Genomic DNA, 144,179 nt, shown 5'->3' on the forward strand with positions numbered 1-144,179 from the left:
TTGAAAAGGCAACTGGTGCCAAAGCCTCTGCCTGATTGATCTCTGAACATAATAGAGATCCTCCACTGCTAGAGCATAATAAACAGTACACACTGGACCTGGACCTCATCTCAACTGTGTACTCATGGGCTAACTCCTCGCCTCTTGTTGTATCTTGTTTGTTGTGTGACTTTGTATTGTGCTTTGCTTTGTGTAATGTGCATGAAACCAAATTAAATGCATAACAAAATGTTGAGTTTGGAATCCTGAAACTGTTTTATAATTACTTCAGCCTTGCTTTATGACTTAGGAAAGCCTACATTGTGGAAAGGCCCACCTCATATCTGTGCATTCACAGATGTATATATACATCTCTTGACAAATGTGTATATAAATATAAAATAAAGAGGGATAGGGATGCCTGGGTGGCTCAGCGGTTGAGCATCTGCCTTCAGCTCAGGGCGTGACCCTGGAGTCCCAGGATCAAGTCCCACATCAGGCTCCCTGCATGGAGCCTGCTTCTCCCTCTGCAGGTGTCTCTGCCTCTCTCTCTCTCTCTCTCTGTGTCTCTCATGAATAAATAAATAAAATCTTTGAAAAAAAATTTAAGAGAGATAAAGTAAATGTTAAAAATTAACATTTTTTGAATCTAGGTGGAGGATATATAGGTATTATACTATTTTTTCAACTTTTCTGTATGTTTGAAAATGTTCAAAATAAAATGGAAATAAAGGCTAAAAGATGCAGATTCTTAAAACGGGAGAGAAGAGGAGAGGATATTTTAAAACATGTGTACAAATGAAAATGTAAAGACAGAAATAGTGGTGCCTGGGTGGCTCAGTCGGTTGGGCGTCTGCCTTTGGCTCGGGTCGTGATCCCAGGGTCCTGGGATGGAGCCCCACATTGGTATCCCTGCTCTGTGAGGAGCCTGCTCCCCCCCAACCCCCCACTACTGCTCCCCCTGTTTGTGCACACACTCTCTCTCAAATAAATAAATAAAATCTTAAAAAAAAAAGACAGAAATAAATTTTACCTAATTCACAACTTTGTGGTGAGCTAATTCCATTTCCACCCTAGCTTAGGTTATATGCTTTTGGTTTGCAATTTAAAAATATATTTCATCTAACTAAAACATAAAAATGCTTAAAATGCTTATGAAGTTTACACACTAAGAAATGCTCAGGGAATCCCACCCTGCCATATATCTGTTTATAAGTTAAAACTTGTAAAAATTATTTTTTCTTATAAGAGCATGGAGGAGATTGCCAATTACTAACTTACTATGTAATACAGTTGTATTTGGACATGTGGCTCCTAGTCGAAGACTGTGTTTCTCAGCTTATGTTATAGCTAGCAGTGGCCAATGACTAAGTCCTAGTGAGCAGAAGTAATATATACCACTTTCAGAGCAGAACTTCAAAACACTGAGTGTGCAAAAAAATTAAAAATAAATAAATAAGACAGTGAGTGTACACTTTTTCATGTTCTTCCCCCTTTTTGTGAGATCACTGCCTAAGACTCAGCTTCTAGTGAAAGACACACTTAGGGGCAGGGGTTCTTAATCTTTGGTTCATGAACTTGGATAGGAAAATATTACCATCCTTGTCATCACTAGCCTCTAGCTAAATTAATATTTTCTTCAATTATGAATGTAGACAACAAATCACACTGTGGTATTAGTAATACCTATGAATTTCCTACTCAAAAAAATATTTTCAAAAAAAAATTAAATAAATAAATAAAATAAAAATATTTTCATATCATATTACATTTTTTTCAGATATCTCTAAATATCATTTATACTTAAGCATACTTCAAAGTTATGGTTATTATTAGACCCATTGTTAGAGTGTGTCATTTAATGAATTAAGTCTACTTATTATTATATAACTACTTAGGAAACTATTTTGATAACTATAATCCAGCATACTTTGTTTCCCTTAAATCCAAATGTATTTCATCTTATGCATTAAAAAATGTATTTTACTTTATGTATCATTTTGAGAGAGAGTCTATATACTTGAATAGAGTGCCAAAGGAGTTTATAGCACAAAAATCGTTAAGAATCCTTGCCCTTGGGATCCCTGGGTGGTGCAGCGGTTTAGCGCCTGCCTTCGGCCCAGGGCGCGATCCTGGAGATCCGGGATCGAATCCCACGTCGGGCTCCGGGTGCAAGGAGCCTGCTTCTCCCTCTGCCTGTGTCTCTGCCTCTCTCTCTCTCTCTCTCTCTCTCTCTCTCTCTGTGACTATCATAAAAAAAAAAAAAAAAAAAAAGATTCCTTGCCCTAGGGAACCCTGGGTGGCACAGCGGTTCAGCGCCTGCCTTTGGCCCAGGGCGCAATCCTGGAGACCCGGGATCGAATCCCATGTCGGGCTCCCGGTGCATGGAGCCTGCTTCTCCCTCTGCCTGTGTCTCTGCCTCTCTCTATCTCTCTCTCTCTCTCTGTGTGTGACTATCATAAATTAAAAAAAAAAATACCGTATGCCAATTATTCTTCAATTAAAAAAAAAAGCTTGCCCTAGGCAATGGCGAAGATACCGCATGCAAAGTTTAAGATCCATTTAATGACTGTCTAGAGCAAAACCAGCCAGAAAACTTGGTCTAGTCACCTCAGGATTCTTACATAAGAGAACACTAAATAGGGGCACCTGAGTGGTTCAACCAGTTAAGGTGTCCAACTATTGGTTTCAGATCAGGTCATGATCTCAGGATCATGGGAGTGAGCCCCATGTCAAGCTCCTTGCTTAGTGGGGAGCCTGTTTGAGATTCTCTTCCTCTCTTCCTCCCTCTCTGACTCTCAAAAAAAATTTATTTTTATTTTTTTTTATTTTTTTAATTTTTTTTTTAAGATTTTATTTATTCATGATAGTCACAGAGAGAGAGAGAGAGAGGCAGAGACACAGGCAGAGGGAGAAGCAGGCTCCATGCACCGGGAGCCCGATGTGGGACTCGATCCCGGGTCTCCAGGATCGCGCCCTGGGCCAAAGGCAGGCGCCAAACCGCTGCGCCACCCAGGGATCCCAAAAAAAATTTTTTTTAAAGAAAAAAGTAGGGCACCTGGTTGGCTCAGTGGTTAAGTGTCTGTCTTTGGCTCAGGTTCTGATCTCAGGGTCCTGGGATGGAGTCCCGCGTCAGGCTACCCACAGGGAGCCTGCTTCTCCCTCTGCCTCTGTCTCTGCCTCTCTCTCTGTGTCTCTCATGAATAAATAAAATGTTAAAAAAATTAATTTTGCAGTATTTATTGAAAAAGTATTTGAAAAATCTAAAATATCAACAAAACAAAGAATACTTCAGTGTTTGTTTTAAAAAGATTTATTTATTTGAGAGAGAACAGAGTGAGGGGAGTGTGCATGCATAAACGGGGGGAGGAGGGAAGGCAGAGGAAGAGGGAGAAGCAGATTCCCCACTGAGCAGGGAGCCTGATGTGGGGCTGCATCCCAGGACCCTGAGATCATGATCTGAGTCCAAGGCAGACGCTTAACCAATGAGCCACCCAGGCATCCTACCTCAGTGTTTTTTAAATGTGAGATAAATTCTCCTGTAATCAAACTATTTTAGAAACAGAGAGGGAAAGCTCCTCAAATTATTTTAGAAGGCTCTATAACCTTGGTAACAAAAGTAAGGACACTACAAGAAAATAACATCATAGACAAACCTCACTTATGAATACGGAGCCAAAGTCATAAATAAAGCTTGAAAAAAAGTCATGACCAAATAAGGTTTATTCCATGAACATAAGCATTGTCTATCTAACATCAGAAAATCTGTAATGATTTATCACATTAACATTATTTCATGTTCAAATATTTATACTAAAAGGATCTCATGCATGTCAAGTCAGGTGCAAGGACATTTGCTGCTGCTCTTTTGGTTTAATTTCCAAAAAAAAAAAAAAAAAGGAAATAATCTCTTTTTTTTTTTTAAGATTTATTTATTTATCTTAGAGAAAGACAGAACACAGGAGAGCCCATGTATGTGTGGGGGCAGGCAGAGGGAGACAGTCTTCAAGCAGACTCCCTGCTGAGCTCTGAGCCCGACTGGGGCTAGATCCCATGACCCATGAGATTATGACCTGAGCTGAAATCAAGAGTTGGACGCTTAACGAGCTGAGCCATCCAGGTGCCCCAATCTTTTTTTTAAAGTAAGTTCTGTGCCCAACATGGGACTTGAACTCACAACTCCAAGATCAAGAGTCCCATGCTCTATCTACTGAGCCAACCAGGTGCTCCCCCAAAACTGGAAATAATCTAAATGCTTTTCAATAAGAGAATATATAAGCAAATTGTATATTATACACTGTATGGAATCCTATGTAGCAATCTAAATGAATCCATTGCATGTACCTGCATACTTACATCTCAAACACATACCTTTTAATGAAAAACCGGTTTGGAGAATACTATATATGATATAATATTTGTGTAGTATTCGTAAACATACAGAATAATATTATACAGTATTAATGGATATATACATGTGTGGCAAAATATATATAAACATGGATAGGAAGAATATACATATACACATATACATAGAACTATGGGATAGCTGTTCTGGGGAAAGAGAAAGGAAAACAAGGCTAGAGGGCTTCATCTTTTTAATGTCTATTTCTTAAGAAAAATGGCTGAATGTCAGTATTTGTTAAATCTGCCTTATGTGAACATGGTTGGTTGTAATTTTGTTCTTGGTATCCCTCTAGTCAGCCCTCATGATTTCATTTTTAAAAGGTAGAGATGGGGGATCCCCGGGTGGCCTAGCAGGGAGTCTGCTTCTCCTTCTCTCTTCTCATATTCTCCCTCTCTGTCTCTCTCAAATAAATAAGTAAAATCTTAAAAATAAAAGTTAGAGATGTTTGCTTGATGTGACTAAAATAAAATGTTTGATTATAAAGAGGGCAATAATAGTTCCTACTGAGATCATAAACCACAGTTGATTATACAGTAGTTCTAATATTGATATATGATTTCAGTTTATATGGAAATGTACTCTGTTTTAGGACTACCTCCTTAGTTCCATTCATTACCATTTCAAAAGCGTGTATCTTCAGGGTTTGTATCCTTGGGAACCCTCCTGGTTGCTAGGTAGACCAATAAAAGCCATAAGACTCACATTCAGTTGTCCATGACGGTTACTAAGCTAAAAAGAACCAAGGAGAGGTAGGGGAAGAACTCATGTGTTCCGACCAAATTAGTTTTAGTCTAATGTTTCGCCTGTATCTAAAATACTACATTAAGCCCTTTGAAAGTACAGAGAGATCTAGAACACAGTCATTGCTCTCAAATACCTTCCATTTTAGTTTATGTATATATTTAAAATGTAACAATAGAAAATAATATGAAAATGAATGGTAAAGATAATAGGGATTCAGAGGCAGAAAAGAATCTCTGTGAAGTGAGATGCTTGGAGAGATTTCAAGGGGAAAATGACACCTTGTATTGGGAATCAAGGGAGAGAACTACTCAGACAAGAAAGGAAGGTGGGAATTAAGTCAGGGTTTAACATGAGAAAGTTGGGGAACTTATAGCAGATTGTATGAGATTTGAATACCTCTTGCTTTGTCCACTAGAGTGGACTCCAAATAATTTTCCTTTAATTTTAAAATACAAGCCACACTTGTTTATACATAGGTAATTTTCCCAAGAAAGTAGAAGTATGGTGAAAAAAAAAATTACAGCAGGTTGGGACACCTGGGTGGTTCAGGGGTTGAGTGTCTGCCTTTGGCTTAGGGTGTGATCCCAGAGTCTCAGGATCCAGTCCCACATCGGGCTTCCTCCTTCTCCCTCTGCCTATGTCTCTGCCTCTCTCTCTGTGCATCTCTCATGAATAAATAAATAAAATCTTTAAAAATATAATAATAATTTACAGCTGAATTTCCAGATAATTTCAATGCAGCAGAGGGTGAAGGATGGGAAAATCCAAAGAGAGGTAAAAGTTTTGTCTTATTCAAGGGAAGGATGTTAAGTACCAATTAATGTTTTATGTGGAAAAACAGTATAAATATGTTTATTACTCTACTTCTTTCTTTTTTAAAAGCTCCACACCCAACATGGAGCTCAAACTCACAACCCTAAGATCAAGAGTCACATGCTCTAGTGACTGAGCCAGCCAGCCAGGAGCCCCTTTCTCTATTTACTTCTATATTATTTATGTGTCATGAGTTAGAGCCACCAGGACAGATAAACTCCTTTCTCTACATTAATTTTATTTTAGGAGACATGTTGCCTATCCTTACCACTGGCCCTTAGATGAATAAAGCCTGCCTTTTCCATTCCAGCAACATTCTCAGAGAGGAGAAGATAGGATATCCCCAGAGAGAATATTTGGGGTTTATTTTCTCCCAGAAGACTCTGAGCTCCTTATGCAAATTAATCTACTTCTGCCTCTAAGTAACCAGCTTTACATTTCAGGAGTCACAGTGAGTGAGAGACTTGATGAAGCAATGAAAGATATTTGCTATACTCTTATTACAGAGCATTATACCCTCATTAAAGATCTCTGCCTGCCTGACATTTATATAAAGAATAGGGCCATTCTAGTGACTCTTCAAGAAATAAATAATAAGCATTTCTTACAAACAATGCCAAAAAATGTCTTACTCTGCTATATGTAAAATATCCATAATACTGCCTTGGTCCACAGTGGAGGATTTGAAACCTGTTAGTTCCTTTGTCTTCTCTCTTTATTTACCACCATTCTTATTATTTGTCCTAGTTCTTCTAAAATTCTTTTTGATCTAAGAGTCTCTTTCTCTCGGATGTTATGTAGCTTATTTTCCATTGTAGTAAATCAATAAGAGAAATAAAGTAAAGTAAAAGAGTGTTTAAGGCTAAATCTAAGACTAAAGTACAAGAACAAGAAGAGGGGTGGGGTGGGAGGTGGGAAAGAGTAAAGAATCTGGGTATCAGAAGCAGTTAGATTTTTCACTTGTGACAAGTACAAATTGGTGTCACTATTAAGTATGCTGAATCCCGGGATCCCTGGGTGGCGCAGCGGTTTGGCGCCTGCCTTTGGCCCAGGGCGCGATCTGGAGACCCGGGACCGAATCCCACATCGGGCTCCTGGTGCATGGAGCCTGCTTCTCCCTCTGCCTGTGTCTCTGCCTCTCTCTCTCTGTGTGTGTGACTGTCATAAATAAATAAAAAAAAAAATTAAAAAAAAGGAACATAAACATTTAAAAAAAAATAAGTATGCTGAATCCCAAAATGTCTTGAATCTGATATTTATCATTGCATAGGTTTTTTTTTTTTTTTTTTTTTTTTTGTCTTTAGAGAGAAAATTTTCAGGTATCAGAAATTTTCAATACTCTTCTGGATAAATTAAGATGCCACCAAAAAAATTCTTCATTGGTAGAACATGAAACTATTCTTTAAAGCTAAGAGCTTGATTGCTTTCAATGTAACCAGTGATTTTAATGTTATGAAAATTTCTAACACAAAAGTGAAGAGGCTCGTACACTGAACGCTAATTAATACATGCAACACCCAGATTTAAAAATTATAAACATTTTGCCACTGTAGCTTCATCTACCCTCCTTTACTTTATTTTTGTTGCTAAAGTATTTTAAAGTACATCTAAGACCTCATGAGACTTCATCTCACTTACTTATAATTCTACTGATTTTTAATTGAATTATCAAGTAGTTAACAGAAAACAGGATATTACAGGAAGTATCTAGTGAGGTGCAAAGTGTAGCAATTAATCTTTTCTCAGTTAATCAAAGAGAGCAGCAGGGCTCTAGTAATATCATTATATTTAGAAATGGAAATTTTTTAAAAATCAAAAACAAGGAAGCAATTTTAAGCCCTTACTTCTGCGTTTCCTTCCTCTTGACCTATTCCCTATTAACCACTGGCTACTTCTTGGCACTCTGGCCCCTCAGTGTAACTAGGATATATGTAAATCATACCTATATAAACCATAAGGGATTGGCAGGATCCTAGAACACAATTCAAATATAAGTTTTTATTTTTACAGCAAAATCCTGGCCCTTCTATCTGGGAGACCTTTATATTCTTTTTTATTTTATTTTTTTTAATTTTTTTTATTTTTTTAATTTTTATTTATGATAGTCACAGAGAGAGAGAGAGAGGCAGAGACATAGGCAGAGGGAGAAGCAGGCTCCACGCACCGGGAGCCTGACGTGGGATTCGATCCCGGGTCTCCAGGATTGCGTCCTGGGCCAAAGGCAGGCACTAAACCGCTGCGCCACCCAGGGATCCCTATTCTTTTTTATTTTAACACTTCTACTTATGTTACTTTAGTGGACTAGAATATATGGCCCATATATATAGTTCATGTAATAAGAGTGTATCAGTATCTTAAAATAATTTTTCTTAGTTTCACATAAAGAAAGAGATGAAGAAATACCTCATGTTGATAAAGATACAGATGATGATGAATTTCTGGTGGGAGTATGGTTAAGTTGATACATTGAAACCAATGTGCAGTTTGACAATAATACTTGAATACTAAGTTTCAATATTTGGTATCTAAAGTTCTGTTAGGGAGTTCATAACTGAACAGGATAAAAAATTCTTTTTTTTTTTTTTTTTTTTAAATTCTTAATGTAGAAGTGACCCTCCCTCTGCCAAAAGATAGAATGCAAATGCTGACTGCTTTTTTTTTCCTTCTTCTCCCTTCTAGCTTCCCACGCTTTTCCTCCAGAGAAAAGGTCACTCTGCCCTACTGGATTGAAGGACTTTTGAGATGCAAAATTCAAGATTGGGAAGGATGGAAATAAAAGAAAAACTAATTAACTGGAGTCATTTAAAACAGAGGTGATGGAGAGGAAGGGAAAGCAGTTGAGAAAAAGGGAAGAAAATATTGAATATAGTTTGTCTGTAAGTGGCTCCAGAATAACATGGGGTTATGGAAAATCAAAAGGAGAGAAAAAGAGATGTGGGAAGTGCTGGTGGGGCATATAAATAGAAGTTTATTAAAAATTTTAGAGGAAAAAAATAATTTTTAGAGGAGAGCTAAGTAAATTATTATTAGGATTCCTTTAAAAATATTTGGCTACTTAAACTACGAGAATGTTTCCATTTATCAACGAATAATTTTCTATGCTGGTACATATTCTTTGAAAACATATTTTTTGATAATAGATTGGCCTGGTTTCTTTTCCTTTAGTGCTTCCAATTCTTGGTCACACCACACCGCTTAGAAGAATGAGGAGGTAAACCAGATGAAGGGCGTGGGACAACAAAGAAAAGTGTATTGAATCATAGAAAAGTTCACTTATTTATTTTCTGCGTGTATTATTAGTTTCAGAGGCAGAGTTCAGTGATTCATCAGTCTTATGTCATACCCAGTGCTCATTACATCATGTCCTTCCTTAATGTCCATCACCTAGTTAACCCATCCCCCCACATCCATCCCCGCCAGCAGCCCTCAGATGGCAAAGTTTATTAAACGAGAGTACAAAGCTCCCATGGAAGGAGGGGACCCAAGAGGGTTGCCATTTTGGTGTTTAAATCCAGGAGTTTGGGCAGCCCGGGTGGCTCTGCGGTTTAGCGCCGCCTTCAGTCCGGGGGTGTGATCCTGGGGTCCCCGGATCGAGTCCCATGTCGGGCTCCCTGCGTGGAGCCTGCTTCTCCCTCTGCCTGTGTCTCTGCCTCTCTCTCTCTCTCTCTCTCTGTCTCTCTCTCATGAATGAATGAATAAAACCTTTAAAAAATAAATAAATCCAAGAGTTTTTATGGGCTCTTTGGTGTCGGCTGCTTTGATCTGATTAAATTTCCACCCGCCAGTCACACCCACTACCTATCGCATGGGAAAGGGTGGAGGGTTCCTTCCAGAGTGATACTTCATAGCTTTGGGAGAGGGCAGTGGCAGCCACTGCCCTAAGACAAGCGGGTCAGCCACAGGCCACCAGATCAAGCTCTTCGTTTAAATAACCCAGTGGCTGTGGAGCAGGCCCCCGGGGTTTGAGTAAAGACGCCCAAGGCCAATCCCTTCCTTTCTGTCGCATCCAAGTTGTAAATCCTCCCAGTAGGAAGATCCAATCTTATGATTTGGCAAGCATAATAAAAATCAGGAAAACAATCACATTTTAAAAAGGGGCACCAGGGTGGCTCAGTCGGTAGAGTATCCAACTTTTGATTTTAGCTCAGGTCATGACCTCAAGGTCCTGAGATTGAGCCCCACATCTCCCTCCCTGCTCAGCAGGAAGTCTGCTGCTCCCTCTGCCTCTGCCTCGCCCCACCCCCTCTTGTGCTCTTTCTCTTTCTCTCTCAAATAACTGAATAAAATCTTCAGAAAAAGAGTTTGGCTCACACACACACACACACACACACACACACACACAAAACCTCCCCAAAGGTGGTGTTTAAGGCTGGAAGGTAGTAAAGGAAAGGTAGTGTAAGATGTGTTTGGAGATTCAGGCAAAGGCCAAAGTATATAGGCCAAGAAGATTTTAAGTGGAATGGGAAAAAACTGCACTCTTTTAAACAGGGAAGTGATGTGATCTACTGCGTGTTTGAAGGTTCATCTGATCATCTGCATAGAAGGGCTGGGAGCAAGGCAGCAGCAGAAAGACCAATCAGAAAGCTGTAGCAGGAGTCCACACTCTCCATGAGTGATCAGACTGCTATTGGGGTGGTGCAGTGGAAAAAAGTGATGACGTTTGCATGGAGCCAAACAACAGAGCAGCTTTGTTTGCAGCCAACAAATATTTATTGAGCGTTGGCTGTGTACCAGGCCCTGTGCTGGGTAATGGGGACTCAACAGTGAACAAGAGTGACACAAACCCTTGCCTTCATGGAGCTTAGGTATTAGCACAGAGAGTAGAACCATAAATTCATACACAAGTCCCTATATGGTGTGCTGGAAGGTGAGAAGATGGAGAAACAAAGCAGAGAAAGGGGAATAGCGGGTAGCTGACGGATTGCCATTTTAAATGCTACAGTTATTTTTGCCAAATTTGTGACCTTTGACTTTGGAGATTTACAAAGACATTTTGGGAAAGGGAAAGGGAGAGTGAGTGAATGAGGTCCCTTTGTGAGGCTGAAAGCACTGAGATTAACATTACCAGGGGGCAGAGTTTGTTTTTGTTCTTTTACAATGTATTTCAAAATAATGTAAAGAGCTTTACCAAAAAATGAAAAGAAAAGAAGGAAATAAGGGGAGGGAGGGAAGAAGAGAGGGAGACTGGAAGAGAGGCAGAAAGGAGGGATACATGGGGATAATCTATCAAAAATTACTTTAAGAGGTAAATGCAAAGTAATATAAGATGTAGCCAGGATGCAGGAGTGTAAAAACACCCAGTTCCAGAAGTCCCAGACAGACCAGTTCAGCCACTTCCTGCTCACAAAATCCAAAGGCACAGAGACAAGTGATAGTGAAACAGGAAAGGAATTTATTTCAGTGAGGGTGACACCAGGAAGACACCAGACTAATATCTCAAAGACTGTCTCCAAAGTGCTGAAATACATATATATATATATATATATATATATATATATATATATGTATCTCCATAGGTCGGTGGGTACATGCAGTCAGGTAGTAAAGGTCAGGTGATCATTGTCATGAATGGGGTCTTGCTGGCTCAGGGCAGTCCTTAAAGGGATATGTGACCACAGATCAAAAGTGGCACAGGCAGTGAAAGTCTTCCCCAAAGCACAACGAAAATTGTAGTTTATCGAACACACGTCAAGGGAGCGGCAAACAGGACAGCAAAGGAGACTGCCACAGGATGCTGGTGAGGGGCTCCAGTTATAAGACAGAATGAGGGAGTATGAGGATATAAGGAAAGCTCCCTTTTTTGGTAACTGTGCCTGGTCGCAAGTAGCTCTTTGGTAAATTACAGCTATTTCAAGGAGGATGGCTTAATGAACTTGTTTGCATTCACCTGGTCACTGTGGGTTCTTATGCCTTGCTCAAGTTTTCATTGCTCAAGCCTGTTGCCTAAAAGCAGCGTCTACAAAAACTACAACTGAAAATAATTGGAAATATCTTTTAGGAATAGACTCAGCTGCCTAATATTGCCAAGTTTTTTGTTTTTGTTTTTGTTTTTTTTTTTAAGATTTTATTCATTTATTCATGAGAGACACAGAGAGACGGAGAGACACAGGCAAAGGGAGAAGCAGGCTCCTCGCAGGGAGCCCAATGCAGCGGGTCAATCCCAGGACTCCTGGATCGCTACCTGAGCCAAAGGCAGATGCTCAACTGCTGAGCCACCCAGGCATCCCCTAATATTGACAAGTTTTAGTAAAACGTTTTTCTCTCCTTGAAGAGAGCTGTGTATCTCATCATGGTCCTCTCTTATAGAGTGCTTATGAAGATCAGTGATGTTCATAAAGTGTGCAGAACATTGGCTGCCATAATGTTTAATAAATGTTAGTTGTATATTAGCAACTGACACATTACTTTAGCTCCCAGGAGGCACACATATAATCAGCCTTGATTTTCTGGTTATATTTATCCACACCCTCATTTAAAAAGTATTCTTTTGTCTTTATTTTAATGACATTATAAATTAATAACAATCCTATAAGGGTCTGATTTGAACTCAGTTAAGAGGAACGACTACTTTCTTTCATTGAGATACTCATCCATGTGTGAAAAACATATATCAAAATCAATGAAGGTTTTTAAATTGCAGTTCATTACAGATACTCTTAAATTGTAAAATAATTAGTTCAGGTTCTTTTTTTTTTTTTTTTTTTGGCAAGAAACCAAAGATGAACAAGACTTTTTCTGAAAATATTTCACCTTTATTTGAGGAAATTTGTTGTTTACATTAGACAAGTTGTGCAAGTCAACAGAGAGAAGGAGACCTGTAGCCAGGCTCCTAAAGCTGAGAATATAGCCATATTAATATCAATGTTACGTTAGTTAAAATCTTAAACGCAGGGATCCCTGGGTGGCGCAGCGGTTTGGCGCCTGCCTTTGGCCCAGGGCGCGATCCTGGAGACCCGGGATCGAATCCCATATCGGGCTCCCAGTGCATGGAGCCTGCTTCTCCCTCTGCCTGTGTCTCTGCCTCTCTCTCTCTCTCCTTCTGTGACTATCATAAATTAAAAAATAAATAAAAATTCTATCTTTAAAAAAAAAAAATCTTAAACGCAAACCATCATGTATAAGAACCTAAACTAAACAATATTAACTTTGCTTCTTACTAGACTATTTTTTGAATTCATCACTGCATCACTATGTTTATTTCTTTGAAGAATATTTCCAAGCACATATTTGAGCACGTGCCAAGTTGAAAGTTCCATTGTTATGAGAAATGAATCACAAAACAAAGTTCAAATGAAGGCTTTACAACCCTAACCACATCACATTTGAGGCTGGAATAGTTACACACAAAGGAAATACTTGAGGGAATATCCCAGTGAATGAAAGACAACTCACAAGCAGTAGAGCCCTCTAAGAGCAAAAAATTAGGAAGAATTTCCTATTTCCATAAACAATTACTGTTCTATTTAGTTACTTTAAAATCATCAGGCATTTTATATTCACAGTACAAATAGTTAATGAGTTACTTGAAGTGAAACAATCGTGTAGAATTGCAAGCCTTAGGTCATATTCCCCCATCCAGCTCACTATCACCTTACCAGGAAATGAAGATCTCTTAGAACTGTTTTACTCTCTTTACAGTAATAAATTCATCACAGTCTGAAGTAAACAAAGTGATCTATAAAAAGCCAACAGACTTAGATGTTTTTCATAATTTTAACAGGTATATGAGTGTCTGCAATTCGGCAAGAAATAAAGTCAATTATCAACTCTGTGAGGTCAATCTCCTGTAATATTACGAAAAAGGTCTAAATAACCTGGCTCATTTGACACTTCATGCTCAGGAACATCAATGACTTTTCTAAAATGTACTGGCCATCCAAACTTAACTTCAGCTTTCATGATGAGAAATACATGTAACTTACTTAATTCTTTAATTAACTCAATCATTTTCTTTTTTTTTAATAATTAAAACCAAATTGATTTGTTTATTCCTCAAAGTCCAGATGAGTTTCAATCTTGTTAATCATAAAACACAGTTTATTTTCTCAGCTAGAAAAGACATTTTCATTTGTCACAGGTTCTAAAATATAAACAATGCAGGACATATAATCGGGTACTATTTTGCCACCAATATTAAAATTTTATTTAAAATGCCTCTTATAGGGATACCTGGATGGCTCAGTGGTTGAGCATCTGACTTTGCCTTAGGTTGTGATCCCGGGGTCCTGGGATTGAGTCCAGCATCAGGCTTTCCCAGGGGAGCCTGCTTCTCCCTCTGCCTATGTCTGTGCCTCTCTCTGTCTCTCATGAATAAATAAATAAAGCTTTTAAAAATGATTCAGGGGTGCCTCGGTGGCTCAGTCGTTAAGCATCTGCCTTTAGCTCAGGTCATGATCTCAGGGTCCTGTGATTGAGCCCCAGGCCAGTCTCCCCACTTAGAAGGAAGTCTGTTTCTCCCTCTTCCTTTGCCCCTCTGCACCTCTCACCGACTCATGCTCGCTCTCTCTCTCTCTCTCAAATATATAAAATCTTTAAAAAAACACACAACTGAATAATTCATGGGATTTAGTACATTCACAATGCTATGCAATGATCACCTCTATCTAGTTCCAAATACTTCCTTTCCTTTTTTCCTAGCTTTGTTGAGATATAAATTGACATATAGGGGAGCCCGGGTGGCTCAGCGGTTTAGTGCCACTTTCGGCCAGGGCTGTGATCCTGGAAAGCCTGGGATCGAGTCTCATGTCAGGCTCCCTGCATGGAGCCTGCTTCTCCCTCTACATGTGTCTCTGCCTCTCTCTCTCTCTCTGTGTCTCTCATGAATAAATAAATAAAATTTAAAAAATACTGTTTTAAAAAAATAAATAAATTGACATAATGTGTAAGTTTAAGGTACAAAATATGATTTGATATATGCAAATATCATGAAACGAAGTTAGTTAACACACATAAGGTTAGTTAACACCTGTATAACCTCATACAGTTACTTTTTTTTTAAGTAATAAGAACCTTCAAAATTTACTTTAGCAATTTTCAAGTCTGTAATACAGTATTGTTAACCATAATCACCATGCTGTATACTAGATTTCCAGAACTTGTTCATCTTATAATTAGAAGTTTGTGCTCTTCAACCATCTTCACTTATTCTTTCCCCTTCCCTCCACCTCCCAAGCAATGACCAATCTGCTCTTTGAATATTAATCCTTATCAGATATAGAGTTTGCAAATATTTTCTACCCTTTCAAGGGGGCCTTTTCATTTTCATTTTACTTTTTTTTTAAGATGTTATTTTTCAGTAATCTCTACACCCAACGAGATAAGAGCTCAACTCACAACTCCAAGATCGAGAGTCTGGTGCTCTACTGACTGAGCCAAACAGACACCTGTGCCTTTTCATTTTATTGGTCTGTATTGATCTTGAAATATGGGTAGGAGTTGGGGGGGGGGGGCACAAACCAAAGGAAGGACATATTTCTGGTGTTCCACTGCTTTTATGATAGATCTCTCATGAATAAATAAATAAATAAATATATTCTGATGTATTTTGTGGGCTTTTAAAATCTTTAAGGGCTCTAAAAGTTTTTCAAAGCCCTTTTACCAGAAAAATATACAATAACTAACTACTTTAATAAGCAGTGTCCCCTCACTATGGTATAAACATAAAACATATTTTTCTAAATGACTTCAACTCTTCCATCAAAATCACCTGATTCATCTGTTACTGATATCTCAGTCAGATCCCAGAGCTTTCTAGTTATATTTCGTTACTTGAAATTCAAGCATCAGATCTGGGTTCCGCTCACCAGGGTGTCTCCTCTCCTCCATGTTAGCCAGTTTGTGGCCTGAGGGATTTTTTTTTTAAGATTTACTTATTTATTTATTTATTTATTTATTTATTTATTTATTTATTTATTCATGTGTGTCTACACAGAGAGAGAGAGAGAGAGACAGAGAGAGAGAGGCAGAGACACAGGCAGAGGAAGAAGCAGGCTCCATTCAGGGAGCCTAATGTGGGACTAGATCTTGGGACACCGGGATCATACCCTGAGCCAAAGACAGATGCTCAACCGCTGAGCCACCTAGGCGTCCCATGTGGCCTGGGGGACTTAAAATGAGAAGGTAAGCTCTGTTCTTTTTCCTCTTTATTGGACATCATGCCAGATAAGTGGTAAGATGTTCTTCAACATAACTCTAATGAAATATGTACTGTGGACTCTACTATTTGTTTATAGGAAGTCAATGAACTCATTAACATTTTATGATCTACCATTATCAACGAAGGTTTTCAGTGATATGTATCTTGTATGGACTCAGAATCAACATTTCACAATTTGAAGCATGTGGTTGCCTCTTTATAACTTTGCAACACTGTTCACTCAAAAAATATTTATTATCTACTCTGTATCAGACACTGTGTTATATAAACCATAGTACAAGGAAAAAAGTGGATTTCATTTGCATATATATATTTTTAAGTTATAAACACAGTCTAGTTCAAACATATTTTCTTTTTCTTTTTTTTTTTTAAAGATGTTATTTATTTATGTACTTGAGAGACAGAGAAAACATGAGCAGCATGAGAGGGAAAAGAGAAGCATACTCCTTGCTGAGCAGGGAGCTTGACTCAGAGCTTGATCCTAGGACCCAGATATCATGACCTGAGACGTAGGCATTCACTTAACCAACTAAGCCACCCAGGCACCCCAGATATTTTCTTTTTACTAATGCAAAAAAGTTGCCTTTAAGTATTTCGAGGTCCTCATTGTGGTTGGTAGTTCAGATTAACATTAACTGACCAAACCTATTAACAATAGCAAACATACTAAGTAGATACTATGTGCCACTGCATTAAGCGATTTACCTGTCTTATTTAATCAAGCCAATAATCTGATGAGCTAGTTAGTAATATCCATGTCATTTTCCAATGAGAAAACTAAGTATGAATAGTCATTAAACTAGCTTTGTTTTACCTACCTACTAAGAAAGGCTTGATTCAAAAGCCAGGTGAGCTAGTCCAGCTGTCCCATTGACGTGGTGATGTGAATCTAGGTTTCACCTCTTACTAGTTTGCAAGTTATTTCACCTTTCTCTATGTCTGTTTCCCCATCTGTAAAATAGAAATAACCACTGTACCTTTCTTATACGTATTGTGAGATGAATTAAGTTAAAATAAATAAAGCATTTAGAGTAGTCTGGTATAGAGTATACATCATTTAAAAAAACCTTAAAATTTATAGCTCAATCAATACCCCTTATCAAAAACCCATGAGGTTCAATTCAATGTATTTTGGAATTCAGAATTTTTCAGATTTTAGAAAGGTAAATGAGAGCATACAGCAAATTTGTTTAACATTTCCAGCAGAATCTGGGAACTTCCCTATAAACAAAGAAATGAATATGATTTAAACTTATGAATTTACACCAAGTAGAACAAATGATGACTATAAGTAATTTGATTTTTTTTAAAGATTTTATTTATTCATGAGAGACACAGAAAGAAAGGGAGGCAGAGACAGAGGCAGAGGAGAAAGCAGTCTCCATGCAGGGAGCCCGATGTGGGACTCAAACACAGGATTCCAGGATCACTCCCTGAGCCAAAGGTAGGAGGAGCTCAACTGCTGAGCCACTCAGGTGTCCCAAGTAATTTGGTTTCAGTTCAGCTTTGAATTGTTAATTACTCTGTGGCAAATGTAAAAAAACTTTTGGTTTTTAGAACTTTTGGAATTTGAGAACTTTGGTAAAGGTCCAGTTATTAACAACTAAGTTATATAGTTTAACCCATAATGGTCAGAATCATTTTTACTTTAGGCTCTGGAATTTCAAATAGGATTCAAAGGAAAGCTTCCCGTGTAAATTCTACTAGTAACTTGGCAGAATTTAACACTTAGTGATATTATTTGACAACCAATTTCATCTTATCTGCTTCACAAAAGGTCTCTTGTGTTTCCATTTCAGAGGTTCCAAAAGACATTTTAAATCATTGTAAAAAAAAAAAAAAAATCATTGTAAAATTTGACTAGCTCCCCGATACAAAGCTTTTGATTCACATTTAGATTTTATCTTATGCCATGAAGTCTCAAAAGCCATTTAAATGTTTCCTAAGCCTTAAACATTTTGGTACAATAATCTGAAAACTGTTTGAGTCACAACTTATTCAGAATGGATTGGGTTTTATTGCAGTTAACATACAGTTCCCCAAATCTTCATGGTTTAAACAATAAATAAAAATAATATAAATAACTACTGAGAAATTGTTAAATGAGGCATCATGTTTGAAAATTAAAGTTATTGGGAATATGTTTTGGCCAATTGTCATTTTGATTAAATTACCCTTCTCTGTATTTTTAAAAATATTTTATTTATTTACTCATGAGACAGAGGGAGAGAGACAGAGAGGCAGAGACACAGGCAGAGCGAGAAGCAGGCTCCATGCTCATTGTGGGACTTCATTCTGGGTCTCCAGGTTCACGCCCTGAGCCAAAGACAGATGCTCAACCGCTGAGCCACCTAGGCATCCCACTCTCTGTTTTTTTGTTTTATTAAAGATTTTATTTATTTATTCATGAGAGACACACAGAGAGAGACAGAGAAATAGGCAGAGGGAGAAGTAGATTCCCTGTGGGGACCCTGATGCAGAACTCGATTCCAGGACCCCAGGATCATGCCTGGATCTGAAGGTAGATGTTCAACCACTGAACCACCCAGCCATTCCTGATTAAATTATCTCAAACAAATCATCTGAAGCTAATGTTATTGAGAATTATTTCTGAGTAGGAAAAAATACAGGACTTTTTCTTTATACATATTAATATTTTATAATTTTTAAAAATTAGTATGTACTTAGGAAAAAGAATTCTTGCACATCTTTATTTCTGGGTAATTTATTCTGTTTGCTGCAATTGCCAACATAATCTTTAAAACATTTTTTTCTTCCAAATTAGTTATTGGTGGTGTATAGAATTCCATTTACATTTTTTGTTTTTTTGGGGTTTTTTTTTTTTTTTTTTTGAAAGAGAGACAAAGAGTATTTATGAGCTGGGGGGGGGGAATGGGGAGGAGCAAAGGGGGAAGAAGGGAGAGAATCTTTTTTTTATATATTTTATTTATTTATTCATGAGAGACAGAGAGGCAGAGACATAGGCAGAGGGAGAAGCAGGCTCCTTGTGTGGAGCCCCATGTGTGACTCGATCCCAGGACCCCAGGATCACAACCTGAGCCAAAGGCAGATGCTCAACCACTGAGACACCAGGTGCCTCAAAGAGAGAGAATCTTAAGCCATGGGGCTCAATCTCAGGCCCCCGAGATCATGACCTGATCCAAAATCAAGAGTTAGACTGAGCCACCCAGATATCCCATACATTTTTAAAACTAAGGTAGGCTTGGCTGAGCTCAAAGAAAGATTGATTTTATGAATCTCATTGTGCCTCTGCCCTCCCTTCCCTAGGATGTTTTTAAATTTAATTTATTATTTTTTTTAAGTAGGTTGCCTGCCCAGTGTGGAGCCCTACATGGGGCTCAAACTCACAACCCTGAGGTCAAGATCTGAGCTGAAATCAAGAGTTGGTTGCTCAGGTGCTTGTGCGGCAGTCTGTTGAGTGTCTTACTTTGGCTTGGGTCATGATCCCAGAATCCTGGGATCCAAGTCTTGCACTGGGCTCCTAGCTCCCTGCTCAGTGGGGAGTCGGCTTCTCCTTCTCCCTCTGCTCATGCTTTCTGTCTCTGTCAAATAAATAAACAGACAAACAAAAAAGAGTTGTTTGCTCAACTGACTAAGCCACCCAATTGCCCCCCCAGGATGTTTTTCAAATGATGAACACAGGGCTTATTATCTCTTTTCCTATGTATGACAAAATAGTCATAAGTCAACCCACAAGTATAAGTTCTGATTTATATTGTGTATATTGTGTTCACATCAATTATTTCACAAATATTGTTAATGTATTTTAAATGTCCTTTTTTGACTCAGTTTTTATTTAGAAGAATGTTTCTTTGTTTCTTAATTTTTGACCCTTCTTTTCAACCACAAGTTAATAACTTTGATTCTGTATGACTTGGCATGTGTCCTGTTGTAACATTTATTGTTTTATGATCAATGCAAAATACAATTAACTTTAAAAGAATCAATTTGTATCTATATTTCTTTTATGGGTAGCTAGTACACTTTATGTTAATCGGATTTTTCTACCATTCTACCTCTTCTCATTTATCCCCCCAACCAATTAAAAAAAGTTTTTGGGATCCCTGGGTGGCGCAGCGGTTTGGCGCCTGCCTTTGGCCCAGGGGCGATCCTGGTAGACTTGGGATCGAATCCCACATCGGGCTCCCGGTGCATGGAGCCTGCTTCTCCCTCTGCCTGTGTCTGTCTCTGCCTCTCTCTCTCTCTCTCTGTGACTATCATAAATAAATAAAAATTTAAAAAAATTTTTTTTAAAAATAAAAAAAATTTTTTTTTCCACCAGAAGGTCTGTGTATTGGCCACCTCTCATATATTTGTTTCAGACATATGGCTTTGGGTCATGAAGGTATAATTTGGTTTGGCTATTATGACTTCCAGACATGGACTCAAAATTGTAGGAGTGGGTAGAAGCTACTACTGGTTTTTGTAAAATGCCTCATACTCGTCACATAGATTGAAAATCCCTGGGACTGATTCTTAAGCAGCCCCATTTGGCACATTTTGACAGCAGTGGTACTGTAAACCACTTGGATACGATATTCAATCAATTTTCTCTCTACTGTATAATTCTCTCTACTGCATAATACTGAATTCTAGACCTTATGGTCTTAATATGTTGACAAGAAGAAAGAATCACATTTTACTAAAGTCCAAATACATAAAAGCCAACATTTCCTTATAGTCACTAATGGCCTGACACCATTATAAAAGCTAATTAATTAGTTCAGTAGGCTTTGTCCTTTTTAAGCCATCAGGATTTAGCCCTGCTACTTTAAGCTCTTCTGGATTGTTATATTACTGGATTGCCTGATAAGCTCTTATCTAGTGGTTACCTAGGCAGCCTAGTTTATCTTGCCAGTTTACAATTAATAGGGCTCATTCCTCCCATCTTTGTCTTAAAAAAAACAAAACAAAACAAAACAAAAAACAACTGGCATTTCATTTAATTTTCATATCCATAAATCCTCCAAAACAATGGCCAATCTCCCTGCATCTGCTCTGTGTTTAGGTGACTTGCAGACTTTATCACTGAGCAACCAGTCACTATGTCACTTCTCATTTCTTGCTATTGTGTCTCTTTCCAGGTCATGTTACTCAGGGCAGCTTTAAAATATACAATGGGAAGAAAAGGAGAGTAAGATGAGAGGACCTAGTGGATTACAAAGGGCCAGTGAAAGTAGGTCCTTGATATTCTCCTTACTGTTCCTCCAGAATATTCTCCTTTAAGTTCTGATAAATCTATCTCAAGAGAAGAGGAAAAAACATCCTTGGGATAGGCAGACTCCAAAGACATAACTCAGTTCTGGATTTTGAAACCCATTTACTGAACTAATGTCAAAACACTGGAACGATTCCCCTGGGTTAAGAAAGTCTTTTACCTTCTACTATCTAATAATAACAGAACCACCTCATTCACTAATAACTATTATGTACCATTTCATTTAATTCAGGTAAACATTGGGACCCCAGGTGGCTCAGCGGTTGAGCGTCTTCCTTCAGCCCAGGGCGTGATGTTGGAGTCCCGGTATCGAGTCCCGCACTGGGCTCCCTGCATGGAGCCTGCTTCTCCCTCTGCCTGTGTCTCTGCCTCTCTCTCTCTCTGTGTCTCCCATGAATGAATAGATAAATACAATCTTTAAATCTTCTTGCCATCACTGTTATTTTTTTTGAGATTTTATTTATTTATTCATGAGAGACACACAGAGAGAATGGCAGAGACATAGGCAGAGGGAGAAACAGGCTCCATTCAGGGAGTCCGATGTGAGACTCCATCCCGGTACTCTGGGATCACGCCCTGGGCCAAAAGGCAGATGCTCAACCCCTGAGCCACCCAGGCATCCTGACATCACTGTTATTATCACTGTTTTGAAGATAAGGAAACTGAAGTTTAAAAGATGAAATAAACTAACTGCTCAAATTCTATAGCAGGAGGTCTAACTACAAATCTCAAATCCTTTTAAACTCCTTCATTACCTTTCTAATCTCTGTATAGTATGCTTTAAAGAGCTGTGAAGCAAAATAAATAAATAAATAAATAAATAAATAAATAAATAAATAAATATAAAGAGCTATGAAGCAAAACCGTGCCTTTTAGAGCAAGATAGAATAAAATCTCAAGCTGCAGAAAGTGGTCCTTATTTGATGTGTGTTTTTCATATGTTGTGATTACATAGGGAGCAGGTATTAGTTTTTTGTAATTTCTGTGCATACAGAGTTGCTCTGAAATCCTAACTTATGACTACCAAAATATTGTTTCAAATACTCCTTATTGGATATGGAATAGGCATAAGAGGAAAGATATTAAATGTTTAACTTAGGAATTGATGTTAAAGTAATTAGGGACATCTGGGGAAGTTGAAATGGTAGTAAAATATACAGTGATTATTCAAATCAGCATATCTTAGGAGTCTAAAAAAAATTGTTTTAAACTATAATGCAAGTGTCCCGGCGTTTCACTGCATCTGTATCTTTGGGGTAAATCCCCAGCAGTGCAAATGCCAGGACACCTGCACCCCGATGTTTATAGCAGCAATGTCCACAATAGCCAAACTGTGGAAGGAGCCTCGGCATCCATCGAAAGATGAGTGGATAAAGAAGATGTGGTTTATGTATACAATGGAATATTACTCAGCCATTAGAAATGACAAATACCCACTATCTGTTTCGACGTGAGGGACCTGGAGGGTACTATGCTGAGTGAAATAAGTCAATTGGAAAAGGACAAACATTATATGATCTCATTCATTTGGGGAATATTAAAATTAGTGAAAGGGAATAAAGGGAAAGGAGAGAAAATGAGTGAAAATATCAGTGATGGTGACAAAACATGAGAAACACCTAACTCTGGGAAGTGAACAAGGGGTAGTGGAAGGGGAGGTGGGCAGAGGGTTGAGGTGACTGGGTGATGGGCACTGAGAGGGGCACTTGGCGGGATGAGCACTAGGTGTTATGCTATATGTTGGCAAATTGAACTCAATAAAAAAAAAAAAAAACCTATAATGCAGGGACATCTGTGTGGCTCAGTGGCTGAACATCTGCCTTTGGCTCAGGTTGTGATCCCAGAGTCCCGGGATCCAATCCTGTATTAGGCTCCCTGCTGGGAGCCTGCAACTCTCTCTGCCTATGTCTCCGGCTCTCTCTGTGTGTTTCTCACAAATAAATAAATAAAATCTTAAAAAATATATAATACAGAACATATTTATCCTGTCACCCATTTTCTCATCTGATGAATTATTAAGTGCCTATTAAATGTCAATCATCAGCCAAATCCTGGGAAAGATGGATTTAAAAAGAAAATACACGATATAAATAAGTTAATATCTGTTCTTTCACCTGTAAGATGATGTTTTTGTCATTTATTTATATGGAATTAAGATGAAGCGTTGATCAGCACTCGTGAACTTTTAATTAATACCACTTAAAGAACAATAATAAGGACTGCTAAACCCACTTTATCAAACTTTATGAAAAATATGATTTCATATTTTCAAAGTAATCTGTTTTCCCCACTGATTTAAAATATTACCTTTACGGATGCCTGGCTGGCTCTGCCGTTGAGCACCTGATTTTAGCCCAGGGTGTGATCCTGGGGTCCTGGGATCGAGTCCCACATTGGGCACCCTGCATGGAGCCTGCTTCTCTCTCTGCCTATGTCTCTGCTTCTCTCTCTCTGTGTTCCTCATGAATAAATAAAATCTTTTAAAAAATTAATAAAATATTACCTTTATTGCATACTAACTACCCATATATGCTTGTTTTTTTTTTTTCTCTTTCTCTTCTTTTTTCTTTTGATCTATTCATTCCTGTGTCAGCCTCACAATTTATGGCTTTACAAAATGATTCAACGTTTGGTAAGATGCATTCCCCCCCCCCTTTTTTTAAGATTTCATTTATTTATTCATGAGAGATACACATGCAGGGAGCCTGATGTGGGACTCGATCCCAGGACTCCAGGATTATACTGCGGGCTGAAGGCAGGCACTAAACCGCTAAGCCACCCAGGGATCCCCCAATGTATCCCCTTTTATTACTCCTAAAAGGATTTTAAAAAACAAATAGCCCTTTGTTTTATTTTAGTTTTTAAAGATTTTATTTATTTTGAGAGAGAGTGCATGAGTGGGAGTGGGGGGGGGTGGGTTGGAGGAGCAGAGGGATAAGCACACTCTCCACTGATGCAGGGTTTGACTCAGGACCCCAAGCTCATGACCTGAACTGAAGGCAGACGCTCAACCAACTGAGCCACCCAGATGCCCCTATTTTATTATTTTTTAAAAGTAATCTCTCTGCCCAACACAGGGCTCTAACACAACCCCAATATCAAGAGTCTAATGTTCTACTTGCTGAGCCAGCCAAGTGTCCCACTGTTATACTGATTTTTAAAAGTTTTCCCCTTATATATTTTATTTTATTTCTAATTATTTGTAAAGACTTTATTTATTTATTCATAGGAGACACAGAGAAAGAGGCAGACACAGACAGAGGGAGAAGCAGGCTCTCCTTGGGGAGCCTGATGTGGGACTCCATCCCAGGACCCCCAGAACATGACCTGAGCCAAAGGCAGTCACTCACCCACTGAGCCACCCAGGTGCCCCTGCCCTTATATATTTTAGATAGAAAAATTCAAATTCAAATGAATGAAACTTTCTATATTCAATTAAATCCATAATTGTGATTTATAGTGTGCAAGACATTGCCTTGAGGCCATGGAAAATGATATTAAAAGGAAGATGATAGAATTCTCGCTCTTAAGGAGTTTCTCCATTGTGTGAAATAATGGAGTAATAATCTGATTCTAGGAATATGAAAAAGAGGCAAGCTAGAACAAGTACCAATAGACATGTTTTATAGAGTTAAATATTTATTAGCTCTCATAACTGAGCCTGCATATAAGGAAACACAATTTTTCTCAGATGTTTAAGTGTGGTTGTTATAATAGTTTTATACACGGCCAGAACCCTTAGGCTACCTTAAAGTTGTGAAGTATGGAACAGGTACAGTTTCATTCTTAGGTAGCAGCTCTGAAAATCTAAGCATTTAGAAATTCTTCCTTTTTTATTTTGGTGGGGGGAATAGAGGAACAGAGTGTTCATGTCTTTTATATTTTTTTAAAGTTTATTTTTTAATTTAAGTAATTTCTATATCCCATATGGGGCTTGAACTCATGAGCCCAAGACCAAGAGTCGTATGGTCTTCTGACAGAGCCATCCAGATGCCCCATGCACATCTTTTATTGTCAGGTATTACAGATGTTTTGGATTTCTGAATTTTCAGTTCACTTTACAATGACATTATATAACTGATTCTCTGTTGGGCACAGAAGAGTGACTCATTTTTTTTTTTTTATTTAAGATTTTTACTTATTTATTTTAGGGGGATGGAAGGGGCAGAGAGAGAGGGAGAGAGAGAGAGAGAGAGAGAATCTGAAGCAGACTCTGCACTGAGAGCCTGATGTGGGGCTCTATCTCACGACCCTGAGATCATGACCCAAGCTGAAATCAAGAGCCAGCTTCTTTTTTTTTTTTTTTTTTAATTTTTATTTATTTATGATAGTCACAGAGAGAGAGAGAGAGAGAGAGAGAGAGAGAGGCAGAGACACAGGCAGAGGGAGAAGCAGGCTCCATGCACCGGGAGCCCGACGTGGGATTCGATCCCGGGTCTCCAGGATCGCGCCCTGGGCCAAAGGCAGGCGCCAAACCGCTGCGCCACCCAGGGATCCCCCAAGAGCCAGCTTCTTAACCAACTGAGCCACCCAGGCGCCCAAGAGTGATTCATTTTATTTTTTATTTTATTTTTTATTTTTTTTTGAGTGATTCATTTTAAACAGGATTTCACTTTAGTGTCTGATGTAGCTATTAGACTTGACCACATAATCTTATTTTACAGAATATTTTCTTCTGCAAATTCTTTTTTAATCTTTTTTTTTTTTTTAAGATTTTATTTATTTATTCATGAGAGACACAGAGAGAGAGGGGCAGAGACACAGGCAGAGAAAGAAGCAGGCTCCATGCAGGGAGCCTGACGTGGGACTCAATCCCGGAACTCCAGGATCACGCCCTGAGCCAAAGGCAGATGCTCAACCGCTGAGCCACCCAGGCGTCCCTCTTCTGCAAATTCTTTGTGATATTAGTCTGGTAACTAAAGTTAACTCCACTGTAATTTAAAAAATTATGAGTGAGCCTCCAGAATTATATTCAATGATCCTTTCATTCCTTCATACAAAATGCTCATTATGTAACAAGTTATAAACCTTTTACTAGTCTTTTATGTGTAGCACAATCTTTATGACTTACATCTACAATGTGGGTGGCATATGGCAGAATTTGTTAGGTGTTCTAAAAGATATATAAAAGGAAGAAGTAAATTTGATTTAGGAAAATCCAGATAGGCTTTATAGGGATAGAAAAGTTTCTCTTCTTCCATTCTATGATTCTTTGACTAGTCCTAGTTAAATTGATATAAATCAGATTAACAGAAGAAAAACAAACAAAAGTATGTATATGGAAGCTCCATAAAGGTGTGAAGACTCAAAGGACAGCCAGGTAGTTGAGGGTCATGTAATATCCTGAGCTAAGGAAAGGGTTAGTGGTTTGGAATAGGAAGAGGAGGAAGGAGAGGAAGACCATTCATAGGAAGTCAGAGGAGATATTTAGAAAACATAGCTTGTCCTGCTATGCAGATAAGTTTCTTAGGGAAAAAAAGATACCTCTGGAATAGCTCTTTTCCCAGTATAAGCCCCCTTTCCAATGTAAATTCAGGCAGTTGAAGGGGAGGTTAAGAGCTTTTCCTGAATCTGCTGGGTTTTGATTGCCTTTCGCTCAAAATAATCCTCATACCAAAGTGACATATTTTGAGATAGTGAATTCTGCTTCCCTTCAGCTCCATGAACATGACTGTTGGACAGTTAAGCTCCGAAGAATGAGTGGGACTTCAAGAAACAGAGATAGGGGGCAGGTACTGGAGACCCCAATGTCATGCTAAATACAGGAAGGGGACTAAAACAGGTCGGACGTTTTACATCGATATTATATTTTCACAACTATCTTCTATATTCCAGATCTGTTGCAAAGTGCTGGGCAGATTTAATGATACCCCGAAGCTAAGAATTTGTTCCAAAGCCAGAGACAATTTATGGGCTGGTCTGTGGTCTAGGAAGTAATCAGCTCAACATAATCAGAGTACTCTACGGGGATGAGCAAATACAACCCTTGACTGAGAACTATTCTTATGTGAGACTGGCAGAATTTCAGGAGCTAACCAGGTGGGCGTAAGCACTTATTTATTGAGTATGTTTTATGTTCTAGGCACTATTCCAGGCAGTGTGGCAATAGACAAGATAAGCTGTGGCTTTGCTCTCCTGGAGGTAACATTGTAGCACAAAAGATAGATTCTAAAAAAGTAAGTATGCTGATTTCAACATAACTTACATAGTGATAAGTGATACCTAAAAAATAAAACAGCTTGGGCGAGCATGGGTGGCTCAGTTGGTTAAGCATCTGACTTTAGCTCAGGTCATGATCTCAGAGTTCTGGGATCCAGCCCTGCTCAGCTGCTTCTCCCTATCCTTCTCCTTTTGCCCCTCACACGTATACATGAGAAAGTGTGCAAGAATGTGTATTGCGGTATTGTTCAAAGTATCTAAATCTGTTAGCAACTGAGCTATCCTTCTTTAGGGAAATGATTGGACAAAGATAGATAAAAATCTCTTACAACAAAATAAAGATGGCAGGTGGAATATACGCATGTGTTTATGCATACATTTAGGAGATAGCAGTGGCTCAGAAGTCAGAAATCAAGGAGTAGCTCTGGGAATCCAACAGTACCTCTGGTTAGTTTGTGAAGAGTTGGCTTCTCTGTCTTTTCTCTCTCCACCTGTTTTTATCTCTATTTTGTTTCTAATTATCTGATTTTGCTTCCTTGTGGTTTCTTCCTACTGGATTTTTCTCTACATATGTCCCTATCATTCAGATCAGGCCCAAAAATTGTTCCCAGGGAGACCTTCCCATCACTTTCGTTATTGCAATAAATTCTTTATTTTTTCTTAAGATTTATTTATTTATTTATTTGAGAGAGAGAGAGAGAGAGAGAGAGAGAATGTATGGGGTGGGGCAGATAGAGAGGGAGAGAGAGAGTCCTAACCAGGCTCTATGTTTAGTGTGGAGCCTGACATGGGCTCAATTTCACGATCCTGAGATCACAACCTGACCCAAAATTAAGAGTCTGACACTTAACCAATTGAGCCACCCAGGCAGCCCCTCTTTTGCCCATTTTGAAATTGTTTTTTTTTTTTTTTAACCTATGGTTAAGAGATTTTGTATATTTTGAATACAAGTATTTTATCAGATAACTGTTTTGCAAATATATTCTTTTGGTCATGTGGTTTGGTTTTCATTTTCTTAACTGTTTTTCACAGAGCAGAAGTTTTTAATTTTAATGAAGTCCAATTCACCAGTTTTTCATTCATGGATTATGCTTTTGATGTTGTATCTAAAAAGTCATTGCCAAACCCAAGGTCACTTAGATTTTCTCCTACATTTTGTCTTAAGAATTTTAAAGTTTTTATATTAAGGTCTATAGTTTTTTGAGTTAATTTTGTGAAAGATATAAAGCCTATGTCTAGATTCATGTTTTCTTATATGTGGAAATAAAGTCCTTTCAGCACTATTTATGGAAAAAAACTATTATTTCTCCATTGAATTGCCTTATGCTCTTTTTTCAAAGAGCAGTTAACTATATTTATATGAATCTATTTTTCTGTACTGTCTATTGTGTTCCACTGATTTATCTATTCTTTGCTAATACTTCACTGTCTTGATCACTGCAGCCTTATAGTAAGTCTTGAAGTTGGGTAGTGTCTGTCTTCTGACTTTTTCCTTTTTCAGTATTTCATTGGCTAATCTGGGTCCTTTTCCTTTCCATATAAGCTTTACAATTGGTTTGTCAATATCCACAAAAGTGACTTGATGGAATTTGCATTGGAACTGCCCCAAATATGTAGATCAAGTTGATAGGAATGAACATTTCTTTTATATATATATATATATATACACACACACATACATAAATTCTTTTTTTTTTTTTATGATAGTCACACAGAGAGAGAGAGAGAGAGAGGCAGAGACATAGGCAGAGGGAGAAGCAGGCTCCATGCACCGGGAGCCCGATGTGGGATTCGATCCCGGGTCTCCAGGATCGCGCCCTGGGCCAAAGGCAGGCACCAAACCGCTGCGCCACCCAGGGATCCCTATAATTCTATTTTATATATATATATATTTTAAAGATTTATGTATTTATTTTAGAAAGAATGTGTGCTGGCATGTGTGCATGAGCTGGGAGGAGGCAAAGGGAGAGGGAAAAGGAAGCAGACTCACTGCTGAGTTTGGAGCCTGACAAAATAGTTGGATCCCATGCCCCCAAGATCATGACCTGAGCCTAAATCAAGGTTTGGACACCCAATGGACTGAGCCACCAGGCACTCCTCATATATAATTTCTAAAGTTTTGCTTATAACATTAAGGTTTTTAATCTTTCATAATTAATTTTTACACATAATGTGGAGGGATCAGTTTTTTCCCCCATAATGATTAGCAATTGTCCCAGTGCTATTTATTGATGAGCCCATCCTTTCCTAATTTTTAATGCCACCTTTGTTATATTCAAAGTTCTCATATACGTGTAGACCTTTTTCTGGAAACTTTATTAGGTTCTACTGGCCTATTTGCCCACTCCTAAACAGTAAATTCTAGTAGAAGGGGTTCTTCCGACCTATTCTTTAATCTTCCCTTCCCTACAAAAAATTGTAGCAGCTTTTCTTGGACCTTAAGCTTTGGTATGAATTTTAATGTCATTTTAACACGTTCTGTGAAAAACCCTGTTGAGATTTTAATTATACATGCATTATGGTTATTGATTAGTTCAGTGAAAACTGAGATCTTTAGAAGTATCTTTTCAGGTTTATTTATTATTTTTAAAATATTTTATTTATTTATTTATTCATGAGAGACACAGAGAAAGAGTGAGAGAGGCAGAGACACAGACAGAGAAGCAGGCTCCATGCAGGGAGCCCGACATGGGACCCGATCCTGGGACTGCAGGATCATGCCCCGAGCTGAAGGCAGGTGCTAAACCGCTGAGCCACTCAGGGATCCCTCTTTTCTTGTTTATGAAAAGATTTGTCCTTTAATATAATTTCATCCATTAAGGGCTTGCACATCTTTTATTAGTTTTATTCCTAGGTACTTAATAGTTTTTTTTCTCTCTTTTTTTCCTGCTAATGGATGCTTCCTTAAATTATAAACTTGTGCAGTTCTCAAAATAATTTTTTTAGAGATGTTAATCTGTACACCCAACATGGGGGTCAAACTCATAACCCCAAGACCAAGAGTCTCATGTTCTACTGACTTAGCCAACCAGGTACCCCTCAAAATAATTTTTTAATAATTTGCTATTAAGTCATTTTACAATTCAAAGCATAGTTTTAAATTTCTTGACATGTCAACTGTTTAGTATGAAATACATACCAATTGTACAAAAATACAGGAGATACTATCTGGAATGTGAAAGCATTAGTATATTACTTCTCTCCAAATTGGAAAGAATGCATGTTTTTTTAGAACGTGATTAAAAAAAAAAAAAAAAAGCTCAAGTCTAGAAAATGTTGATTCAAGTCCCTTGCTGTATTATAACACTGTATTTTCTTTTTCTTTTTTAAAAATTATTTTACTTTTTAAAAGATTTTATTATTTTTAGAGAAAGAGACAGAGAAGTAGAGAGTGAGAGAGAGAAAGAGCATAAGCAGAGAGAGGGGCAGAGGGAAAGGGAGAAGCCGACTCCCAACTGAGGAGGGAGCCGGACTTAGGGCTTCATGCTAGGACCTTGAGATCATGACCTAAGCTGAAGGCAGACTCTTAACCCACTGTGCCACCCAGACACCCGAAAATTTACCTATTTTGTCTTAAGATTTTATTTATTTATTCATGATAGACATAGAGAGAGAGGCAGAGACACAGGCAGAGGGAGAAGCAGGCTCCATGCAGGGAGCCCAACGGGGGACTCACTCCCGGGACTCCAGGATTGCGCCCTGGGCCAAAGGCAGGCACTAAACCGCTGCACCACCCAGGGATCCGCAAATTTACCTATTTTAAAGAGAGCGAGAGAGCGAGACTGTGAGCCAGCACAAACAAGCAGGCATGCACACATGCAGTGGTGATGGGGGGGTGGGGGAGAGAGTTTCAAGCAGACTCCCCACAGGGCTGGATCCCACCACCCTCAGTTCCTGACCTTAGCCAAAATCAAGAGTTGGACACGTAACCAGCTGAGCCACCCAGGTACCCCTCTTTTTCTTCCTTTCAGCTTATGAATTTGCCCTTCTTGACAGCTATTTATTTTGTGATTTACAAAACTAAGTAGGTTCCTTGTGAACAATCAGAATGTAAACTCGTGTTAAGGAGGTAATTAAGCATTTGAGTGTTAATTAAGCCGAACCCAGTTAGTGATTCAATTTACCCCTAATAAACATACCATGCCCTAAGTGTTTCAGGGAAGACAGGTGACGAAGTCACATCTCGGACCATTTTCCTCAATCAAGAAGAAAATTAGGAGGAACCAGTAAATTACTTGGGGGTTATCCAGTTTCCAGCACTATCTTTTTTTAAAAAAAAATATATATATTTAAAGATTTTATTTATTCATGATAGAGAGAGAGAGAGAGAGGCAGAGACACAGGCAGAGGGAGAAGCAGGCTCCATGCGGGGAGCCCGACGTGGGCCCGATCCAGGGTCTCCAGGCTCACGCCCTGGGTCAAAGGCGGGGGCGCGAACCCGCACAACCACCGGGGCTGCCCTGAAGCTACAAGTTTTCAAAGTGGCTGTTTTAAGGCCCGCGCAGGAAATACCCTGAAGCAGGCGGCAGGCATGGGGCCATCCTAGCGCTGAGCCTCAAAACTCTGTTTCTTCCCTTCCTTTTCCTCTTCATCCTCAGGCTGTTCCCCGGCTCTGCACGATTCTCGGTGCGGCCAGACCTTCGGCCTCCAAACCAACCTTGCAGCGCCGTCGTTGCCTTACACCAATCTCTTACTCACGTTTGCCCCAAGCGCCAGGAGCTCTCTCCGCGTACGGCGGATGGGGGTCTAGTTGCCCACGCGACCGCGCGGTCGCCCGTACGGAGCGGCTCCGCGGCCAGGCGGGGGCGACCCGGTCACTCCCCCAGACCCAGACTCGGGCCAAATTCGGAGGCTACTCCGGGGGTTACTCCGGGGCATGCAGCTCGCTTCCCGGAAAAACGCAGCCGTAACTCGAACCCCGCCCCCCGCGCGCTCCCGAGCAGCTGAGCTAAGGCTTCCCCGCCCTCGGGGCTTGTCCGAGCTCAAGCTCAGGCCCGAGGAGCAGCCCGCGCGGCGGGGCAGCCCCGACAGCGCCGGCTCCCAGCCGCCGGCCCATTGTGCTCGGGGCTAGAAAGTCGCCCGCGGCTTGTGACGCAGACGCCAGGCCCCGCCCCGCGCATGACGCCAGCGTCAGGCCAGTCCCGGCATGCTCCGCGGCCGCCGGCGGTGGAGCGCAGACGAGCGGAATTTTTTTCGCGTGAACATCCCCTGCCCCGTTGCGCCGCTGTGCAGACCCGGGTCGGCGAGAGAGCCGCGTCCGGCCGTCCTCCGACCGCTCGCCCGTCAGCTTGAGCGCCCCTAGCCCTCCTGCGAGGGCGCCCCGGGACGGAAGGAGCCACCAGCCTGTCGGCGCCCGCCGTTCTCGTGGTCGCCGTCGCCGTCGTCGTGGTGGTAGTCTCTGCCGTCGCCTGGGCCATGGCCAATTACATCCACGTCCCGCCCGGCTCCCCCGAGGTGCCCAAGTTGGACGTCACGGTGCAGGATCAGGAGGAGCAGCGCTGCCGGGAGGGGGCCCTCAGCCTCCTGCAACACCTGCGGCCGCACTGGGACCCTCAGGAGGTGACCCTGCAGGTAACGCCCACCTCAGCACGGGGTCTCTCACAGCCCTGACTGGGCCCGGGCCGGGGCCGGGGCCGGGGCCGGGGCCGACGCCGGGGCCGACGCCGGGGGTGGGGGTGGGGGTGGGGGTGGGGCCGGGGGCTCCCACAATCCCTCGATTCCCCGGTGATCGAGGGAGAACCAACGGGAACGTCTTCTCCCTCGGCCCTTTGGGAAGTGACCGTGTGTTTCCTCCATCCCACGGACGAAGGTCACTCCCCCTTCCTCCACAATTGCTTTTTTTGGAGGTTGTCCTCAGGGCAAAATTTCTTTCTGGAAGCAGCGACGTAAGTGACGCACCCATTCATACCGGGAAAATTCCTGTTGCTCTTTGCCCCTCCTCCCACTCCCCCAGCCCCTTCTCACTGCAGAAGGGACCTTTTCCAGCCCCCTTGCGAGGGGGTCCTCTCCGTTCGTCCCCAGTTACCTTCTCTCCTTCCACAGATAATGCAGTAATTAATCCTTCTGATCTTTTCCTTTCCCTTCCCGCCCCTCCCCCCTCGGCGGTTTACTCCTATTGATGTCTCACCCTGCGTTTTATCTTCTCAAATCCTCGGATTGGCGAGAGTACTCGGCTTCAGAGTAATAACTGTAGTCATGCATTACTCGATTGGGTTCTAAGGTAGCACTTACACATATTTTATTCGAATCGATGTTTCTGATTTTTTTTAGTCGCGTTAGTAAAATTAACCGTATTTGATGTTAGATGGATCAGTGTGCCATTGTATTCATAGGCAAAAATTAGGAGAGAAAGTCCTTAGGGACCTATGTGTTTTGTACTGACTTATTTCTAATAAATTAAGATTTAGTACACACGACATTTATTTTGAATATTAATTTAACTTTCGGAGTTTCAGGATCTAGGACAATGAACCTCCATTTTCCTTGCGTGCACAAAATAAAGTCAGTAATTTTGAAAGCTGAGATATTTGGGCTTTGTTTCAAATATGAGCAATACTGTAAGAAGTGGCCGAATTAATCTGCTTTATTTTGTCGACTAATTTATTCAGCAGTGTTATCTGAATATTATCTCAGGTTCTTTGCTAAAGTAGTCACCTATACAAAGATGAATAAAACATGAACAGTGTTCTGGGGCCCAGAACGGTTCCTGACACTTGGGCTTTCAGAAGTGTTAGTTTCAGTTCTTGTTGCGTAGAAGAGTTTTGAGCATATTAAAAGGACCCATGTGTTTTGGGAAAAAAAAAATTGTTAGACAAAAATTTTGAAATTTTAAGGGACTGTTAGCTGACTAAACATAGGGAAGTCAGAATGATTTTCATGTGTAGTTAAAAAAAATTAGTAATCTCTATTTCCTTTATTTTTTTAAATATTTTTTTATTCATGAGAGACGCAGAGAGAGAGGCAGAGACACAGGCAGAGGGAGAGGCAGGCTCCCTGCGTGGAACCTGATGTGGGACTCCATCCCAGGACCCCTGCATCACGACCCAAGCCAAAGGCAGACGCTCAACTACTGAGCCACCCAGGCGCCCACTCTTCTTTCCTTTAATTAAGAAAGTTAAATTAATTGAAATTTCCAAAATTGAAACTTCCCAAGTTGAAACTCTGAACTTCATTAGTTTATTATTCATTAACTTGTTTGTAGTTTATTACAGAAGAGTTTTATATTCATTAAAATGATTTCTATTCTGGCAGCCAATTATAAACTAAACCGATATTAATTAAAGACAGTGCTGCTTCCTGGGAAACTTTGGTGCCGGCAAACTATGCTACTTTTAACACAGAGACTTTAAAGTTTGAAAAGCTTTGAAGATTGGTGTTTCCGTTTATGTATTTGTCTGTAGAACAGTAAATAACAGTTAACCCTGAGGTACCAATGGGCCAGGTTGTGAGTTAGGTGATGTATATATCTTATCATTTAATCCTACAAACAACCATATTAGGGTAGATGCTTTTTTTTTTTTTTTTTTAAGATTTTATTTATTTATTCATGAGAGAGAGGGGGGGGGGGGTGCAGAGGGAGAAGCAGGCTCCATCCAGGGAGCCCGTTGTGGGACTCAATTCTAGGTCTCCAAGATCAGGCCTTGGGCTGAAGGCAGGCGTTAAACCACTGAGCAACCCGGGCTGCCCCCTGCCCCGCACCCCCCTTTTTTAAATGAAACTCAGTGAAATAAAGCCAGGGTATAGGTAAAAAAGGGGAAAAAATGTAGTAACATCAAACTTTTTTGATGTCAGAAAGTACTTGGGATTGAATCCTACCTGTTATTCTTTATGCAGCAACTTTTCACTTTTAAGACCTTTGGACTCATAATCCAAACTTCCAATATGCTTGTCAGTGAAGGTAAATATTACTGCTTATTTTGCTGTAAGAATGATTATTAGAAATATAATTCTTCCCTGTGCAAGCAGTGCTTCTGATACAGAAGCTGAGACAACTATTACTCAAATTGGTAGTCAGTCATTCATTGGTGATTTCTCAACTTGAGAAAATCTGACTCCCATATTCTGTCATTACAGACTCTTCTTTATGATGCTTTAGGATTTCTCTCTCTCTCTCTCTCTTCTCTTTTTTTTAAAAAGATTTTATTTATTTATTCATGAGAGATATGGGGGTGGGGGCAGAGACACACAGGCAGAGGGATAAGCAGGCTCCATGCAGGGAGCCTGACGTGGGACCCGATCCTGGGTCTCCAGGATCACACCCTGGGCTGAAGGCAGCGCTAAACCACTGAGCCACCCGGGCTGCCCTAGGATTTTTTTTGGTAAATCTCAATGAGAATATTTCTTTTGAGATTTGCTTTTATTTCCTTTGAAGTATAAAGATAACAATTATACTTAACATTTCAGAAGGGGAAGTATGTATCATATAGTCAACAGATTAATAAGGGTATATAGCTGGGGCACCTGGGTGGGTCAGTGGTTGAGTGTCTGCCTTTGGCTCAGGTCATAATACCGGGTCCTGGAATCGAGTACCATATCGGGTACTCTTGCGTGGAGCTTGCTTCTCCCCCTGCCTATGTCTCTGCCTCTCTCTTTGTGTCTCTCATGAATAAACAAATAATCTTTTTTAGAAAAAAGAGGGTATATAGCCTATTTTTTCAAAGAAATTTTTTTCTAAGATTTTGTGTAATTAAAATATGCTTTAAACATACCTTAGAAGTTTAGTCTAGTAATACTTATTTTACCTGATGATTACTCATGAGCTAAACTATTCAGAACATACTGGAAAATCCAAAAGCAAACAAAAAAGACTGATTCAGTCAAAATGATACAGGGCTCAATCTTTGCTCAAAACTTACACACACAAGGAATGCTGTATCTTCTTTCAGATGGAATTTTAACAAGTTAATTTTTTTATTTTCCTATTCACACAAGATTGAAAAAAATTATGAGAAGATTGTTGAGCTTTTTGGAGTGTACCCTAATGCTTAGCTACCCTAAGTTACTCTTCCCTACTGGAAAGTAGATCCGAAACGACAGTACCAGTCACAGTGTTGTTTTTTTTTTTTTTTTCCCCCCACGATGTTTTTTATTTCATAATATTTACTGAAGTTCTTAGTCTACTAGGGAGGATAAAATAATCATAATATAGTGTTTTTGGAATGAACGTTCATATTCATGTTTAAAGACTACAGAAGAACAATTAAAAAGCATACTGTTTTTTTCCTGCTGTACTACAAGTTTTTTTCATGTTTTTGGATGCATAGTTTTGTTATCCCTTTTTTTATTTTTGTGTTTGGTTGTGTAGCTACATAGCAGTTTTTATATCCCCTTCTCTTTATTTAGTTATGTTGGAGATGGTTGCTAAAATACCCTATTAACAAAACCTATAATATTTCTTATTTTAATATTGATATTTGATATTTAATATCTAATAATGTATTAAATGAAGAATCAAAACAAAAACATATACAGTTCTTTTGAACTATGTCTCCTTTAGTGGTTTTTTTTTTTTAATTTATTTATTTATTCATGAGAGACCCAGAGAAAGGCAGAGACACAGGCAGAGAAAGAAGCAGGCTCCCCCGCGGGGAGCCCAATGTGGGACTCGATCCCCTGGGATCATGCCCTGAGCCGAAGTCAGACGCCCCCACCGCTGAGCCACCCAGGCCTCCCAAAGAGGTTATAGTTTTTATTCAACATGACTTTTAATATCAGCAGTTAGGTCCAGTTTTCCATTTCCTATGCCTTTTCTTTTTGTGAGATTATCAGTGTTTTATAATAATGTATTTGATGGGTAGTAGGCCCTAATACTTTGTTGAGTATAGCTAAGAACAGATGTTTGACAGGCATCTCCTATTAAAGGTGTGTGTGTATATTTTTTTTAAAGTAATCTCTACACCCACCATGGGCCTTGAACTCATGACACTGAGAGCAAGATGCTCTACCAACTGAACTAGCTAAGCTCCCCAAAGATATGTAATGTTTGATAGACTCCCATGTCTTTTATTATGACTAAAATGTCAGAAAAGCCTAACATGTTAGTTCATTTTCAGGTATTTACAGCTGTGTGACTTGGACTAAAACAGCTTGACCTCTCTTGGGCCTCAGCATAATGTGGTGGAAAGAGGCTGGTTTTTGAATCCTGATACCAGCCATTTGTACAACCTTTGGCAAGTTTTAAATCTCTGTGAAATGGGATTACTATTTACCTTGGAAAATAGGCTAGTAGAAAATAATAGAATTTTACTACTCTAACGCTTTACTACTAATGGTAATTTTACAACCAGCACCAGTTTTTACTACTTTACTACTAATAGAATATCCTGAGAAATACATAAAGTTATGCATAGTATATATTAATACTACATACCTCCAACTCTTTCCCTCCCATCTCCCTCAGCAGCCCCTCCCATTTGTAAATGGGATACTTGATCCGAAAGAATTGTAAGCTCCTAAAATTCAGTAATTTTGTTATATATATATATAGACATATACATATGTGTGTATATATATCTTAAAAGCTTTATTTGTTTTAGAGAGGAAGAACTTGTGCATGTGTGAGTGAGGAGGGGCAGAGGGAGAGAGAATCCTAAGCAGACTCCACACCCAGCACTGAGCCCAGTGCAGGGCTTGATGTCACACCCTGAGACCATAACCTGAGCCAAAATAAAGAGCCTGATGCTTAACCAACTGAGCCATCCATGTGCCCCCGATACATTTTTTTTTTAAAGGTATTTTTATTTATTTATTTATTTATGATAGTCAGAGAGAGAGGCAGAGACACAGGCAGAGGGAGAAGCAGGCTCCATGCACCGGGAGCCCGACGTGGGATTCGATCCCGAGTCTCCAGGAAGGTGCCCTGGGCCAAAGGCAGGCGCTAAACCGCTGTGCCACCCAGGGATCCCCCATTTTTTTTTTTTTTTTTTTTTTTGTAGCAGGGATGATGCTGATTTTAAACAGCATTCTTTTGTACAACTAACTATAACAAGGTAAGCATGGGAAAATGTAGGAGGGAAGGCTTTATGGAGGGGATACCTGAACTGAGCTTTGAAGGAAAGATGTGGTCAGATGGTATGGGGAAACATTTCTGGGTAATGAAACCTAGTTTCACAAAGCTGGACTATGAGGGAAAAAAAAAACAAAGCTAGGCTATGAGTATTTTGGGGGCAGAATGGAGTATGAACAAGAAAAGAAGTGGGACTGATTTTTGAGAAAGGGAGTTGTTAGATATGAAGGTTTTGTGCTTCATTAAGGAGGTGGTATTTTATTATCTAGGATATAAGGGGAAGCCAGTGAATATTTTTAAGCAGGTGAGTTATATTGTATATTTTTTAGAGCAGTGGAAGACTATATTGAAGGCAGCAGTAGTTGAATGAGGTGTTTTGAATCAGGGAATAAGTGATCACCTAGGATATTGGTTTTGAAACTGGTGGTTACCCACACTAATTCGATGTTAAAATCAATAAAGTGAATTGAAACCGCTACAATTTAAAAAGATGAGTTAAAATAGGATGTGATAGGATAGATCAGAGAGTCTTGCAAACAATGAAGTAAAGGCTGTTTAGTGAAGCTTGTTTTAGTTTCATATGAAAGTAGGTACTGAATTAGATGATAAATGTGTATTTTTGTCTGCATATCACATTAAAAAATGAGAAAGAGGGGCAGCCCCGGTGGCGCAGCGGTTAAGCGCCGCCTGCAGCCCAGGGCGTGATCCTGGAGACCTGGGATCGAGTCCCACGTCAGGCTCCCTGCATGGAGCCTGCTTCTCCCTCTAACTGTGTCTCTGCCTCTCTCTCTAGCTGTGTCTCTATGAATAAATAAATAAAATCTTTAAAAAAAAAATACGCTTTAAAAAAAAAAAAAACAAAAAAAAAAATGAGAAAGACTTAGCCTAGGAGAGACTGTTAAGTTAGTCCAGACAAGAGGTGCTGTGACCCAAATTAGGACAGCTGCCTTGGAGATGAAAATAAAGAACAGATTTGACATTTCAGAAAGTAAATATGCAGGACTTAATTGCTTGCAGGTGAGGGAAAAGGCAAGCTTAGGGTTTTTTTTTTTTTTCCCTTTATTTTTCTGTCGGTGACAAAAAATAGAGAAGTAATGGAAGATCTGTGTTTAAGGAATCAGGTTATTTCTCATGATTTTGTCTTCTCAGGAATTATTTTGCTTTTTGATAAAAAATATTTTTTATGACCCTTTTATTTTTTTTAAATTTTATTTATTTATTCATGAGAGACGCAGAGAGAGAGAGAAGCAGGCTCCATGCAGGGAGCCGGATGTGGGTGGGACTCGATCATGGGACTCCAGGATCACGCCCTGAGCAGAAGGCAGATGCTCAACCGCTGAGCCACCCAGGTGTCCCTGACCCTTTTAAAAGTCATGAGAGGGATCCCTGGGTGGCGCAGCGGTTTAGCGCCTGCCTTTGGCCCAGAGCACGATCCTGGAGACCCGGGATTGAATCCCACGTCGGGCTCCCGGTGCATGGAGGTGCTTCTCCCTCTGCCTGTGTCTCTGCCTCTCTCTCTCTCTCTCTCTGTGACTATCATAAATAAATAAAAATTAAAAAAAAAAAAGTTTAAAAGTCATGAGATACAGGGGTTCCTGGGTGGCTCAGTTGGTTAACAAATACTGTGTAACCGAACCCTGGGAAAAAAATATCCCCAATCCAGAATCTCTCTATTTTCCTTCCTGGTCCTAATCTCTCCCTCCCTCTAGTGGAAGTCACAATAGCAGGTTGTTTTTTTGTTTTTGTTTTTGTTTGTTTTTTTAAACTAACAGTATTTTGAATTAGTCATTTTTTTTACAAGTCAGTACTATGAGAAAATAATATATTAAGTTTATTAATTTTCTTTTATAGGGAGCATGAACATGAAATAATTTAGTTTTACTAAACATTTCACAATATTGAAACTTTGAATAGGAAGAAAAACCATTTTCTATTCGTATTTTATTAAAAAAAAAGGACCGTTTTTTATTACCTTATATTTCTGCCATACATATTTTACATAATTAGGATCATGCCACATGTACAATTTTGAGTTCCTGTTTTTCATCCTTTCACTTCTACATGCTTGTATGTTATTGACTATAATGTTTGATAGCTATAAACATAATATTTGGTCATGTTAAACATCATGTGACTTAATTATTAAAATGAAGCTTAAAAATAGCTAGAGAGTATAGAGTAGAAAACTACAAAGGCTCATATCCTATCTAAACCTGTTGATTTTGTTTAAAAAATATAAATAATATTGTTTAAAAAATAATATATACTCTTTATAAAATATTTAAAACTTATACAAGGCTATAAGACGAAAAGTAGAAAGTTCAACTCCCTCAACTTCCAACTCATTCATTCTCCCTGCAGTAATTTTGTGAGCAATTTTTTGAACATCCAAAAAATTAGATTATATGGATTTATTAGGGCACAAATCACCTATGTTAATAAATATCAAATATAATTATATTCCTTTTATATACACAAAGTTATTCTGTATCTTGCATTTTTAATTTTTTAAAAAAGATTTTATTTACTTATTTATTCATGAGAGACACAGAAAGAGAGAGGCAGAGAGACACAGGCTCCATGCAGGGCGGCTGATGTTGGACTCAAACCCTGGTCTCCAGGATCACACTGTGGGCTGAAGGTCGCGCTAAACCGCTGAGCCACTGGGGCTGCCCTGTATCTTGCATTTTAAAATAATGTATCTTAGACATCCTCCTGTGTCAGTATGTATAATCTGCCCCATATATTTTTTAAAGAATTAATTTTTTTAGAGGGCATGTGCTGTGTACATGTTTGCACAAGTGGGGGGAGGGGTAGAGGGAGAGGGAGAATCTTAATATGACTACATGCTTGATGGAGCCTGATGTGGGGCTTCATCTCACAACCCTGAGAACATGACCTGAGCAGAAAATGAGAGTTGGAGCCTCAAACGACTGAGCCACCAAGGTACCTCTGCCCCATGTTTTTTAAACATCATAGAATTGTTTTATTTTTTGCATATTAAAAATAGTATTGCATAAACTGCTTTTATATATATATATGTATAGTTTTTAAAGATTTTATTCATTTATTCATGAGAGACAGAAAGAGAGAGAGAGAGAGGGGCAGAGACACAGGCAGAGGGAGAAGCAGGCTCCATGCAGGGAGCTCAATGTGGGACTCGGTCCCGGAGCCTCAGGATCACGCCCTGGGCCAAAGGCAGGTGCTAAACCGCTTGGCCACCGCGGCTGCCTCCCCCCCCCCTTTTTTTTTCTTTAATGTTTAAGTAATTTCTACACCCAACATGGGGCTTGAGCTCACAATCCTGAGATCAAGAGTCACATGCTCCTCTGACTGAGCCACCCAAGTGTCCCTAAACCTTATTAGTGGGATTAAAAGGTTAAAAACTATGTGCCAGTTAGGATCCTACAGAGAAACAGAATTTCATATATATACTATATAGTCTTTGTTTCAAAGAATTGGCTCATAACAGTTGTAGAGGCTGATAAGTCTGAATTGTAGGGCAGGATAGTAGGTTAGAAACTTAGGAGTTGATGGTGTAGTCTTTTTTTTTTTTTTTTTTTAAATTTATTTATTTGAGAGGGAAAGCGTCCCTGTGTACATGCAAGTCAGGGGAGAGGCAGAGGGAGAGAATCTACAAGCAAGCTCCCTGCTGTGTGTGGAGCCCAGTGTGATGTGGAGCTCCATGGGGGGCTCTATGCTAGGCTTGATCCCACAACCCATAAAATCTTTATTTGAGCCAAAATCAAGAGTCAGATGCTTGGCCGAGTGAACCACCCAGACGCCCCATGCTGCAATCTTTCCTTTCCCTTTCCCTTTCCCTTTCCTTTCCTTTTTCGATTTATTCATGAGAGACACAGAGAGAGGCAGAAACATAGGCAGAGGGAGAAGCAGGCTCCTCATTGGGAGCCTGATGAGGGACTCAATTCCAGGACCCCAAGATCATGACCTGCACCAGAGGCAGACAGACACTCAGCCACTGAGACACCCAGATGCCCCTGATGCTGCAATCTTAAAGCAGATTTTTTTTTTTTAAGATTTTATTTATGAGAAACACAGGGATATTGAGAGGCAGTGACACAGGCAGAGGGAGAAGCAGGCTCCATGCAGGGAGCCCGATGTGGGACTCGATCCCGATGTGGGACTCGATCCCGGGACTCCAGGACTCCAGGATCGCACCCTGAGCCGAAGGCAAAGCTACCCAGGTGTCCCTTAAAGCAGATTTCTTCAGGAACACTTAAGAAACTTGTTTTATATTACTTAAAGTGATTGGATGAGGCCCACTCATGTAACGGTAGTTGTTAAGTACATCTACAAAATACTTTCACAGCTATATCTAGATTAGTGTTTCATTGACTAACTGGGTATTATAGCCAATCCAAGTTGACACATAAAACTATCATGCTGTTTCTCACTTTAATATTGCCAAATTGTCATGAAAGGTGTGTTAATTTATAGTTTTCAACATGGTATTGGAGAGTACATTTTTCATTATACCTTGTCCAATCTGATACAAAATTAAAAAATTTTTGTTAGTGGGATGCACAAAAATGGTATTGTTCATTACATTCTTTTTGTTATTTTGGAAGATGATGGAACCCAATGACTTTTTTTCCCCACTTTCCCCACAAAACAGTTAACTGATAAGTATTAATTTCCACCTTTCTAGGCTTTTTGTTTGTGTAGTAACCGTTATCTTAATTGAAACTTTTTATTTTATTGACCTGAAAGAGTTTATTCATTTAAATTCAGTAATTAGTTATCCTAGATCATAAGTGTATGTCAAAACAGGTTCCCTGCTTGGTATCTTTTTTTTTTTTTTAAGATTTTATTTATTCATGAGAGACAGAGAGCGAGAGAGTGAGGCAGAGATATAGGCAGAGGGAGAAGCAAATTCCATACAGGGAGCCTGCTGGTGGACTCAATCCTGGGACTCTGGGATCATGCCCTAAGCCAAAGGCAGACGCTCAACTGCCGAGCCACCCAGGCGTCCCTCTGCTTGGTATCTTAAATCATCCTTAGGATTAAAGAAATTTCAAGAGTGACTAAGTAGAGTTTAATACTTTTACCACCTCAGGGTTTGTAGTTGTAGGACAGTGTCACATACCGAAAGAAGGTATTGGACTGTATTTTGCGGGTCTCAAAATGACCTTTAAGTTTATTGATGTCACTTTAGCTTTTAAGGTGTCATTAAAGCTATAAACTCTTTTTGCCCACCAGGTGTTCTATATTGCTGTAAATAGCATCTGTGGCAGGTTTGGGCAATTTTGTAAGTTCCCAGTTGGTATGGTCCATTAGTCCAGACTGCAGGGTAAATTTATGTGTCTTCTATTTTATAAAGCTAAAGGAAGCATTTCCACAAAACATAATCTAATCAGTAATACATTCTGGCAGAGGAGACAAAATCACCTCATATATCTGTTCCAACACTAATTTGCATCCAAAATTTTCTCATCAACAGTAGCATCCCCGTATCTCAAGTTTTACCTATTGTTCCTTTTAGAGTCTCTGATGAAGGTGTTAGATTCATTGGGCTTCCATGTCAAGGAGTCTCAAAAAGGTTTCTTCTCTCCCGCTCTAGGCCATTTTACCCACATATGTTCATTTGGTCTCGGGTCTCTGGCTCCTGAGGGTTAAGATTCTACCTTCACAGTCATTTTTCATCTTTGATTGATCTGTTGACTATCCCCAGGTTGATGGCACATGCTTAATATCATAGTTTTTTTCCTCTTTGTGTTTTGGCTTTTTTTTTTTTTTTAAGATTTTATTTATTCATGAGAGATAGAGAGAGGCAGAGACATAGGCAGAGGGAGGAGCAGGCTCCTCTCAGGGAGCCCGATGCAGGACTTGATCCCCAGGCTCCGGGATCACATGCTGAGCCGAAGGCAGACTCTTAACTGCTGAGCCACCCAGGTGTCCCTGTGTTCTGGCTTTTTAAGGTCTCCAAACTAGAGTAAATAGAGTAGATTTGTTAGGGGCCTTTCAATATTGGGAGACTAAGTAGCAGCTCCTATCAGTCCACTCAGTATCTGATAATGATGGGTTAAAAACTTTTGCCAACTTTATCAATATCTGCTTTATTTATCTGGTTTTTTTCGGTAACCACTAAAACCTTCCATTCTACTGGGGCAAGTAGATTTGCCATCTCCTTTGTCTTTTCTGCTTGTTAGTGAACCATCTAATTTTTTGGTATCATTCCTGACCTGTGACGGGAAGCTTGAGACAGCAACTCTGATCCAACATCCTGAACAGTTTCTTTTGTTGGTAAAAGTAAAGTTACATGGGTCCCCATGTAGTAGGAGTAATTTTTATACACAGTATTCACCACGACCTGGGGATGGGATATATTAAGTGGTTGAATATCTTGGTCACTATAAAGCAAATCTAGTATGGCCTGCATGTACAGCATATCAACCACTTCATCTGGACTATTCCACTTTGCATGCAAAGGACAGGACAGTTCCTCTTCTCAGGATAAACAAACTCTCTAGCCACTTCATTCATTGTACAAGGCTAGCCCTCTTGTTTGGGTTAGTCATTGCCATTAAGGAATAACAGTAGTGATCTGTGGGTCCTGTATTATCACAAACGTGCCATGGTCTTCAAACCATAGACTGCTTCTACTTTAACCATTCTTTTTTTAAATTTATTTTAAGGATTTTTATATATTTGAGAGAGAATGTGAGCAAGCACAAGCAGAGGGAGCTACGGAGGGGGAGAAGCAGGCTAACTTAACCATTCTTATGAGTTGTATTAATAAAGGTTTTTTTTAGGGGTGCCTGGGTGGCACAGTTGGTTAAGTATCTGCCTTCAGCTTAAGTCATGATCCCAGGGTCCTGGGATTGAGCCCCACTTTGGGCTCCCTGCTCAGTGGGGAGCCTGCTTCTCCCTCTCCCTCTGCCATTCCCCCTGCTTGTGCTCATGTGCTCTCTCTGTCAAATAAATAAAATCTCTAAAAAAATTAAAAAAACAAAAAGGTTTTTTAGGGAGCTAGCTATCTTGAGCCATTAAATGAGACAACTTTTACACTATATCCCCTGGTTTTATTAGTTTCCTGATTTTGTTTCCTTGCCTCCTGAATCATTTTGGTAAACAGCTGTAAATTTGCTGTTCAGCATGATTTTTCTCCTTTATGATGGTTTTGAGGTTAGCAACTTGATGGTGCACTGGACCAGTTGGAATCTGGGTCTGTGTAACGTCACAATCCACCCTAAAAGTGTCTGGCTTTCTGTTCTAGGTAGTATGCTAACAATAGCCAGTGAATTGTGCATTTAGGCAATTTCTCATTTTGCATTTTATTGTGGATTCAGTGACTAAACTCCTCTGAGGTTGGATCTGTCATTGCTAGGTTCCATTTATTTTTACCTCCTGTAACAGATGGCAGCATGCCTACTGTTTAATACTATGGGTGATTTGGCAAACACCTGGCGTCAGGGATTTATCATCCTCTAACCTTTTTTTTCCCCCAAATGATGCTTTAGCAATATTATAGTGAGTCTAGGATTATACTAGTGAACTTGAGGTAGGTTTTGATATCCTTGAAACAGATTAAGACCTGTTCTGCCATTGTGACTTTGGATAAGTAAGGGAACTTACCTAGGCCATAGATTTTCATTCTACAAATTGATCATTTCTAAGGTATTTTACAATCAATTTATATATAAGCAAACATATATTGAATATGCCTGTGTTCTAGGCCATTGTTTCTCGACCCTTTTAATAATTTCTCCCTAAACAGAAAGTTTAAATTAAAAATTTTATTGATTTCTATCTAACAGAAATTATGTACTGAAGAATTAAATTTTGTCAGGATTGTGTTTTGATGAGCCACAAACCATTGTAATACCTAAGATTTTTTTTTTTTGTTTCTTTGTTAGTGATAGCTGTGTTGAGAATGCATGTAATAGAGTAAGAAATTTTATTTCATTTCATAGATATATGTATCCTTTGACTTAGATGTAGTTACATCCTGACACCCACTGTAAGTCAGATATCCTAAATCAAAATGCATTTTACACACTAAGTCAAAGATATCCTAAATCAAAATGCATTTTACACACGTAACCAACTGAGCCTCATAGCTTAGCCTAGCCGACTTTAAATATGCCCAGAACACTGATATTTGCCTGCAGTTGGACAAAAATCATCTAACACAGGCCTATTTTATAATAAAGTGTTGAATATTTTATGTTATTTATTGAATATGGTACTGAAAGTGAAAAACAGAATGGTTGTATGGGTATAGAATGGTTATTTATGTACTGGTTGTTTGTTCTCATAATCCTGTGGCTGGTTGAGAGCTGGAGCTGCTTTTGCCCATAGTCATGAGAGAGGATCATACTGTATATTGCCAATCCTAAATTCACATTCAGGGTATGGTTTTACTGAATGCATATTGTTTTTACACCATTGTAAAGTTGGAAAATTGTAAGTCAGACTATCCTAAGTTGGGGACCATTTGTCCGTCTATATCTATACCTCTTCTTTAAAATACTAAGGTAGAAATTAGAGAAAGTGCAAAAGTACTTGTATATTTCTTTTCAGTTTTTAAAACTATAAAGCTTTGGGGAATTTTCTTTAAGATTACCTAGAGCTGAAGGTAATGAGAAGGTTATGTGAAGGTACATTCTTCCTGATGTGGATGTCACATTAACTCTAATAACAGTCTGCTTGATGTTAAGTTATACACATAATAAAAAGCACACATCAAGTGTAGAACCTGATTAATTGCTGTAGGTGTTGATATGTTGTATATTTACTGCACTCCTTGGTATAGGATTCTAATTTGTTCTTTAAAATTGCCTTGACTGTTCTTTTTAAATTGCCATATAAATTGCAGACTTAGCTTTTCAATTTTCACAAAAAGAAACTGAATGAGAGTTTGATACTTTGTGGCATCTATAGATATTTGAGAAGTAAAAATCGTTAATAATATTGTCTTAAAATCCATAAACAAGGAATATTCCATTTATTTAGTCCTTTTATTTTTCTCAAACTTTTTTTTTTTTTTTTAAAGTAAACTCTACTCCCAATGTGGGCCTCAAACTCATGACCCCGAGATCAAGAGTTGCATGCCTTACAGCCTGAGCCAGCAGGCACCCCTTCTCAGACTTTTGAAGTTTTCTTTTCTTTTTTTTTTAAGGTTTTATTTCTTTATTCATGAGAGACACGGGGGTGGGGGGCGAGGGGGGAGGATTGGGGCAGAGACACAGGCAGAAGGAGAAGTGGGCTCCATGCAGGGAGCCTGATGTTGGGACTTGATCCTGGGACTCCAGGATCATGCCCTGGGCTGAAGGCAGACTCTCAACCACTGAGCCACCCAGGCGTCTCAGACTTTTGAAGTTTTCAGTGTGGTGGTCTTGCATGTTTCATTTTATTTTTCTTTTTCCCCCTAGGAATTTGATGTTTTTTGATATTATTATAAAAGGTATAATTAAAAAAATGAATTGTTGGTATATAGAAATTCAATCTATTGTTATGTATTGAAATTTTCAAACATGAGTTCTAATGTTTAATGTATATGCTTTTTGTATTTTCCCTGTGTTTGCAAATGATGATACATATATTTTTTCTCTTTCCTATTCTTCCTTTATTTATTTATTTATTTTTTGCCTTACTGCACTGGCTAGGATGTCCAGCACAATGTTGAAATAAAAGGTGATAGTGTGAGCATCCTTATCATGTTCCCAATCTCAGGGGGAGAATGCTTTCAGTAATTTATTATGAGGTATGATGATGTCTGTAGGTTTTCTTTGGATACTCTGTCAGATTAAGGAAATTTCCTCTTTATGTATGTATGTATGTATGTGTTTTTAAGTAATCTCTGCACCCCGTGTGGAGTTCTAACTCACAACCTTGAGATCAAATTGTATGTTCTATGGACTGAGCCAGCTAGGGGCTCCAAGGAAGTTTTCATCTTATTTTTAGTTTGCAAATGTTTTAATCATACATGGGTATTGAATTTTTCATGTGCTTTTTCTTTTTTGCATCTCATGATGATTACATATTTTCCTCCAAATTTCTGTTATTAAGCTGAATAACATTGAGTTTTTTAAAAAATTGAATGTTAAAAGTCTTTGCTTATATAGAGTAAGCCCCATTTGGTTCCGATTTGTTCTTTTTTTTTATATTGTATTCGTTACTAATATTTAAAAAACATTTTTATTTATTTACATAATCTCTATACAATGGGGCTCAAAATCACTACCCTGAGATCAAGAGTCTCACCCTCTTTTGACTGGGCTAGCTAGATGCTCCTAGTTAATATTTTGATAAGGATTTTTGCAACTATTTTCTTGTAATGTCCTTGGCATGTTTTGGTATCTTATTAACTGTTTTCTTTTTCTTAATAATTTTGCTTGGAAGTTATCAACATTATCTTTAAAAAGAATAATTTTGATTGTTGAGTTCTATTTTTTTTTTTTTGTTGAGTTCTATTTTATTGATAATTTTGCCCTTTTATTTTCTTCCTAATCTTTTTTTTTTTAAGATTAACTGGCTGTTATTTTTCTAGTTTTTTTTTAAGCTGGAAGCTTATGTCACCAGTTTTCTGCCTTTATTTATTTTTTTATTTTATTTTATTTTTTTCTGCCTTTATATTTACTTACTTACTTACTTTATTTATTTATTTATTTTTGCCTTTATTTTTTTAAAGATTTTATTTGACAGAGAGATAGCACAAGCAGGGGAGTGGCTGAGGGGGAGGGAGAGGAAGAGGGAGAACGAGAAGCAGGAGCAGGCTCCAACTGAGCAGAGAGCCTGATGTGGGCTTGATCCCAGGGCCTTGGGAATATGACCTGAGCCAAAGGCAGGTGCTTAACCAATTTAGCCACCCAGGCTCCCCATTTTTTTTTTTTCTCAATATTTTCATTTACGTGATCCTGAAAGTGCCCACAAGTTTTGAAATATTTTTATCATCATTCACTTCAGAATGTTTTCTAATTATCTTTTTTTCTTCATCCCATGGATTATTTACACATTCATTATTGCTTCATTTCAAATGAATGGGAGAGTTTTAAAGTCTTTTTTCTTTTTTTTAAATAGATTCATTTGAGAGAGATAACATGTGTGCGCACATGCATGAGCAAGGGGGAGGGGTAGAGGGAGAAGCAGACTCTGCTGAGCAGAGAGCCTGATGCAGACCTCCATCCCAGGACCCTGGGATCATGACCTGAGCCACCCAGGGGCCCTAAAGTCTTTTCTTTACTGTGGTAAAAAACAACATAAAACTTACTATTTTAATCATTTTTATTTGGGATATGTATATCCCAATATAAATAACATATCCCACATAAATAACAGTTAATGTGCACTTTGTGTTATTGATGTCTAGCACATATTCTCTTGTAGTTTGAGAAAATATTCTGATTTTTGATGTTTATTGAGGCTTGTTTATAATCAGGCTTATAGTTAGTTTTGCTAATACTTCATGTAGGCTTTATTTTTTTATTTTTTAGTAAATTTGTTTTATTTTATTTTTTAAATTTTATTTATTTATGATAGTCACAGAGAGAGAGAGAGAGAGAGAGAGGCAGAGACACAGGCAGAGGGAGAAGCAGGCTCCATGCACCGGGAGCCCGACGTGGGATTCGATCCCGGGTCTCCAGGATTGCGCCCTGGGCCAAAGGCAGGTGCCAAACCGCTGCGCCACCCAGGGATCCCTCATGTAGGCTTTAAAAGCATGTGTATTATCGTTGGATACAGAGTTCTGTGTATGTCAAGGAAGTTGGGGTTTTGATTCTGTTGTTTAGATCACTTGTATGCATAATGATTTTTGTCTGTTTTTAAAAATATCAGCTCTTGAGAAACGTACTTAAGATTCAACCAATTATCCAATTAGTTTGTCAGTTTTTTCTTTTTTTTTTTTTAAAGATTTTATTTATTTATTCATGATAGTCACAGAGAGAGAGAGAGGCAGAGAGACACAGGCAGAGGGAGAAGCAGGCTCCATGCACTGGGAGCCCGATGTGGGATTCGATCCCGGGTCTCCAGGATCGCGCCCTGGGCCAAAGGCAGGCGCCAAACCGCTGCGCCACCCAGGGATCCCGTTTGTCAGTTTTTTCTAAATATATTTTGAAGCTGTGTTATTGGATGCATTACACATCTAGAATTGTTACATCTTCTTCCTGGGTCCATTTTTTCATTATTATAAAATGTCTGTTTATTTCCCAGAACATATTGCTAAGACTATTTTGTTTAATTTGGTGTAACTACGTCAGCTTTCTTTTGCATGTCTCTTGTAAAAGCAGCATATATAAATATATGTTTTTCACAGTGTTTTAAATGGATTTCGTTCTTTCACATTTAGTGTAACTAACTACTTAATGAGTTAAGCTCTCTCAAAAAAAGTTTTTTTTTCTTTTTTTCTTTTTAAAAGATTTTATTTATTCATGAGAGACACGGGGGGGGGGGGGGGAGGGCAGAGACACGGGCAGAGGGAGAAGCAGGCTCCAGGCAGAGGGCCTGACATGGCACTCAATCCTGGGGCTCTAGGATCAGGCCCTGGGCCTGAGGCGGCGCTAAACCGCTGAGCCACCTGGGCTGCCCAAGAAACAAGTTTTTTTTTTTTCCCCCCAAGAAACAAGTTTTAAGAATTATCTAGGAACAGAACTTTTTGTGTGGGGGCTGGAGAGGGGAGGGGTCAAAGATGACTCTCAGAAATTTGCTTGAGTACATGGAAAATAAAATGAATGGGTACTATTACCATTACATGTTTCATCTGTGGTTCTAAACAATTTTGTTATATTTGTTGATATTGTTTTTTTTTTTTTTTATTTCTTGGGTTCAGGCTTATTGAACTTCTTGAATATTTCAGTGTATAGATTTTCATCTAATTTGGATCAATTTTGGCCATTAAAAATATTTTTTTTCTCTTTTCTCCATTGGGGGACAGAAGTTCTCTTTGCTCATGGATACTCTGCTCACTCACTCATGCTCACTTGCTCTGTAGTTTAGCTAGTTTTTTTTCTTTTCCCCTCTTGTGTTCTGTTTTCTATTTCTGTGTTCTGTTCTAATTTCTATTGCTCTTTTTTTTTTTTTTTTAAGATTTTATTTATTCATTCATGAGAGACATAGAGAGAAAGGCAGACAACAGAGAAGCAGGCTCCATGCAGAGAGCCCAATGTAGGACTTGATCCCGGGACCCCAAGATCATGCCCTTGGCTGTAGTCAGCGCTCAACTGCTGAGCCACCCAGGCATCCCTTTATTGCTTTTTCTTCAAGTTTGCGTTTTTGGGGGCAGTATCTAACCTACTGTTAAATCTGTCTAGTGCATTTCTCTCCTTAGATGTCTTGAGTTGCTTGATTTGGGTCTTTTTTTTTATATGCAATGTCTCTGCATAACTTTTTGTTATATAATACAAAACATATTTGTAGAACATAGATTTAATGTCTGCTGAGTCTAACATTTATGTCAGTTCTGGATGGTTTCGATTAATTGATTCCCCCCCTTCCCTTCATGAGTGTATTTTTCTGCTTTTTTGCATGCCTAGTAATCTTCACTTGGATGTCAGACATTGTGAATTTTTACCTTGTTAAGTACTGAATAGTTTTTGTAGTTATTTGGGAATACTTTGAGTCTTTTGGGTCTTTAAGGTTTGTTAGGTGGGACCAGTGTAGCTTAGAGTCTAGGCTAATCTGTAAATCTGTAACATAGTTTTTTTTTTTTTTTTTTTAAGGGTTTTATGTATTTATTCATGAGAGACAGAGAGAGAGAGAGAAGGCAGAGGGAGAAGCAGGCTCCATGCAGGGAGCCTGATGTGGGACTCGATCCTAGGACTCCAGGATCATGCCCAAAGCAAAGGCAGACGCCCAACTGCTGAGCCACTCAGGGGTCCCTGTAACATACATTTTGTCTTAACTCACTCTTCTGTTGTGAATTCTTCATCTTTTATTAAAATGTAAATATGGAGTTTTCTACATGCATAGAACATGCATGTTAAGATCTTAGTGTATGCCAGTCACTGTTTTAAAGCTTTTATGTGTATTAAGTCATTAATCCTCATAACGTTATGAAATAGATTCCAGTCTGTTAATATTATATATAAGGAGAATGAAGCACATAGGGATTAAGTGACTTCCCTAAGGTTATGCAGCCGTAGATAATACAGCTAGAATTCAGACTCAAAGAAGTCTTGCTTTGTAGCTCATCATCTGAGTTAGTACTATCCTAAATACTTGATAAACAGTGCAGGATAATTAAGAAAAGGAGCTCCATGAGATTTCTTTCTTTTTTTTTTTTTAATTTTTATTTATTCATGATAGTCACAGAGAGAGAGAGAGAGAGAGAGAGAGAGAGACAGGCAGAGACACAGGCAGAGGGAGAAGCAGGCTCCATGCACCGGGAGCCCGATGTGGGATTCAATCCTGGGTCTCCAGGATCACGCCCTTGGCCAAAGGCAGGCGCCAAACCGCTGAGCCACCCATGGATCCCTCCATGAGATTTCTATTAGTTTTGTCCCACCTTTATTGAGATGAAATTTTTACATTTCCCCCATTTTTAAAAAAGATTTTACTTATTTATTTATTTGAGAGAGAGAGAGAGAGAGAGAGAGAGAGAATGAGGAGGGGGGAGGGACAGTGGGAGAAGCAGGGGCCCTGCTGAGTAGGGAGCCCAACAAAACTCGGGGCTGTATCCCAGGACCCTGAGATCATGACCAGAGCCAAAGGCAGATGCATAACTGACTGAACCACCCAGGTGCCCCAACATTTGATATTTCTAGTATATATCTACTACAGTATATATATCTAGTATGTATCTAGTATATATTATTGTATATTTCAGATTGTTCAGCACATTGAATTTCTTGTTGGTATAAATGCGGAGTGGGAACCATTGGAGGGCAAAAACCATTATCTTTCCATCTTTAAAGCCAGTGTTCTCCAGTGACCATCAGGAACACACTGATAGCTGAACACGTTGGGTTTAAGAGAAAGCTTATATCACTCAGAATGGTAGGGATCTCAGTAAGTGGGTGTTAGAAAGAACTTATTATAGAATTTGGGCTTGCTGATTTGGGAGAGTGTCAAGGAAGCAGGCTTTCCTCTGGATTAAGTCTGTCAGGAAGAAAGTGGGGCAAGTCTATGACTGGATATCTTAATCTTACCTAGAGGACTGAAGGAACGAAGCAAGGCCAAAGCTGTCATTCATATTAGCTCAAATAAGGGGATATTTAGTCATTTTTGTGGTTTGAAAAAAATTTTATAATTTGTATATGTTCGGACATGATTGCAGAGTGGCTTTATTTCTGTCTTGATCCATTGTGGTCAGAATGGCTTCATCTGATGTTGGTGTTCTGTGAAATTGTTTATGTTCAGCAGAACCACAGGGCCTTACTATGAATGCCAGGTCAGTTCCTAGCTGTTGGGCTTCTTTTCTTTTAGTAATTTAATTTTCCATATGTAAACTATGGTTCATTGCAGGAAAAAGAAAGTGAGAAAACATACTTAAAGCCAAAACAAAAAAAAATAAATTCAAGAAACAAGAAACAAAAACCAAGATTTACTGCCTAATATTTGTCGAATATCTTTGCAGACTTTTTTATCCTTATTTATATAATATTTTATAGATGTGAAGTTATATTATTCATGCATTTTTTAAAAAGATTTTATTTATTCATGAGAGACACACAGAGAGAGGGGCAGAGATAGGCAGAGCGAAAAGCAGGCTCCATGCAGGAAGCCCGATGTGGGACTCAATTCTGGGACTCCAGGATCACGCCCTGGGCTGAAGGCAGACGCGCAACTGCTGAGCCACTCATGAGCCATCCATCATGTATTTAATTTTTACCCTAAAGATTTATTGTGACTGTCATTTCATTGGAAGTATGTGGCTGTTGTACATAGAGAATTTTGGAGTTGGTTTCTCAGTCTTTGTTACAGTAAATTGAGATATTTATCTGTACATGACATCTGAAGAAGTTACAGAATAACATGTGTAAATTTCTATGCCTTTGTAGTAAACAACATGCTTTTTAACATAGTTTTTAATAAAATGATTCACATTTAGTTTAAGTGCATATTATTCTTGTCAATTCTGCATACAAGTCTTTGTGAAATCTAGGTGGGAAGCAGTACTTGTATGTCTCTGCATACCTGAAAAAGTAGATATTTGGAATAAATCTCTTTACATTAGGTCATACAGTTTACCTGCATTAGGTGAGTAAGGTTAATAAGTTTTGTATATAATTAAAAAAAGTGCATTATATAAAAACTAGTAGCTGTATAATACTTTGGTAAATACTTTGAAATTTTCATCTGAAGATGTAAAGCTTTTTCAGATGTCATTTATCATTACAAAAATTGAATTAGAAGCATTTATATTCTTTCTCAGGCATCAGGTAAATATGTGTACATTTAAAACTTATATTTTGGCTTTTTACCTTTTGTTTTTTGCCAGTTTTCTTGAAAAAAAATGTGCTTAACTCTTGCTTACACTTTCACCTCTTATCCCTTTGTTCCACCTGAAAGCCTCCAAGAGCTTTGAATTGTTGAGCAAATAGAAAAATTAATTTTAGTATCAGAGGAAGATGAAGGTTGCAATTTTTGAGTAGATTTGAACTAAGACTGCTAATCATCTGCTTTTTTTTTTTAATGTACCATTTGTGTTGATATAAAAAAACTTGAAAATCTTTTTTTTTTTTTTTTTTAATATTTATTCATTCATGAGACACAAAGAGAGAGAGAGAGAGGCAGAGACACAGGCAAAGGGAGAAGCAGGCTCCATGCAGGGAGCCCGATGTGGGACTTCATCCCGGGACTCCAGGATCACGCCCTGGGCCAAAGGCAGGCGCTAAACCGCTGAGCCACCAGGGCTGCCCTTAAAACAATTTCTAACGCATGTTAGTAACCTTTAAAATTAACACTTAAAATTAAATTTTTTCTATGAGATTTACCATAATGTGTAACTTATGGTAGATTTATATTTGTATATTTATACTTGTGATTGTTGGTAAAGACCTTTTATATGCTATATGCCATGCTGGAGGAGGGCAGTGTCTTGTCTTTAGAGACTTTCCAATTTATTAGACATAGGAGAGAGGTATGTGTGTGTGTGTACTGCAGTGATTGAAGTACAAGCATACTTTGAGATACAATAGGTATCAAAACATTGTGTGGGAGTACCAGAGATTGAATAATTAACATTTTGGATCAAGAAAGACAATGTTATATAGGAATTACAGCATTCTTTTTTGTTTAAATCTAGAATTAAAATTATAGACATGTTAGGCAAAATTGTATTTAAAAGTTTTTTAGGGCAGCCCGTGGCTCAGCGGTTTAGTGCCACCTTCAGCCCAGGGCATGATCCTGGAGACCCAGGATCGCATCCCAGGTCGGGCTCCCTGCATGGGCTTGCTTCTCCCTCTGCTTGTGTCTCTGCCTCTCTCTCTTTCTCGGTCTCTCATGAATGAATACACAAAATCTTTAAAAATAAAAGTTTTTTATGTTAATTATTTATTTTCAAGCTATCTGCTATTTCATTCGTTAAAAGTATGCAATTGCTTTTTCCCCTCATTTTTATCTTTCCTTTTTTTTTTTTTTTGACAGCTTTTCACAGATGGAATCACAAATAAACTTATTGGCTGTTATGTGAGCAATACAATGGAAGATGTAGTCCTGGTGCGAATTTATGGCAATAAGACTGAGTTACTGGTTGATCGAGATGAGGAAGTGAAGAGTTTCCGAGTGTTACAGGCTCATGGCTGTGCACCACAACTCTACTGTACCTTCAATAATGGACTGTGCTATGAATTTATACAGGGAGAAGCATTGGATCCAAAGCATGTCTGCAACCCTGCCATATTCAGGTACATTTCTTTTTGTAAATAATTTATCTTTTTGAAAAATAAGAGTATTAAGTGCTCTAACGAAATATTTTTTAAAACTGCCTTTTCTTCCTTTGAGCAACTATTTGGTTAACTTAGAAACTTTTTTTAGTTAGGGTTCTGTTTTGTTTTTCCTGAAGAAAGAAAATCCTTTCTGTCTGCTGTCTCATCGTTGAGTCTTTGTAAAAGAAAGGACTGTGAGATGTGGTTTTAGATTAGCCTGCTGCAGTGTCAAGGCTTCCCCTTAATTTTTTATTTTATTTATTTTACTTTATTTCTTTACATTTAGATTGAATTAACATAGTTTCAAAGTAGAGTTCAGTGATTCATCAGTTGTCTGTAACACCTGATGCTCATTATATCACGTGACCTCCTTAATGCCTATCGCCAAATTACTCTCCCCACCACCCTCCTCTAGTAACCCTGTTTGTTTTCTGTGATTAAGAATCTCTTATGGTTTGTCTCCCTCTCTGATCTCGTCTTGTTTTATTTTTCCTCCCTTCCCCTGTGCTCCTCTGTTTTGTTTCTTAAATTCCACATGAGGGAAACCACTGATAATTGTCTTTCTCTGACTGCTTATTTTGGTTATCATGATACCCTCTAGTTCCATCCACATCATTGCAAATGGCAAGATTTCATTTTTTGATGGCTGAGTAATACTCCATTGTGCGTGTGTGTGTATATATATATATACACACACCACATCTTCTTTATCCATTCATCTGTCAATGGACATCTAGGCTCTTTCCATAGTTTGGCTGTTGTGGACATTGCTGCTGTAAATATTTGGGGTAAATACCTAGTGCAATTGCTGGGGGACTCTATTTTTAACTTTGTGAGGAACCACTGTTTTCCAGGTGGCTGTACCAGTTTGCATTCCCACCAGCAGTGTAAGAGAGTTACCCTTTCTCTGCATCCTCACCAACATTGGCATCCTCGCTAATATTTGTTGTTTCCTGACTTGTTAATTTTAGCCATTCTGACTGGTGTGAAGTGGTCCTCTTAATTTAAAAAAATTTTTTTTAAAAAAAAGATTTTATTTATTCATTCATGAGAGAGACAGAGAGGAGAGAGGCAGAGACACAGGCAGAGGGAGAGGCAGGTTCCATGCAGGGAGCCCGACCCGGGACTTGATCCCGGGACTCCAGGATCACGCCCTGGGCCGAAGGCAAGCGCTAAACCGCTGAGCCACCCAGGGATCCCGGTCCCCTTAATTTTTTAAAGTAGTGCTTGGATTAAAGCATTACACATTTCTTACTACTAACTTTTGTAATTCAGTTGCTCATATTTTTTGGAGTTTTTGCTAAGATTCTTTCAATTCTGTTAATACTGTTACTTTTTAAACTTTTTATTTAATTCAGTGTATTATGTTACTTGTAAAACTTTAATTCAGTGTATTATGTTTTCTGTAAGAAAAATTTGTTGCATATGCTACCTCGTTTTTCCAAAATTAGTTTTTTTAATTACTGTTTTTTATATTTCTCTTTCTGCTCTAAAAAACTAGTAAATGAGCTTGATTTAAAAACTGCAAATTCAAAAAAAAAAAAAACACAAAACTGCAAATTCATTCATTGTTTCAACCAGAAGTTCTCATTTTGTTCTCCAGATCCCTTTACAACTCCAGATTATTGAGGGCTTAGAGTTTTTGTGAGTTTTATTTATCAATGTTTACCATATTAAAAATTAAAACGTTTTTTGAATATAAGAATATCAAGCTCACATTATTAGCTGTCAGTGTGATAACATTATCACATATGTAACTTCTTGAAAACTGCACCATGTACTCATGAGAGAATTAGAGTTTAAAAGGTAAATGGTATCTTGTGAAAGTAGTTTTAACTTCATAAATCTGAATAGATTTGACTCTGTAGGGATCCTGGATCATATATATATTTTTAATTTAATTAATTTATTTGAGAGAGAGTAAGAGAGAGCATGAGCAGGGGGAAGGGCAAAGGGAGAGGACGGAGAAGCAGACTCCTCACAGCAGGGTGCCTGATGCAGGACTCTATCCCAGGACCCCTGGATCATGACCTGAGCTGAAGGCAGTTGTTTAACTGACTGAGCCACTCAGGCGCCTCTTCTTTTTTCTTTCTTCTTTTTTAAAAAAATTTTATTTATTTGAGAGAGGAGAGCCTGGATCACATTATAAAGTTGCTTCGTTAACACACTGGTGAAAATGGAGTAGAACAGTATTTACCTATTTTAAACTGGTTTCAAATAGTATTTAAAAATATTTTGGCAGAGAAATCTATTTACTCAAACCCCAGTTTTTAACCAGATAGTCTCTTTCCTTATGTGAGTGTACTGTTTAGAATATATTGAAGGACCTGATTAATAGATATTATGTTTTTTCTTATGTGTCACATTTTTTTGGTCTTTAGGTTTGTGTGCGTGTCTGTATCAGATTTATTTATAAATCCTCAATTTTTTAAAAGATTTTATTTATTTATATGAGAGAGAGTGAGTCAGTGAGAGAGAGAGAACATGGGCAGAGGGAGAGGGAGAGGCAGACTCCTCTGCTGAGTAGGGAGCCTGACATGGGGCTTAGTCAGCTGAGTCACCCAGGCTCCCTCATAAATCTTCAGTTTTGTTCACAATGTTTGAGATACATCTATATAACAGGATTAAAAGTGATTAGATGCACAAATTAGGTCAAAGGAAAAGCTGGAGTTAGATTCAGATACAAAAAGTATATTCCATAAGGTTGTTAGAGAAGGGCCATATGAGCTTCCTAGTAACCAAAGCAGAGAGAAAAATGTTAGTTTTTTTTTTTTTTAATTTTTATTTATTTATGATAGAAAGAGAGAGAGAGAGAGAGGCAGAGACATAGGCAGAGGGAGAAGCAGGCTCCATGCACTGAGAGCCCGACGTGGGATTCGATCCTGGGTCTCCAAGATCGCGCCCTGGGCCAAAGGCAGGCGCCAAACCGCTGTGCCACCCAGGGATCCCGAAAAATGTTAGTTTTAAGAGTCAGTGTCCAAAAGATTTAAGAAGAAAATTACTTAGGGTCTGTAACCATTTTTACTGGTGTAGCCATTTTTTTTTTTTAAGATTTTATTTTTTATTTATTCATGAGAGACACAGAATGAGAGAGAGAGAGACAGAGACACAGGCAGAGGGAGGAGCAGGCTCCATGCAGGGAGCCTGACGTGGGATTCGATCCCTGTCTTCAGGATCAGGCCCTGGGCTGAAGGCGGTGCTAGACTGCTTAGCCACCCGGGTTGGCCTGGTGTACCCATTTTAATTGCTTTGTGAAACCCATACTTTATTTATTTGATGTTGACATTCTTATGCTGTCTTTAACACACAAAATTTAAACTGCATTTGAACTATTGTCAGTGGGTGCTGTGTGCTGGTCAAAAAGTTCACATTCAGGAGATTTTTCTCTTGATTGATATTGGAGGTCTAGGGCAGTTTTTTTCTCTTATAGTGATTGTGGAAAGTTATAAAATCTAAAGCCATGTGAAATTCTATATATGGCATTATATCTCTGCCGCTAAGGATACACAGTGAAACCAGACTGCTTCAGACTTACGAACTATGTGAATTTGGGGATATTACTTAAAACATTTTGTGTTTCAATTTTCTTATCTAAAAAATGAAAATAATAGTATTTACTTCTAGGGTTGTTGTAAGGATTAAAGTTGTTAGTATATGTAAAAAGTTTAGAATAATACCTGGCATATGTTAAACACTATGTAAATGTTAGCTTTTATAATTATTACTTTTTTTTCTGCAAGACTTTTCATATTTTATGTGACTTAGGCAGAGCTTCTAACAACCTGGACAAGAAAGTATTAAAGTAGTTAGGCAAATTATGGACGTTATAAATCAGTTGGCTTTATTATGCTTTTAGAGACATTTTCTGAATTTTAAAATTCACAGATTTTTTACTTTTGTGTACTATTTATTATAATATGTAGTATTCCTTAAGATGTACGCAAGCAGCATGTAGATGTAGCATACCAAGTAACTATTGCCACTAAACCCCCCTTCTTGTTTGTGACAGACAAAACTAACCAATCTTGGAGTTCTTTAGTTCTGAACATAGATGAGATTTCAGAATCTTACTTAACTAAGTGATTTTATGTATTAACTACCCATGAGTAGTCCTCTTTTTGGGGTTTTTCTTTTAATTGCCTCAAGGAGACGATTTTATATTAAAATGTCAAGATTTTATTTTTAGTTGATCCTAAAGGAAAAGGTAGTAATGGGTATGTTACAGTTCTTATTAATTAGAGAAATTGTGAAACTGATAATGGTGGCTAATACTGATACAGCGCTTAATATGGGCAGGACACTTTTGAACACTGTGTGTGTGTGTATTTTTAAAGATTTATTTTAGAGAGAGAGTGGTAGGGGAGGAGCAGAGGGAGAGAGAATCCCAAGCAGACTCCCTGCTGAGTACTGAACCTGAAGCAGGGTTCCATTTCACAACCCTGAGATCATGACCTGCTTGAGCCAAAACCAAGAGTCAGAAGCTCAACCACTGAGCCACCCAGGCTCCGCTATATCTATATTTTATTTATTTATTTTTTAAAAGAGATTTTATTTATTTATTCATGAGAGAGAGAGAGAGAGGCAGAGACACAGGCTGAGGGAGAAGCAGGCTGCAAGGAGCCCAATGTGGGACTTGATCCCGGATCATGCCCTGGGCCAAAGGCAGCTGCTTAACTGCTGAGCCACCCAGGTATCCCTATGTATATTTTAATATTTTTTTTTATTAAGTAAATTATGCCCAGTATGGGGCTTGAACTCATGACCCCGATATCAAGAGTTACATGCTCCACTGACCGAGCCAGCCAGGTGCCCCAAAATATTTTATGTATATTAATAAATTCAACTCATAATAATTCTAGGGAATAGATAATGTTAAGATCTCACTTTAATAGATGAGAAAAGTAAGGTGTAAAGATTTTAAGTAATTTGCCTAAGGTCATGTGGCTAAGTGAAAGTATATCCCCCAAAATAACAATGAGTAAATCTTTTTACTTACTGAGAAAAGATCATAAAGTGTAAGGAAAATAGTAAGGCCGTTGTTACATCACATAGAGAAAGTTACATGAAAATTTGTAGAATTGAAGTGAAAAGACTCAAGAAAATTAATGCAGACTTTATCCTATTTATTGATTTGTGATTATTCTTCATAATTAAATAATTGTCATTAAGTTTACTATAGAATTTCTCTTTTAGAAGGAAAGCTTTGCATAATTGGTCTTAAGTAATCTTAAGTAAAAAGAATAATTATAGTTTTTTTTGACATTCTTTTTTTTTTTTTTTTAAGATTTTATTTATTCCTGAGAGACACAGAGAGAGACAAATGAGGCAGAGACACAGGCAGAGGGAGAAGCAGGCTCCATGCAGGGAGCCCAACGTGGGACTTGATCCTGGGTCTCCAGGATCACGCCCTGGGCCAAAGGCAGGCGCTAAACCGCTGAGCCACTTGGGCTGCCCATTGACATTCTTTTTTATTTAAGATTATTTTATTTTAAGATTTTATTTATTTATTCATAAGAGACACACAGAAAGAGAGAGGCAGAGACACAGGCAGAGGGAGAAGCAGGCTCCATGTAGGGAGCCCTATGTGGGACTCCTTCCTGGGACTCCAGCATCACACCCTGGGCTGAAGGCAGATGCTAAACTGCTGAACCACCCAGGAGTCTCAAAGATTTATTTATTTTGGAGAGCGACCCTGAGATGGAGAAGGACAGTGGTGAGAGAGGTAGAGGGAGAGACAATCTCAAGCAGACTTGCTGCTGAGTGCAGAGCCCCACACAGTGCTTGATCTCACAATCCTGAGATCATAATCTTAGCTGAAATCAAGAGTTGGATGCTTACTGACTGAGCCACCAGATCAAGAATACTGAAGTTTTGCAAAAGCTCGCTTTGGTGTTTGATACCACGTCATAAACATGTTTGCATTAAGTCAACTATATGACATTCTGAAAAAGCCAAACTGGAGACACTAAAAAGATTGATGGTTGCTAAGGATTAGTGGGGAGGGAGGGATGAATTGATGAAACAGGATTTTTAGGGGAGTGAAAATGTCCGTATGATACTTTATTTATTTATTTTTTTTAAATTTTTATTTATTTATGATAGTCACACAGAGAGAAAGAGAGGCAGAGACACAGGCAGAGGGAGAAGCAGGCTCCATGCACCAGGAGCCCGATGTGGGATTCGATCCCGGGTCTCCAGGATCGCGCCCTGGGCCAAAGGCAGGCGCCAAACCGCTGCGCCACCCAGGGATGGATCCCCGTATGATACTTTAATGATGGATACTTGTCAAATTTGTTCAAACCCATAGAATGTACACCACCAAATGTAAACTGTGGACTTTGGGTGTCAATATGGGTTCTTTTGCAACAAATGTACTGCTATGGTGGAGGATGTGGATAATGGAGGAGGGGAGCTTCTTTTGGGTAGGGGGCGTATGGGAAATCTCTGAACCTTCTCAGTTTTTGCTGTGAACCTAAAACTGCTCTAAAAAACAGTCTACCAGAAGTCGTTTCCTATACTTTCAGTTAGATCTACTTATTTAGAATACGCATTTATGATATTAATACAGTCATATACACATTTCATTTGAAAAAGAATGTCGTTAGAGACCAAAAAGCAATACTTTTAATTAAGTTCTATGACAATTGGCTTACAATGAAGTTGATTCACAATTATATTGAGTTGACTCACAATTTTGAAAAACAATAGAATGGGGGTTGAGAAAGGAAGCAAAACAAGATGATAGATTATGGTTAGTTAACACTATGAGTAGTTACACTGGCTATTTATCCTTATTTTGCAATTAAATTGGTTTCAGATTATGTTGTAATTCTCTCATGGGATATTTAAGTGTTCAGAAGGTTTTGTTAATTACTGGAGAACAGAGTATAGAAAGAGCTAATCGAGGGAAGGGCATATTAATAAAATAGTTGAAATGTAAATGATTTTAGAAAGGAATGTTTTATTATTTTCAAATATGTACAGTGAGGTACTTTTAAAAAAATATCAAGTAAGCAATTGAATAAATGATAATTCTAGAGCTCCAGAAGAGGTTAGGGATCTAAATTTAGGATGACGTACTTATATTTAGCTTTTCTCCTTTAAAAAATGAATTTCATATATTTATGATAAAAATGGGTCTTTGATTTATTAATTATTAAGGCTTATTTCTAATTTCAGATTACTTAGGTGTCACATTTGAGCCATTGTTACTAGGTAAGCTGATCTGCAGCCAGTAATCCAGACTGATTAATCATAGCTTTAGTAAATGTTGATTGAGCCTAAGGTCAAGGTCTACAGTGCTCTCCTGCTTTGGTTCATTCTGACCTAGCTACTTGCCTGTATTGTGATTGTAAGAGTATCTACTTGGAATATAAGAAATCTGATTTATATTTATGTTTAGAGAAAGAAAAGGAATTCAGACTGTCCATGCTCTCCTAGTAATTTGTAGTGTGTGACAATAATCTTAGAAAAAAGTAAGCTGGGACATCTGGGTGGCTTAGTGGGTAAGCATCTGCCTTTGGCTCAGGGCGTGATCCTGGAGTCCCGGGATCGAGTCCCACATTGGGCTCCCTGCATGGAGCCTGCTTCTCCCTCTGCCTGTGTCTCTGCCCCTCTCTCTCTCTCTCTCTCTCTCTCTCTCTGTCTCTTCATGAGTAAATAAATAAAATCTTTTAAAAAAAGAAAAAAGTAAGCTAAATAGTATACACAGAAGAACAGAAATGATTTTCAGAAAAGATCTATAGAGTTTACTGTGGTATACTGGGGAAATCAGGCAGTGTTTCAGGGAGATCACTTCTGAACTGGACTTTAAAAATTTTTTTTTTAAGATTTTATTTATTAGAAAGAGAACAGCATAAGTGCGGGGCGAGGGGAGGGAGGGGGAGAAGCAGGCTCCCCACTGAGCAGGGAGCCTGATGCAGGGCTCAATCCCAGGACCCCTATGATCATGACCTGAGCCAAAGGTATACACTTAACTGACTGAGCCACCAAGGTGTCCCTGAACTGGACTTTAAAGGAAGAAGCAGAGCACGGTAGAGACTGTGAGGGAATGGTATGATAGATAAAGATGAGTTGTACCAGGTTAACACTTAGTAATTCAGTTAATAGAAATTTATCATAATTTGTTTTATTTGAACTTTTCTGTGGCAATCAAGTATTACAGAGACCTTCAGAAAATTTTAAAAAATTCACAGATGTTTAAATAAAAATTCACAGATGTTTAGGAATTTTTCTCATCAGATGTTTCTCTGAAAGTTGCTTTTTACTAGGAATCCTGCCTGCAGTTTAATTAAAAACTACCCAACAACAGACATGATGGGAGGAAATGCAGTTTAAAATGAATTATTACACACTTATCAAAGAGCATAACTAGAAATCACTGACTTCCAGTGCTGGAACGTGTATTGTAGTGGAACTGGTATATCGTGAGTTACAAGTAATATTGGCAGTTTTGGAAGTCAGGGCGATATATGATATAATATGTAATTTATAAAAGAAAGTATGTTTATGTTATAACAGTTCTTATATTTGGTTATAACCAAGGCACATCAGCACAAATAAATATGCTATTAAAATGATAAGTTTGAACAGTGTCCAAAATATGCAGAATGGCTGATGTAAAGCTAAGAGGAAGAAATCAGCTTAATAACTGAACTGTGGCTACAGTCACACAATAATTTGCTTATGTGAAAATCCAAGGGAGTGTGTTAAAAATGAAACTATTGGAGTGGTAGGATTATGGATTATTTCTCAATTAAAAAAATTCCTGTTATTATTATAATGCTCTTTTTAAAAGTTTCCAAGAGTGGGGGCAATTAGTATTAGTGGATATTTAAAAAAATTCTCTGAAGCCTTCAAATTTTCAAATGTTTTGCTTTATTGAGGATGGGATTTTATTTTATTTATTTATTTATTTTAAAGATTTTATTTATGAGAGAGAGAGAGAGACAGACAGGCAAAGGGAGAAGCAGGCTCCATGCAGAGAGCCCAACATGGCTCGATCCCAGGTCTCCAGGATCAGACTCTGGTCTGAAGGTGGTGCTAAACCACCATTTTTTTGGATATATAGCCAGAAGTAGAATTGTTGGATCATATGGTAATTCTATTTTTATTTTTTTTGAGGAACTACCATACTATTTTTATCAACTGCACCATTTTACATTCCCACTAATATTTAAAAAAAAAAAAAAGGGATGGCAATTATAATTATGCAGTTACAGGTTTATCTGATCAGTTCAGCCATGATGGGATGAGAGTAGGGAACAGGGCATTCTTTTTTTTTAAGATTTTTATTTTATTTATTCATGAGAAACGCAGAGAGAGAGAGAGAGAGAGCAAGAGTGGCAGAGGGAGAAGCAGGCTCCATGCAGGAAGCCTGACGTGGGTCTCAATCCCTGGGCTCTAGGATCAGGCCCTGGGCTGAAGGCAAACCGCTGAGCCATCCAGTCTGCCCTGCATTCTTTTTCTAATAATAGCTTCAGCCCAAATCAATAGCATCAGTCAGAGTTCCTGAGATCAAACCTTTTGGCTTAGTTTGAGTAATATGCTCAGAACCAATCATTGGGGAACAAATACAGAAGGATGGAATGCTCTGGGCAAGTCTGTGTTCTATCTTAACTCCTAAAATTAGTGCTGCAGATGGGATAGTTTGGATTGAGGTCAGTTCTGGATGAACCCATGAACTAAAAGTGAAGGGGATGAAGGTTTCTCCAAAGGATAATCAGAACTCCTTTGCTACTAGAAACTAGGTAAATAATATTCACTGTAGTATAAAAACGTGTATTTAATCACAATACTGCAATGCTAGATTCTCTGTATGTCTTAATCGAACAGCTGTCAAATAAATACTTTTGCATATTAAATCATTTGAGAAACTAAACATTTTTTTTTAGAGGAAGGTGGAGGGAGGGGCAGAGGGAGAAGGAGACAGAATCTTAAGCAGGCTCCATACCCAGTGTGGAGCTATCATGGGCTCAATCTTATAACCCTGAGATCATGACCTGAGCCGAAATCAAGAGTTGGGTGCTTAACTGACTGAGCTACCCAGGCACTCCAGGGAGCTTTTAAATATCTTGATGCCTTGGCTGTATACTCTAGATCAATTAAGTCAGAATTTCTAGAGGTAGTACCTATGCCTCTGTTTGTTTTTTTAAGTTTCCAAAGTTTGTTTTCCGTATGGAGCCATGCTGCAGAATCTGACCATTCATTATATCAGTGTTTCTCAAACTTTACAGTGGATTAAGGTAATCTGGAGATCTTGTTTATTTTTTATTTTTTTATTATTTTTGTTTGTTTGTTTTTTGAGATCTTGTTTAAAATGCAGAATGCTGCTGGGTACCTGGGTGGCTCAGTTGGTTGAGCCTTTGATCCAGGATCCTGGGATTGAGTCTTGCTTTGGCTCCTTACTCAGTGGGGAATCTGCTTGTTCCTTTCCTTCAGCCTCCCACCCTGCTCATGCTCTCACTTTCTCTCTCAAATAAGTAAATAAAATCTTTAAAAAAATAAGTGCAGTGAACTGGGGCCCACTCTCAAAGATTGTGATTCAGTAGATCTGAAGTAGGGCCTCAGACACTCCTAGGTGGCTCTATGTTATTGGTCCTAGAACTATGTAATGCTGCGAGGAGCATTACATTAGATTGTGAGCATCTTCAAACCAGCCAGTTTTTAAGTTCTTTAATTTGTAGTACTTTAAGTCATTTTCCTACCTACTAGTCTATATAGGCTGTTTGGTAACTTATTTCTATTTTATATACTTATATTAGCATGTGCTCTTCTGGGTTCTACAGGATACAAAGATAGCATGGATACAGGTATATACAGTTTCAAATTATTTTGTTGTTTGGTTCCAGGAGATTGATTCTGATATCATGAAATCTTAATGTTTGTTCAGGCAATTTGTCTTTAACACAGTTGTAGAAAATAACTTCTAAAACCCATTTACCGGGGGATCCCTGGGTGGCGCAGCGGTTTGGCGCCTGCTTTTGGCCCAGGGCGTGATCCTGGAGACCCGGGATCGAATCCCACGTCGGGCTCCCGGGGCATGGAGCCTGCTTCTCCCTCTGCCTGTGTCTCTGCCTCTCTCTCTTCTCTCTCTCTCTCTCTCTCTGTGTGACTATCATAAAAAAAACAAAAAAACAACAAAAAAAAAACCCATTTACCTGCCAGTGACCTTTTTACTTTAGTCTTCTTTTGTCCTTTAACCTCAGTGACTACAAAGGCTCAAAATTCAAAGGACTCAGTGGAATTTAAATGTATCTGATTAATGTGTAATATAGGCCTTGAAATAATTTGTAATTATGTATTGTCCTGTTGGTCCTAACCATTGCTTATGTAATCAGAATAGACCACCTACTTCCAGACGCTCACCCTCTTTTGGACATAATTATTTGTTGACTGAATTAATTGTAGGTGTTTCTTCCTACTGATGCTTTGAAACATTTGTTTGCCTGTTCTTGTGAGCGTTGACTTGACACAAATTACTTTGACTCTTATACTAGGTAAAAATGAAATCATGTTATCAAATGCATACTAAGTTATTTTAGTTTACTCATGAACCCTATGATGCTTAATGTTTTCTTTTTATGCTGTTTTGTTTTAAAACAGGCTCATAGCACGTCAGCTTGCTAAAATCCATGCTATCCATGCACACAATGGCTGGATTCCCAAATCTAATCTATGGCTAAAGATGGGAAAATATTTCTCTCTCATTCCCACAGGATTTGCAGATGAAGACCTTAATAAAAGGTAAATTTACTTTTACATTTGAAATTGTTTTAGCCTTGTTTTTCTATACATAAAAGGTTTCAGAGAGAGCTTACAAGATTTTTGTGTATAAAGTCTGGTTTGGTTGCTCTTTTCACATTTGATTAAATTAGCCCTGATTCATTGGACCTTCAGGTGGCACTACGGAAATATAACTGCCCCTCCCCCCACCCAACTCAAAACCAAAGCAAAACAGAAAAAACACTCTACAAAAGCCAGGGGTAGGGAGTGGATAGAGGTACCCAGCCAAGAAACAAATATATTTATTTAGAAGTAAACATAGTGTTATGATTGCTAGGAATGGTACTTCATGCATGGAGTGAGTTGTGATGGAGCCCTTTTTAAAAAATTCTTTTTGTTTAAAGCTGTTTATTATTTATTTGTTTATCTTTTAAGATTTTATTTATTAATTCACGAAGGGACACAGAGGCAGGCAGAGACATAGGAAAAGGGCGAAGCTGGCTCCCCAAGGTGAGCCTGTTGCGGCACTCCATCCCAGGAACCTGGGATCACGCCCTGAGCCAAAGGCAGACACTCAGCCACTGAACCACCCAGGCATCCCTATTCAAAGCTGTTTTAAATATGCCAGAAGATTTACATTGGTGCAGTGTAGTAATATTGGAGTGTGAAAACATTTGGATTGTCTTAGTTTACTGAGACTTCAAATCTATTATGAGGTTGAAAATTCAGTTACAGGAGTCTTACTCAGCTTTTTTTTTTTTAAGATTTTATTTATTCATGAGACACACACACACACACACACAGGAACAGACACAGGCAGAGGGAGAAGCACCTGGGCTGCCCTTACTCAGCTTTTTTTTTTTTTTTCCTTACTCAGCTTTTGTAAAACTGACTCCCCAGGTTCCAAGTAGGTATTTTATTATTCTTTGTATAAAAAAATTGTAAATTAATATTTATTTATTGATTTATTTTTTTAAGATTTTATTTATTCATGACAGAGACACACGGGGGGGGGGAGAGAGAGAGAGAGAGAGAGAGAGAGAGAGAGGGAGGGAGGGAGGGGCAGGCAGAGACAGAGAGGGAGATGCAGGCTCCCTGTGGGGATCCTAGTGCAGGACTTGATCCCGGGAACCCAGGATCACAATCTGAGTCAAAGGCAGATCAACTGCTGAGCCACCGAGGCATCCTGTAAATTAGTATTTAGAATCTTATATGAACATATTTTTATAGTCTGATTACTACTAGGACAAAAATTAGGAATTTTATTTTCTTCTTATGTCTAAAACATACTCCAACTTTTGTATTCAGGAAATTTTCATCTAAGAACAATAGAGACAGAGAGGACCTATAGAGTTTTTCATGTTTCTCTTTTTACTATTTATTTTATTTTATTTTATTTTTTTATTTTTTTATTTATGATAGTCACAGAGAGAGAGAGAGAGGCAGAGACATAGGCAGAGGGAGAAGCAGGCTCCATGCACCGGGAGCCCGACGTGGGATTCGATCCTGGGTCTCCAGGATCGCGCCCTGGGCCAAAGGCAGGCGCTAAACCGCTGCGCCACCCAGGGATCCCTCTTTTTACTATTTATTAGGGAAAAATCGCTGTATTATTCTGTTGAATTGGATTATTTTAGAGATTAGTTTGATTCACTCAGTGTATATGTGTTTATTTGCAGGTGGTTTGTCAAACTTTGAATTTGTTAGGGATAGTAGATAGCCATTAACTGGGATAGATAAACATTTGTCTAAGTGTGTCCAGTGTGCTAGATTCTAAGAAGTGATAGTGTAAAAACACAAAATCCTCTTTTGAAATATCAATTTTATTGAAGAATTCTATTGAAAAATTTAAAAATAATGAAGTATTGGCAATAGTGAATGTATGATTTTCTCGACTTTTTAAGATAATGCAGTTTAGAGATAGTGTAGTATTGTGTGGATTAAGAGCACAAGATGCTGGAGGCAGCCTGCCTAGGATGAAGCCTTAATTCTGCCAGTTAACAGTTCTGCTTTGTAAGCTGGGGCAGAAGTAAAATGGAAATAAGAGTAGTATATTTACCTTTTAGAGTTTTTATGACAGCTCATTGGGTTAGTATGTACAATGTAGAACAGAGCGCAAAAAGCACTCTGCCCTAATAGATAATATACAACGAAAATGTTAAAAACAGTTAAAATATTAGAAATATGTTTCATATTTTCTTCTGTTCCTTTTTGTTTGTATATGATTGTAATAATGTTCAATCCTTTGAGTTCTATTATTTCTGTTCAACTCTTTACCTTTTAAATAGGTTCTTGAACAATTATACCATTTTGAAAAGAGTGTATAAGGATTGTATTTGGAAGCTGTGTTTAGAGAAGAATGCAATATTGGCAAATACAGGCAGCAACCATCTAAGTAGGCCACTTTATTAAAATTAAGTTCATTGACAGTCTTTATTATATTGTACATTGGAAAAGTAAGGCGCTAATTTGAGTGTAGAGAAAGAATGAAGAAAACTTGGCTTAAAGTGTTAAGGGAAGAGGAAGCATAAACTAACAGCAATTTTGTAAGCCAGATGGTGCTATTGAGGAATGAGTGGTAGCACTCTATTTTTGTTTCATTTTATTTTTATCAAATGAGTATAAATATAGTGTAATAAATAGTACAGAAGAGTGTAGGATTAAAAAAGCCATGAACTCTAGTCCTCTTTGCTACTCTGCCTACCAGACTTCCCAGTCTCACTACTTTGAAACTATTTCTATAATAGATAATGGAGTATTCTAGATATGATTTCATAGACAATATCTGATGATTATCATAGAATTGATTAGGTTTATTAATAGTGATAGTCTGTTGACTTTGATAGGTAGATTTAGCTGATTTGTACTACATTCACCCTTCCCATAGACATTTTAGTTTTTTTAATAAACTGTCTTTATAACTTTAAATAATATACTTAAACCTCTTTTTTTATTAAACTCTTTGTATCTTGGACGCCTGGGTAGCTCAGTGGTTGAGCACTGCCTTCAGCTCAGGGTGGGATCCTGGGTCCGGGGATCGAGTTCTGCATCGGGCTCCCTGTGAGGAGCCTTCTCCCTCTGTCTGTGTGTGACTCTGCCTCTCTCTCTGTCTCTCATGAATAGATAAATAAAAAATCTTTAAAAAATAAACTTTGTGTCTTGGAGATAACTGTTAAACATTTAGAATAGTGCTTAGTAAATTCTAGCCATTAAATATATATATTTCCTCCCTGTATTTTTTTTTTTCCTTCCTGTATTTTTTAAAAGATTTTATTTATTTATGAGAGACACATGGAGAGAGAGCAAGAGAGAGGGACAGAGACTGAGGCAGAGGGAGAAGTAGGTTCTCTGCAAGGAGCCTGATGCGGGACTCCATCCCAGGACCCTGGGATTATGACCTGACCTGAAGGCAGATACTCAACCACTGAGCCACCCGGGAGTTCCTCCTTCAATTTTGTAATAATTGATTTTTTACATTTCTGCCCTGTGTTTTAAGTTGCTTTTAGTTTCTTTTTATTCATATTAAGTTCATGAAATAAGATTTTCCTTTATTCCAACTTTTGTAATGGCCGGTTTAATTCAGGAGTCTATGCACTTGAATGGAAAGATTTTACTAAAAATAGATTTTAGGGCAGCCCTGGTGGCTTAGCGGTTTAATGCTGCCTTTGGCCCAGGGTGTGATCCTGGAGACCCAGGATTGAGTCCCACATCGGGCTCCCTGCATGGAGCCTTGCTTCCCCCTCTGCCTGTGTCTCTTCTCCCCCCTCTTTGTTTTTAATAAATAAAATCTTTAAAAAATAGATTTTAATCTTTAAACTTGAAAAAAGTCATTAATATAAGCAATATATAACTTTATTTTATTTTATTTTTTTAACTAAAAGGTTCTTAAGTGATATCCCAAGCTCTCAGATTCTTCAGGAAGAAATGACTTGGATGAAGGAGATTCTTTCCAACCTGGGCTCACCTGTTGTGCTTTGCCATAATGACCTATTGTGTAAGAATATAATCTACAATGAGAAACAAGGTAGGTATCTGACCTTACCAGTAAGTAAAGTTGATTCCTTTGATGTTCTTAATGGTCCTTTGATCTTTGTATCAGTAAATAAATTTAATGCAGATGTAAGGATTAAAAATATTCATGAAGTCTTTAAAGATTTTCTTTTAGGTTATAAAATCGTGGTAACTGTGCTAAATTAATATATATTCTCTATATATTTGTATAAAACATTTATTAGAGTTTGTGATTCTTGTTAAGAGTCTTAAATGAAAAATGATAAAATGACTTTGTTTTTAAATTTAACTGTAAAATCTATTAATTCATGGTTTGAAAATGTACCTTCTTGTAATGGGGGTTATTGAAAAACCAACTGACATTGCAGTGCTCTTAATAAATACAGAATTTTCTCAGTGTTGGGAAGGACGACAGTATTAGAAACAAATTTGTCTCCAGGTTTTCTATTTGTTTATTGTGCTGATTTGTTAAGATATTTTGATGCTAAAGAGAGCTACAGATGGAGGAAATGTTATTTGTACTTGCTGAAATTTATATCTATTAAAGTAGTAATCAAGAAGTTTTGGTAAATAGTTTTAACATTTTTTGAGGTATAGACAGTGATATTTTTGATGAAATGTTTTCTGTAATTGTTCATATCTTGCTGTATTCAAATTCTCTGTTTACATATTTAAGAAACACTTGTGGTTGTATTACGTTATTGGATAAAAGTGGTTTGAGGTTTGGTTGCTAAAATATAGATGCCCCTTCAATAATAAATTGAAATTGGAAAATGTAATTATGGTTGAAGGATTAGTATTAATTTAAAAAGTCTGAAATTGTGAAACTTTCATTTTAAAGGAAACAGTTTTGAGAATAGTTATTATAGTTGGAAGATTATTTTAAATCAAAATTGTGCTTTTGTGAGAATGCTAAAGCCAAACAATTCTGATGAAATGGTCATAATTCTATTAAATTACTATTTATGACCATTCTTACTTGATTGTAACATGAGACTATTCAAATGCAAAGATTGTTCATATTTGTAACTGACTTTGACTTGAAGAAAATTAACCAAAGAGCACTGTCAAGGATGGTAGACTGAAGCATATATTCTTAAAAACATGTTCGAGTACCTTTTATATTTTATATTTTAATGTGGATTAGAAGTTTTATTTTTTAGAATACATTAAGCTGACATCTTTATTTTGAATGTTGGAGGTCTTTGTGGAAACATTAAAAAAATCTTAAAAGGTGTACCTTAAAACATGGAGTGCTTGACAGTGTCCTATTTATTATTTATTATCCATTTATTATATATAATTGTCACATGTATACTCATTATATACTAGTAACCAAATCTCAAGGCCATTTGTGAGACAAGAGTATTAGTTATACATTAAAGCGATGTATTAGCTTTTAAGTTCAGTGCAAAACCAAATAACACAATTTATATAATGGAATTTCAAGTGAGGGACTTCATCTTACGTTTGAAGTGGACACTCAGCTTTATTTTTAACTGCAAGATAATCAAAGAGAATCTTATTTCCTTTGGAATATATTTTACCTTTTCATATTTTTATTTTATAAGTTTCTTTTGCATATTCATTTCACAGACCAAACTTGTTTATAAAACTAAAATATAAGGGACCAAAAAAATCAGATTACTTTGTCTTAAGTTAAAAAAAATGCATTTTTACTTTTAATCAGTTGCTTATCTAAACTGTTGTCAGTGATATGAAAAGTTCTTATATTTTCAAACAAAATCTTTCTGTTTCAGTTTGACTCTTAAGATTTCAAGGTTATTCATTTGTTTTACCAGAAGTTACCTAAATCATATTTTTGTGCCTAATTTTTCTTCCCTACACAGAAGAATGAATTTCACAGTTCAACAAATGTAACTATTTTGATACATTTTTTAGTTTTTCTTTCTTTAAGAAGTCTATTGTGTACCATTTGTTTCTTCTTGTCATTGTGGTTATGTTTGTGTGTTAGTTATGGATATGTTCTGTTATTTTTTCTTGACAGTGGTTTTATAGTGTCTTTTAGGAAGGCAAGTTTGGACTTTATGGCATCCATTAAAAAAGTCCATTGCTATGTGATTAGTTGATACATAGGATTAAGAAAATACAGTTGGAATGTTCAAGTTAAATCTAAAACTCATGAGAGTGTGGCAAGAGGTTTGTTATTATTTTCTATCTGTTTGAAATTAGGAGCTAATGGTTTTAAAGTAATGTAACTGTATGACATACTTGCTTTTAGATATAAGGAGAATATACCATGCTTAATAATTGTAAACGCTGTAAATTTAGTAAATTTAATGAGCAAAAAGTTAGACTGTAGCATTAGTACTTACAGCTGCAATTTCAAAGATGATAATTAAAAATAGAAATAGGGATTGCAGAAGTTCTTTACCTTAACTGGCTAAGCCAAGGGTGCAGTCTTTTGAGGTTCAATTAATTTCTACATAGGGTAAATGATTATATTGCATATTATATTCACAGATGTGTTTAATTTGTTATCACCTTGTTGAGTGATTCATGTGATTTGAGTTTAAAACTTCAGTATTTTGTACCCACTTGAGTTATAAATATGTAAGCATAATAAGATGAAAGCCAAGGTACTGGCTTTAAATTAACATCATCAAACTTAGTATCTCTCTCCGTAATATGTTTCATACCCTTCATTTTTCAGAAGTGCAAATTTTAAACTATGAATTTATAGTGGATCATCTTGAAGTCTCCACATGTATTTTTCAACTGTAATAACTTAGATTTTGTATGTTGTCACTAGATTAAGAATTTCTGAGTAACTCTTAGAAAGCAAATGTATTAAGAGCTTAGTTACAACTAAGAGAAATTGGAAAAAATGTAGATGTTAGAACCAAGCACACACAGGTTCACATTCCTGCTCAATCACATGTGCAAGTAGGTGATACTAGACAAATCATTTTCCCTTTTTCCCTTTTTAAAGATTTTATCATTAAGTTATCTCTACATCCAATATCAGGCCTGAACTTAACAACCATGATATATAGAGTTGCATGCTCCACTGATTGAGCCAGCCAGGCACCCCCATTTTATTTTTTTATTGTTTATATTTGATCCTTGACTCTCTGCACCAGAATCACCCAGAGTACTTGGAAAAAAATGCAGGCTTCTATGTCCCATCTAAGACTAACTGAACAGGAATTTCATAGATGGGCTAAGGAATCTGCATGTTTAACAGGTTTCCATGCAGTGCTTATACTTTTTGATCATCTAGAACTTTTAATATGCTTTATTTCTAACTTAGAGGTAATATCTACTTCAGGTGATTCCTGACAAAAATTTGGGTTATGTGTATAAAGTATATAGCATTGGAGTATATACTTAGCAGCTCATGGCTGCTGCTGTTATAAAAGGGGTTGGCAAACTTTTTCTGTAAGGTGTGATAGTACATATTTTAGGCTTTGTGTACCATATTATAGTCTCCATTGTGACTGTTCAGCTCTGTTGTAGCACAAACACAGCCATAGATAATACATTAATAAATGAGTGTGACTGTGTTCCAGTAAAACTATTTACAAGACCACGCAGTGGTCTAGATTTGGCATGAATATACATAGTTCGCCAACCCCTTTATTATGTTTACAGGATGCATTTTACAAAATATACTTGATTCTGAAGAAGTGAAAATAGTTATTATAAGCCAGTGGTTGACTTACATATATGTCTTATAACTAGTGGAATTATGGCTCATAGGTATGAGATGACAATCAGTTTGTCTTTGAGTGCAGCTTCCAGATTTTATCCTAACTATAACTTGAGTGAGTAAAGTTTAAAAATGTATATATGTATGTGTTTATGAACATATAAGTACATATTTATACACACATACATATACACAAAGATTTGAGCACCCTGCAGTTTATAGGCTTTTGTACCTGTGAATGTTACAGGAGATGGTAGGCATCACAGGAAGAAATACTGCCTCTACCTGTTTTCACCATGTCAGTTGACAGGACACAGGAATATGGGAGAAGAGTGAGCTTCCTTTCTGAAGGTGATGGTAGCTGTCAAGATTTTTGAAAAGTTAGTGCCAGGAATTAGGTGGTTGGTAAACAGCGGCCCATTCCTTGCCTTCAGTGAAATGACATCTTAAAAAGGTAAGGAAAGAATGCTTACTGATATGATGATAGAATTTATTACATAATAAGAAAACCGGAAGCAGCGGTTCTTGCTTCCAGAGCTGTCAGTCATCTTTTAAATTAATCATTAATTTAAAAAGAATTTATATGAAGTAGAATAAATTGTAGTATTGCTTATAGACTAACTGACTTGAATTCTAATACTGTAACTTCAACTAACCCTTAAACTGCTGCCATGTTAGAAGTAATTGCTAAAGCTTTTGAGTATGTTCTCTCATGTCTTGATGCTCTGTCTGAATGTTTATTGGTGACTATTTCATTTCTCCCCCCTCCCCATTTTTTCATAAAAGCTCAGATAAAGATTTAATATAGAACTTTAAAATTCAGTAATGACAGTCATTGATTATTTTCTCTGTCAGTGAAATACAACTTGCTGATTTACAGTTATTTAAAGAAATACAAATGAGTGAAAGAAAAATGAAACTTATTCTGGGAATTATAATGTAAACCAGGTTTTTCTTTAGAGTTTTACACATTGTAAATAGAAAATGTGTGAGGCACCATTCTCAGTCACTTGGTTGGCTTTAAGTCTTACCCACTCTATTACTCATGAAAGATACTGTGGTTTGGTTGTTTCATTGATATTTTAATGACATAGGGTTTTTTGTTGCAGTTGTTGGTTTTGTTTTAAAATTTAAGTAAATACAAATTTATTTTTGCATTTGGTAACCTGTATTTTCCAAAGTGGAGTTTTTATGAAGGATAGTCTTAACCTTGTTTTAATTCTGGATTACTACTTAGCATAAAATAAAACGTCCTTAAGTTCGGTTATTAAAAGCTTGAATGGACTGTAAAACCTGAACTATGAAGGAAGAGCTGCCTAAAAGTTATTAGCTTAGTGTTTTTTCTTTACTCATACTTTCATTCCCACTGTATGTTCAAGCCTGTACATGAATGTCAGAAATGCCATACTTTGTTCTTAGTGTTTCATGCTTATTCCTTCTTCCCCACCACCCATTTAAACATGTGTGTTATCATTGTGTCTCAGCATTCTATGCAAAGCCCTCCATTTATAAGCATTTTAATACTTAACTATGTGCTAGATATTGATTACTCTGTGGATTGCATGATGAAAGATGAAAGGGACTTATTGTCCTTCCAGGAAGCCATATTCCATGTAGTGGAGGAGTCAGATCATGAAACAGTATATTTATGTTCAGAATGATGAGCACTGTGGTGGAGGTATATACAGATCCTGGACGCCAGAGTGAGGGATGAAGAGAAAGTTTCTCAGAGCAGACTATTCCAATACTTTTTCTGTATGAGAGAAAAAGCCTTTTGCTAACAGTAGTGTAATTGTGGTTATTTTTTCTCTTTGTTCTCTCTCTACCTTACCTAATACTTGCAGAGCAAGTAGAGGGAGTTGAAAAAGTTTTCAAGTTCTCATATTGGTTATTTTGCTTTTTATTTTTATCTCTTTCTCTTTAACTACAAAATAAAGGAATCCAAACAAATGTAGCATGTGAATTTTATAGCCTTAGTTAATAAACTAATTCTTTTTGGTTTAAAGTACTTTAAAAATTGGCTGTTTTCAGCTATACTGAGATCTGAACAATTAAACTCAGTAATGTGTGGATTTCATAACTGAAGATATGCAAGAAATAAAGTAATAAAAAGAAAAATGTAGCTCTTAAAATTTGAGTTATAACTTTATTCATTAATCTTATGATTCACCCATTATGTGCAGTCAATGTATTAATTAAGTAAAGATAAGGAATATATAATCTTAGCCACTAAAGCAGTGCTGCTTTACTTTTTTAGAGGTCAGGGATCGCTTGTGATCTGGAAAATTGAGAATGCCCTCAGAAAATGAACATATAAAATTTTGTAAAAAATTTTGGGAATAGTCTCATTTTTTTCATCCTTGAAACCACAATTAAAAATTAATGTCTTAAAGAATTAAAGATAGTTGTGCCATATGAACTATATTGATAGTGATGTGGATATTCTAAACAATTGGAAATTTTAGAAACCAGAAGTTAAATTTGTACAAGAAAAAGGTTCAGTATATTTTCTCTTGGTAGGAAAGCATTTTCCAGTAATTTGATTTTTCTGGCACCCAAAATAAGTGAAGTAGGCCTTTTTAATTTTATTTTGTTGCAGAAGATTAAATTTAAGGTTGAGTTCCACTTTGTTTGCAATAGTTTGAAAAAAGAATAGTTAATGCAGATTTTTTAAAAAAGATTTTTTCCTTTTAAGCTTTGTGTCTTGTAAAATGTGAGTTTGCCAAATTTTCTTCATCTGCTACAGATTAGGTATGCCATTGTTGCTGCCATGTGGCGGCGCACCCCGTGCTTCTTAAACGCACTGACTGGAGGTTTATCGCATCACTTGTTCACATGCACGGAGCCTGGTAACAGCCTCATCTGTATCTTGTTAGCTTCATTTTCTTATTTTTTAAATTTCATTATTTATAAACTCAACATTGCATTTAAAAATAAAGGCTAGTTTTAATGAATTAATGCTACTACAAAAAGTCATTGCTAAAATTTTCATACTGAAACAGATTTTAACTTATGTTAAGATGATCTATGCTTTATTTAAATTGTATTTACTCTACAAGCAGGCATTTTTACCTGCCATTTTAACTATAGTCGCCAAATTCTAAATATAATTTTGAAAATTGAAATTGAAGCTTTTGTTTATGTGGCAAAAGTAAGCTTCAGGACTGGGCTGTGTATTTTTATTGGCATGTAACAGTTAATATGAGCTCTACAAGAATTTGTGTTTAAAGAGTTAAAGCAATCAACAGCTGCAATTTAAAAAACTATATTAAAACTGGTTGACTCAGTTTTGCGACTTGTTGAATCTTCTTGAGTCCTGATTTCTTAAAGACTGGCTGGATAGATCTATTCCAAATCATTATTAGTCTCTTACCTATTGACAATTTTTGTTTAGAGAATTCATCTTAATCTTTTTGAGCTGTCATTTTTTTTCCTTCTAAAAGTAATGTCTATTGTTAGTGATTTAAAATAAAAGGAAAAAAAGGTCACTTGTCTATCACCTGTAATGAAACCAGTTGAAACATATTGTTTTGGTTAATTTCCATTCATCTTTTCCCCCTATGCATTATATGTTTTTCTCTCTTTCCAGGCATAATATTTTAATAATTTGGATCACTGTGTTTACTATTTTGTATTTTTTTTTTCATATAACATTTGTAATTCTCCTGGTCATCAATTTTTGAAAATGAAATTTTTTTTCATGGCTACAGAGTATTTTGTCATGATGGTGGTCTTCACCCTCTTATTCCCAGTGGTATCTAGAACAAACTTTAAAACATGTTTTCACTTCCCATTCTGCAATTTACTATAGTAATTTGGTTAACTTTAAGACTTTCTCTGGGATAGTTTTTTGAATTCAAGACTATAATACTTATGGTGGTTCAATTGCAGTGATTTATTATAGTCACCAACATTTTAAAACCTTATATTTATTTTGTCAGTATGCATGTAGATTTTGATAACTGGGCTTTGATACTCTGGTAATGCTCACTTAATTTACTCTAGACTTGATTATTATTTATACAAGTTTAGAATTATATATTAAATGCAATTACATGAAAATTTTTTTGCTTTGTTAATATTCCATTTGCCATGATACTTTTCTGTCATGTAATTCTCTTTTTCTGAGTTTGGATATAATCAGCATATACCCCTAACTTAAACATGTATCTCTGTATCAAGATACTATAGTTCAAAAACTCTTTTAGTTAGAAAATGCCAGTGTGTGTAGACCAGGAGTTTGTTTTGTTAATTCATTTTGATGTTTAAAAGACAGTAGTGTAACTAGGCATTTGTTATGCATTTTCTCAATATAAGCTGCTTAGAAACTGTTCTTACAGCCATCTCTGTTCGTGTATCCATTTTAATCGTATGGCCCTGTAAGCCTTTGAGTTTGTGATGCCTGGTGTCGACAGTGACCCATTTTATTTTTATTTTTTTAATGTCTCTAACTCTCTCTCTCTCTTTTAATAAAACTTTTTCTCTTGTCTCTTTTTAAAAAAGACCTATATCTTTGTTCAGACAAACCCTCTATAATACTTAGTACTCAAAAATGAATGTTCCTGAGCAGGAGCATGTCCCCTGGTCAGGTAGAGCAGGATTGTCTTTGGAGAAATGTAATGAAATATGCATATATATTTACCATTGATTTAGAATAGGCATCTATCTTAAGTAAATATTGAAATATGCATATATATTTACCATTAATTTAGTATAGGCATCTATCTTAATGTAAAAATTTCTCAAAGAAAAGTTTACAAGCAACTTTGTAACTTTGTTCTTTTTAAAAGATAAAACCACCATCGTAATGCTGCTCAGGTATGCTATTGGAAATATTAGTTATGTAGCACTGGAGGAAAATAAGAGTTTATAGCAACTAATTTCTTAAATTAGGGATATTGTCAAGTTGATCAAGTATGATAGCAAAACTGCAGGATCTGCAGAATTCAAGTCTTTCAAAGTTTATATTTGATTTGTATATGTAAAGTAGCTTGTCAGTTTACTTTGGGAGTGTCATAATTTGTTAAAATTGCATAGATTATTAATTTCCAGAGATAGTATTCATTTCTCATTAAACTTGAATTTTTAAGTAACTGATGCCCCCTTGTGGTGAAAGAGATATTTTGCTTTTGTCTGAATTTGGAGAATGATTATTTTGACTTTTCTTTAATACAGTGGACATTAGTGTTCACAAAGAAGCTGTTGACAATATGTAATTTGAATTTTGTAAAGCTCATTGCCATAAAATTCACAGCCTTACCCTGTATTGTCTCAGAAGTGCATGTAACCAAGCACATACAATGAGACAAAATTTTGGAAGCTATTTAATTACAAATAGCATAGGGATTTTCTGATCTTATATATGATTTCTTATGTCTTTGTTTTTGTGTCTCACATAGGTGATGTACAGTTCATTGATTATGAATATTCTGGATACAACTACCTGGCATATGATATCGGAAATCATTTCAATGAATTTGCAGGTAAAATCGAGGGTATAACTAAAGGAGCAGCATATATAACTTTGAAATAATTATTTGAGAACTGTTTTTTTGGTTTATAGTTTTTCTTTAGAGAAGTTCACCTGGGACATTCCAGGGACAACATTTTTTTTTTTTTCTTTTTTTCTTTTTTTTCAGGGCCAACATTTAAAAATTCCTTCTTGACCTTGTACTTTGTTTTTCTTTATTATTGGAGGAGGGAGAAGAGATGACCCTTTCCTTAATTCCTTAAGGAAAATAAGAAAAAAATAATACTTGTGACTTAGATTGACATAGTGTAACACCTTACACTCCTTCCTCCTTCCTCCAGTAATCTCATCTCACTTTTTCCTCCTGTCAATTAGGTTATGTTCCCAGTTTACAAATGGAGAAAGTAACTTAGCAAGATCACATTATTTATTTATTTATTTATTTATTTATTTATTTATTTATCTATCCCACATTTTATGATTATATTTGGAAACAAGGAATGTTCTAAAACTAAAGATTAGGAAATTCCCCTGGATGGTTTATACTTAGGAGGGACTTTTCACTGCTGAATTTTTATTTGTATACATTCATGCATTCCTATTTTTTTCATTTACTTAAGGTTATCAGACTGGGAAAAAGTTGGAGGGGGTTTTAATTGACATGTTTTTATTTTTTATTTTATTTTAATTAATTAATTAATTTTAATTGACATGTTTTTAGTTATTTCCCTACAACAGACTTTTCATATACATGCTATATCCCCACACATGTGCTGTACATATTTTCACTTATCGTCGGGAGGGAAAGCAGCTGTGCATATAATGGGACATCACCAAATCCATGTTAGTATAATGTGTAGTCACTGCTGTCAGTATGAAATAGGAAACTCTCCAGTGGTCCTAATATGATTTTGTGTAGGAAAAATTGAGCTAAGCTTGCAAGTTAGGTAGAATTTGAGATGTGCAGATAGAACAGAAAGGAAAGCACTACAGGAAGGAGGAAGAAAATGTCAATGTGAGTGCACCTGTTTGTAGGATGTAAAACTCATGAAGGAGAGTACAGGGGTTGGGTTATAAGACCAGAGAAGCAAAGTTTGGACCAAGTTATGTAGAACTTTGAGTGCGAGGCTTAAAAAAAAAAAAAAAAAGTATGAACTTAATTTTTTAGATTAGCATTTTTTTTTAAACTGCTTATCTTAAAATCAAATTTGTGGGTTAATTATTTTAAAGTACAGAATAGAAAAGAAATAGAAAATATCCAAGTTGGAAGGTGTATAGTTAGGGTCGATATTGTTTTGTGGAACTTAATACCAGTAGAGTGTATCAAAGTTCAATATGAAATGTATTTCTTAACCCCATGAGTAATGGTCAAAAATGTTTTTAGAGCTGCAGTTCTAGGAAATGCTCTAAGTATTAGTTTGCATAATAATCTGAAGTACTTATTAAATGAAGATTTGGGGCTTTTATGGTTGGTGGTTCAAGCTTCACACTCTCAGAAGAAATTGAAGCAATGAGAATTGATTTCATGATGATGAAATGTATTGTGCTTTAGAGTTTAAGCTGGAATACTTTATGTATTTTTGTTTATTATTTTAATGCTATTTACTTAACATCTAATTATTTAGGATTTCTTTAGGGGTTATTAAAGCATATAGAAGACATTGTGTTTTAAAAATCTTTTAAGTGTATTTTTTTTCCGTATTAGGTGTGAGTGATGTAGACTATAGTCTCTATCCAGACAGACAACTACAGGGCCAGTGGCTGCGTTCTTACCTTGAAGCCTACAAAGAATATAAAGGCTTTGGGACTGAAGTTACTGAAAAGGAGGTAGAAATACTCTTCATTCAGGTCAATCAGTTTGCGTTGGTAAGTTTAAATATAAACAATGAAAGAGTTTTTGTAAGATTCTCTATTTTATTTTTTAAGTTTTTTAAATGTATTTATTCAAGAGACACACACAGAGAGAGGCAGAGACATAGGCAGAGGGAAAAGCAGGCTCTATGTGGGGGAGCCTCGGGATCATGACCTGAGCCAAAGGCAGATGCTTCAACCACTGAGCCACCCAGATGCCCCAATAAATAAAATCTCTTTTCCCTGCATCCTCTGGCAAGTTCCTCTTACTCCATTTGGACATGTCTTAAATACTGTTTCTTCCTCTGGGACTCTTCCTTCCTTGATCACTTGTCACAAAGACGGCATATACATAATTTCTAAAACTTGATTTGAGGGGTGCTGGGGTGGCTTAGTCATCAGGTATCTTCTTTTGGCTCGGGTCATGGTCTTAGGGTGCTGGGATTGAGTCCTGCGTTGGGCTCCCTGCTCAGCAGGGAGCCTGCTTTCTCTCTCTCTCTCCCGTTGCTCATGCTCTCTCTTTCAAATAAGTAGATAAAATCTTTAAAAAAAAATCTGATTTGATAAGTGGGAAAAAATTTTTTTAAAGATTTTGTTTATTTTTAGAGAGTGCATGCAGGCATACACAGGTAGGGAAAGGGGCAGAGGTGGAGAGGGAGAGGGAGACGGAGAGAATCCCAGGTAGATTCCATGCCTAGTGAGCATGGAACCTGACCATAGAACCCGAAGCTGTGTCCTGCAACCCTGAGATCATGATGTGAGCCATCCAGGTGCCCTGGAAAAGAGGTTTGACTAAAATTAGGATATAGATATTTCTTAATAAATGGCTGGTTAAATATTTGTTTATTGCTGAGGGCGTGAGCAGACTTGGAAATATTAAAAGATTTCACGTGTTTCTGATTGTTTACTATAATTAATATTAAGATGGTAAACAAAAGTAGGTATTTGCATTATAAAATCAAATAAAGTGTACATATGGATTTTTTAAGCTGTGCAGAGTTTTTAGGCACATTGTTTTCAGACTTCAGATTATTTCTAAGTGAAATCTTAAAGAGTTTTTAGGGGTTTTTCAGGAAACAGTTCAAGGATACATTGTTAGTTACTGATTCATCATATAAAGCCTTGAATTTTTCTTTCCAACAGATGAGTAGCCTAGAAATTAAAATGCCCTTTGATAGACTTACATATCTATAACTTCCAAGTCTGAAAGAAATAGTATAAGTAAATCACACAGAATATTACATTATTTTATTTGGACTTAAATTTTCTCTGCCATTTTGGGGAATGCAAATGATGAAAAAACTGTTTCCTACATTTCCTTTTCATCCATTTAAGAGTCTAATGGTAGATCTAAATTTTTCATTTTTCATCCCCCAAAAAGGTACTACCTGCCAAGATGAGATTTTTGTGAAGTTTTAAGTATAATCCTTCTCTAGTGTAGAATCATTTAGTTATTTTACACTACTGTAGGAATGAATGCTGCTTGAAATGGTAAGAAGAGCTGGTTTGATGTTATTTTTAGGTGTAGAATTTCCCACTTTCAGTCTTTTCTGCTTATAAAACCAGCCTAATAGGAAGAAATTACAATAGCATCCACAGATGATTTTTATATCACTTAAAATATGCCTGGTGGTTTAGATTAGCGTTCTTAACCTTTTTGGTCTCAGGATTCTCTTTACACTTTCAATATTTTTTTTGAGGACCTCTATGAGCTTTTGTTTATTTAGGTTAATTATCAGTATTTATCTTATTGAAAATTAAAACAAATTGAAAATATTTATTAAGTAAATCTTTTTTAAATGATAAATTTGTAGGGGTGCCAGGGTGGCACAGTCTTTTAAGTGTCTCACTCTTGGTTTTGGCTCAGGTTGTGATCTCAGGATTGTGGGATTGAGCCCTACATTGGGCTCTATGCTCAGCGTGGAGCCAACTTGAGATTCTCTCTTTCCCTCTGCCCCTCCCACTTGTTCTCCCTTCCCCAAATGAATAAATCTTAAAAAATGAACTTGTTAACATCAAACAGCAACTAATTAATTAATTTATTTATTTATCTGCGATTTTAATATTTGTTTGTTTATTTATTTATTAATTATTTTTTTATTTACTCATGAGAGACACAGAAAGAGAGAGAGGGGCAGAGACATAGGCAGAGGGAGGAGACTCCATGCAGGAATCTTGATGTGGGACTCGATCCCAGGACCTCGGAATCAAGCCCTGAGCCAAAGGCAGACGCTCAACCACTGAGCCACTCAGGTGTCCATAAATAGCATTTGAAAATGAAAAATAACCATTTCCCAAAACAAAACAAAAGAATGGCATTATGTTACACTTTTGCAAATCTCTGTACTACTGGCTTAATAAAAGCTAGATTCCTTTTTTTTTTTTTAAAGACTTTATGTATTTGACAGCACACACAAACGGGAGTGGCAGGCAGAGGGAGAGGTGGAGAAGTAGACTCCCTGCTGAGCAGGGAGCCCTATGTGGGGAGTCTTGGGATCATGACCTGAGCCTGAAGACAGATGTAAAAGCTAGATTCTTATATCTTCTTTTGCATTTCATTTGTTGCAATGTATGGTTTGGTTAAAGTATATAAAAAACGTTCTGTTTCACCCACATGTTGTTGGAAGAGATGAATATTTTGCCTTTTCAGATAGTTGTGGATATTCTCTTTGATACTTCACCAAAAGTCAGCAAGTGATTATTTCTTAAAGGTTAATTGTAATGTGCAGTCTGAAAATATCAGTTAACTTTTTGTACTCCAGTACGTTATAATCCATTGGTTATGTTGCACTTTGAATGGTTCTTTTAGCAGTACATGATTTTGTAGTTTTAACATTATTAAGTGTTATTTGGAAAATACTGATCATTGAGTTGTATAGATCTTTGTTGAAACATCTTATATGATATAAAAATATCACATCCATTGATAACAATCAGTATCATCAGAAAAAGTTTTGAGAAGCTGCTAAGCTCACAGAATCAAATACAAGTTTTCCAAAGTTCTAATTTTAGGTTGAATACTTGAAGACCATCATTGGCAACAAATACTGTCAATTATTTTCATTGAAATGAGAAGTTCCCCCTTTTTTTAATCTGAGAAATATCTGCTAACTGCCCAACTCTAATACCTAGTTTGAATGTCACTTAATTCTTTCAAGTAAAAATGATGTTCCAGTAAAAATGTACAAATTCAGCTCGTAACTTGGTCATAAATGTTTTTCCTTGAAAGAACCTTTCTCTTGGTATAAATTTAATAAAATTAATAGTTTCACTGGCTTCATAAAGGACATTCTTTAGTGAGACTGGCCTTTTACTGTATGTAGAGATGATGTGAGTGTGTGTGAATGTTTGCTGCCACTGCCTTGATGCACTGTAAAGGGCCGATAGCTTCACCCACCATTGCTTTTAAACCATCAGTGCAGATATTAAAATAGTCATAGGGCAAGTAACATATTAATAATATTATAAAAAATAGTTTTGGGCCTCAGTAATCTCCCATGGTTGGGAGCCATTCTTTTAGACTTTAAAAAGAAGGAAGGCGCATCTCCTCTCATAATTCACTTCTCAATACCTGAGACTTCCTCAGGTAGAATAAACCATTTTTGAAAAAATTTATTTTTATCATCCTTATTTTATATAATGGTATTAATTAACATTTTATTGAATGTTTGTTATATACTAGGTATAGAGACTAGGCTCTGATATGTGTTTTTTCCACACCATTGAGTAGTTCTCTGATTCTCAGCTGTGACTGTGTGAGCTTCAATTTTGTAAATAAGTGTCAGATCCCACAGGTTAAGGTTTCAATCTCACAAAACTGCACCCCACTATCCTCCTTTTCAGATGTCAGTTGCAAGTCTCAGTTGTTCTTCTTACCCACTGGCTATAAATCGGAGGTTTCTGAAACTTCCTCTTTGGATACAATTAATTTGTTAGAGTGGCTTGTAGAACTCAGAGAAGCTTTTAAATATGTTTATTGGTTTATTATAAAGAAACAGAGGAATAGTGAGATGAAGAGGTATATAGGGCAAGGTCCAGAAGAGTTCTGAGCTTGGGAACTTCGGTTCTCTAGGAGGTTAGGGCATACCACCCTCCAGCATGTGAATGTGTTCTGGTTCACCAGGCCTGGAAGCTCTTTGAACCCCCACCTTTGGTTATATGGAGACTTCATTACGTAGGCAAGATTGATGAAAACATTGGCCATTGAAAACTGAACTCGGTCTCATGCCCCTCTCCCTTCTCTGAAGGTGGTGAAATAAGGGGCTGGAAGATCCATCCCTCTACAATCACATGGTTAAGTTCCCCTGGATCCAGTCCTCTAGAGGGGGTTTCCAAAAGTCTCCTCATTACTTATACTTTTATTGTTCTGGAACTATTTCGGAAACTTAGGATAAGAGATCAAATGTTATTAACAAGATGTTGCCATTGCTCTTATGTTTAGGAAATTCTGAGGATTTGGGGAACTATAATCCAGAAACAGTGGATGAAGGCCAAATATGTAATTCTTTTATAAAACATAATATCACATCTGCATTTTGCAGATGAGAAAATAAAGGTACAGATGGGTTAATTAAATTGCTCAAAGCCATGCAGCTAGTAATTTTTTTCAACTTGACTCCAGAGTTCAGCTTTTTTTTCCCCCCTTTAAGTTAATTGTTAGGGCTCATGTGCATGTACTTTAGTTGTTTACTCTTTACTACATCATTTATTCTTTTCTTTATCTGTATATGAAGGGAAGTTTTAGGGATGCCTGGGTGGCTCAGTGGTTAAGCATCTGCCTTCGGCTCAGGGTGTGATCCTGGAGTCCTGGGATTGAGTCCCACGTCGGGCTCCCTGCCTGGAGCCTGCTTCTCCTTCTGCCTGTGTCTCTGCACCCCCCCCCCCATGTCTCTCATGAATAAATCTTAAAAAAAAAAAAAAAATGAAGGGAAGTTCTATATCCCGATAGTGATTTTTTTAAGGAAGTTAAAAACAAAGTGCAAGAGTAATTTTTAAATGGATTTTTTAAAAAAGATTTTATGTATTTATTCATGAGAAAGACAGAGAGAGAGAGAGACAGAGACCTAGGCAGAGGAGAAGCAGGCTCCATGCAGGGAGCCCGACATGGGGACTTGATCCCGGGTCTCCAGGATCACGCCGTGGGCTGAAGGCGGCGCTAAACCGCTGGGCCACTGCGGCTGCCCTTAAATAGATATTTTTACAGCAACATACTTTAAAGACCTCTTTAGTTTTAAATTTAGAGGGCAAATTTTTTGTATATGTGTGTGTGTGTGTGTGTGTGTGTGTGTATATATATAATTTCCATTAATCTTTAAAACAATCCTATTGTGGAATACAGAAGGCTAATAGTTTCTCATCTTTTAAGTGATGATTATGACTAAAAATTTGTGACTTAATGAAGGTTGCAAAAGGAGTTAGTGACAGAACCTGGACATAAACCCTCATAGTTCTCAATTAAAATTTAAAATCCTTTCTCATGTACTGTGTTGTTTTAACTAACCAAATCGGACTTGGTTAGGTAATACCACAGCTGTGGAGTAATTTTTTTTTAAATAACTTCTGTTACGATAAGGGCTTAAAATTTTTTTTAAAAAAATATTTATTTATTCATGAGTGACACACACACAGAGACAGGCAGAGACAAGGCACAGGGAGAAGCAGGCTCCATGCAGGGAGCTCAATGTGGGACTTGATCCTGGGTCTCTAGGATCACGCCCTGGGACAAAGGCAGGCACTAAACCGCTGAGCCACCCAGACGTCCCATGATAAGGAATTTAGCTAATATAAAACCCTTTTCTTTTAAGATTTTTTTCTCTAGTAATAATATTTCTAGTTATAATAGATTACCTCATGGGAAGTAAAGTTTTGTTATTATCAGAATCTTAAAATATTTTCATGTTTAACTAGAAATAGATTGTAAAGTACACACACAAGTAGTTATTTTAGAGCTCCTACATGGTCATCTGTTTTTCTCTTAAGTCTTAAGACCCACTTTTCTCTGACATAAGTAAAATCATGTTACTTTATGTCATGGTTGCTTATGCAGAATTGTTGGGCCAATAAAAATTGTTTTCAGATGTTTCATGCCTAGAACATTTTTCATATTTAAATATATATTTTTTGAGATTTGGATTTTCCTTTTTGTTTACATTTTTACATAAAAAACCCAAGATGCTTTGGTAATTATGTATTTTATAGGAAAGCCTGTTAGCGATTATAATCATTAAAAACATTTAACCAATATCTATCAGTGCTTACGCTGAACTCTGTCTCTGCAAAGCAGTTACAAGAATTGGGCTCTATTTTTCAAGTGGTTATAATATATTCTGACCTTTTTGGATGTGAACAGAAGTGATCTATAGCCATCTAGGTAACTGTACACTTCAGTATTACCTGTGTTTTAAGTATTTTATATATAAAAAGCTTTAAGACAGTATTCTACATGGAGTTGGTGAAAAAGGAAAAACATTAGTTATTTGATAATTATTTTATAAAGAAATGTGTATCATAATTCTTGATTTTCCTTCCTTTCTCTTTAGGCTTCTCATTTCTTTTGGGGATTATGGGCTTTGATTCAAGCCAAATATTCCACTATTGATTTTGATTTCCTTGGGTAAGTTTAATTGTACTTATATGCATTACACATCACATTTGTCTCTCCTTTTTTTAAATTTTTTTGGATATACACACAACTCCTAGGATACACTGTAGTTATTATTTTCAGTCAAATGTTTATAAGGGTTGCATATATTTAATAATTGGTCTGCAAGGAAATCTGGTACAATCTGTTAAATACTGTATTAGAAAACTGTCCAGTAGATGGTGCAATAAACTAAAAATAAGTCCTTTGAAAAATCTTAAAACTAAAATCAGCTTAGAAGGGTGAGTGGAAAATGAAGGGGAAGGATTAAGTTTTTCATTTTTTATTAATTCTCTTGTTATTCATTTCTCACTAGGTATGCAATTGTTCGTTTTAACCAATACTTTAAAATGAAGCCTGAAGTTACTGCATTAAAAGTGCCTGAGTAAAGAAGAGATTTGATTATTTTCAAGTAGCTGAACAGTGCTTGTGTATCTTTTCTTAAGAAATTTTGAAGAGCCAATATTAAAATTCTGTTGTTTAATTTGGTTATCTTGCTTTACAAATTATGCCTCTAAACAACCATCTATTTTTTAAATAGACTGAATGATGTCAAGAAGTATACCTACTGCTATCAGTTTGTGGTGGATTAGAAGTTTGTTAAATCTGCAAAAAGGTATAAATATGTCAGTAATCCTTTGATAATTTAATCTATGTTATATGTGAATTATTTATTATAAATTTAACATAATTCTGTGACTGCTTTCATCTGTTTCATCTGTTGGTTGAGTGTAAGCAATGAAAATGTTCCAGAGAAATTTTTTTAAAGTTTTGCTTTAATAATATTAATTTTAGCAAACAGTTTAGATGTTTAGTATAACCTTTTTATCTTGATACACTATAAGAAATATGAATCATCACTCTTGAAATGCCAGATACTGGTATAGATAACTTAGGGTATTCATAAAAAAATATCTGTATATGAGGGTAAACTGTATTTACTGTCTATGTTTAGTGGTACATCATTTTGAATAGAATATTGGAAAGTGTTTTTCTTGGGGGGAATATATTTTAAAATTCTCCTTTTCCTACATATCTGGCAGTATAAATATTAACATTTATTGTATAATCCTGGAATAGATACAGTTACCAAAATCTGCATTAAATAATGTTTTCACATACTAAATATGGTCATTTAGGTTGCTAGTTCTTAAAATTTGATAATATCACTTTACTTTTTACCAAAAATTTTGTTTTACTTAGTGAGGTATTCGGTGTTTTTGTCTGTTTAGCTGGTAGAACAAATGCTAATTTTTGAAACAAAGAATGTTTATCATACTTGGGAACAAGAAAATGTCATTTAGATATTCTTTTTTACCTTCCCAGATTCATTCCTTAACAGTTGGTTTCATGTTTTCATTTGGCTCCAGTGTCTTTAGAATGATAGCAAATGATTACGTGATACATGTAGGTTCAGAGAAATAAATTAAAAGCAGTTAAATAAGGAACATTTAGGACATTGATCTACTACACTTATAATCTAACAAAATGTGAATTAAATATTCATGGTAGGAGGGCTTCTGTTTTAGTTTCTCTTTATTTTGTTTGTGTATTTTTAATTTTGTTTGGGAGTGAGAAGGTGGCAATTATTAAATGGAAGGAAGTTAGATCTTTGCGATAAGTAGGGTTCACGTTTTGAAGACTGCTGCTGTGTGGAGTTGAGCAGTCATGGTTAACTTTACTTAGAAAATTAGTCTGACAAGCTTTGCACTTTGGTCACATAAGTGCCCATGTACAAAGTTGACTTAATGAATCTGCATATTCAGAATATGCAACTACAAACATATCCTCTGAGAAATCTTCTGGGGAGTTTGATGTATTATTCCAAATGACTTATATTCTCAGATAAATGCTTTAAAATACTTGGATTATCTCAAGATGTTTAAAGCTAATAAGCAGAAACACTTAAAGGCCATTTTAAATGGTAAATTCTAGTTACATAAATAGAATCTTAAAAATCTGCTTGTGTCTATAACAGTGTTAGGCTAAGATTTGTTTTCTACCTCCCCAATGTTACAAATGTTCACTTCTGTTTTTATAAATCATATTACTGTAGGATCAATAGAATTTTACTTAATTGACTAAACGAATGGAACCAATTAAACAATTAATAGCTTTTTACATAATGTTAGAGTGAGTTTGAAAAATTGTTTTTGGTAGAATTTTCATCTGTGGTTGGTTGGAACATTATCTTTTTTTTTTTTTTTGGAACATTTTCTTAGGACAATGAATAATATGTAATACCCTTGAATGTTTTTTTTTTTTTGTACTTCTGACTTTTTAAAGTGCAACAGTATATATCTTGGAGTACTATGGGAGAAGAGAAGATCAGTTTTCTATCTTACTCCATATTTTTCAAATTATTTTGAGTAGAGATTCACTGAGCCTTTGCTGGTAGAGTGCACATAGCTGCTGGCTGTGATACTCTTGTGTTTCAGAGAGATTCATATAGAACTCAATGTAAAGGGGAGTATAGGCTCTTACTTTAGCCCTAGGAGTATGCAGTGGAAGTTGGAAACAAAATGAGACATTTAAGATATTTTCCCCACATTATGGCTAGATTTTGGATGTTGTGATGCTCCCACTACCTGTACAGGTTTTTTGGGATCATGCTGCAGGCTAGTAAGAGGGTTCAAAATTGCTTCCCTTTTTATTGGCCATTTAAAGGATTCTTTCTGAAGGAGAAACATCCCTCTAAAATTTGTCATATGGCTTGCTGAGATGTCTGTTGCCTTTTATGTTACGCTAAGGAACTTGAATGCCTTACCTAATAACTCAGCTGGTAGTAAGCTCATTTTGTAAATATGAAAATGGTTGTTAGAGAAGTGGCATTCATGTATACTCATTATTGTCAGTCAATAGACCATAGTGGCCTGGATGCTTTAATAAGCAAAATTCCACATTTTTCCCCCTTTTGTTCCTTACGTACTTGTATGATCTTACCTGACCAGTAATACTTGTTTTTTCCCCCCTGTTGACCCTATGCTACCACGTGATTTTCTGGAAATCAAAGAGATGTGGTAGTAAATCATACTGTTCACATGGTCATTTGAGATCAACATGAGCACAAAACTCAACTAGGTCTGCCTGGAATGTATATAAAACAGTGTAAATAAAAATTTGTAAATTAGTGTGAATTGTATCTTGCATATGAGATTGTGTATTGTTTTGCATTCTCTTTTGTAGGTGTTTTTTTTTTTGTTTGTTTTTTGTTTTGTTTTGTTTTTGGTAAGGAAATGATACAGCTCTTTGGTTTTAGACTGGAAATAGCCAAAAATTCTGGCTGCACAGTGGGATAACAAGAGGAACTGGAAATAGGGTTTATCAGTTTTTGTTAATGTCAGTACTTATTTATTTAGCCTCTCAGTGCCTAATACGACTTTTCTTCATTCTTTAGTTGGCCATTAGTTTGTATGACATTAGACTCCTATAAGCAGTAAATAAATACACTGCGAGCTCCTTTCTTTGAGTCATGATTCTGAGCTAAAGCAAATTAAAAATATAATGTGATGATTGCAGTCTGAAGTATTATCTTTTCCTGTTTTCAAGGTTGTTAACTGTTTTCTACAAAAAAAAAAACCTTGAAATTTTACATATTTCTGTGTGAATCTAAATCCCATATATATGAGATATGATAATAGATCTTAGTTCAACTTAAGCGTATCTCAGTTGGCTTCTCTAAATGTAAAATTGTTCATTATGGATTATAAAAGAAAAGACATAAGTCATGAGTAATCTTTTAATGACTGCTATTTTCATCTTCACTAAACTACAAATATTTATTTCAGCTTATAAATGTTACTAAAGCTTCCAGATTTGAAGCAGAAAACTTCCCCAAGCACTCTCAATTAAAAGTTAAAAACTTTCACTTTAAAAATTATATACATTTTTCTTTTTTTACATTACACAAAGCTTTCTGTATCATTTTTAAATTCCTTCATAAAAGAATGAGAATACTATCAGTTTGATTTTCTGCTTTAAATTGCTTATAATAAGCATTTCAGATGCATTCCAAAGTGATACATATTTAAGCTTCTAATATTAATCATTCAGTTGATAAGACAAAATCACTAATGCTTTATGCTAGGAGGAGAGTTTTGTTATTGGCAGTAAACTTTACTACTTTCCTCAAAAGGCAAACACAATTATTGTGCACGAAGGAAATAAATTGTGTGTAGTAAAGCAGCTTTCTCTTTATTTCAAAATTGATTAGCTCTGATTTTTCTTCCTTAGTTTATTAGATTTTAGAATGTCCTTTGGATATTTTAGTTATATATTAAGATAATCTGTTTTTTTTTTTTTTTTTAAAGATGTTAGTTACATTGAATCAACTTTTTTTTTCAAGTTACATATCACTTGTGTGATTACAGTGTTATGTTTTGGGTTTGATACTTTTTGGACAGAAAGGCATAGCAATTATTTTAAATGATTTTTTACCCATTTTTGAAGCTTAGTCTGTGAGTGTGTTGCTATAAAAGAAAATACTTGGGTTTGGATTACTTGAATACTTGAAAACTGAAATTAGTAAGGTATCTTACATAATTCGATTTTTCTGAACACAGTTTTTATACAAACAACTTTAATTTCTGCATCATAATTTGAAATAGAAGATTTCAACTCTTTGGACAAAAAATGATAGGCTTATAGACAAATACTGTTTTGTTTTTCAGGCATCCCAAATTCAACTTTTTATAGTAGATTTCTGTCCTAGAATCTGCTTTCTCTTTTTTCCTGTACCTAATGCACTTACTATGCTATAGATGGTATCAAATAGCAGGTTAAATAAAATCTGTGTTCATTATGAATCTTTCAGCTTTTCTAGTTATGAAAAATTGCTCTGTAAAATACTCTTAGTTCCTAAATATAGGCATATTTTTGTTTACATCCTACCCATTAATTGTATAAATACCGTTAATCATTTTAACAAAATGTTTATAAAAATTGAAAACATTATATGTTATATTGGAACTAGTTGGTGAAGGGTAAGAAGAAGCTGGCTGATTTGAATTGTTTCATTAGTTAAGTTCCAAGACTTTTTAATAAAGGAGTTTCCAGAGATAGGTTGAGACCTGGTAGTATCCATGTAAATTAGCTTTTATGATCTGGAGAAAACCCCTAAAAGCAGTGGAAGAGGCAAGAGGATTTACTTGCCATGGTTGTGGTGTGCTACTTCAGTTTTGGTAGTAACACACTGAAGTTTTTATTGTTCAGTAATCTGAAGAAGTTTCCTGTTATTTATGTGTACTAAACGAACTATAAATTGGTGGAATCTGCTAAGGGGAAACTTAATTTTAACTGTACTGTATTTAGGAACCTTTTTACAGCTGGGTGAAGTTTCCATGATTTGAAGTATTTGAATTTTAAAATATACTGTTATCATAAGAAATAAGACATGGCATTATTCCATGTTCTCAAGTGATAATTTCCTTATTGAGTTTCAGAAGAAAAAAACAAAATGAATAATTGTCACTGCGTTAGCTGTATGTTGAATTGGAAAATTGTGGCATAAAGCTTAAATTTGTGTTTATCAAATGTGAACCATAGTAGTATAATGCTGCTTTGTATATACTGTAAGTGCTACAAATAGTCTCAGCACTGAAAATGTATTGATACCTCTCAAATGAATGCAAATTTTGATGTAGGTGTTTTGATATGCCTCAGAAAGTATCTGAGTGTCTGAGAACTTGTTAATCTGTTTGGTAATGGAGATACTTCCTGTTTTTTGTTGCATATTTTCATGTTTAAAATTTAATTTTTACATTTTTACTACTGTTAATTTAAGTGTAAAATTTGTTCTGTGGATAAAAATGGGGTTGCCAGTGAAGAAAATGAAAAACAGCCTCATTCATGTAACTGCTTAAGTAAAGATACATTTTTGCCGTATGTTCATAAACTTTTAATGAAGTTGTTTGTATTTCTGTTTGAATATAAGTGACATTTTGGCTTTATTTCTGTTTAATAAGGCCTTTTACCATTGATTAAATGAAGGAATGTATCTTTTTGAAGAGATTTATATTCTGTAAATAAAAATTGGTTGTAACAATAAAGTTGGGTTCTAACTGCAGTGTACCATAAATCTTGTTATATCAACTTATTTTCGTGGTTTTTCTTTTTCAAGGGGGAGAAAACAAGACTTTTTAAAGTTAGTGTATAATTACGTATTTGATGTGATTCTTAAATTTTTTTTTTCATTTTTTCATTTTTATTTATTCATGAGACACCCACAGAGAGGCAGAGACAGACACAGGCAGAGGGGAGAAGCAGGCTCCTCGCAGGGAGCTCAATGTGGGACTTGATCCCAGGACCCTGAGATCATACCCTGAGCCAGAGGCAGATACTACTGAGCCACCTAGTCGCCCTGATTCTTAAAATTTCTAATTCTCTGATTTTATATAGTATTAAGTTTTGAAAAAAGTTTGCTTTCAGAAACTTAGTTGAGGTGAGAGTGTAGAATATTATGTAACTCAGTAAACAAATTCTGTTTACTTAGTTTAAAAATTTATTATTCCTTTAACCACTATACTTTGTATCTTCACTGCAATTAGGGTGAGAAACAGATAAAGACACTGGAAAAAAAAAAGACACTGTCTGGGACTTATTAGCATCTTAGTCTAGGCAGAGAGTATCCATTTAATCAATGTTTATTAAGCTTTAATTATCAGGTAATGTGATAGATGGTGGAGATACAAAGATATGATCTGTACTGTCAGATAGTAATGAAGATCAGTTCTCCATAACAAAAATAGTCAGTTCTGTGTGTGTATTTGTGTGCGTTATAAAATATTTTCCAAGTTGGGCTTATCTAGTGTTTCCTAGATAAATAGGTAGATAAATTTCTATTCTAGATAAAATTCTAGATAAATTTCTATTAGAATGAGGTATGTATCACCAGCCAAAATACTACAAAAGTGAAGTGTCTTTTTATGACTGTAACACATCTGAAGAACTCATTATTGATGTTGATTTTCAACACTTGGTCAGAGTAGTATTCTGTGTCTTCACTCTGTAGTGTTTATTTTTCCCCTCGTGGGGAAATAAGCAATCTGTGGAGAGAAACTTTAAGATTATGTTTAGTATTTTGCTTGTTGTCAAAGGTCCCATTTCTCTTCTCTCACTTAGCAACACTTGATAATTGTCTAATCTTTATGATAGCTGTAAGATACACATTTTTCAGTTCTGCTACATGGTACACATATATCATTTTATTATAAGGAATCCTCCATGTGTATCTATATATCATCTACCATTTGTGTGACTTTTTTTAAAGTATAGACTCTTAGGTTTCTATTTTGTTTAGTAGATTATAATCTGTTACTATACTTATTTACATTGATGTTAAAATGTCTGAGATTTGGCTTGGGGGAGCCCCATCAGATCTGGCTCCTTTTGATGTACCAGACATGTTTTGAGCACTTCCTTACTTTATAGTAAAATAAGATGTTCCATACTAATTTTGGAACCTTTCGGAGCCTTGGAATCAGCCATTTTTCCAAGGAACTGGTGTGTGTGTGTGTGTGTGTGTGTGTGTGTGTGTGTGTGTGTTTTGAGAATAATACTTAGAAACTTAAATCTGAGAACTAGTTATGCTCATGAATTCTGGGATATCACAGACAGAGCAAGGAAACACACACATTTGTATGTAAATATATATTTTACGAATTGTTAGTACACTTCAATTTTTTTTTTTTTAATTTTTATTTATTTATGATAGTCACAGAGAGAGAGAGGCAGAGACACAGGCAGAGGGAGAAGCAGGCTCCATGCAGGGAGCCGGACCTGGGGATCCCAGGTCCCCAGGATCACGCCCTGGGCTAAAGGCGGCGCCAAACCGCTGAGTCACCTGGCTGCCCTATTTTGAAATCATTTAAAACTTATAGAAAAGTCACAAGAATAGTTCAGTGCAATGCCATACATCCTTATTCAAAAGACCCTCAATATTTCACTTCCTTTTCTTTATCCTATTCTTTTTATTTCTTTTGGCGAATTATTTGAGAGCAGTTTGCACACATAAATCTCATTTACCTCTCAATACTTGTATTTCCTAAGAACATTGTCTTTTCACCTCCATTTTTCCTTGTGTATGTAGTGTATTTTTTTCTAGCTCTCAAGATTTCTTTTTAGTTGGTTTTCAACAATTTATGATGTATTTAAATGTGCATCCTTTGAATTATCCTGCTTAGGTTTCAGCCTTTTTGAATCTGTAGGTTTATCTTTTACCAAATTTGGGGGGGAATTTCCACCTTTTATTCAGGTATATATTCTGACCCATTCTCTTTTCTCTGTGATTCTCCAAAGATTGCTTGATGTTGTATTACAGGTCATACTAATGCTCTGTTCATTTTACCCCCAATATCCATTTTCTTTTTTTCGGGCTGGAGTATTTATTGGTCTGTATTCATATTTCACCGATGTTTTCTCCCATCTCATTTCCAGACTGCTGTTACGCCTGTCCAGTGGCTTTTTTTCATTTTGGGTATCATTATTTTCAGTTCTAGAATCTCCGTTTGATTATTCTTAAAGTTTCCATTTCTTTCCTGAGATTTCCTATTTATCATGCACAGAGTCATCTTTACATCTTTGAGCATAGCTGTAATAGTTTTAAAATCCTCATCCACTAATTTCAACTTAGTTGTTGAAAAATACAAAAATAAGATAAAATTTTCAGTTTTTTTAGCTTTAGCTTGGCTGCTTGGAGTATGCCCCACACACGCATAGTTCAAAGGTCAGAGATTTGGGCAGAGTAGATATATGCAGATTTTAGTGCCATCTCTTTCTGGGTCTTTTTGGAATTTCTTTTTTTTTTAAATTTTTTATTTATTTATGATAGTCATATCACAGAGAGAGAGAGAGAGAGAAACAGGCAGAGACAGAAGCAGGCTCCATGCACCAGGAGCCCGACGTGGGATTTGATCCCGGGTCTCCAGGATCGCGCCCCGGGCCAAAGGCAGGCGCTAAACCACTGCGCCACCCAGGGATCCCATGGAATTTCTTTTCATACTTTCCAGCTGTTGAGGTTGCCTTGAACTCTGTCCTCTTTCTTCAAGTAAGACTACAGGGTTTCTGAGTTTTAGTGACACCACAATCTCTGACTTGTAAGGCTTGCCCTCAGGCATAATGTTAGTAAGATGGGAAACCCCGTGTCTGTCTGTCTCTCTTTTTAAGTGTAAATTCTGCTCTAGTTTCTTTTTGCTATTGGTTGCTCTTTACTGCTTTTAGATAGTTTTATGTATTATATCTCAAGTTTATGGTTATCTCTGGGAACCCTGATCCAATAGGAGTTACTCCTCTATCATTCGATGTAGAGTCTTTTTATCTTAGCCTTTTTATTTGGGAATATAATTGATACTTTAAATTGGTATGGATGTTAAATGCTCTGAAATTTTCTCTAAATATACTTTCAACCAAATACTATATATTCTAACTTGCAGTGTTTTAATTACTATTTTCAGGAATTGTGTAATTTGTTTCTTTTTACTCAAGAGTTGTTTAATAGAAAGTTGTTTAATTTCTAGGTGGAAAGACCTTTTTGATTTTTGTTCTTAATATCTTGGTTTTTTTTTTTAAGGTTTTATTTATTTATTCATGAGAGACACAGAGAGAGAGGCAAAGACACAGGCAGAGAGAGAAGCAGGCTCCATGCAGGGAGCCCGATGGGGGACTCGATCTGGGGACTCCAGGATCACGCCCTGGGCCAAAGGCAGGCACTCAACTGCTGAGCCTCCCAGGCGTCCCTCTTGATTTATTTCAAGTCTTTGTAATATTTCTACTTGATGGAAAGTATTGATATTTTGACTTAATATATAATCCAATTTTGGGAATGTTCAATGTATTTTTGAGAAGGTATATTCTCTATTGTCAGGGTGTGGTGTTAGACACACAAATACGGTCTGTCCTCACTATTCATGGATTCCATATTTATGAATTTGCTTTTTTGATGAAATTTATTTGTAACCCCAAGGTCAGTTCTTGGGGCTCTTTTGTAATCATTTGCAGACATGCACACGTGCAGAGGGATGAAAGATCTGAGTGCCTAACATGCACATTCCCAGCTGAAGTTGAACAAACTGACACTTAAACAAAATGTCCTTTTCACCATATATTTAGTGCCACATATTTTACATTTTTGTGCTTTTGTTGGCATTGTCACTGCTTAAAATGACCTTCAAGCATAGTACTGAAGGCTTGCTTGGTTTACTGTCAGTTCTCTTCAGCTTCGGATCTTCTTACCCCTTGCCTTATACTTTGCGATAGAGCAACACCTGTCTGCTTATAGTTCTGGCACATACCATACCAGTCTTGAACATTCACTTACTTGTACTTATTTTCATGCTTCTAATCCTCTTGACCAGGTTAATTCTTACTTGCTAAAGCTTTTAAAAGATACTCAAACTTCTCGGGAAGTGTCACTTCCAGAAAGCCATCTCTGCTTGGTTAATCATCAATTCTGGCCCTCTTCCCTCACCTCACTGCAGTGCCCAAGAACACCTCGTATTAGAGAACTTAACTCATTGCTGTTTATGAGTTTGCCTCCCTGAATAAATTTTTTAAAAAGATATTTATTTGAGACAGAGAGAGAGCGTGCGTGCTCATGAACACGGGGTGGGGTGGAGGAGGGCGAAGCCGACCCCTGGTAGGTCCGGAGTGGGGCTCGATCCCAGGACCCTGAGATCATGACCAGAGCTGAATGAAGTCAGACGCCTAACCCAGGCCCCCGTCCCTGAGTAGATTTTATGTTCCTTAACAACGTGAGCTTTCTTTAGAACATGGTGCTAGGTTACATAATGGGACCTCACTTAGTTTGTTAAATGAATGAATCAAATTAGGAAATATTTCCAATTAAACAAAAAATAAGACAGTATTAGGTCTTGGAGAGAGATAAATGCTGGAAATAACTAGAAATAGCTAGAATAACTTCCTGAGTTGACATGATACCCGAAAAGCTACTTCACTGAGGAAACCGTACTTAACTATTTTGGAAGTTAGAGATCCTTTTTTTTTTTTTTTTTTACTTTATTTTTTTACTATATACTTCTGCACGATTTGGCTTTAATTTATTTAGTTGAGCCAAAATTTACAGAAGTATGTAGATATTTTCTTAACTGTCACTGATTTCCTAGAAGTGTCCAGAACATAGTATTCTTAGAACCTAGTATGCCAGAGGCTTTTCAAGTCCCACCCAGACTATAATTTTAAAAATATATGTCTATAACATTGAGACAAGTAGTATAAGACTTCTTTCCTTTACATGAGTTTCAGTCAAAATCTGTAATTGTTATTCTCATAATACTGTGTAAATGTCAATAAAACCCAAGACAAGCATCACTGACTTATACTGGAACTTTATTATTTAAAGTGGCCATCATTAATAATTCATTATTAAGGGAACAACTTACTTTTCTCTAAAGATTTGGCAGTTGCATTGTATTATATCCTCTATTCTTAGCTGGGATATAACAAAAGAGGAATCAGCATAAAATTACTCTTTGATATACCAGGTTTTTTTTTTTTTTTTTACTGTATTCTTTTAATTAAACATAAGATCATGAAACAGACATCCTAGTTTCTACTGTAATTTCTCTAGTTGGTTTTCTCAACTATATTGTGAATCTTAATAGTTGAAAATTTATTTAGTCTCTTATAAAAACATATTAGTAATTAGTTGATAAAAGATTGCCATTTTAATCTTCTCGCCACATTTTAAGAATCTAACTCAAACTGTTCCCTTTTTTCCCAGTTTTGTAACACTTGGAAAGAATTTAAAATTTTATTGTGCTTCTAGCAGTTTTTTTTCACATGGAAGCAGAAGGCTGTGTAGGTGCCTTGTAAAAGGCTGTCTCAGTGACATCCCTAACAAGAACCCAAAGCAATCCTGTTAAAAAAGATTTCTGAGTTCCAACTTTGAAATATTCTAGAAAGAAAAATAAACAAAGAAGAAAATATAACCACTTGGGGGCACCTGGGTGGCTCAGTTGGTTGAGCATCTGCCTTTAGGTCAGGTCATGATCCCAGGGTCCTCAGATCCAGCCCCTCACTGGGCTCCCTGCTAAGCGGGGAACCTGCTTCTCCCTCTCCTGCTCCCCCTAATTGTATGTGCGCTCTCGCTCGCTCTCTGTCAAACAAATAAATAATATCTATTATTAGTCTTGCTAATAGCACCAGACTTTGTAATGGTTGAGTGGAATTTAGTTTCTGCTTTTCTTTTTCCTTGTCAACTCAGAGTATCCCATTGGAAATAGCCAGAAACTAGAAGTAAATTTTGGGTAATGGAAGGATCCTGAATAGATGACAAGAACTCCCAATGACTATGAGTTTTATGGGCTTCGTTTTCTCATTGTATAACCAAAATACCTTTGAAAAGGTGTCATAAAAAATTTGGGACACTTTCATATAATTTTGTCACTTTGGCATATCACTTTTTTTTTCTTTGTTGCATTCCCTACTTAAAATTCCAGTTCCTTCAGAAGGTACATGAACTGACAATCCCACTGTATCAGAACACTGGCTAACACGGGGAGGTACCTTTGGAGCTCTCAGTCAGAGAGCTGTGAAGTATTAGGTTCTTTTTTTGAATAGGGGCCATTTTTATCTAGTTTCTGGATTGTTACGAATTGAATGTATTGCCCCCAAATTTATATGTTGTAGTTCTAACTTCCAGTGTGGCTATATTTGGAGATGGAGCGTCTAAAGAAATAATTAAGGTTAAATGAACTCAGAAGGGTGGAGCCTTGATTTGATAGGATTAGTATCCTTATAAGAAGAGACATTAGAGAGCTTGCTCCCTTACTCTCCAAGGACACACTTATTGAGGAAAGGCCATGTGAGCACATAGCATTTACAATCCAGGAAGAGAGTTCTTGGAAACCAAATCAAATGGCACCTTGATTATGGACTTCCAGCCTCTAGACTGGGAAAATAAGTGTTGTTTAAGCCCCCCAGTCTATGGCATTTTGTTTAGCCGGAGCCAAATACAGATGGTAGGAACCTGGATTGTCTTAGGATTTTTCTATTTTAAGTATATAAGGGAAGGTGTGTGTGTGTGTGTGTGTGTGTGTGTGTGTGTGTGTGTGTGTGTTAAGGATGGGAGTATATAAATATTACCTGTTTTACAGGGTACTTTCTTGCCTTAATTGAGAATAACCTTTCTCCTGAGGATACCACTTAGTCACAGTCCCCAAAGCAAAGACTGTGTATTCTTTTTTTTTTAAATTTTTTATTTTTAAGATCTTATTTATTCATGAGAGATAGAGAGGCAGAGAGATAGGCAGAGGGAGATGCAGGCTCCCCACAAGGAGCCTGATGCAGGTCTCGCTCCCCGACCCCAGGTTTACGCCTTGAGCTGAAGGGAAACGCTCAATGGCTGAGGGACCCAGGCATCCCAAGGCTGTGTAATCTTTTATTATGGCCTGTGTCTAGGGCTCAGAACACTGGATATTTTCTTAGCCTCTCACTGCTATTTCTCCTCAACAAATGCCTGCCCTATGTGAAGTTAATGAAACATGGTTATATGATACTCAAGTTGTCCTTACTGTTACACCTTCTTACTTATAAAGGGCTTCAGTATCTAAGCCACAGTCCTCTCTTTATCTCTCCGCTGCCATCACCACAGAAAACTTTGCTGTACTGTGAATATCCCTTCCAGTTAACTCAAGCTGAAAGTTCTTTGGCTTCTTCAAATTTTAGTGTTCTTCATTTTCATTTCATATCAACAGCCGATCTGCATGGTCAAAGTCTGGGCCTCATTCATCATCTGAAAATGTGCCACATTTCATATTTCATTTCAAATAAATATGAAACTTTATTATACCAGTCTTTGGTTACATTTTCCTATTTATCTAGACCTGCCTTCCTCCGTTCCTCACTTCCTTCCATCTTTCTGTCCTTCCTTTTTTGGTTCCACTTTACCTTTTCTTTTAGCTCATTAAAACCTCCAGAACTGGGGCCTCTTCTTTTTGTGTTTAAATATCCCTCTTCTGGCCTATCACTGTTGCCTAGGCTAGACACTGGGAAATCACCTGCCTGCCAGGCATCCTCAACTATTGACCACCTCCATTTTTCTCCTACCACTGTCCAGCCAATCTTTAGACTTGGCTACGTCCAACCATGTGCTTCATCCACTCCTACTTTTGGGGCTGGTCCTGCATGGTAACACAATTCTGCTAGTTGATGCTTCTAGTTAGTTCCAAAATCTCTAATGTAGCCTGGGCCATTAAGACCACTTGGCTTCCAGAGCAGAGGGCTGAGTTAATTGTATTCATCTGCTATTTTTTAAAATTTTTTTTTAGATTTTATTTATTCATGAGAGACACAGAGAGAAGGCAGAGACATAGGCAGAGGGAGAAGCAGGCTCTATGCAGAGAGCCCGATGTGGGACTCAATCCCGGAACTCCGGGATCATGCCCTGAGCTGAAGGCAGATGCTCAACCGCTGAGCCACCCGGGTGTCCCATGTATTCATCTGTTAAATCTGTGTTAACACTGTTGGTCCTAATGAAGCCCTTTTAGTTAGTTCACTCTTTAATTTTTACATTTATTCCATTTTTATCCATATCCTTTACTCCTATTTCCCTACTCCTCATAAGCAACCATTTTTATTGTATAAATTTTTATTTGAATGTAGTTTTACAATATATGTGTAATTTTGTGACCATTTTTTAAATTCACATAACTAATGTTATTGATTTCATTCTGTTCTTTTTCACCAAATACTATATTTTATGTATGTATGTATGTATGTATGTATGTATTCTATTTAGAGGGAGAGAATGAGAGCACAAGCAGGGAGAGGGGTGGAGAGAGAATCCAGATTCCACACTTAGTGTGGAGCACGACATGGGTCTCAATCTCATAATCCCAAGATCATGACCTGAACTGAAATCAAGAATCAGATGCTCAACTGACTGAGCCATAGAAGCACCCCACCAAGTACTATATTTTAAAGATTAATCTCTGTAGCTAAGTGAATATGTACCTCTAAAGTACTATATCTTAAAGCTACATAATACCTCATAGTGCTCATGCAACACATTTCACTTTCCTTTCTCCCAGTGATGGATAGCCGGGTGGCTTCCAACTCTGCCACCACCAACAGTGATATGATAATGAACTTCCTTGCACTAGTGGAACATGAGTGATAATTTCATTGGGATATATGCAAGGAGGAGAATTGCTGCGTCATAGAGAATGCATATATTTATTTTGATCAAGAAGAGCTGGATAGCTCTCTGGACTGTTCTAATGCTCCTTTTATTCGTGAATAACATTTCTATTGCATCTATATCTTCCTATCCATCATCATCTATTTCAAAAGAATATATATACATATATATATATTTATGTGTGTGTGTGTGGTGTGTGTAGAGTCAGATGTTAAACCTGCTATTATAAGTTACCTACCTTTATTTCGGTTCATATTTGCCTGGTATATCTTTTTCCCTTGTTCATGTTTAACCTTTCTGTGTCTTTCTTGCTCTGCATGGCTTTTGAATACAACATATTATTATCATGAAATTCATTGAGAGTTTCTTTTATTTATTTATTTTTAATTATTTTTCTTATTGGAGTTCGATTTGCCAACATATTAGTATAACACCCAGTGCTCATTCCGTCAAGTGCCCCCTCAGTGCCCGTCACCCAGTTGCAAGTCGCTTTTAATTGGTGAGATAAGACACTTACTTTTGGTACAATTATTAAAACTTAGTTCTATCTCAGTATTTCATATTATTTATGTATTGCACTTTCTGTTTTATTTCCTATTATATGTATAAAATTTCCTATGGCTGGGTTAAAAGTTATATATTCTATTTTTATTCTTAAGATGGTTAACTTTAATTACAAACATGCTCATATATATTTATCCTAACTAGGTAAGTATTTGAACTACCAATATTTGTATATTTATGGCAGATTTGGAAATGTGCTGCTCAGATCTCCAAGAAAAAACTGTATGGAGTGTGATTAGCTCATAGTCTCCAGCTGTTAGTTTCTTTAGGTTCTGCCTCAAACTGACATCACATTGCTTTTAGGGCAGCTCTCAGCCAATGGTAGAAAAACCTAAGGACTTCTGCACTGTGTGCGACTCTTTCAGTGGGGAGTCTTTGTGCTGGAGCTCCCCACTGATGTAGCAGAGACTGTCAGGTCTGCCTCATGGTCTGTGATTTTTGTGTGACAAATCCTGCTTCTTCCTCTTTTCTTTCATAGGTGATATTCCCCAATAGTAAGCCTGTTACATTTCAAACTCTTGTCTTGGCATTTGTTTTCCAGAAAACCCAACCTGAAACAGTTGGTGATGAGTTGTCCAAGAAAGCAATATGATAGGAGTTTGGAGCTCGTTCACTCACTATCCTAGTAGGTGGTACACAGACAGACCCTGGTACTAAGTGGCAAACTAACTGATAATGCTTCACTGATAATGAAATAGGATGGAAATGGTGGATGGAAATGGTCAGTATGATCGTTCAGGAGTTTGAAATAACAGGAAGAATGATAAATCTGAATATAATAGAATTGGATTGTTGTTAGTAAATTGCATGGACACTCTGCAGTTGGATAATGAAAAGCTAAGGTCAATTAACAGGGGATTACAAACCAAGTAATAGAGTTTATCACTTTGACGGCTTGCAATGAATTGACTGATTTTGGTGCTGGTGGGGGGAACATTATCTGTATCTTGGGACATACAATTTCTTAGTAAGGGCTCCAGGGGTTGATGCAAACTTACTGCTAGGGTGGTTCCTAGAAGCTGCAGAAAGCAGTGGCCCAATGAGCGAGATTGAAATGCCTGAATTGCCTGAATTGCCATGGTAGACATTAGAAAAAGGGTTGGCAAGTTGTACATCCTGAAATTAGGTATATGAGGCCAGAAGCCTCAACAGTATGTTTCACAAGGAGGCTTGGAAGACACAGCATTCACCAAGGCCACCAGGAATGGGCAGGTGAAAGGGTCACCAGCATCACCAAGAAGTTCAGTTAATGGCTTTCCTCTGGAAGCTAGGGTTGATAGTAGGAGAAGCTATCACAGAACCTGTCTCAGTGATAGGCAAGGATGATAGTGCTCCTGAGTGTATAGGCCAGATGGTGATGGTTAACTAGGTGGTCATGATTATCAAAGCAAACAAGCCTGAGGTAGCAGACAAGGGAGCCTGACCAGTTGAAAGTTATGGAGATTATTATCACCATTAGATGTGAGCAAGTAGGGCCCCTGCCATGAGCCCTGTGCTTTGGAGTACCTTAAGTCTTCCTCTGGTGCCTAGTCCCAGCTAGGGCTGGGACTGCCATCCAGGCAAGATACTGGAAGACTAGACCAGGTCCCACTGGCTCCAGTTCTCATTTTTCCCCTTTTAGAGCTCTTTGGCCCTCTACCCTACCTCTGGGATCAACCAGATGCCCCGACAAGCCTGGAGACTCATGCTTCTGAGGTTGTCCTGGAGCCCTTTGGCCAGGCCTCATTTCTAGGAGGCCAGCCAGGTGAACAGATCACTCTTGTTCATTATGGTATTTTCTTATGGGATCATGTCAGCAGTGTGCTGATAAATGTTTAACAATTAGCTCTCTCACAAAAAAGCCCTGAAGTTTACTGATTCCCAAGGTGTAAATATTCTCATGATGGCCAATTTGAGGCTACTACCAAGATGTCACTGAATGCAGAGCTGGGAAGGGATGTTAACAGTTGGCTCTCATGAGCTAGTACCAACCACCTCTAGCATATCAATAGATCATTTAAGACCACTGCCTAGGGATCCCTGGGTGGCGCAGCGGTTTAGCGCCTGCCTTTGGCCCAGGGCGTGATCCTGGAGACCCAGGATCGAATCCCACGTCGGGCTCCTGGTGCATGGAGCCTGCTTCTCCCTCTGCCTGTGTCTCTGCCTCTCTCTCTCTCTCTGTGTGACTATCATAAATTAAAAAAAAAAAAAAAAAAAAGAAAAAGACCACTGCCTAAATAGTTCTGACACACTGGTTGTGGCATGACTGATTCCTGTAGGACCAGAATGAGTGTAGGATTCTGGCCTACAAATGGTTTACTGCTGATTCTTGGGTTTTTTTTTTTTTTTTTTTTAATTTTTAATTTTTATTTTTTATTTATTTATGACAGTCACAGAGAGAGAAAGGGAGAGAGGCAGAGACACAGGCAGAGGGAGAGGCAGGCTCCATGCACCGGGAGCCTGACGTGGGATTCGATCCCGGGTCTCCAGGATCGCGCCCTGGGCCAAAGGCAGGCGCCAAACCGATGTGCCACTCAGGGATCCCTGATTCTTGGGTTTGAACCACACGTAGAGCCGTGTATTGACTCTCACTTGTATATGTTTTGACCATAGTACCAGCTCTATTCCACAGCACCCAAGGGCAGTTGTCATGGTTTTAAGCATCCTTTACTCTGCTAGCCTTCCTCCTGCTAATACCCAGAGTGGTCACTCTACTCCCTGTTTTGGCTCAGGTAGTTCTCCTGAGGTGATTGAATTTTTCTCCTTTGAGGGTTTTCAAAACTATTTCTCTGTTATAACAAAGGGTCCTTCTGACTGATGTCTTCTTTTGCCTCTGATTAACTTGGATCACATCTGACCCATGTCAGATGAAAGACAATCCTTTTGCGAATAAGACCATTCACCTTACTCCCATGGGTTTCTCATTTATTCTTTCTGCTGGTGGTAGTACATTGAAGACAGTGATATCAAATAAAAAGGGACTACTTTCTTGGAATGTGCTGATATGGACTAAAGAGTTCAAGAGAAGACATGATTGGAAGATACATCTACATTTTTGCTATAAAACCCAAGTTTAACTTTAACACATTATTGTTCACATATTTTTGCATACTCTGGGTAAGATTCACATTTGAAGTTATCAATAAAGCACAGGGATAAATTTGAGAGAGTCAGTGGAAGCCAGTATTCATGGAAACTACAAAGGATGATGCAGGATCATAAGTAATGATGTAACCAGCATTAAAAAAATGGTATAAAGGAACTGTAGAAAGAGGCAAGAAGATCTTTATTGTTTCAAAGCAAACACTCAGAAGAGCCATCACATTGTGATTAATAAGTGTTGTTACTTTTTTTTTAAACAGTAGAGGATCTGAAATCAGCCAGTAATGGTTCATTTGAGAATAAAGAACATTAAGAAATAGTTCGTAGACCTAAACACAAAGAGGTGGTTTCTGGACACTATGAAGAATTCTTATATGCACTGATTGGGCAGCAAAACAATATGTAATTACCTCTTCTCTATCCATTATTCTAAATCTTCATAGATAAGTCACTGTACTTCACATGGGCCCATGAATTTTGTAATACACTTTAAATCTAATTTAAATACAGACTGCGCTCCACAAAATGTTTGCTCAGAACCCTACAAACCTAAGAATTGGCTCTGGTGAAGATGGTTAAGAGAAAGTAGCATCCCCTAGGGCAAAAGAGGTGCGTATTCTATATGTAAATAAGAGCAAAACTGGATGAGCAGAAGCCTGAGGACAGTTTTGCTAATAAAAATTTCCTGCCCAATTGTAAGGAACAGTTTTCAAATCTGAAATCCATTTACAAAAGAGTTGGCCTGATATTTAGGGGGATGGTAAGTGCAACACCATAGTTAAATAAAACTGTAATGACTCACTAGTCCTTATTTGAAGGGAACTACATTGAGACTGTACATTGGAGAAAGAGGATTTGCCTGGAAAATCTGAGGTCTGTTGAACATAAAGTAATAACTGGAGACAGAAGGATCATGATGGTTCTCCCATTGGAATGGGGACATATGGAAATCATGCTCCAAGGGGAGTCCTTGTTAAAGTCTGACTGTATTGGATTCATTGATAATTTTCCAGTACCCACTGAAAACTTGGAATTGAGGCATTTGGGAGTTGCAGTAATTTCCATGTTGGATCCTCAGCCTATGAGGTGGTATCAGTCATAGTGGGAGGAACACCTAGATGACTCAGTAGTTGAGTATCTGCCTTCGGCTCAGGGCTTGATCCCAGGGTCCGGGATCAAGTCCCATATCACGCTCCCTCCTCACAGGGAGCCTGCTTCTCCCTCTGCCTATGTCTCTGCCTCTCTCTGTGTGTCTTTCATGAATAAATAAGTAAAATCTTTAAAAAATCATAGTGAGAAAGGCCATGTGGAAGCTTTTGGCACTGCCCCCACCCAAGCCAATAAAATAGTGAGAAATATTATTGTATCCTGAGGAAGATGACGGAGATTAGTCCCACTCTTAAAGATCTAAAGAATGCAGAAATGGTAGACCCTGTCACATCTCTAATTTGGCAGTTTGGCTCTTGCAGAAAGTGGATGGCTTTCTGCAGAGTTCACAGTTTTTGAAGACTTCTGCAGCCTCCTTTGCCTGGCAAAGCAATAAAGTTATTGTTCCTCTTTATCCCAAACTCTGTCTTTGTGTTGTATTTTGGTTCCAAAGCATGGAGGTTGGCTTTTGATAGCAATATTACATCTGGAACAAAATATGAACAGTACCAAAAGATAGAAGGAGGGCAGCCGGATGGCTCAGCAGTTTAGCGCCGCCTTCAGCCCAGGGCCTGATCCTAGGGACCCGGGATCGAGTCCTACGTCGGGCTCCCTGCATGGAGCCTGCTTCTCCCTCTACCTGTGTCTCTGCCTCTCTCTCTCTCCTGTCTGTGTATTCTAATGAATAAATAAAAAAACTTAAAAAAAAGATATAAGGAGATTGAGCAGAGAACCTATCCGCTATGTTATTGTATTTGCACCATTGTCCCTCTTCCAACTCACACCTATGGGAGGTCTTGTATGACCAATTAAAGGAAGGACAAAGAGCCTCAGCTTGGTTTATAGACTGGTTGGCTTGATATGTGTGCCACATCCATGCAAGCTAGATGTGGACAGCATCTGAATCACTGCTCTACCCAGGGTGACCACTTAGGGGGGGTCTTGAGAAATAGTGGTGAAAACATTCCCAGTGGACAAAGTACCATCTGGAACAATAGGCTATCCACTTTGGGTGGAAGGAAGTTACACTATATAAGGATTAGTAAGTAGTGAAAGCTGGTCAAAGGGGAAAAAAGATTGAGAGATTGTGAAAAGATCTGAGATAGAGACGTATAGATGAATATATGGGAGTGACAAAAGAATATAGATCTTTTTATTATACGTTAACATACCCCAGATAGAATCCATCATCGAAGATGCACTAAACAACCAGGTAGACAGAATGGTTTTGGCCACTGACATTAGCTAGCCTTCAGCGGTGGCCACCCTGGATCTAGCATGATAGACACATGAAGTGGCCATATTAGCAGTGATGGAGGCTATGCATGGGCTTAATAGCACGAATTCCTACCTACCAAGTTGGACCTGCAGGCTTTGAATGTCCAACCAACAAAAGAGAACAACACTGAACTTCTGGAATGGCCTAAGTCCTCTTTCATAGGTGTTACTTTCCAGTGATCCTTTGTACTCCCAACTCGGTCTCTGTATCTGCTTCCTAGAGAACACCTCCTGGGACACGTCTTTTCCAAGAAGGCATTATTTGTGGTGGCTCTTCCAAAAATATATCATGCTCCTAAAAACCACTATTTCACCCCTGTACCTCCCTCTTTCTGTAGCAGTTGATCTTGCCTCCAATTTAACAAAGAATCAAAAAGTCCCACCACATCACATCTTCAAAACTACAAGTATTATGTATCCTCATCATCTGCTTTTCTGCAGCTTTAGAAGTAGGGATGCTTTAATGCTCTTTATCTCGTTCAATACCAGTGCCTCCCTCTGTGTCCTCTCCTTTATGTTCAGTATTTCCCCTTTAATAGCTTTCCTCCCAGGACATGAGAATACTGAAGTTTCTTACCTTAAAACAGAGAAACAAAATAACAATAAGTAACCACCTCCCTTTACCTGCACACTTCTATATTTAACTTCATAGCCAAAGTTCTTGAAAGAGTTTACTCTTGCCATCTCCACTTCTTCACTTTTGTATTAGAATTCTCTGGAGAAACAGAACCAATACGAAATCTATTATATACATATATAATGATGTATTGGTTCACATGATTATGGAGGCCGAGAAGTCCTGTGATCTGCCATCCGCAAGCTGGAGACCCAGGAGAGCTAGTGGTGTACTTCAAAGGCCTGCGAGCCCAAGAGCCAATGGTGTAGGTGCCACTCTGGATCTGAAGGCCTGAGAACCAAGAGCATCGAGGACAGCAAAAGATTGATGGCCCAGCTCAAACAGTGAGATAGAGAGCACATCTTCCCTTCTTCTGCCTTTTTTGTTCTATTCAGGCCCTCAACAGATTGAATGATGCCCACCCACACTGGGGAGGGCCATCTGCTTTACTCAGTCTACCAATTCAAATGCTAATCTCTTCTGGAAACACTCTCTCAGGCACACCCAGAAATAATGTTTAGCCAGCTATCTGGGCATCTCTTGGCCCAGGCAAGTTAACACATAAAATGAACCATTATAACCCTCAACTTCCTCGTTCGTCTAATATGGTTTTAGTTTTCTATTTTTATTTTTTTGTCAGAACAAAAGGTTTTAAATCTGAGTATGTGATATCCATTCTAATGAGAGCAGAGTGTTTCTTTATTGGTTGTCTTTGTAAATCTGACTAGTGTAAAATTTTTGGTAAACTAAACCTAATAGTTTCCAAGCACTTGGAAAGAATCGATCTGTCCACTCACCTCTGGTTACGAGAGGGAAGCACAAGTCTAGTGAATCCGATCCAGATACACTGGAAAGGCACATGACCTAGATATTCTTTTTGCACTAATTCCATGGATACCCTTCCTGTTCTCCATGAACAAAGGTAAGTTTCTAGTATTCTCCAAGTCCCTATAGTAAGGATGAAGTCAGAGTTGGGGGATACGGGGGTATGGCCAGCCAACCAAGGAAGGAAGGCTTATGTGAATAGTCTGACCCCTAATATTGACACACATCACCTTTTCTTCCTAGCTCCCTCCTCTCCAGATCATTTCCATTCACTGACACTGACCTCAAGTACATATTGATCTGGGTATTTGACACTATAATACGTATGGCCATTTGGCTTAACCTTCTGTAAAATTCCATAGGTTTTCCTGTTACTAAGATTCAGATGCTCCTTTAAATTCAGGCCAGCTTCCTATATTCTTTCTTGATGGCCTCAGGGACTTGGCCTTCTTCTCTTTCTTCCTCTTCTTTTAAAGAAAATCCACCACTTTATTATAAAGATAAAACCTGTCCACTGGAGAAAAATCAGAAAATAGGGAAGTCAACAAATGGTTTAAGAACCTATTTTCATTTTGGTATATATATTTTCCAAACTTCCATTATGCATGGTAATCTTGTGTTTGTTTATAGGTACATGTACGTACATAAATGTATTGCATTAACCCATTATAGAAATACACACACACACACACATACACACTACAACTGATCACAGTTGTTTTATTTCTTTATGTATATATATTTATTTATTTTTAAAACTTTACTCTTTTTTTTTTTTTTGTATTTATTCATGAGAGACACAGAGAGAGAGAGAGAGAGAGAGAGAGAGAGGCAGAGACAGAAGCAGGCTCCATGCCGGGAGCTGGACGTGGGACTGGATCCTGGGACTCCAGGATCACGCCCTGGGCCAAAGGCAGGCACCAAACCGCTGAGCCACCCAGGGATCCCCCCACAGTTGTTTTATAAGCAGCATCTGTTTTTTTTGCTTTTTAGGAGAATCATTTTTAGTTTCATACTATATCATTTTTAATGGCTGTCTAGGATTCCATTCTATAGTTATACCACAATGTGCTTTGCTAAGTTCTTATTCTGGATATTTTGGGCTCCTAGATTTTAGAAAAAACTATTAATACTGCTGTGACGAATATCCTTATATCTAAATCTTTGTGTACATTATCACTTGCAATCCCTACAAGTAGAATTCTGAGTCTGATGATGTGCATATTTAAAAAATTATTTTAATTAACTAATTAATTAACTAATTTTTATGTATGTGTGAGAGAGAGTGAGTGCATGTGCGCACATGCAAGCAGTGGGAGGAGCAGGTGGGAGGGAGGATGAAAGGGAAAGAATTTCATGCAGACTATGCTGAGCAGGAACCTGAGCTGGGGCTCAGTCTTGCAACCCTGAGATCATGACCTGAGCTGAAACCGAGTGGAACACTTAACCGACTGAGCCACCCAGGCTCCCCAATATTATTTTGTATTTACTTCCAGAAGACGTGAACAAATTTCTACTCCTACCTGAAATTTGAAGATCCTTGCAATTCTAATGATTAAAAAAAAAAAAAAAACAAAAAAACCAAACAACCCAACCTAGTAAGTCCCAAATGCTATCTTCTTTCCTTCATTAAGCATTGGCCACCCATGCTTTCTCACCCCCCTATATTTTGGAGATTAGATTCCCACAAATAGCTGTAAGATAGAAGGCAGCCAATCTTTATTGCATACCCATGCCTTTCTGGGCACTGGGCTAAATTCTGGGAATGCTTAAGTAAATTTAGTAATCCCCCCTTATCCACAGTTTCTCTTTCTGTGGTTTAGTTACTTCTAGTCAACTGCAGTCCAGAAACTGATGATCTTCCCTTTTACTAATTAATGGGAAGAAGGTCAATAGTACCTAATACTATGTCATAATGGCTGCTCACTCACTGCATCTCATCACCTAGGCGTTTTAATCGTCTCACATCGCCGTAGGAAGATGGGTGAGCAAAATACAATAAGATATTTTGAGAGAGACAGAGATCACATTCACATAACTTTGATCACAGTATATTGATATAATTGCTCTTTTATTATTAGCTATTGTTAACTTCTTACTGCACCTAGTTTATAAGTTAAACTCTATCACATGTCTATATGCAAAGGGAAAAAATAGTATGTATAGGATTCAGTATTCTCTGTAGTTTCTGGCATCCATGGGGTCTTGGAACATATCCCATGTGGGTGAGGAGGAACTACCGCATAGCATTGTTCAGGTTACCTTGCATTTAAGTTTAAGGGGACTGAAGACAAGGGTTTAGAGAGACCAGGAAACACATTCTTACAATACTGTGAGTTAAGAGTGATGGCAGTAGTGGGGAGGTGCCTGAGTAGTGTCTGCCTTTGGCTCAGGTTATGATTCCAGGGTCCTGGGGTTGAGGCCCATGTCAAGCTCCCTTGCTCTGCAAGGAGCCTGCTTCTCCCTTTCCCCCCAGTGGTGCCTTCTCTCTCTGTGTCAGAGAAATAAATAAAATCTTAAAAAAGCAAAGAATGAATGAGCTATGGGAACTCTCAATCGGGAAGTGAGTTCAGGAGTGAGGGTTAGGTCTGAGTGTTAACTCAGTCTCAGAGTCAAGACAAACCAAGATTGCAGGTGTTAGCCAGGCATAAAATTGGGTTTTGGGAAAGAGATAACAATGTGTGTTAAGGCAAGGAGGTCAGAAGCACGGAGCACGGATTGGGAGCAGCAGTAGCCAGGCACCGCTGGAGAGGAGTGTGTAAGGTGGGGGAAGGACAGTGAGTGAGAGTAGAAAGCAACAGAAACTGAGTTGTGAAGGCTGCCAGGGGTTGGCTGTCAGCACTTAGGATTCTTTGCTTGTAGGTGTTGAGGAGTGCCAGAAGGTACTAAAGCGAGTTGCGTGGTTAGGCCTGCATTTTGGAGAAGTAATTAGATGCAACATGGAGAGTAGGGTCAAGTGAAGAGGCTGAGGTCTGGAAGCGGGGAGGCCAGCGAGGAGTCTAGTGCATTAGTCCACGCAGCCAGGACAGCAAATGCTCCCAGAGAAAGAATGTGGACAGAGAGGAGGGTTGATTCAAAAGAACACAGGTGGTAAAGCATTTGGGCTATTTGGGCTGAGTGTGAGGGAAGTGGAGTGTTCTGGGGTGGGTCAGCTGGCTGGGTAGTGGGGCCATTTTAGCTTTAGAATCCCTTTGGCTCTACATTCCTAACCCTTTCCTTTGTTTTATGGTCCACCTCCCTGCCCTGCTCTATGAATACATTATGCTGCTTTGTCATACACTGCAAGAAAAATGACTTCTGTGGGGTTGGAAAAGGTTAGAGAAAAGTGAAAAGGAAGCTCAAAGAGGACTTAGAAATTAAGATTAGTCAGGTTGGAGAGAAAAGGATGAAAAGATGATATAAATGGAGGTGATGAATGTTTATTACCTTGATTGTGGTGATGGTCTTATAGGTGTGTGCATATCTCCAAGTTCGTCAAATGGTATATATTAAATATGTCCATTTTTGTTTATCAGTTGTACCTCAGTAAAGCTGTGTGTTTTTTTTTTTTTAATGAAGCCATTAGGGATTTGGATAAAGTGAACAAGGATCTGTGTGTTCATAAAGTCCTGAAATACCAAATTAGGAGCTAACCATGAATAGGTAAAACAGGAACTTTCTGACAATAAACCTGAGTAAATGTGGGGATCTTGTGACAATGAGCGGAGGTACAATCTGAAAATATTAGGAGATTCAAGAAAGTTTAAGTCACAGACAGGAAACCTCCAGATTGAAGCTTGGGGATGGCCTTTAGCTCAGTTATATCTGGTGCAGGTGTAGGCACGATAACCCCACAAATGCCTACAGGTGTGAAAAAACATCATGGTTTGCATATTGGAGGGCAATATCCTAAAAGACCACAAGGTGGTAATGTCATTACACAAGTCTGTCCATTACACAACTCTGGTCGCTTCCTCGTTTTCTATTTATGCCTTTATTTTTCTGTGTGTTAGTGCTTTTAATTTCTCTGCCCTTTTCTGCCTTCTATGTCCTTCCTTATCCGTATGCTCCTTAACTGGCCATCATTCGAAGTAATGCGATTTTTTTTGTTAGTCACTGAATAGAGCTTTGTCATGGAATTCAACAAAACATACTGTAGAAAAATGCAAACCTGTATGAAAGGGCAGAGAATAATATAATGTGTTTGCCCTGTATACCTATTTTCAAGCTACGAAGTTATCAGTTCATGGCCAATCTTATTTTACCCGTATCCTCACCTATTTCCCTGCTTTTCGAATTTTACTGAAGCAAGCTCCAGTTCTGTAACAAGTTCATCCGTAAATACGGCTGTATATATCTCTCATACATGAGACTCTTAAACAAAACAGTGCCAATATGACTCCAAATATGCTAACAATTCCTTCATATTACAAAAATCCAGTTAATGTCCAAATTTCCAATGCCTCCCCCATGCAAATTTTTAAATATTATCTTAAATTGGTCTTTTGGAATCAGTATTCGGATAAAATACCTGCACTGTAATCGGTTGATTTTTTTTTTCCCCTTATATTTTTTATTATCCACATTCCCAGGTTTCTCTCTTTTTTTCAACTTGCAATTTCTTTCTTTCTTTCTTTTTTTTTTTTTTTTGCAATTTCTTTTTCCTCTAGTTTCCTAGCGTTCAGATTTCTGTGATTGATGTCAATTTTTAAAATGGGTAGTGAAGCATTTTGTAATTTTCTAAAACATGTTAAGATGAAGCTAACCACGTGCTTGCTTTCTTTTGCTGAGCTTCTGAGCGCCGATGGAAAAAAATTACATACCTGCACAATTGGTGGCACCAGTACCAATACAGATCAGATCACTGCTTTTCTTGTCCTTAATATGTTTTCTTGTCCTGTTTCAAACCTTTACTGTGCTTCCTAAACTCTAAGGCATGTTCTTTCTGCATCCTGCATGTACCCCACTGGTGATCTTTTCTCCTTTGTCTTAGACTGACTTTTCCATTGGTCCTTGTATTCTGGTCTCACTAGCCTAAAATAATTCATGGTGTTGGGCACATGGTGGTGGGAGTGCCCTGCCAGCTGGTCCATGTGTCTGGGTGCAAGGTTGGTGCTCTCTCTAGGATTGGGGTTTCCCACTAACGTGCACAAAGGGGTCCAGGAGCTCACCATAGCCCTACTACTACCTCCTCTATAAGTCTCATCAATTTACTCTCAGCCCTCACCTCTATGCCTCAAACTATTCTCTCTAGGGATCCTAAATGGTCAGAAACGAGTGGCCCATCTTCCACGTCCTTTTTATAGCTAAGGACACAACTGAGCATCCCCAACTATGCCAGGCTCTGCTTTTCTGGACTCTCTCTTCTGGCATTTCCAGGAATCTCTTCTTCCAATTCTCCTCTTGGTTTTTTTCTTTTGTTTCTTTGGCTGGCTTCTCCTGGCTCTTAAGTTTCATGGTTGACCCTGGCTTCCCTGCTCCCCCTCCCATCCCTCATAGGCTCTGCCTGGTTTTATCCATCCCCATAGCTTCAGCACCATTTTTAACTCTGTGCTGATGCCTCTAGACTCTCCAAAACGAGTCTCAACTTTTCTCTTGTGCTCCAGTCCCCGACTTTAAGTGGCCTGCCTCATACATCAATCTGGAATTCTGCGGACATTTCAAAGCTGTTCCGCCTTGTGAATTCTGGATCCCCATCACCATTCATTCAGTTTTCCAAGCTAGACATTTGGGGTCATTTAACATTCTCCTCTATTAAATCCAATCAATCCCTAAGGTCTTTTAAATTTACTTCACTTATTCTAAATATATTCGTGGAGGTTCTGTGGGACAGCGTCCTAGGCATTGAGGATCAGCAAAAACCTTGGCTGTCGGAGAACTAACAGTTCAGTGGGAGGCAGAAAATACACAGGTCATTAAATAAATATATGATTTTTTATTTTTTATTTTTAGTTTTTTGTTTTTTATAAATTTATTTTTTATTGGTGTTCAATTTGCCAACATATAGAATAACACCCAGTGCTCATCCCATCAAGTGCCCCACTCAGTGCCTGTCACCCAGTCACCCCCACCCTCTGCCCACCTCCCCTTCCACCACCCCTAGTTCATTTCCCAGAGTTAGGAGTCTTTCATGTTCTGTCTCCCTTTCTGATATTTCCCACTCATTTTTTCTCCTTTCCCCTTTATTGCCTTTTACCATTTTTTATATTCCCCAAATGAATGAGACCATATAATGTTTGTCCTTCTCCGATTGACTTATTTCACTCAGCATAATACCCTCCAGTTCCATCCATAAATATATGATTTAAAAGATGATGGTACATAATGTGGAGGAATCTTGAAATGTATCTGTTCCAGACTTTCCTTCCACTGGTACTGCCAACTGGTCTGGCTCAGGCTTCCTCTACATCTCCTTCTCCCTGTTGTCCTAACCTCTAAACAGGTGCATTTGCTTTTGGTTTCTCTCTAAAGCACCCCATTGTTTGTACTTCCACTTGGCTAATATTCCTTAAAATAAATTCAGCATTAATAATGCCTTTTATTTTCTTGCTTAAAAGCAATGAGCTCCCATCCTGAAATAAGGCTATAATAATATCCAAACTTTTTGGTGTGGCAATTAAGGCTGAAATTAATCTTTTTATTTTATTTTAACCAATTAATTTGTATTATTATTTTTTCCAATTAACCTTTCTAGTTTCCTGTTACTGCCTACTCTATTGCCATCCCGTCAAGCTTCTTGACTTTCCTGGTACATGTCCTTTTCTAACACTGTATTTTAGATCATTGCCATTCTTCTGCCATGAATATTCCTTATCATGTGTACAGCTTGAATCTCACCCATCTTGAGAAACTTTCTTCAATCTTCCAAGTTGAGTTAGCTTTTCTATCCTCCATGCTGGACCACCACACTGTTTTTAGTTCCTTAATAGCTTTTAACATGTTTTCCTTGGAATTAAAACCCCTAGGTAGAGGTAGGGCAGAAATGTCTCCTCCTTCCATGTGACTCATCTGTCTGTGTGATTCTAGAACCCTCACCCTCTGGAGTGAAAAATAAGACCCAGGTTCTGGAGCCAGGGAGGTCAGGGTCTGACTCCTAGGCTGGCCACTCCAAAGCTGGGTAACTTCGGGCAAGTTATGTATACTTCCAGTGCCTCAGTCTCCTCATGTTTAAATGGATGTTGGTAATTGAATATATCTCATGGAATTGTAAAGATGGGTAGAGATAATGCCTATGTATCACTTCACATAGTGCACGGTAACCATACTTGCTCAGTAGAGCTAGCTTTAACAGATGCTTGTAGAATGATGGAATTAGCATAACCTGTATGATTCCTACCTAAATGATTATACTGTAAGTTAGTAGCATCCAAGGGGAAGAAAAGATCACTCACCACTGGTTTAAGAGGATATAAAGGGAACAGTTTCATAAAGTGTAACTAATGGAATTGGGGAATACTTTGATAAGGGCATATGCCATTTTCTATCTCTACCTGGGTCTAACATGTACCCTTTAGTGGAAACAAAGCCTTGGTGGCACTTTATTTAGGGCATTATCAGACTTGTTATGAACTGAGGCAGAGTTGTTCTGAGGAATAAAGGGGATAGAGGATCTGAGGTAACCATTAATGAGCCCAGCTGCCATTTCACATGCAAGAAGAAGCAGGTTCGCAGCACGTGCCTTTTGGAGAGGGAAGAGAAATGTCAAGGATTGTACTGGGAAGGTGTTGGAACATTTTGCGTGAATGTGGATATTTGGATGAAATGCTTCTAAGGCCCCAAGATAGCACTGCCGACTGTAAATAGACAAGGGAGAAAGAAGCCAGAAGAGGAGTGTGCTTCTCTGTGATGAATACATGGACTGTATACAACTCAGATGGCTCAGGGGTCAGTGGGATAAAAAAAGTGTTAGCCCAATGTCCTTTTTTTCAGAATGGCAGCACAGAAAAGCTATGACTAATTCATTCTGGTTTTGAGGTTGCATTCTGCTGCTGCTACTGATTCTTCTAGAATGATTAAAAAAAAAGGTGAGTTAATGAATTCTGTTTTATAGTATCAAGGAGGACCGACACACTTGTAAAAGCCTCTGGTACAGTGCAAAACAGAATTCCTATGGATATTCTACTATGAATTGGAGATATGCCATTAGTGTGGAGAGTATCAGGGTGTGTATTTTCTTAGGTTGATCAGGAGATGACTCATGCTGTCACCTGGGGGAAATGTCTGTCAGCATCTCCCCCAGCCCTTAGATAGCTCCTATTAATCACTTGCATTGATGCTACCCACTGGTGTTCAGTCTGGAAGAATCTGCAAAAGGTTAATCTTTCACAGTTTCTTGGGATTTAGAGGGCAGCATCCTGAAAACCTTGTTTTAATTTTGATAAATGAATTTAGCAAGTAGTTAATCCCTGAAAAGGACCAAGATTTACAAATCAGTCAAGAGATGAAGTTAGCAATTTATTATATACATGGGATGCTCCAATCACAAAATAAGCACGTTGACAAATTGGATGAGAAGTAATCAAATGCTGGATATGGAGATAAATTTATTACTAGAATTTGTCCCTTCTCTCTGTAGAGACATAGTCTGTCTTTCCTTCATCAGGAGACCTTTTTTGGCAAACCCAGCTATACCCTGGTTGGTCACTTCTCTATTTTTACCTCTTTCAACACTTGGTGTATTACTTAAAATAACAGAGGTTCCTTGGGAAAAGTTTTGCTTAATCTTGCCATCAAGCATGTTTGTTCTTCTCCTGAACAGTTTATCCTGTGGATACAATGACGTTTGTAACTGACCACATTTCCTGTATCCCTTTGACTTCAGGGACATTTAGGAACGAAATTTTACCCTACCTGGCAACAATAGATAAAGATGTGGTATGAACTGGAATGTGCTAATCTTCTCCTTTAAATTTTATTCTCTTTTTGCTTTTTGATTTTTACTCTCTCTCAACTATTTAATCAAAAGTCATGTGTGTATATGTATGGTAGGCTAAAGGAAGAGGGTTATGTGTTTTTTGTTTTCTGGTTATAAGCTTTGCTCCTGGACATAGAATAGAGCTACATAATTTTTTCAGATTAAAGAATTTCTGAAAGCATGCCACAGTATTTTGGAATAGCTGCTAGAGTTATTTTTTGCCACATATTTCCCCTTCATCTCATAAATACTTGTTCAAGTAAATTGTCCTTTTTTTTTTTTTTTTAGGATTTATTTATTTACTTTAGGGAGAGAGAGAGAGAGAGGGAGAGAGAGAGCAAGAAGCACGGGGAGGGGCAAAACTTTAGCAGACTCCTTACTGAGCTTGGAGCCTAAGGGGTGCTTGATCCCAAGACCCTGATATCTTGACCTGAGCTGAAACCAAGAGTTGGCACCTAGCCGACTGTGCCATCCAGAGGCTCTGTAAATTGCCCTCCTAATTTTTCTTACTCCTCCCAGAGCCATCCTTCTAAAATGCAGATCTGACCCTTCTATTCTAACATTTTTGTTCTTAAAAACCTTCACTCCTTCAGTGGTTTCTAACTGTTGCTAGGACAACGGCCACATTCCATATATGGCTTACAAAGTCCTGTGTGACTTAGCCTCTATATCTTTAGCTTTCTCCCACTTGCCACCTGTCACTCTATGTTTCAGACATCTTAAATAATTTGTGGTTTCCAGCTGTAATTAAAATCTCTAGTTAGTTGAATTCCTGTTAATCAAAACAGAGATTACTCTAGGAGGGCCTGACTTAATCAGGTGAATCCATAAAAGAAGTTAAGAGAGATTTGAAGCATGGAAGAGATTCTCCTGCTCACTTTAAAGAAGTAAGCTGCATGTTGTAGGATGACCTTGTAGTTAGAACCTGAGGGCAGACTCTAGGAACTGAGAGTGACCCCCAGCCAATACTCAGCAAGAATACTAGGACCTCAGTCCTACAACCACAAGGAACTTTATTTGGCCAACAACCTGAATGAACTTGGAAGAAGCTCCTAAATCACCCATGAGATCCCAGTCCCAGCCACACCTTGTTTTCAACCTGGCAAGACCCTGAGCAGAGTATGTAGTTAATCTGTGACCAAACTCCTGACCTGCAGAAACTGTGAAATAATTAATTTGTTTTGTTTTGTTTTAAGCCACTTTTCTTTTTTTGTAATTTGTTCTGCAGTAATAGTAAACAAATACAGAAGGAGACAGAAAGGATGGAAGGCAGGAGAGAAAGAAAAGGAAGGAAGGAAGAGAGGGAAGAAGGGAGAGAGACAGGGAGGGAGGAAGGAAGGAGGAAAGGAAGAAAAAAGGATATTTGGTCGTAGTTCCCATCCTTTGCTCTCTTTCCTAGGACAGAAAGATATATTTAACCACAACTCACAAATTTTCAGGTCAGTAAGGGATGCCTGGGTGGCTCAGTGGTTGAGCATCTGCCTTTGGCTCAGGTCATGATCCTGGGGTCCTGGGATCGAGTCCCAATCAGGCTCACTGCAGGGAGCCTGTTTCTCTCTCTGCCTATGTCTCTTTCTATATTTCTCAAAAATAAATAAATAAAATCTTAAATTTTTTTTGAATAAATAGGGTTTAATCAACTCCTATGTAGGTTTTAAGCTTCTAGATTATACTTTATGGAAAGTTTAGGAAATTTATTGAAGTCCGTTATAAGGCAGTGCCATCTTTGTTTTGGCTTATTTCTGTTAAAGTCGAAGGGTACTAAAATGTTAGGATTTCCAAGGGTTTGCTTATCTCTTCCCACCTTAATGAGATTTTTATATTTTTACTTCCTATTAGGCTTTTCAACGTCCTTTTGCACTTAAATTTTTTTTTTAAGATTTTATTTATTTATTCGTGAAAGACAGAGAGAGAAGCAGAGACATAGGCGGAGTGATCCCAGTCCCCCGGATCATGCCCTGAATCAAAGGCAGATATTCAACTGCTGAGCCACCCAGGTGTCCTGCACTTAAAAATTTTTTAAAAGACATATATGTTTAATATATTTTAGAGACATATATGGTAAATCATAATATATAGAAAATAGTACATATGTGTACAGTTTAAAATCATTAATAAAATAAACATTCACATACATATTGCCCAGCATTTCATTTGGTTTTAATTTGTATTTCCTCTATAACTAATCACTTGAACATGTTTTAATATATGGATGGCATATTTGTGCTTTATCTTCTGTGAGATGCCTGTGTCTTTTGTCCATTTTTTCTATAGGGTTGTCATTTTCCTCAAAGATTTATACAATTTCTTTATAAAATGTAGATATTAATCTTTACTGAATTATATGAGTTGAAAAGTAATTGTTTCCAGATTGTGTAATAATCTTTTACTTTCTCTTTTAAAAAACATTTTACTTATTTACATAATCTCTATTGAGGCTTGAACTCATGAGGCTTGAACTCATGACCCTGAGATCAAGAGTTGCATGCTTTTCTGACAGAGGCAGTCAGGTACTTCAAACTTTTACTCTATTAGTGCCATCTTTTGTTGAACAGTAGTTTTTAATTAATGTAATAAAATTTATCTTACATTACATTTATCTTTTCCTTTATTAGTTGTGCTTTTTTTGTCATTTAAAAAAGCTTTCCCCATTTACAAAGATATTTAGAAGATGTATTTACTTTTTTTCTAAGTTTTAAAATTTGTCCCTAATATTTTTATTATTTTAATACACATAGCTAATTTTCCATCACCATTGATTGAATGATCCATCCTTTCTCCAAGATCTATAATGTCAGATCTGCCATAAATCAGGTTTTCATAAATGTCTACACTCTGCTATATTCCATTTTTTCATTTTTCTGTTCTCAAACCAATACTACCTTCTCTTAATTATTACAGCTTTTATTCAAAGTTTTACTATATGGTAAAGCACTTGGTTTTTCCTTTTTGAGAGTGGCCTATTCTAGCCTTTAACCTTTCCATATGATTTCCCCTCCACATTTCATCATGAAAAGTTTCAAAAATGAAAAGAAGTCAAAAGAATTGTATAGTAAGCTAACACCTCTGAACCCATTACTTGGATGCTGCAATGAACATTTTACTATATTGTGTTGTCACATAACTACCCATCTCTTTATCCATCTACTGATCTGCATGTGATTTTTACAATAGCTTTCAATGTCTCATAAAATCTTATTGAACTGTGAATGGAACTACATTGAATATATAGAACATGTTAGTGATAATTGACATGGTTTCAATACATACGTATTTATATAACCTGTGAAAGTGGCATATTTCTCATTTATGCTTTCCTGTAAAGTATTATATATTTTTAAAGATGTTATTTATTTATGAGAGACAGAGAGAGAGAGACAAAGACACAGGTGAAGGGAGAAGCAGGCTCCATGTGGGGAGCCTGACATGGGACTCGATCCCGGGTCTTCAGGATCAGGCCCTGGGCTGAACGTGGCACTAAACCGCTGAGCCACCCGGACTGCCCCTATATTTTTATTCTTAATGATCTTGCAAAGCTTTTGTTAAAACTATTCACACACTTTTTAAAAATTGTTGGCTTTTAAAGGTTTTTTTTTTTTTTTTTTTTAAATTATTTACTTGAGAGAGAGAGTGAGAGAGAGGGCACAAGGAGGAGAGAGGGAGAAGCAGACTCCCCGCTGAGCAGGGAGCCCGATGTGGGGCTTGAGCTAAGGACCCCAAGATCATGACCCGAGCTGAAGACAGATGCCTAACCGACTGAGCCACCTAAGTGCCCCTAATTGTTGGCACAATTTTTTTTTTTAAGATTTCATTTATTTATTCATGAGAGACACACAGAGAGAGGCAGAGACACAGGCAGAGGGAGAAGCAGGCTCCACGCAGGGATCCTGATGTGGGACTCCATCTCGGGACTCCAGGATCACGCCCTGAGCCAAAGGCAGATGCTTAACCACTGAGCCACCCAGGCATCCCTGATTGTTGGCTTTTAAATGATATTTTAAAAAGTTATATATTCTAAATATCTGTTCCTGGTATATAAAAGTGCAATTGGGTTTTTAATATTGATTAATATTAATTAATCAGCTATCTTGTTAAAAATCTTTGAATAGTTCAAATACTTTATATAATCTTTTGAATTTTCTATATATCATAATCATTTATTCTGTGAATGATAATGGCTGTTGATTTTTCCTTTCCAGTTCTCATGCTTTTGACTTATTTTTTTCTTCTTATTTTACTTGTTCAGAGAACCTGTATAATGTGAACAGAAGTGGTAGTATCAACTCTTTTTGTCCTATTTCTAATTTGAAACCCATCACTTTAAAATTTTCACCATTATGTTGGTGTTTCCTGTAGGTTTCATCTGGTGTGTGTGTGAGGGCAGCTGTTTTGTTTGTTAGCAAATTTGAAAATTTATTTTTTAGGCAAATTATGCATTTCCATGCAGTTCTCAATGTTTTGGGTTTTGAAACAATGAATTTGAACCTCTGAGACTTTCTTTTTAATGTTGATCAAATTTCTCAAGGGAAGGTCTTTCTCATATTTTATTTTTAGCTGCTCTCCAAATACCCCTCCCCACTGCCACCTTTTCTCTCAGCTTAATATTGCATAAGCACTCAACAAACACCCATCAATTAATACCAAAAAATGCATATATTTCTGGTCCTGGGAATTGATGGTCCTTTTTGCATGAAAACCTTACCGATCTGCTTTATTTTTGTTCATCCTAAAGCTGATGTGTTGAGTCAAACTGTAGGTATCTGGTTGTCTTTACATCTCACACAGAGCAACCATCCCCACCTCCAACCTGCAACCCTCCCCCACCCCCAAAAGGAGAAGGTCAAATGTTTAGTTCTTTTAGTAATTCAGAATCTCTGTGAGTTCCTTGTAGAACTCTTTTCCAAATAAAATCTTTAACTTCCAGCAATGACCACAGGTTAGGATCAAGTTATTGAAATTGAGACAAATAGGTAGAATGGGGAAAACTGGAAATGTGACTCTTTGGAGCTGTATTTCAGTCTTGGTGATGAGCACAAATTAGTTCTCTTTGTCTCGGCCTCCAAATTAGTCAGCTGTTGCCAAAATAATGCCACATACTAATCTGCCCTGAACTCAGTGGCTTACCACAGCATTAATTTTCCTAGCTTATGGGTCTGCAAGTTTGTTGGGGCATATCTGTTTCAGGATGCTCATTAGTCGGCTTTGGCTCTAGGCTTCAGGTTGAGTTTAGGTTTGTTCCATATGTTTTTAAATTCTCCTTGGATCAGCAATGATACCAAGAATGCAAGATGACAGTCAAATCATACAGACACACATAATTCCTCTGCTTGTGTTACATGTAACACATTAGTCAAAGCAAGTCACATGGCCAAGCCCAATATCAATGAGGGGAAAAGGAGGAGAAATGTACTTTCCCCACTACAGTGGATTATAAATTTCCAGAGCAGAAAGAGGGAAGGAGTGAAGACCCAAGAACAGTAACCAAATCTACCACAGCCTTTCTTATAATGAAATGAAATAATATATATAAAGTGCTTAAGACATAGAAATGTTCACTAGGGTGGCCTATTCCTATTGTTAATATTTTATATAAAACAAGAATTAAACTAGTTGATCTTTAGAATCTGTGGCATATCTAAATTTTTATAATTTTGCTTTTCAGTTTACTGCTTAAGATTTCTTATTTTTTCCCCCTTTGTCTTTCTGTTCCTTTTTTATTGCAATGTAAATAATAAACTCAGTGTATGTTTCCAGATTTGGGTTTAATTAATAAACCTCTTTGGTATCCTTATGATTATAGTCTTATAATGTTTAATACTCTCAGAATCTTTATCTGCTATGAAATTCAGTGCTGTGCCTGGTTGAAGAAACATTGGTTGTTTATTTACTCTTTTGTGTCTGCACTGGTTGAATGTTATCTTGTGCAGATAACTGCTTTTGATTCAAAGAGGCAACATGATTTCAGACCTAATTACTACAGAAGTAATTGCTCCTTGGCAAATGGGACCTGCCAGTCTGCCCAGACTTCAAATGTCAAAGAGCCAACTGAATGCAGGGCATGTTCAGATCCTCTAATGGAAATCCATTGCCCTTCTCAGGCTGGCAGTCTAAATCCTAGGATTTCAGCCACCCAGTTGGAAAATGGGACTCTTTAAATCCCTGTTTCATCTATGGCCTAAAGACAATAGAAGCACTGCATGCCAAAGTGGGTGCAAAATCACTTAAACACATTTTGAGAAGATGGTAGTTATGAACTAATTTTACAGGGCATCCCCTTCCAATCTATGAAGGAAGTTGGAGAAATCAAGAGGAAGTGTTTGGAGATCTGAGAGGACTTGATTTATTATCTATCTATCTATCTATCTATCTATCTATCATCTATTTATACAAGATTATTTATGTATTTATTCATGAGAGACAGAGAGAGAGAGAGAGAGAGAGAGAGAGGCAGAGACACAAGCAGAGGGAGAAGCAGGCTCTACGCAGAGAGCCTGATGTAGGACTTGATCCCGGGTCCCCGGGATCACGCCTTGGACTGAAGGCAGCGCTAAACTGCTGAGCCACCGGGGCTGCCCCTGAGAGGACTTTTTAGAGAGAGTTTTTAGTATCTTGCTTATCCCCTTCCCTCATTCAGATGGATGAAAGGAAAGAGTTCCTCTATACCTCAGGTCAAGCAAAGTGGGCCTCAAAAGGAAGATCCTGATAATTGTTCGTTGCTGTTGGGAGATGCAGTTGACTGGATGTCTAAGACAGACCTGAAGCACCTAAATGGAAGATGCTCTGGCTAGAGCTTCCTGCCTTGATGGTGGGACAGAGAAGGACACATGAATGTTTTCCATGGATTACATGTGGGCCCTGTGTGAAAACAAAAAGCTGGCTTCGAACTGCCTTGAATGCCACCCAGGCACCTTGGGGTAGAGAGGGCGAGGGGAGCTCATCTGAGAAAGGCTGCAGGTGTATGGTGGAAATCAGGACCTGGATGGAGGAATTGGGAGTTATGAATCTGACCAAATGAATTCTCCTACTTCTGCAGGGAAGCAGTCTCCGTGAGGGCAGGGGTCTCCAAGGAAACTTTCATTGTGCTCCATGAGTGAGAGTCAGTTTTATAAATCAGCCAGCCAGAGGGAGCCAGGGTCAGATTGCATCAATTCTCGTCAGGGAGGGCATTTTTCTATGTATCCTTACTTCATCTGCCTTCTCTCTTCTGACCCTGGTCCCACCCTCAGTCTTTCATGAGGGAGGGGAAGCTGACTCCTCCTCTAGTGGAGTAGAGGAGGGGGAGAAGCGAGGGGGGATATTGAGAAAAAGTTGAATGTGTAGGCCCAAACTGGGAGTACAGGTTGAAATGGGGAAGGAGGGAAATTTTAACTTTTAACTCTGTAGTATTGACTTGATTTTTCAATTATAAAATGAGACTTTTCCCAGACAAAATGACTTTGTTATCTGAGAATGCCTGGAAAAACCAGTTCCATCTTCCCAGAATTTCTTACAGGAGGACAGGAAGAATCAGCTCCATAGAATGAACCAAAATTGAGGGCAGTAGTGAAGAAGTAGTGAAGTTTTATAATTGAATTCTACTAGTTCTACATGTCCACATTGTGAGAGATGAATTTTTTTTTTCCTCCAGGCAATTCCTTGACTTATCAAAGAGTGTTGGTTCTCAACTTGGGGATCAAATCACTCTGGTACTATACCTTCTCTTTACTGGCACAGAAGAAATCTGGGGGTGGGAGCAGCTGGTGACTTCCCTGTTCAGCACCCTCACTTGAAAATTCTTCCTGTCGGTAGAATTCTTCTGAATGGTTCTCCAGTGTGACCATCAGAATCACCTGGAAAGATTTTTAAAATTTCACATTCCTATGCTTCACTGTGGCCCCACTGTGGGGGTTTAGGAAGAGTCTTATAAATCTTTCAGGTGAGTGTGGTTCACTACCCTATAAGATTTGACATTTGGGAGGATGGGTGAGATATTTTGAGAGTGCTGGAGTATGCAATGAATTTATTGCTCTAAAAAGACAAGCTATGCTGGTGAGAAGAGTGAGTTTTTTAGAGTTTCTGCTTCTTTCTTTCTTTCTTTCTTTCTTTCTTTCTTTCTCTCTCTCTCTCTCTCTCTCTCTCTTTCTTTCTTTTTCTCTCTCTCTCTCTTTCTTTCTTCTTTCTTTCTTTCTTCTTTCTTTCTTTCTTTCTTTCTTTCTTTCTTTCTTTCTTTCTTTCTTTCTTTCTTTCTTTCTTTTTTTCTTCTTTCTTCTTCTCTTAACCTTTCAACATTTAGATTGCTATTTCAAGCCACTGGATAGATGTTGGAGTGCTTATGGGATCGGTTTTTTTCCACTATATTGGAACATTACTTCTATTCTAGTGGCTTCTTGGCCATCTGGTAATTCTGTTGATGGGAGCAAAATGGAAAACAGAGGGCACTATTAGCCCACAACTCCAAAACATAACAGTTGTCTGATTTTCCACCAATCCTGCCAAAACTAGGCCAATGACAATATTGTTTCTAACCCACATGCCTCCCTAAGGCCAATTTGGAAACCTAACTCTTGTGGCAGAACAAGTCTGTCACTGATGGAAAAGGATCAATAGGTTAAAAAATAAAGATTGGGTCCAGGAGTTTTGCCAGCAGCAAGAAATGTGTTTCATCAGTAGGGTTGGGTATGGGGTAATGATAATACTAATTTTCTTTGTCTTTTGCTTTGGAACTCTTTGCCATTGTTGAATAAGGACCAAGTGAAATGAAATGCAGTGCTTTATTAGTGTTCTTTTAGCCAGTGTACTAATTATTTTTCCTGACAAATGTCTGTGAGGAGGAGTGTTAGAGTAGCCTGATTTATGGCTACTTCACTTTGCAAGTCATATGCTCATGTTAGGATAGCACAAATAGAGGAATATTTTAAGTGCCAAAAATATGAAATGTTAAACTTTATTTCTGAGTGATTTTATTTGTGTTCTTGATTTAGAAGCATTAATATATTTTCTTGACAGCTGAACAGTGAGGGAGATGTTTTGGCGGGTGTAAATACCTATAGGCTGAAGAGGAGTGAATCTATCAACTTACTGAGTTTTGAGTATATTATTGAATTGAAGAAATTTTACATAAGGCATCCTCTTTACCTAATTAAGCACTGGAGGATAGTAGTACTGGGGAATGGTATTTTATTGTTTTTAGGTTGAAGAGATGAGGATTAGTTCGTTTGAGTGGTAAGAAAAAGAATGTGATAATTATTCTAAAATGAGTGAAGGGGTATCATAGGGAAGAATTTTGTGGAGCTCAGGGAGAATGAGAACCTTCTCCCTCAATCCCCATATTGAAATGGTCACTAAGTTTTGATTATGATCTTATTTCCTCATCTCTCAAATCTGTTGGTTCATCCATGTTCTTACCTGCTACCTTGGTGCAGACATATTTTCTATTTGTGGAGGAAGAAACAGAGAGAGGGAGGAGAAATAAAGAGGAAGAAACTTAAACCCTTTACAGCTCTCCTCTCTATTCTTTCTTATGTTTTTCCCTTTCTCTGAGTCATTCTCTATACTTTAGTCAGAGTAATTGTTCTAATCAGAACTGTACATTCTTTCCTGATTCCCCAGTGCCTGGAGAATGAAATACCAAACTCTTTATGATGTACAAGTCTCTTGCAAATTTGTCCCTTGCAGATTTGTACCAGTCTATCTTTTATTCCACAACCTTTTATTCTGGACATACTGAGCTATTCAAAGTTTCCTAAATATATCATATTTCTTATGCCTCCATGCCTATACCATACTCTTCCTTATACCTGGAATGTTCTTTCTCTTTTGATTTCTGCTCATTTAAAAAATTTTTTATGGGCAGCGCAGGTGGCTCAGCAGCTTAGCGTCACCTTCAGCCCAGGGCCTGATCCTGGAGACCTGGGATCGAGTCCCACGTCAGGCTCCTTTCATGGAGCCTGCTGCTCCCTCTGCCTGTGTCTCTGCCTCTCTCTCTCTCTCTCTCATGAATAAATAAAATCTTTTAAAAAATAAAAAATTTTAAATTATTTTTTCCTACTCATTTTTTAGAAGTCTTTTTAATACCATGTTCTCTCTGAAGCCTTCTCTGACCCCTCCTTTAGCAGAGTTAGTGGGTTCTTCCTCCATGTTCTCAGAGCACTTTGTACATCTTTACACTGGCATTTATTAATTTCATTGTCAGATTAATTCCATTGTCAAGAGGGCAAGCTGGTGGCCTGAGGAGAGAGTCCAGGCAGCACAGAGGTACCAGGTTCATAAATGAGGACGTCATCTTGGAATTACTTGTCCCTGTCCTCATGATCCCATAAGCTTCCTGAAGGCTGTTGTATCTATAACCCCAGTTCCTAGCACAGTGTGTTTCTGCAGTGGAGCTGTGCTGAAGCTGTTTATGAGGAGCTTTTCAGCTCAGTATGAGTTACAACTTTTAAACAATTACAGTTATTCAAAAATTGAAGAGGCTGCCTGATACAGAGTAGGTGCTTAACAAATAAGTAGAATATTGAATGAGCTGTGAACCCTTGAATCTCCTGTCACCAGGAAGTATTCAAGTTGTTTAACAGGCTCATTCAAGCATCCTAAGTGCTTCATGATGAACCACTGAAAAATTTCCACTGAGTTATTGGACTTACTTTCACTATATTTGAAGCATCTTAATATATATATATCCCTATCATTATATATAAACAGATATCTAACTATCTAATTAAAATAAATTTTTTCCAGGTCATAATTTTTTCTTTTTTTTTCCATTTGAAGATTTGATTAGAATGATCAAGTGTGAGTATTTAAAGTATTACTTCTATTACTTTTAGTAACTAGGGCTATTCATACCTTTTTAATTCCTTTGAAAGAGTCTTCTGGGTAGTTCTTACTGCTATTGACAACTAAAGTACCTACATGATGGGAATGAATTGGAAAAAGTAAACACTTTGAAGGGAAAAGAGAGACCGCATAGTTCCTCTTCAGAGTTAGAGAAAAAGAAAAGGAATTACACAAAAAGGGAAAATGACAGAAAATACATTTTATATTTTAATTTTTATGACTGACTTATATATGACAATTTATAAATTGTGTCTATTTGAATATGGCATATTAATGTAACATTATTATTATCTATCCAACTTTTCAAAATGTCAAAATTTATATAGGAAAGTTACTAGCTATTACTATGATGTACCCATTAATGACCAATCTTTGCCAACATAGGCTTTGGCATGAAGTGATGCCCTGATACTATCAATGAGTTTAGTGTATCTGAAAAGAGAATTTCCCCTGACACAAGGGCAGAGTACTATCACAAGAGGAAAGATGGAGATGTAGTTAGGGGTAGGGTAAGCTGGTATAACAGAGAGACAAATATTACAAAAGTTTCAAGCAAGAGAAGTTTATTTCTCTGTCATATGAGAGGATATAGGTGAGCTGGTAATCTTGGAAGAGGGGCAGCTCTGCTCTGTGGGGATATTCAGTCAATCAGGTTCAAATTGATGCTTTGCAGTCCTGAGGGTGGCTCTTCTCAAATGTTAGCACACATTAGGACCCTCTGAAGGGCTTTAAGAAACAGAGTATTGGGCCCCAACTTCACAGTTTCTGGTTCAGTAGCTCTGGGGTGGGGACCAAGAATTTGCATTTCTAATGAGTTCCCTGAGGATGGTGTTGCTGCTGGTCAGGGGATCACAGTGAAGAGGCATTGCCCTAGAGTGCTGACTTCATCTTCACCGGCCTATGGGAGGGGAAAAATAGAAAGTGAAAGAGATATGACACAAAGGTTACACCTACTTCTTTTACTTAGATTCGTTTAGGCAGAATATGGACAAATGGCCCCACCTACCTCCAAGAGAGGCCAAGAGGCAATGACTTTCTATTATTAAAAGGAAGAAGAAATTCTTCCAATATCGAGTATTTGATTGGTGAACAAGACATATCAGTTTAGGTCTTCTGTAATTACCTCAGCATTGTTTTCTAGTATTCAGTGAACATCTTTATTTTGACTTATTTTAAATATTTCATAATAAGTGGCTTCATTTTTAATTTTTGAGTGTTGCACATACATAGAAATACAATTGTCAGTTCTCTCCAAAATGATGTATAGATTCAATACAAATCTGATTAAAATCCTAGAAGGTTTTGTGTGTGTGTGTGTGTGAGAGAGAGAGAGAGAGAGAGATTGACAAGCTTATTCTAAAGTTCACATGGAGATGCAAAGGATCTAGAATACCTAAAATGATTTTGAAAATAAGAACAAAACTAGAAGGCTAATGCTACCTGATATTAAGACTTATAAGCTATGATAATGGTGTAAGGATAGACAAATAGATCAATGAAACAGAATAGAGTATAGAAATAGACCCACTATACATGGTCAATTGATTTTTCACAAATGTGCAGAAGTAATCCAATGGAAAAAGGATAGTCTTTTCAACAAACAGTGCTGGAATAATTGGGTATCTATATGCAAAACAAAATAAACTTCAAACCTTCTACCATATGCAAAAATTAACTCAAAATCTCAACATGGATCATACATCAAAATGTGAAACCTAAAACTATAAAATGTCTAGAAAAAGAGGAAAAGCTTCATGACCTTAGGTTAGGCAATGATTTCTTAGCTATGACACCAAAAGTCTACAAAATAAAATATTGGTAAATTAGAGTTCACAAAAGTTAGAAATTTCTCCCCTCCAAAGATTGCTGTTAAGATATTGAAAAGACAAATCACAGACTGGGAGAAAATATTTGTAAAGCAAATATCTGCTAAGAGACTATATCCACAATATATAAAGAACCCTCAAAACTCAATAATATGAAAACAACCCAATTAAAAGTGGGCAGTAGATTTAAACAGTCTTCACCAAAAAAACTATAGAACAAACACATGAACAGATACTTAATATAATTAATTATTCATTAAGGAAATATAAACTAAAACCATGATGAGATACCACACAATAACATACTTATTAGGATGGCTAAAATAAAGAGGATTGACATACCAAGTGTTGACTAAGATACAAGGGAACTGGAATCCTCAGATGATGCTGTTGGGAATATAAAATGGTACAGCTACTTTTGGAAAAGTTTGAAAGTTCCTTAAAAGGTTAAACATACACTAATATATGACCCAATAATTCCAGTGTAGTCTTAACCTAAGAGAAAAGAAGTCATATGTCTGTACAAATACTTTTTTTAATAATAAATTTATTTTTTATTGGTGTTCAATTTACCAACATACAGAATAACACCCAGTGCTCATCTCCTCAAGTGCCCCCCTCAGTGCCCGTCACCCATTCACCCCCACCCTCTGCCCTCCTCCCCTTCCACCACCCCTAGTTCATTTCCCAGAGTTAGGAGTCTTTATGTTCTGTCTCCCTTTCTGATATTTCCTACCCATTTATTCTCCCTTCCCTTCTATTCCCTTTCACTATTATTTATATTCCCCAAATGAATGAGAACATATAATGTTTGTCCTTCTCCGATTGACTCATTTCACTCAGCATAATACCCTCCAGTTCCATCCACGTTGAAGCAAATGGTGGGTATTTGTCATTTCTAATGGCTGAGTAATATTCCATTGTATACAGAGACCACATCTTCTTTATCCATTCATCTTTCGATGGACACCGAGGCTCCTTCCACAGTTTGGCTATTGTGGCCATTGCTGCTAGAAACATCAGGGTGCAGGTGTCCCGGCGTTTTCATTGCATCTGTATCTTTGGGGTAAATCCCCAACAGTGCAATTGCTGGGTCGTAGGGCAGGTCTATTTTTAACTCTGAGGAACCTCCACACAGTTTTCCAGAGTGGCTGCACCAGTTCACATTCCCACCAACAGTGTAAGAGGGTTCCCTTTTCTCCGCATCGTCTCCAACATTTGTGGCTTCCTGCCTTGTTAATTTTCCCCATTCTCACTGGTGTGAGGTGGTATCTCATTGTGGTTTTGATTTGTATTTCCCTGATGGCAAGTGATGCGGAGCATTTTCTCATGTGCATGTTGGCCATGTCTATGTCTTCCTCTGTGAGATTTCTCTTCATGTCTTTTGCCCATTTCATGATTGGATTGTTTGTTTCTTCGGTGTTAATAATAATTTCTTTATAGATCTTGGAAACTAGCCCTTTATCTGATATGTCATTTGCAAATATCTTCTCCCATTCTGTAGGTTGTCTTTGAGTTTTGTTGACTGTATCCTTTGCTGTGCAAAAGCTTCTTATCTTGATGAAGTCCCAATAGTTCATTTTTGCTTTTGTTTCTTTTGCCTTCGTGGATGTATCTTGCAAGAAGTTACTGTGGGTGAGTTCAAAAAGGGTGTTGCCTGTGTTCTCCTCTAGGATTTTGATGGAATCTTGTCTCACATTTAGATCTTTCATCCATTTTGAGTTTATCTTTGTGTATGGTGCAAGAGAGTGGTCTAGTTTCATTCTTCTCCATGTGGATGTCCAATTTTCCCAGCACCATTTATTGAAGAGACTGTCTTTCTTCCAATGGATAGTCTTTCCTCCTTTATCGAATATTAGTTGACCATAAAGTTGAGGGTCCACTTCTGGGTTCTCTATTCTGTTCCACTGATCTATGTGTCTGTTTTTGTGCCAGTACCACACTGTCTTGATGACCACAGCTTTGTAGTACAACCTGAAATCTGGCATTGTGATGCCCCCAGCTATGGTTTTCTTTTTTAAAATTCCCCTGGCTATTCAGGGTCTTTTCTGATTCCACACAAGTCTTAAAATAATTTGTTCTAACTCTCTGAAGAAAGTCCATGGTATTTTGATAGGGATTGCATTAAACGTGTAAATTGCCCTGGGTAACATTGACATTTTCACAATATTAATCCTGCCAATCCGTGAGCATGGAATATTTTTCCATCTCTTTGTACAAATACTTTTTTAAAACAAGATTTTATTTATTCACAAGAGACACACACAGAAAGAGGCAGAGACATAGGCAGAAGGAAGAAAAGCAGGTTCCATGCAGGGAGCCTGACGTGGGACTTGATCCCAGGACTCCAGGACAACACCCTGAGCAGAAGGCAGATGCTCAACCATTGAGCCACCCAGGCTTCCCTGTGCAAAGATTTTTATATGAATGCTCATAGCAGCTTCATTTGTAATAACTCCAAACTGGAAAACAGCTGAGGGTCCTTCAGCAGGTGAATGGATAAACAAATTGTAGCATATCCTTACAATGGAATGCACTCAGTAATAAAATGGAAGGGGCTATTGATATATACAAAGCATGAATATATTTCAAAGTGCATATGCTGAGTGAAAGAGGACACATATAGACTATATATTGTATGAGTCCATTTTTACAAAACTTTGAAAATGAAAACTTATCTATATTGACAGAAAGCAGATCAAGTATTGCCTGGTGTGTGTGGGATAGGTGGGATGAGTAGGTGAGAAAGATTACAAAAGGCACAAGGAAATTTTGGGGATGATGAATATTCATTATCTTGAATGTGGTAATGGTTTCATGGGTATATATATATATATATATATATATATATATCGAAATATATATATGTATCTCGAAGCTTATCACATTGTACACTTACTGTGTTTATCATATGCTTATTATAGCTCAATAAAACTGTTTTAAAAAAGGAAGAAAAAAGATATAAGAAGCAGATAGCATATGGAGTTATTTGTAGTTTATATTGATTTTTTAAAAAACTGCTAGGATTCAATTGAACTAAATGGATGTTTGACTATTTTCAGCTATTTAAAAAGGTTCATGTGCATAAAAGTCTAAGCATAAATGTGGTTCGAGGGATACCTAGTTACGTTATCTTCCTGTTGCTAAGTAGGAAACATGTACCTAAGGTCAGAATGATTGAGAGAAAGAAATTAGAAAACCGGAATTTTAGTTTTGTTTTCTCCAGATGTTCTGGAATTGGCTTATTTATCTGACCATTCTAATTTGCCACTTGTAAAATGGCCAAAATAAATACTTAACTCAGGGGACATAGTGAGGAAGGAGACAGACTATGGAAAGTGCTGTCAGATTGTTTGAAGGAGGAATCATTGCTATTACTACATATTTCCTTCTCCTGCCTTCTCCTTAGTTTTACCACTGCCTGGAAATCTCTTTTGCCATTCAACTTCACTTGGCATCTTTCCTATTTAAAGCAAAATGTGTTGAGTCGGCAGATTTGACTGACTTCTGAAGCCTCTAGTGACTCGGAGCTGACAAAACTCTTAACTCTTTTCGGCCCAGAAACTGACGCTCAGGGATTTGTCAGTTTCAAGTTACTTTGGAGACTATTGTGGCTTTTCCCCCATCTTGGTGTTGCTGGGGCAGCAGATTGAGTGACAACTGAGTGAGTCTGTTTTTATACCCAAGGGGAGGGTTTGCGTAAAACCTAGCTGCTGTAAAAGGATTCGGGGAGGACTAGAATGCACACCTTGACAGGTAGAAGTGCTAGGATTTCCCGGAAGTGTATATATAGAGTGAGCCATTTTCATTGCCTATGGCCCAGAGGCTGCTTGGCCATGAAACACTTGCATGGATGCTTCAGAGAAACAGCACTGGAGGTGTCTACAAGTAACAATAGCATTGTCACCGAGCATAAGGTTATAATGAGAAACCTGTGAGGCCGACAGGACCTGGAAGATGATGGGCTTTTGTAAAATGCCTCCTCAGTGATCACCTTTCCTTTTCCTGTAGGATAAAGGAAAACTTCAACCAGTGGGGATAGTGCTAATGTTTAACAACTGGCTCAAGGTATTAGGGAGAGGCCTGATTTGTAGTGTTTGCCCGCATCTGTGGTTGAAGGGCTACTATCATGGCTGATTTCAAGCTTCTACTATATTGTCAACTGGATCAAAGAATTCTAGAGAATGTAGGTTGGTTCTCAAAAGCCAGTGTGAGCTTCCTCCAGCACACTCCCGGATTCAACAACCCAGCGGGCAGGGGCAACCATAAAGTGAAGTTATGGTCATTCTCTATCTCCACCCACCTCTACCCATGACTAGCAGGGCCTCTTATATTCTTGAATTGCCTGAGGTCACACAAACTCTCGGAGACAGAAAGGAGACTTCTAAGAACTAAAGAATAGATGAGATACTGTCTTTCTCCTCATACTTTCCAGTTGGCCATTATGGTTAGAGTCAAAACCAAGAAGATATCTCAATGAGCAGGATCAAAAGTCCTTTTAATGTTGGCAAATCAAACTTCAAAAAAGAAAAATGAAAAAGAAAATAAAGAAAACTTATGTCCTCACAACAAAACAAAACAAACCACAAAAGTCCTTTTAAGGAAGTTGATTTTTCATTTCTGGGCTGAAATGGTCTTCACAGATGCTGAGAAAGAGGATGCTGTGATGTTTTCTCTGGAACATTTCCTAAGCACACCAGTCTTAATGGGTCCAGAGTGATACCATTCCTTGGAAAATGTTTTGGAAATTTGTTGGGAAGATTAAAAAATTTTTTAAAATTTAAATTCAATTTGCCAACATATAGTATAATACCCAGTGCTCATCCCATCAAGTGCCCTCCTTATGCCTGTTACCCAGTCACCCCATTCCTCCACCCACCTCCTCTTCTGCAACCCTTTGTTTCCCAAAGTTAAGAGTCTTTGATGGTTTGTCTCCCTCTCTAATTTTTCCCACTCAGTTCTCCTCCTTTCCCTTATAATCCCTTTCATTATATCTTATATTCCCTGTATGAGTGAAACCATATGATGATTGTCCTTCTCTGATTGACTTATTTCACTCAGCATAATACCCTCCGCATTTCATCCACGTTGAAGCAAATGGTGGGTGTTTGTCCTTTCTGATGGCTGAGTAATATTCCATTGTGTGTGCTAGTCCATATATATATATGGAAGATTTTTGATTGTCCCAGTGATTTAGGTGCCCCAGTGCCCCATGGCATAGGGAAAGCAGGGATGCTCAAGATTTTCTATTACACACAACAGTCCACACAAATCCTGTATTCTGTGCAACTCCAAATATTCCCAGTAGCCATTCATGTAGGTGAAAAAAGCCAATTTACAATTTTCTAAGCCTAGAATGTAATTCCATTTTACCAATGAGCAAAAAGTAAGTTTGTACCACTTAAACATATGCAGAGTTTTCTAAGAATGCAACTACAATGTAAAGGGAAGGGAAATTATACCACATTCTGTTGAGAGCATTTTCAAGCAAGACATAACATTACTAAGAGTTATCTCCCAGATTTGAAAAGCATACCATTGCCCATAAGATAGCCTAGCATTTGTAGCTGTTATACATTCAAGGTGATTTTAAGTATATAGGAATATAGTTTTTCAGCCTTTATTACAAAGTGTCAGATATTAAAAAAAAAGTGTCTCTTAAATCCAAACATCATAAATAAGTGCAAACATGTGATGACATTATGTCTGCTGGTGTAATTGTGTTTTAGCACAATTTCACTTTATTATGAAATATAGATCGTGGTATTGTGTATAATCTGTCCACTGTCTACTTAGTCACAATAGCCAGGAAACTATGAATAATCCTCAACTCCTCTTCCCTTCTCACTCCTTATTTTCATTCATTAATTTCTGTTGATTCCATCTCTTAGCTGCCCCCTTCTCCCACTGACACCAGTACTGCCTCATCAGTTCAGGCTCACACTGTTTCTCATTGAGACTGTTCCAAAGTCTATGAATTAATCTCTCATCGTGCGATTTTTTCCAACCTATTCTTCATGCAAACAGTAAAGTGATCTTTCTCCAACACAAATCTGGGAGCATTACTTCCTTGCTGAAAATTTTATTGGGTCCTAGCTGAAGAGAGGATATAAACCCTAGACTTCCCAGGATGGCACCATGAGACAATCCCTGTTGATTTCCATCTGTTCCCAAACCATGCTTCACTGATGTGAGCAGAACCACCAATGCTGTTTCATTTCTCTGTGATCTGAATGTGCTGTTATTGTCTTTGTCAGGGGATCTTCCTTCTCGGCCCTGCCAACCTGGCCAATTTCATTCATCCTTTATGGCTCAGCCCAAGTTCTGTTTCCCAGCCTCCGTGACATGATGGTTTCGAGTGCTCCTAATACTAGTCTTTATTGTGATGTGTAGTGATATCTATTAGAACAATCCTGCTGGGGATCCCTGGGTGGCTCAGCAGTTTAGCGCCTGCCTTTGGCCCAGGGTGTGATCCTGGAGACCTGGGATCGAGTCCCACATCAGGCTTCCTGCATGGAGCCTGCTTCTCCGTCTGCCTCTCTCTCTCTGTCTCTCTGTCTCTCTGTCTCTCTCTCTGTATATCATGAATAAATAAAAAATCTTTAAAAAAAAAAAAAGAACAATCCTGCTACTACCAGGCATGACTCGAGTCTGTTCCCTAACTTCCCTGTCTGTATGAGGAGTGGTGAGAGAAGGGAGAAGGACACCATGATTGCTGGAGGAGCTCATTGAGAGGATGTGGCTACCGATTGATCCGTTAGCTAGATGTGGACAAATGGAGGCTCCTCACCCTTTCTCTTGTCCTTGGAATTTGTGTGTGACTCACTATACGCACATGAGGAGCTATTTCCTGGATGTAGCCTGGAGAGAGTAAGGTGTTATTAAGACCATCTGGATGGCATGTGTGGCCTCTGTGTAAACTTCTCAGATTCTCAAGGGCAGGCATGGAGATGTCCTTTTGCAATTGCTCAAGATAAGCCTTGTTTGCAAAAGATAAACCTTGTTTGCAAATTCCCTTGCTTATTAAAACTGCCGTTTACCAATCTGGAGTGGCCTGCCTCTTTTTTCATTTCTCCTTCTCCTCTCTATGTGGGGACCAATTTCAAAGTTCACCCAGGTTGCAAACCACCCTGCTGAGGTTGCAAATCTGCAATGACCCTTGGCCCTGAGGGGAAGGCTGTTCTTCCCAGCTGCCACTTTACCATGATGCCAAAGCCAGATGAGGAGGGCTCCAAGAAGACTACCTGAAGGATGGGAAGGCCTAGGTCTCGATTCCTAGCAGGATTCTTGCTCAACTGCAGAATAATAAATCTTCCCTGTTGCTGTTAGAGCAAAGTGTGGTAAGAGATTTTCTTGCCTGAACAACAGTGATGAACACCCTTGACTGAGAGATTATTACATATCAGGTACTGAATATATACTATTTATGATGCACAAAAGAACCTTATGTAATAGGTATTATGTTATCTCTCTCTCTTTTTAAAATATGTTCTCTTTTGTAGAGATGAGGAATCTGATGCTTTGAGAAGCGAAAGTACTCTTAGGGCTCCTGGGTGGCTCAGTTGGTTAAGTGTCCAACTCTTAATTTCCATTCATGTCATGATCTCAGGGTCCTGGGATTGAGTCCTGCTCTGTGTTCAGAGGGGAGTCTGTTTGAGGATTCCCTCCCTCTCCCTCTGCACCTCTCCTGGCTCTCTCTTTAAAATAAAAAAGAAAAAAAATATATATATTATATATATATATATATATATTATATATATATATATATATTTTTTTTTTTTTTTAAAGGAGCTAAGTACTCTTGATCATCAACTCTTAAGTGGTAAAGTAGCTATTCTGTCTTAGAGTGTAAGGTCCATTCACTTTCCATATTCGAGCCTGCAGAGTAGAGAGGATAGGAGGAAAAAAACCTGGTGGCCTTCAAAGGCTATGTCAATTACAGTGAAAGTGATAAGAGCAAAAATGAGACTAAATGGGAAATCCAGAATTATTAACTTTTATAATTTTTATTATCATTCTATGGAAGGTACAGTAGTATTTCTGTTTCCAGTTTTAGAAAGGATATTAACTTTAGATAATGTATTGCTAATGTTGGTATTTCAGTCGGTTTTAAACATTTTATTTCTTTCTCATGTGTTATAAGAATTTTAAATTTATCCACTGCTTGTGGAAAACAGGATTTTTGTTTTTGAACTAGAAGTCATATTACTTTCCATTTTGTATAGATTTCACAGCATTTTCACAAACATTTGCTAATTTGGTTCTCGTAATCACTCCGTGAGAGAGAGAAGTGGCTATAAGAATCTTATTTTTCACATGACGAGATAGTAGGTGCAAATTAGAGGTACACCGTGACTCCCTCAAGGTCGTGTAGCTGATCTGAAATAGGGTCGAGAGTCAGTCTTGCCTCTTCTTTTTCGAAACCTTCCTTGTGATGCCTAACCATCCACGTATCTTTTTTATTTACTGAAGAGAAGCATTTCATATAGCTATTTGTCTTAAAAGCTATTTAACTTAAAAGCTGGAAACAGAGAGTGTGTACAAGTTATTTCTGAAATTCCGCTTATAAGAAATGATTCCTAATATAAATTATAGTTGCATTACATGGTTGCCATAGCTAAGAGCTATGAGGGTTTCTTATGTTTAAATTTTTGAATAATTAAATGAACAGCAGCACGTACCATGTAAATTTCTTAAATTTAATTAAACGATACCCCTATATAAAGCACTATTGTGAAATGTGTGTGTAATGATTAAAAGGTTTAGTACATATAGAGTAATTTTCCCTAGTGCTTAAAAGGTCACTAGGAAAAAAAAAGTGACAAATATGCTGTTTTAAGCTTTTTTTTTTTTTTTTGCCACTTTAAAAATGTCACAGTGAGTGAAAGGAAAAAGCTGCCCGATAGCAGATGAATGGGTATTGACAGCTGCACCAGTGTTAAATGCTGCGTGGCAGAAAAATCTAGTGAAGAAAAACAAACTGTATTCACATTTCCATATTGCTTTTTATTAAATTTAAGTAAAGAGACTTTAATTTTGATTTGTATTCGAATTTGATAATGAAAGCAGTTTGTTAGATAAATCCATGTATACACAGAAAAGGTAAGTATATAAGACATTTTAATCGTGCGCTAAATGTAAAATTATCCTGACAACACATGTGATATTTTATGGTGTCCATATGGTATTGCATATGCAGCTTATAATATACAACTGGTATCTGGATAACATATGATATAGATATAAAGCACACCCTACAAGCTAGAATTCTATGGTTACGCATGCACACACAGAGGCACAATTTTCATGGTTTCTCTGTGCTGAATATACATTTAACTCCTGCGCCCATGTATTCATATCGTGAAGGGTTTGGGTTACTTTCTGGGGGTGTATTAGATTTCTTTGGCTTGAACAACTTTTTCCCCAGAAGCCTGGAAAATTCATCATGTTAGATAACCAGGTGTTCTTCATTTGCAAATATTATTACCTTGTAGGATTAGAAGAAGGTTTAATCATGAGAAAGGGAAAATAAACAATGCAGTGAGCAGAAAGTCCCAAGGGTCCCGTCATTGGGGAAAGCCCTGTAGGACATGTGGTCTGTGGGCAACTCAGAATGTAAGGGGGACGTTTTAAGCTGGAGACCACAGGGTCTCTGCTGGCAGACTCTGATGCTCAGAGGGAGCCCTGAGGCCAGTACCTTTTGTTCTTTGTTGTTCTTTAATGAGATGATCTTCCTGCAGAGTAGACCAGAGTATACCCGACTGATATTTCTCCTGAATTACCATCATTCCCGGGAGAAACTCATCTTCCAAATAGTCAAACTTAATCACTCCAGGCGAATCCCTCGTTGCATCTGTCTCCCCCACTAGAGTGGAGCAGAGACCCATCCTTTTTATTCCTGGATGCTCATCACCTAGCACATTTCCTGTCATCTAGTAGGTACTCAATAAATGCTGAATGCATGAATAATTGCAACTCTATTTCTACATAAAGTAGGACACCTTTCTGGAGTCCTTTAGTACCGTGGGTAATTTGTCATGCTTTTGTTGCTTGGAATCACAAATAGGTGAATTCTGTCTAGAATTTTCCCAAGTTTTCTCACTTTTAGGACCCTCCTTCTGAAGTAATTCTTTCATACTCTGCTATCACAGTTTGCTCTGGTAAAAATAAGCCCGCAATTATATCAAAGGTGCTACTTCTCCCTATCCTTGGGATTTTTGGTTATGTAGATTAAGAAAAGGAATTTGAGAAAGAATTACCAGACATAACCCTGGGTTACATAGCTGTAAT

The 144,179-nt window shown here is 37.6% G+C and overlaps 1 protein-coding gene across 1 annotated transcript; it reads left to right on the forward strand.

Moving 5' to 3' along the window:
* Window positions 1-32,807: 32,807 nt before the first annotated feature.
* Window positions 32,808-95,770, forward strand: ETNK1 (ethanolamine kinase 1). The gene is made up of 9 exons (XM_038577054.1): window positions 32,808-33,069; window positions 56,048-56,307; window positions 67,933-68,073; window positions 71,931-72,073; window positions 81,133-81,216; window positions 82,909-83,069; window positions 89,594-89,667; window positions 90,011-90,125; window positions 91,065-95,770. Exons 1-8 carry the CDS (start codon window positions 32,914-32,916, stop codon window positions 90,081-90,083), a joined length of 1,092 nt encoding a protein of 363 aa, XP_038432982.1. The 5' UTR covers window positions 32,808-32,913; the 3' UTR covers window positions 90,084-90,125; window positions 91,065-95,770.
* Window positions 95,771-144,179: the final 48,409 nt, after the last annotated feature.

The sequence above is a fragment of the Canis lupus genome, chromosome 27 (genome assembly GCF_011100685.1).
Source record: "Canis lupus familiaris isolate Mischka breed German Shepherd chromosome 27, alternate assembly UU_Cfam_GSD_1.0, whole genome shotgun sequence".
Lineage (NCBI taxonomy): Eukaryota > Metazoa > Chordata > Mammalia > Carnivora > Canidae > Canis > Canis lupus.

What these genes read in the sequence shown, in the direction of transcription:
- ETNK1 (XM_038577054.1), top strand. Translation starts at nt 32,914, where the DNA reads ATGGCCAATTACATCCACGTCCCGCCCGGCTCCCCCGAGGTGCCCAAG. An exon ending in TGCAACCCTGCCATATTCAG is followed by an intron (nt 56,308 to 67,932) that starts GTACATTTCTTT and finishes GTTTTAAAACAG; the next exon opens with GCTCATAGCACGTCAGCTTG. An exon ending in ATTGATTTTGATTTCCTTGG is followed by an intron (nt 89,668 to 90,010) that starts GTAAGTTTAATT and finishes ATTTCTCACTAG; the next exon opens with GTATGCAATTGTTCGTTTTA.